Source organism: Carcharhinus amblyrhynchos, chromosome 15 (genome assembly GCF_965287045.1).
Source record: "Carcharhinus amblyrhynchos chromosome 15, sCarAmb.v2.hapA, whole genome shotgun sequence".
NCBI classification, from domain to species: domain Eukaryota; kingdom Metazoa; phylum Chordata; class Chondrichthyes; order Carcharhiniformes; family Carcharhinidae; genus Carcharhinus; species Carcharhinus amblyrhynchos.
Window position 1 is genome coordinate 19,260,047 of NC_137338.1, and position 126,323 is coordinate 19,386,369.

The following is a 126,323-nucleotide window of genomic DNA, read 5'->3' on the forward strand; positions in this document are numbered from 1 at the left end:
CTACAGAATCTAGTACAGCACAGGACTCGATATCCCACAGAATCTAGTACAGCACAGGACTCGATATCCCACAGAATCTAGTACAGCACAGGACTCAATATCCCACAGAATCTAGTACAGCACAGGACTCGATATCCCACACAGTCTAGTAGAGCACAGGACTCAATATTCCACAGAATCTAGTACAGCACAGGACTCAATTTCCCACAGAATCTAGTACTGCACAGGACTCGATATCCCACAGAATCTAGTACAGCACAGGACTCGATTTCCCACAGAATCTAGTACCGCACAGGACTCAATATCCCACAGGATCTAGTACAGCACAGGACTCGATTTCCTACAGAATCTAGTACAGCACAGGACTTGATTTCCCACAGAATCTAGTACTGCACAGGACTCGATTTCCCACAGAATCTAGTACTGCACAGGACTCGATATCCCACAGAATCTAGTACAGCACAGGACTCGATATCCCACAGAATCTAGTACAGCACAGGACTCAATTTCCTGCAGAATCTAGTACAGCACAGGACTCGATTTCCCACCGAATCTAGTACTGCACAGGACTCGATTTCCCACAGAATCTAGTACTGCACAGGACTCGATTTCCCACAGAATCTAGTACAGCACAGGACTCGATTTCCCACAGAATCTAGTACAGCACAGGACTCGATTTCCCACAGAATCTAGTACTGCACAGGACTCGATTCCCCACAGAATCTAGTACAGCACAGGACTCGATTTCCCACAGAATCTAGTACTGCACAGGATTCGATTTCCCACAGAATCTAGTACTGCACAGGATTCGATTTCCCACAGAATCTAGTACAGCACAGGACTCGATATCTCACAAAATCTAGTACTGCACAGGATTCGATTTCCCACAGAATCTAGTACAGCACAGGACTCGATTCCCCACAGAATCTAGTACAGCACAGGACTCGATTTCCCACAGTATCTAGTACAGCACAGGACTCCATTTCCCACAGAATCTAGTACAGCACAGGACTCGATTCCCCACAGAATCTAGTACAGCACAGACCTCGACTTCCCACAGAATCTAGTACAGCACAGGACTCGATTTCCCACAGAATCTAGTACTGCACAGGACTCGATTTCCCACAGAATCTAGTACAGCACAGGACTCGATTTTCCACAGAATCTAGTACAGCACAGGACTCGATTTCCCACAGAATCTAGTACTGCACAGGGCTCGAAATCCCACAAAATCTAGTACAGCACAGGACTCAATTTCCCACAGAATCTAGTACAGCACAGGGCTCGATTTCCCACAGAATCTAGTACAGCACAGGACTCGATTTCCCACAGAATCTAGTACAGCACAGGACTCGATTTCCCACAGAATCTAGTACAGCACAGGACTCGATATCCCACAGAATCTAGTACTGCACAGGACTCGATTTCCCACAGAATCTAGTACTGCACAGGACTCGATTTCCCACAGAATCTAGTACAGCACAGGACTCGATTTCCCACAGAGTCTAGTACAGCACAGGACTCCATTTCCCACAGAATCTAGTACAGCACAGGACTCGATATCCCACAGAATCTAGTACTGCACAGGATTCGATTTCCCACAGAATCTAGTACTGCACAGGACTCCATTTCCCACAGAATCTAGTACAGCACAGGACTCAATTTCCCACAGAATCTAGTACTGCACAGGACTCGATTTCCCACAGAATCTAGTACAGCACAGGACTCGATATCCCACAGAATCTAGTACTGCACAGGATTCGATTTCCCACAGAATCTACTACAGCACAGGACTCCATTTCCCACAGAATCTAGTACCGCACAGGACTCGATATCCCACAGAATCTTGTACTGCACAGGATTCGATTTCCCACAGAATCTAGTACTGCACAGGACTCGATTTCCCACAGAATCTAGTACAGCACAGGACTCAATATCCCACAGAATCTAGTACTGCACAGGACTCAATTTCCAACAGAATCTAGTACAGCACAGGACTCGATTTCCCACAGAATCTAGTACAGGACAGGACTCAATTTCCTACAGAATCTAGTACACCACAGGACTCGATTTCCCACAGAATCTACTACTGCACAGGACTCGATTTCCCACAGAATCTAGTACTGCACAGGACTCGATTTCCCACAGAATCTAGTACAGCACAGGACTCGATTTCCCACAGAATCTAGTACAGCACAGGACTCGAGTTCCCACAGAATCTAGTACTGCACAGGACTCGATTTCCCACAGAATCTAGTACAGCACAGGGCTCGATTTCCCACAGAATCTAGTACAGCACTGGACTCAATATCCCACAGAATCTAGTACAGCACAGGACTCGATTTCCCACAGAGTCTAGTACAGCACAGGACTCAATATCCCACAGAATCTAGTGCAGCACAGGACTCGATATCCCACAGAATCTAATACAGCACAGGACTCGATATCCCACAGAATCTAGTACTGCACAGGACTCAATTTCCTACAGAATCTAGAACCGCACAGGACTCAATATCCCACAGAATCTAGTACAGCACAGGACTCGGTTTCCTACAGAATCTAGTACAGCACAGGACTCGATATCCCACAGAATCTAGTACAGCACAGGACTCGATATCCCACAGAATCTAGTACAGCACAGGACTCAACATCCCACAGAATCTAGTACAGCACAGGACTCGATATCCCACACAGTCTAGTACAGCACAGGACTCAATATTCCACAGAATCTAGTACAGCACAGGACTCAATTTCCCACAGAATCTAGTACTGCACAGGACTCGATATCCCACAGAATCTAGTACAGCACAGGACTCGATTTCCCAAAGAATCTAGTACCGCACAGGACTCAATATCCCACAGAATCTAGTACAGCACAGGACTCGATTTCCTACAGAATCTAGTACAGCACAGGACTTGATTTCCCACAGAATCTAGTACTGCACAGGACTCGATTTCCCACAGAATCTAGTACCGCACAGGACTCAATATCCCACAGAATCTAGTACAGCACAGGACTCGATTTCCTACAGAATCTAGTACAGCACAGGACTCGATTTCCCACAGCATCTAGTACCGCACAGGACTCAATATCCCACAGAATCTAGTACAGCACAGGACTCGATTTCCTACAGAATCTAGTACAGCACAGGACTTGATTTCCCACAGAATCTAGTACTGCACAGGACTCAATATCGCACAGAATCTAGTACTGCACAGGACTCGATATCCCACAGAATCTAGTACAGCACAGGACTCGATATCCCACAGAATCTCGTACAGCACAGGACTCGATTTCCCACAGAATCTAGTACAGCACAGGACTCGACTTCCCACAGAATCTAGTACAGCACAGGATTCGATTTCCCACAGAATCTTGTACAGCACAGGACTCGATTTCCCACAGAATCTAGTACAGCACAGGACTCAATTTCCCACAGAATCTAGTACAGCACAGGACTCGATTTCCCACAGAATCTAGTACAGCACAGGACTCAATTTCCCACAGAATCTAGTACAGCACTGGATTCGATTTCCCACAGAATCTAGTACAGCACAGGATTCGATTTCCCTCAGAATCTAGTACAGCACAGGACTCGATTTCCCACAGAATCTAGTACAGCACAGGACGCGATTTCCCACAGAATCTAGTACAGCACAGGACTCGATTTCCCACAGAATCTAGTACAGCACAGGACTCCATTTCCCACAGAATCTAGTACAGCACAGGACTCGATTCCCCACAGAATCTAGTACAGCACAGGACTCGATTTCCCACAGAATCTAGTACAGCACAGGACTCGATTTCCCACAGAATCTAGTACTGCACAGGACTCGTTTTCCCACAGAATCTAGTACAGCACAGGACTCAATTTCCCACAGAATCTAGTACAGCACAGGATTCGATTTCCCACAGAATCTAGTACTGCACAGGGCTCGAAATCCCACAAAATCTAGTACAGCACAGGACTCAATTTCCCACAGAATCTAGTACAGCACAGGGCTCGATTTCCCACAGAATCTAGTACAGCACAGACCTCGACTTCCCACAGAATCTAGTACAGCACAGGACTCGATTTCCCACAGAATCTAGTACAGCACAGGACTCGATATCCCACAGAATCTAGTACTGCACAGGATTCGATTTCCCACAGAATCTAGTACTGCACAGGACTCGATTTCCCACAGAATCTAGTACAGCACAGGACTCGATATCCCACAGAGTCTAGTACAGCACAGGACTCCATTTCCCACAGAATCTAGTACAGCACAGGACTCAATATCCCACAGAATCTAGTACTGCACAGGATTCGATTTCCCACAGAATCTAGTACTGCACAGGACTCGATTTCCCACAGAATCTAGTACAGCACAGGACTCAATTTCCCACAGAATCTAGTACTGCACAGGACTCGATTTCCCACAGAATCTAGTACTGCACAGGACTCGATATCCCACAGAATCTAGTACTGCACAGGATTCGATTTCCCACAGAATCTAGTACAGCACAGGACTCCATTTCCCACAGAATCTAGTACAGCACAGGACTCGATATCCCACAGAATCTTGTACTGCACAGGATTCGATTTCCCACAGAATCTAGTACTGCACAGGACTCGATATCCCACAGAATCTAGCACTGCACAGGACTCGATATCCCACAGAATCTAGTACTGCACAGTATTCAATTTCCCACTGAATCTAGTACTGCACAGGACTCGATTTCCCACAGAATCTAGTACTGCACCGGACTCGATTTCCCACAGAATCTAGTACTGCACAGGACTCGATTTCCCACAGAATCTAGTACAGCACAGGACTCGATTTCCCACAGAATCTAGTACTGCACAGGATTCAATTTCCCACAGAATCTAGTACAGCACAGGGCTCGATTTCCCACAGAATCTAGTACTGCACAGGACTCGATTTCCCACAGAATCTAGTACTGCACAGGACTCGATTTCCCACAGAATCTAGTACTGCACAGGACTCAATTTCCTACAGAATCTAGTACAGCACAGGGCTCGATTTCCCACCGAATCTAGTACCGCACAGGACTCAATATCCCACAGAATCTAGTACAGCACAGGACTCGATTTCCCACAGAATCTAGTACTGCACAGGATTCGATTTCCCACAGAATCTAGTACAGCACAGGACTCGATTTCCCACAGAATCTAGTACAGCACAGGACTCGATTTCCCACAGAATCTAGTACAGCACAGGACTCGATTTCCCACAGAATCTAGTCCAGCACAGGACTCGATTTCCCACAGAATCTAGTACAGCACAGGACTCGATTTCCCACAGAATCTAGTACTGCACAGGACTTGATATCCCACAGAATCTAGTACAGCACAGGACTTGATTTGCCACAGAAGCAGCTTTAACAAGACAGTGCATCTTGCCCCAGTGTCTATTTTAACTTTAGATTTGACATTGCTGGCTACAATGGTAAATATTTCACCTCTTTCCACCATAATGTCAGTCCGTTCACAGTAGAATATTTTATGAGGTTCGACGCTCTGGTCGAACCCATTCAGTTTCTTCCTGTTCTGAACCTTGGAGTGGTAGGCAGCAAGATTGAAATTGGTGGTGGTGCCAAGTTGCTGTGGTTTGACCTGCAACACTTGGCAAAGTGATTCCATTTGCCACACTTATTGCAGCACTTACTAAATGTGAAGCACACTCTTCATTTTTATTGGTGCTAGCCCCTAGAGTTCAGATAGAGTGTGTTCTGCACCAGGGAAAGCCTTGTCTTTCTGCTTCGTTCTTTTGTTCTCCTCTCAGATTGTTCATTTAGCATGCGGATAATATTGATGGATTCGAACATGAGGGGTGCTATCTTACCCATTCGCCGCACCAGTCGATCAACATGGGAAGCTGGGAAGATAGGATGGGAGGCCAAAAATCCAATTTCCCAGGCGGGAATCAGATTGCTATCCTCCCGGCTCCCTTATGCTGGACAGAACAGCTTCATGGCTCACTAAATGTGAAGGACGCAAAGCCTATTAGCATAAAAATGAAAATATTTCTGTATACTTACTCGGTTCAACATGGCTGCTTCCGCCGTTCTGGGCGCATCCACCCTCACCAGTGTCACATCACACCAGCCTGAATCACTATTGCTCTGCAAAAACCGGGATCAAGACCCATGGCCGTGCCAGCGGGATCGGAGGGCATTGAAGCCCCCTGAGCTGTAGAGGGGGCATGGATGGTCAGTGCCAATCACACAGTGCCAGCCTGGCAGTGCCCACCAGTTGAGCGTCATAAGTGTGCCAGGAGCAGTACCAAAGGGCTGAGTGGAAGTGGCGCTCTGATGGACAATGATGAGGGCACGCGCAGGGGAGGAGTTCTGCAAGACGGGTGGTCAGTGGGGGCATAGAGGGGGGCATGCCAGGGTCTGCCAGATAACTCATTCGGAGGGTCCTGACACCCCGATGCCTATGACCCATTTGTGTGGGGGATGGGGGTAGGGTGGCCATTTCCAAATTTCCAAAAAGGAGAACATTGCATACGTGGTTATAGGTTACCATATATATATATATATATATACACAGTGTGTTTCAAAGAAGTTTATCTTTTTTACAAAATTTAAACTGTATTGCAAAAACAACAAACAGATGATCACTTTAGTTATTTTATTAAATAAAAATTCTGACATGATAGTTATTTTTTGCCTGTATAAATCCAGCAAAAATTTAGCTATTTCATCACTAATCAGTGATTTTCTGCCTGAGCCGTTTTTCCTATTCAATGATTCATCATTCTGTGTATTGCATACATGCATTCATACTGTATAAATAAAGAACTGAAAGAAATGAATGTTCATTTTTGCTCCTGCTGAAGCAGGTATGCTAACCACATTAACTTGCTTCACAAACCAAAGGAAGTAGCCCACTTAGGCCATCACGGATTACCAGGAATGGGTGTCTATTTTTTGTATTTCTGCCCTTTGTTTGCCATCTCCAGGAGTTTTCTATTGGGCAGGAGTTTTTTTTTGTACATGACTGGGCACTCTTCTGAGAAGTTGTTACATATTTGGAGCTCTGCTTTGACTGAATCCACTTGTAGACGGTTTCTCTCCAAGCTGAGGTCATCATTGAAAGAATTTGTTCTGTGTGAGCATTGCCGCATGGAATAGAGAAGACATGGGCGCTCACCTTCTTCAGGTTTGTAAAAGAGACCTCAGATTTACTGAACAGCTTGAGGTAACGTTCTTCACTATGGCTGTATACCATCTCAGGAGTATTGATAATTGCCTCCACAATCCCACACTCTTCATACAATTCATCCACATCAATATCTTGAAGGTTACAGGCCTTGGCTGCATCACAGAATTCTCCAAATTGTTAGGCTCAATTTTGACACTTTGTTATGAAAGCTGTTTTTGGAGAAGTCATACCCGTCACTCAAGTAGAACATAGAACATAGAACATAGAACATTACAGCGCAGAACAGGCCCTTCGGCCCACGATGTTGCGCCGACCAGTTACAAAACAATGACCCACTAACCTAAACCAATCCCTTTTCGTCCATAAACCTATCCACGGATCTCTTAAACGCCCCCAAACTAGGCGCATTTACAACTGCAGCAGGCAGGGCATTCCAATCCCTCACCACCCTCTGGGTAAAGAACCTACTCCTGACATCCGTCCTATAACTACCCCCCCTTAATTTAATTTAATTTACTTTAAGTACTTTACGACTTTCATAGAAAACAGTGAAATCTGCTTCACATTTCTCAGACACATCAGAGGTAAGCTAGCTAAGCTTGGTGGCCAAAAAACGGTCCTTTCCTCTTCTCTCAAGCTTGCTTTTCAGTTCAGCCATTAGCTTAAATACTGAAATTATGCTGAATGACTTGGCTTCTAGTGCTTCAATAGTGTCCGAGGACAATATTCATGTGGACGTACCAGCAGTACGAGTGTTAAAGTTATGTTTATCTGTGGTAGCGTGTCGTTCAACTGCCCTTTTTCCCTGACTGTCAATCTCCACATCACAACGGCATAGTGTGCAAAAAACACGAAAGTCATCTTTTCTGCTTTTAGCAATAAATCCAAATCCTTTGGCCCATTCATGGTTAAATATAGTCTTTCTTTTCAGCATTTCTTTAGGGGCTTGAAACAAGAACAAAAAAGTCAACCACTGTCCATTGCGGCCTTGGGCAGACAGACCCTCTCGGACATGTTGATGTGACTCATACACTGCGGCTCATCAGCAGTGTTGACAACAGCAACTACATATAATAAAAATATGTTAACGGTTGTTATAGCTTTCAGTTTTAAGTATATCTGTGGTAATTTATATAAGTTTTTTAGTCAGACCCAAAAAAGGAGGATAAATGAACGGCCAGCTCGAGGTGGTGCCAGACGGAGGACAGAATGCTCAAAAGTCGGACTGTCCGGCCTGAAGCCGAACGTCTGGCCTCCCTAGGTGGGGTGGGAGGAGGCCTCCAGGCTCATTAGGAAGTTGCGCACCCTGCACAATGGCTTCCCTGGCGTATTTAGTCTTTGCGCTCTCCCTACTGGGCCTAAGCTCCCAGCTGACAGAAAGACTGACAGAGTGCTCGAAAATTGCAATGCCAAGTTCATCTAAGAGACCGGTGTGAGACACTCCCATTTTCACACTGTTGTGGCACTTATCTTTTTCGGGAAAATGCCACCCGATCAAGCGAACCTTATTTTGGTCAAAGTTGTTTTGAAGTGTGCTGGGATTTCCTGTGGCTAAGCTGGCCTGAAACTTATCATAGGCCACAAGATGCTAGATATAACAGCTGGACCCCAACAGAAGGATATGGTGACCGACAATTTGGAGCCAGTGTTCCTTATATGAGCATTGGGAAAAAAGCTATATGTGCTTAAGGCCTAACCATGAAGGGGGGGAGCAGAGCCTATGGGCTGGCTCCGTAAGATTGGCACAATCGAAATATACAATCGGATTTCTGATCAATTCATCAGCCAGATGCCAAGGAACTTTTGGGGTATAAGAGTGCTAACACAAAGAGCAGTGAGAAGTACCTGGGGATTAAGCTCACAGGATATTACTAGTGGGAGATTCAGTAATGGTAATGGCACTGCACTCTCTTCCATTCAGTAAGATCATGGCTGATTTGATTATGGTCTCAACTCCACTTTCTTGTCTGCCAGCTCGCACCCCTCTGCCACAGACCCTCACCCCCGCTCCCCACCCCATCCCCCCCCCCACACACATCCTGACACTTTTGCTTATACTTTAACTCAGACTTGAATAAATTAATTGACTCATTCTGCACTGTCCTCAGACTGCTAACTCTCCAAGGAAAAAACACTCTTCATCTCTGACTTAAAAGAGAGACATATTATTTTTAATACATCTCCTTATTTGCGAAAGGATATATTGGCCTTGGAGGGAGTACAGAGAAGGTTCACCAGGTTGATACTGGAGGTGAGGGCGTTAGCTTATGAAGAGGGATTGAGTAGATTGGGCCTGTATTCGTTGGAGTTTAGAAGGCTGAGGGGGGACCTTATAGAGACATATGAGATAATGAAGGGGTTGACAGGGTAGAGGCAGAGAGATTATTTCCACTTCAAAAGGAAACAAGAACTAGAGGGCACAGCCTCAAAATAAGGGGGCGTCAATTTAGAACAGAGTTGAGGAGGAACTTCTTCTCTCAGAGGGTAGTGAATCTTTGGAATTCTCTGCCCATTGAAGCGGTGGAGGCTACCTCATTGAATATGTTTAAGTCACGGGTAGATAGATTTCTGATCAATAAAGGAATTAAGGGTTATGGGGAGCAGGCAGATAAGTGGAACTGAACCACTATCAGATCAGCCATGATCTTATTGAATGGCGGGGCAGACTCGAGGGGCTGGATGGCCTACTCCTGCTCCTATTTCTTACGTTCTTATGTTCTTAAACCCTGTCGCCTAGTCCTAGTCTCCCCCCACATGAGGAACAATTCTTCCAGCCTCCACCCTGTCAGGTCCCTTCAGGATCTTATAAGGATTTCAATAAGATCACCCAACTTTCATCCTTCCAAGTCTAGGCCCAGGACATTGAAAAGACCCCCACTTCCTTTCTGTTGCAACATACAGGAAGGCTAAACTGAGTACATCCCTTAAAATTTTGAATGATTTTAATCTCCAAGCTGTCAGAATCATTGCAAAAATATGCATCAGGCAGGCAAATCCCAGCTCAGATTTCTCTGTTTGACTTTTCTTTTTTCAAACCATAGAAACCCTACAGTGCGGAAGGAGGCCATTCGGCCCATTGAGTCTGCACCGCCCACAATCCCACCCAGGCCCTATCCCATGTCCCTATATATTTACCTGCTAATCCCTCTAACCTACACATCTCAGGATATAGGGGGCATAGTTTAGAACGGAGTTGAGGAGGAACTTCTTCACTCAAAGGGTGGTGAATCTCTGGAATTCTCTGCCCATTGAAGTGGTGGAGGCTGCCTCGCTAAATGTATTTAAGACGCGGGTTGATGGGTTTTTGATAGGCAAGGGGATTAAGGGTTATGGGGAGAGGGTGGGAATGTGGAACTGAGCCACGACAGATCAGCCATGATCTTATTGAATGGCGGGGCAGGCTCGAGGGGCTAGATGGCCTACTCCTGCTCCTATTTCTTATGTTCTTATGTTCTTATCTCAGGACACTAAGGGGCAATTTTTAGCATGGCCATCAACGTAACATCTTTGGACTGTGGGAGGAAACTGGAGCAACCGAAGGAAACCCATGCAGACACGAGGAGAACGTGCAGACTCGGCACAGACAGTGACCCAAGCCGGGAATTGAATCAGTGGATGTTCTTTCCTCCGAGCCTGAAAGTGAAACTTGTAACTGTGTGGAGGCAGATGAGGCCATCACAATACGAGGCAGCATTTGGGGCATTGAATGAACCAGGGTGGGGAACAGATGAGGAGTGGAAGTGCTTTGAGCTGTGTCTCTATTTCCGCACCTCCTTACACCCGTGCTCCTTGCTTTGGCCGCCCACACTTTCCTGTTGACATTAAGCAATAAAATTAGTGTTCTGGAACCGAATCAAGAATGGCTTTTTACCTGCTGCCATCAGACTTCTGAATGGACTTACCTCGTATTAAGCTGATCTTTCCCTAAACCCTAGCTATGACTGTAACAGTACATTCTGCACTTTCTCATTTCCTTCTCCCCTATGTACTCTAATAATGACATGCTTTGTCTGTATAGCACAAGAAACAATACTTTTCACTGTATGTTAATACATGTGACAATAATAAATCAAATCAAATCAAAAAAGGTGGCATCCCATAGCTTGCAAGTCATTGATGAAGGTCTCATTGCCCTGATTCTGTTATCGTGCCTGATGTTCCACTGAGGTGGGCATGCTTTCCCTGGTCAATAAATCATTGCAAAGGCCCCTGCCAACATGACTGATGTGGGTTTCTTCAATCCCTCTGTAAGTATGCACAGTGAAGCTGGAAGGTCCATCAGTATGTAATATCCTTGCTCAGGATGGTCATCGATGGTCCCTGACATTCACTGCCTTCGACCACCAGGGTAGTTTATCAAGCTTCCGGCTCCTCTTGTGCAAACCCTCCACTGTCATCCGTATCTCATTGCTCACTTGTGAAGTGTCAAACCCCACCACCTGCCTTATCGCTCTCGTCAAATTATCTGAACTGGTGCGCTGTCTGCATGAAAGATGCGACGGACTCTGAAACCAGGTGATTGGGGGTTCTCCATCTCTGTATTTCTGATGGCGATGCATGTCAAAAACTCACAGAACTGTTACAGCACAGAAGAAGGATTTTTGGCCCATTATGTCAGTACCTGCCAGTACCTCCTTCTCTACAGCCTTTCTTATTCATTTTTTTTTAATTCATTCATGAGACATGGGTGTCACTGGCTGGCCAGCATTTATTGCTAATTGAATGATGGCTGCTTAAGGCCACCTCCCCTGTGTTCAATGCCTTCCTCATGCAAGGAGAGAAAGAAGAGACCTTTGAATAGGAGGAGAAGCATGTGTTGGATGGTGGGACCGCATGTTGGGGGTGACTATGAGGGTCATGATGTGGATGCTTAGTGCTATCTCCACTCACATTGTCTGCACCTTTACGACTTGAATAGAAGATTAGCTGTATAGGCTCGTCAGTATTCTGTTAACTGTGTGTGCCTTAGAACTTGCCACTCATCTGACAAAGGAACAGCGTTCTGAAAGATTGTGGGTTTACTATCAGATACACTTGTTGGACTTTAACCTGGGGTTGTGAGACTTCTTACAGTGACTATGAGGAACAGGCATGATCCTTTACAATGATGACAATAAGTGTCAGTGCTGCAAGTGACTTCAGCTCCACTGTATGGATTTTCATGTAATCATGACCAGTTTATCTACATTTTATTAGATCAGAAAAAAAAATCAGAAACTGCTGAAAACATTCAGGCCAGTAGGTATCCTCTCTGATGATAGCAACAGTTAACAGGCGGTATTTAACCGAGGCGACGTGGGTCGGGACCACTGACTGGAGATCCATTGAGAGCGTGGTGTTGCCTCTTTTTAGAAGGCCTGACTTCCATAAAGTTTATTTATTTGTCACAAGTAGGCTTAGAATAACACTGCAATGAAGTTACTGTGAAAACCCACAGTCAGCACCTGTTCGGATGCGCTAAGGGAGAATTTAGCATGGCCAATGCACCTAACTGGCATGTCTTTCAGACTGTGGGAGAAACCAGAGCACCCAGAGAAACCCCACACAGACACGAGAAGAACATGTAAGCTCCACACAAACAGTAACCCAAGCCAGGAATTGAACCCAGGTCCTTAGTGCTGTGAGGCAGTAATGCTAACCACTGTGCCACTGTGCCACCCATGTTTGAGAGTGTCTATTGATATGGATAGAAAGCTGGTTGGCAACAGGAAACAAAGAGTAGGAGTAAATGAATCTTTTTCCAAACTGCAGGCAGTCTCTACTGGGGTACCATAGGGGATCAGTACTGGGACCCCTGCCATTCACATTATATATTAATGATTTAGATGAGGGAATTAAATGTAATATCACCAAATTTGCAGATGACAGAAAGCTGAGTGGGAGGGTGAGCTGTGAGGAGGATGCATAGATGCTTCAGAGCAATTTGGACAAGTTGAGTAAGTGGGCAAATGCATGGCAAGTGCGGTATAATGTGGAAAAATGTGTTGTTAGCCACTTTGGTAGCAACATAGGAAAGCAGATTATTCTCTGAATGGCTATAAATTGAGAGAGGAGAATGTGCAACAAGACCTGGGTGTCTATGTACACCAGTCGCTGAAGATAAGTGTGCAGGTGCAGCAGGCAATAAAGAAGACAAATGACATGTCGGCTTTCAAAGCTAAAGGAATTAAGTACAGGAGCGGGGATGTCTTGGTGCAATTATACAGGGCCTTTGTGAGGCCACACCTGAAATTTTGTGTGCATTTTGGTCTCCTTGTCTGAGGAAGGATATTCTTACTATTGAGGGAGTGCAGCAAAGGTTTACCAGGCTGATTCATGGTACTGATGTGTGAAGAGAGATTGAGTAGGTTAGGATTACGATATTATATTCGGAAGAATGAAGGAGGATCTCAAAGAAATCAGTCAGCAAATTATTATCTGAATGGCTGTAACCTGAGAGAGGACAATGTGCAACGAGACCTGGGTGTCTTTGAACACTAGTCGCTGAAGATAAGCACGCAGGTGCAGCACGCAATAAAGAAAGCAGGCGGATGTGTAGATTGACAAAGAAGTTGATAAAGAAGGGTAGGAGAAACTATGAAGCTGGGCTAGCGCTTAATATAAAAAAGGATAGCAAGAGTTTTTATAAATATATAAAAAGGAAGAGGCTGGCTAGGGTGAATGTTGGTCCTTTAGAGGATGAGAAAGGGGACCTAGTGGTAGGGGATGGGGATATGGCTAAGGTATTGAATAACTTTTTTGTTTCTGTCTTCACGGAGGAGGACGTGAATAATTTGCCGGGTGTTAGCGATGGAAAGGTGGTAGGACTGGAGGGTCTTAATGACATTACTGTTACTAGAGAGGCGGTGCTTGACAGACTGGAGGGGCTGATTGTGGACAAGTCCCCAGGACCGGATGGAATGCATCCGAGGGTTCTGAAAGAAATGGCAGAGGTGATAGTGGATGCCTTGGTGGTTATTTTCCAGACGTCGCTGGATTCCGGGGAAGTGCCGGATGATTGGAAAACAGCTAATGTTACGCCGTTGTTTAAGAAGGGTGCCAGGCAAAAGGCGGGGAATTATAGGCCGGTTAGTTTAACGTCTGTGGTAGGTAAAATGTTAGAATCTGTCATTAAGGAGGAAATTGCGAGGCATCTTGAAGGGAATTGCTTGATAGAGCAGATGCAGCACGGTTTCGTTAAAGGGAAGTCGTGTCTGACAAATTTACTGGAGTTCTACGAGGATGTGTCTAGGGCGGTGGATAGAGGAGAGCCGGTGGATGTGGTCTTTCTAGATTTTCAGAAGGTGTTTGACAAAGTACCTCACAAGAGGTTATTGCAGAAGGTCGAGGGACATGGAGTTGGGGGTAGGGTGTTAGCGTGGATAGAGGATTGGTTGTCAAATAGGAGGCAGAGAGTGGGGGTCAATGGGTGCTATTCGGATTGGCGGATGGTGACTAGTGGAGTGCCCCAGGGGTCGGTGCTGGGGCCTCAGCTTTTTACCATTTATATAGATGATCTGGAGGAGGGAACCGAGTGTAGGGTGTCGAAATTTGCTGATGACACCAAAATTGGGGGAACGGCAAATTGTGCGGAGGGTGTGGAGAGTCTGCAGAAGGATCTAGATAGGCTGGGCGAATGGGCCAGGAAATGGCAAATGGAATTTAATGTTGGCAAGTGTGAGGTGGTCCACTTTGGTAGGAAGAATGGTAGGAAGGACTATTACTTACGGGGCAAAAAACTGCAGCAGGCGACGGTGCAGAGGGACCTCGGGGTCCTTGTACATGAGTCGCAAAAACCCAGCTTGCAGGTGCAGCAGGTGGTCAGGAAGGCGAATGGGATGCTGGCCTTCATAGCGAGGGGGATTGAATATAAAAGTAGGGAGGTCTTGCTGCAGCTGTATAGGGCATTGGTGAGGCCACAGCTGGAGTACTGTGTGCAGTTTTGGGCGCCGCACCTGCGCAAAGATATTTTGGCCTTGGAGGGAGTGCAGAGGAGGTTTACTAGGCTGATACCGGAGTTGACGGGGTTGAGCTATGAGGAGAGGCTGAATAAACTGGGCTTGTACTCGTTAGAGTTTAGAAGAATGAGGGGAGATCTCATTGAGACGTATAAGATGATGAATGGGATGGATAGGATAGAGGTGGAAAGACTCTTCCCGCTCAAAAAAGACAGTAGGACTAGGGGGCACAGCCTCAAGATAAAAGGGGGGCGGTTTAGAACGGAGTTGAGGAGGAACTTCTTCACTCAAAGGGTGGTGAATCTCTGGAATTCTCTGCCCATTGAAGTGGTGGAGGCTGCCTCACTAAATATTTTTAAGACGCGGGTTGATGGGTTTTTGATAAGAGAGGGGATTAAGGGTTATGGGGAGAGGGCGGGAAAGTGGAACTGAGCAGCGACAGATCAGCCATGATCTTATTGAATGGCGGGGCAGGCTCGAAGGGCTAGATGGCCTACTCCTGCTCCTATTTCTTATGTTCTTATGTTCATAGTGAGAGGATCTGTGTGTAGGAATGGGAATGTTTTACTGCAATTATACAGGGCCTTGGTGAGGCCACGCCTGAAATATTGTGTGCAGTTTTGGTTCCCTTGTCTGAGGAAGGATGTTCTTGCTATTGAGGAAGTCCAGAAAAGTTTACCAGACTGATCCCTGAGACAGCAGGTCTGATGTGTGAAGAGAGGTTGAGTCACTTAGGATTATATTCAGAAGAATGAAGGGGAATCTCACAGAAACCAATAAAATTTTAACAGGACTGGATAGAGTAGATGCAAAGAGAGTGTTCCCGATGAGGGGGGGGGGTCCAGAACCATGGATCATAGTTGAAGAATAAAAGGTAACTCTTCTAGGACTCAGATGAGGAGAAATGTGAGTGTGGTGAGCCTTTGGAACTTGCCACCACAGAAAACAATTGAGGGCAAAACAATGGGGGGGTGATCTCGTTCCACCAGTCAATGGGCAGGGTGAGCCAGTTAGATCACATGAGAGCCAAGGCATCATGTCCACGTCCGATTTATTGCTTCTCGTGATCTTACTGGCACCCGGTATCTGGCAAGGTCAGACCCGCGTCCAAACAGGGTGCAAGGCTGATTGTAATATGTAAATCCTATGTAAAGTAGAATTTAAATATTACAAGTGAGCACGAAACGCCGGGCTCATTTGCCTTTGCAGCCTCTCCAGCAAGAATCACGTGTGGTCCCCATCAATGGGAACCTGTCATGATGGCCTCGCCAATAGAACTGGAGACCTTTGAGGCTCCCAAGAAGGTTGTGGACAGCGGGGGGTGTACCTTGGGAAGTGCCAGCCATTGAGGGGGGGGGGATGCGATCTGTCTATGTAGGGGTAGGGAGGGTTGGGAATTGGTCGCAGGGAGCAGCAAGAGTGGGGGCGTGGGGGGCAGGTGATCAGCCATGGAGTCCAGCTATAGCTGGGGGAAGGTGGCTGACCAATCTCCTCTGTTCTGTTGCTATTGCACAGTACAGAGAGATCTGCACAAGCGAAATGGCACCCTCTGCGACTATCAGCTGGCTTTCTGTGAGCTTAGGGCCTGCCCCCCTCCCCCAGCTGGTGGGAAATAGATTTGCTTCATTTTTCTTCTCAAATTGAGGTAGGATTCGATTTTTAACTCGCCCAAAAAAAGGCACGATTCTCCTTCGTTTTCACACTTGTTCAACACTTTGAATTTTTTTTGGTAAAATTGTGCCTCTTTATGTTTATGTTATATTAGATATAGTTCTTGGGGCAAGGTGGAAAGGATATGGGGGGGGGGGGGGGGGGGGGGGGGCGGGGGCGAGGGCAGGATTAAGCTATTCATTTGGATGAAGCTAAAAGGGGCCAAATGGCCTATTCCTGACAGTGGACCACCTCATGTCGCAATATATTTCCGCAATGCAGTCGGACAGGAGGTAAGCTTGGATATCAACAAAGCAATCATTCAAACAGCAAGCTTTTACTGATCAATCTGTGTATTTTGGCTTCAGATTTCGAATCCTGGGGTGGGGATGGGTTCCAAAAGTGAAGCTGAGTACAGGACCCCACTAACTGTAAACCCAACAAAATGTTTATAAAAATGGCTTAATTTTCCCACAATTTCGGAGCATCTTAAGGACTACCTGCCTCGTAATGTTTCTGCCAACCCCCCCCACCGCCCCCACCTCGCCACCCCTCCCCCCCCCACCACCACCACCCCCCACCCCTGCCCCCTGCCCCGCCCCCCCACCCCACCACCACCCCCCCTCCCCCCCCCTCCTCCCCACCCCTCCCCACCCCCCCAACACCTTTTTGGTTCCAGGAATTCCATGTCCGTCATTACCGTTAGCAGTGACACGGGAACCAATTGCAATGCTGCCACTGGGAAAGGCTGCATGTATCCTGCCCACTGGGGGAGCTGTTCGTTCAGCCCCCCCCCCCGGCCTGGGCCGGGGATGCGTTTCTTCAGTTTGTCGCTGCAGAGCTCAAACGCAGAGCGCCACGACACCCACTTGCTGCCCGCACCGTAACCGCTTGCTCCTTCCCGCTCAGCGTGTCTGCCTCGACTCCAGCTCCCGTTGTGAACGGTCCAAAAAGGAAGGAGTGGTGCATTGTGGGCGGGTAAGAGCCAGGGTCGGGGGGAAGTACTTCCAGGGCACCAGCTGTTATTGGACGGGCAGCGTGAAGAGAGACATTTATTTATTTCCTTTGTGTCACAATTACGCTTATATTAACAACGCAATGAAGTTACTGTGAAAATCCCCTAGTCACCAGCCCCGGTGCCTGTTTGGGACCAATGCACCTAACCAGCACGTCTTTCAGACTGTGGGAGGAAACTGGAGCACCAAGAGGAAACCCACGCAGACACGGGGAGAATGTGTAGACCCCATACAGTGATCCAAGTCGGGAATCGAACCGAGGTTCCTGGCGCTGTGAGGCAGCAGTGCTAACCACTGTGCCAAAGTGCTGCCATGCAGAGAGGGAGAGAGAGAGTGATTTGAGGGGAGCGACATGAAAGAGAGAGACTGGGGAGAAACCAAGACTTAGGTTGGGGGAGAGAGATATAGAAATGGAGAAGGAGAGAAGCTGGGAGATAGAGATGGAATGGGAGACAATGGGGAGAGAGACAGAGGAGACCAGGGGTAGAACAAGAGTGAGGAGACACTGTGAGACTGGGGGTAGAAACTAGGGAAGCATGTTAGGAAGATGAAAGAAAGAATGAGAGACAGAAGCTGGGTGTAGAGATAAAGGAAAGATGGGGAAAGAGAGAGAGATATGGGAAGAGCCTGTGAGACAGAGAGCACAGACTGAGGGACAGGGTGCCGGGTGACTGAGAGAGAGGCTGAGGTAGAGATAGAAAGAGAGACTGGGGGTAGAAAGGGAGACTGTGAGGAGAGAGAGAGACTCTGGAGAAATAGAGGGAGAGAAGACTTGCATTTAGATAGCACCTTTCTCAACATCAGGACATTCAAAACACTTTACAGCCAATGAAGAGCTTTTTCAGTGCATTGTTGTGCAGTTGCAGTGCAGTCATTTTGTACAGCGAGCTCCCACAAATAAGGTTGCAATGATAAGCAGGTCATTTTTTTTTATGTTTATTGAGGGATAAATATTAGCCAGGGAGCTCTGCTTGAAAAGTGTACCATTGGATCCTTTATGTCCACCTGAAAGAGCAAACGGATCCATACTTTAACATCTCACTGAACAGTCCAGCATTCCCATTGCAAATGCAGCCGTGATTTTTGCTGGATTTCCTGACTCTGGGCTGGGAACTGAACTCACAGGGCAGGATTTTCCGGCTGCATTTGCCCAAGGCCAGAAATGCCCACCTGACGTTAATGGACCTTTGCATGGTCCACCCCATGCCTGCTACAATTCCTGTGGCAGGCAGGATGGCAAAATTCCATTCATAACCCTCTGTCTAGGACGTGATGAGGAACCATGATGGTGATGGGGAATCCTTGCTCAGCAGCCAAGGAAGCTGCCACAGGTCAACCCAAGCAACCATGAAGGATTTGGCCTTGGATTTGATTTATTACTGCCACGTGTATTAGGATACAGAGAAGAATATTGCTTATTGAGCACTTTACAGACAAAGCATACCATTCATAGAGTACATAGGGCAGGAGGAAAGGAGAGGGTGCAGAATATAGTGTTGCAGTTACAGGTAGGGTGAAGCAAAAGATCAGCTTAATATATGATAGGACCATTCAACAGTCAGATGGCAGCAGGGAAGAAGTTGTTCTTGGTACGTAACCTCAGACTTTTATATCTTATTCCCAACAAAAGAAGGTGGAAGAAAGAATGTCAAGGGTGCGTGTGGTCCTTGATTATGCTGGCAAGTCAACAGGAAATGTAGATGGAGTCAGTGGATGGGAGGTTGGATTGCATGATGGACTGGGCTATGTTCACAACTCTTTGTAGTTTCTTGTGTTCTTGGACAGAGCAGCAGCCATATCAAGCTGTGATACAGCCAGAAAGGATGCTTTCTATGATGCATCTGTAAAAATTGGAAAGAGTCATAGTGACTATAGCAGTCCAATATAGTCGACGCAATACTCCTTCAGGGGAAGGCAGCACACTTTCCAGAAAATTTGAAGGATATAACAACAATTTAACTAACACTATCTGTAGGGAATGCAGTTAACCTCCAGTCTGTATTGGCAACTGGTGATGAAAATAAGGGAAGAATCTTCGGAATGATTCTCTCAGACCTGCCAGAATGCTCAATAACATGAGATCTTCATTCTTGTGCCAACCCTTCTGCCAAGAATTAACCTTTCCAATCTTCTTTTCTTCAGCCTGTATGGAGTAGTTAGAAGAAATGGGGAGATTATTATTCTTGAAGTCTTGTATTTCAATCTAGCAGCAAACCTTTTCCATTTCTTTCACTTGATCGTAAATTACGTCACTGGTTTAATGGACACAACCTTTGATAGGTCAACTTCTCCTCCCAGATATTTTCCCTTCTTCTGTAATATCCTTCATCTTCAAGGAACATAAGAATGTAAGAAAGGAAAACAGGAGTAAACAGTAAGGACCAATACCTGGACAATCTTCCACACTGCCAGTTAGATGCCAATGTTGTAGCTGTACTGGAACAGCTTGGCTAGTGGGCACAACCAGTTCTCAAGCGAAAGTCTTCTGTACGGAATGTTCTTATGGCTCATAGCCATATGAGCCATAAAATGAACCATAAGATGCTCACTGGCAGCATCCAGTGCCTTCAGCTGTTTCTTGATGTCACGTGGGATTGTGTTCAGCAGAATTTTCAATAACATTTTTTGTGTCCACTTCAACAAGAAATAAGGCATTGCTGGACTTGGACCGTGGAAATGAAATAGGCCAAATAGATCGCGAGGTAGTGGGGGAACATTTCAGAGACAACAATCACTGTACTGTAAGATTTCAGATAATGGTAGAAAAGGACAATATTCAGTCCAGAGTAAGAATATTTAACTGGGGATGAGCCAACTTTAGTGGGGCAAAAACGGAGCTGGGATATACTGGAATGAAAGTTCTGTGAGAAAAACTTCTCACAGGTGAACAATGGGCCATCTTCAAAAAAAATGGTTTGGGTTCGGTCAAGGTATGTTCCCTTAAATGACAGAGATCTCCCAAATGATGAAGAAAATAGAAATTAAGATAAATAATGGCATAGAGTACAAGATCAAGAAATTTATGCTAAATGTATATAAGAACTCAGACTCTCACCAAGAGTATTGTGCACAGTTCTGGGCACCACGCTATAGAATGAATGGGAGCACATTGGAGAGAGTGCGGAAGAGATTTATAAGAATGGTTCCAGGGATGAGAAACTTAAGTTGTGAGAATACATTGGAAGGCTTTAGACAGTTCTCCTTGGAGAGGAGAAGGCTAAGAGGAGATTTGATAGTATTGTTCAAAATCATGAGGCAGGTGGACAGAATAGATAGGGGGAAACTGTTCCCGCCCGTAAAAAGATCAAGAGCGAGGCGGCACAGATTTAGAGTGATTTGCAAAAGAAGCAAATGTGATGAGAGAAAAATCTTTCTCATGCAGCAAGTGATTTGGGTCTGGTGTGCACGGCCTGGGAGTGTGGTGGAGGCAGGTTCAATCGAGGCATTCAAGAAGATATTGGATGATTATTTAAATAGAGACAACTTTTAGAGGTTTAGAGAAAAGGCAGGAGAATAGCACTAAGGTACAATGCTCACTTGCAGAGTCAGTGTAGATACAATGTGACAGGTGGCCTCCTCTGTGCTATAACAATGCTATGATTATTTGATTTGTCAGAATCGATGCTGGAAGACATTTTTCTCTTTGCTTTGTTTAAACTAATGGTATTAATAGAGGCAGTAAAAGTTTGTAATTGCAGGAAATGGTTGTTATCAGTGAATATGTGATCTTCAGCTTGTCTAAAAATAAATGAAACATAGGAAACATCTGTGCGGGCTTGCATGGCCAAGCACTATGGGCAACTAATGAGGTAAATCTTGGTTGTATCTTTCAGATCAGAGACAACTATCGTCAAACATGGCATGGGAAGGGTCTCTCAACAAGGACACTTCAAGACATCACTGACATACCACAAGAGAAGACAAGACTACATTCAACAGAACACAACCAGGAAGACAGTACCCCACTGGCTTTGGAGAGCAAGGATCAAAGTTCATCATTACAGCTACTGCTATTGTTAGGTATTAATTAATTAAGCTTAACAAACTTGTGCTTAATTGATTAAGCAGTCAGTGTCCCTACCTGTTGGGCAAGGAATGATTAAGACCCACGTATTCCAAAATCTTTGTGGAATTGCGTGTCCTGGAACATCTTCAGCGGATCCCAGGAATGCTATGTATGTTGCCATCAGCGTAATATCTCTTCTTCTCCATCCTGAGAAGGGTCAGAAACATTCAGGGTCACTCCCAATGGTATTACAGTGTGCATACAGGGAAGTGTTTGATTCCATGCACTGATACTGGTCTCAGCCTCTGTCAACAAAATAGAATTTCCATTCCTTACATTGGTTTTTTTCCTCCTCAACAATGTATTCTTTCATTTCCATCTTTTAATATGCCCGTATGCACTGACTTTACAGGGTTTTGTGCTATCCCTCATAGCAAAGCAGTACCGCACCTGCTGTAAAGTTGGGTTGATATTTCACAGAGAGATCGGAAAAATTATGTGGTTGAACACAAGCCATTTATCAGTAACCCATAACTCTGTACATATTTCAGGTGCTGCCATGCATGGGTGCAGTCAGCTGGCTGTTGGAGGAGGCAAATTTTTTTTTTAATTCATTCTTGGGATGTGGGCATTGTTGGCTGAGCCAGCATTATCACTCATCCCTGAGGGAATTTAAGAGTCAGTCACATTACTGTGGGTCTGGAGTCACATGCAGGCCAGATCAGGCGCAGACAGCAGATTTACTTCCCTAAAGGGCATTAATGAACCAGATGGGTTTTTCCAACAATCAACAATGATTTTGGTTATCATTGGACTTTTAATTCTAGATTGTTTTATTGAATTCAGATTTCACCAACTGTCCTGATGGGGTTCAAACCCGGGTTCCCAGAGCTTTACAACACAACACTGAAACAGAGAATGCTGGAAAATCCCTGCAGATCTGACAGCATCTGTGAGAAAGTGTTGAGCTCGGAGACAGGATCATCCAGCCTCGAAACGTTGGCTCTATTCTCTTCCCACTGATGCTGTCAGATCTGCTGAGATTTTCCAGCATTTTCTCTTCTTGGTTCAGATTCCAGCATCTGCAGTATTTTGCCTTTTTTCTCAGAGCTTTACCCTGGGTCTCTGGATTACCTGTCCAACAATAATACCACTGTATCATTACTAAGAATGTGGGGATAGAGGAGCGAGGCAAACTTATGCTGTGTGCCTGTGTTATATTTAATTTTGCTGCCAGTGTGATAACCCGCAGGACTTGCATTGGGAAATCACTGATTGACTTCCCTGTAGGATTTGTTGAATATAAGCTTCCTGGGAATTAGTAATTAGCTTACCAGGTGGAGCTCATAAATCAAGCCCTGTATAAAGCAGGCCCCTGAGTGGGTCCATTATTGTATTATCCTATTTGTGTTCACCACAGGCTTGTGGTTTTGCTTTACTTTATTTTTTGCAATAAAGCACTGTTTCTTTACAGTTGATTCCTGGAGTTATTATAACCAGTTAGCTAGGAAACATCCACTTTCCCACTGCCAATGGCCAGGCAAGCTGAGATCCAGCTTGTCTCTATCGCCACCTCCTCTGCAGTTGTCAAGGTGGAGATGACTGGAAAACCACATCTGCTTCTCCCTGGCATTCTATGCTCTCTACTCCTGAAACAAGAGGAGGACACACATAGGTGTAATCTGTGATGTTTTGAGATGGGAAGGCAACATTTTTGGAGGTCTCAGTGAGGAATGGGTGCCCAGTTAATGAGGGTGAGTGGTCATGGTGAGTGTTCATCATCTTAATAAAATTCTACAGCTCAATTTTAAAATTAACAATCGACCTTCCATCAATTATCATATGTGGAAGTGATTTCCGAACTCTGAGTAGAATTCTTTCCTAATTTCACCTCTGAAAGTTCTGACCCTAGTTTTTAGCCTGTATTGCCTTTTTTGAGGTAAACAGCGGAAACAGTTTTTCCAAATCTAACCTATCTGTTCCCTTTAATATCTCAAACTCTCATCAACTCATCCTTCAAACTTCTAAATTTCTGGGTATACATTCTAATTTGTTCAATCTCTCCTCATAACTTAATGCTTGGATTCCAGGTGTCGATCTACTCATCATAGAATGATAGAACCTCCCCCCCTCAGAGCAGAAGGAGGCCATTTGGCCCATTGAGTCTGCATCGACAACAATCCCACCAGGCCCTAGACCTGAGGAGCCTTAGTAATAACATAGTGGTATTATTGTTGGACAGGTAATCCAGAGACCCAGGTAAAGCTCTGGGAAAAAAGCAAAATACTGCAGATGCTGGAATCTGAACCAAGAACAAAAAGGATACACTGCACCCCCACCAGGATCAGGTGTGATGTTCCAAAATGTTCACATTATCCTGAGTGGTCTAACAGGGCCTTTCTTTGGATGAAGCAGCATTTGTATCCACTTGTATTCTGGTTCTTTAGATAAAAAGACTGACATTATGTGAGTATAAGATGTTTCACTCCGGATATGATTCAGGGACAGATACAGAAGGGCAATTTTTTCACACACAGGGTGATAAGTATCTGGAACAAGCTACTAGAGGTAGTAGTAGAGGCGGGTACAATTTTGTGTTTTAAAAAACATTTAGACAGTTACATGGGTAAGATGGGTATTGAGGGATATGGCCAAATGCAGGCAATTTGACCCCTGTAGTGAGTGCCTAGGATAACCAGGCAATGGGGAAGTGACTTTATCCAAGATGGAGTTAGCGTCCGGATTTAATGGACAAATGAAATATCATTATGCTGGGTGGTGGAATGCAATTGGCTGAGTTACATTACAGGGATTATTATTGATATGTGTGTACTAAAGTTGATTGATTTTAAACTAATGTAAGGTGGGGACAATTGTTAAGAAAACTTATAATTGATCTGTTTTGAATTGTAACTGTCAGATCTATTCAGAGAGCTCTGGCTGCGCGACCGGAAAGTTGATTCGTACCTCTGACGATCTCCACACAGCTGCTGGTCAAATACCGTTATATCTTTGATTCAGAAGCACTAGCTTCATGAGTCATGTGTTATTTTTGAGTTTTCCTGACAGTGCTGGTCACCTCGAGTACCCCAACAACAATCACCATCTTCAACAAAAAAGTTCCTAACCATCACCCCTTGATAGTCAGTAGTATTATCAACATCACTCAATCATTCACTGACAACATCCTAAAGGTTACCATTGACAAGAAATGAAACCAGCCATATAAATATTTTGGCTACAACAGTAGGTCAGAGGTCAGGAATTCTGAAGCAAATAACTCACTTCCTGACTCCCCAAATTCTGTCCACCGTCTACAAGTCACAAGTCAGGAGTGTGATGGAGTACTCTCTATTTTCTTGATATCTACAGATCTGGTCCCACTGCTGTGAAAGGGTTTTTTCATTGTTCACACCCTCTTCCAGGGTCACTGACAGCTGAATCAGAAGATCGCAACAGCGGGAGCAGCTGGAATGTTTTAGAATCATAGAATCCTACAGTGCAGAAAGAGGCCATTCGGCCCATCGAGAATGCACTAACCACAATCCCACCCAGCCCTAACCCCATACCCTTACATATTTACCCACTAATCCCTCAAACATATGCATCCCGGGACACTAAGGGGCAATTTAGAATGGCCAATCAACCTAGCCCACACATCTTTGGACTGTGGGAGGAAACCAGAGCACCCGGAGGAAATCTGCACAGACACAGGGAGGAGGTGCAAACTCCACACAGACAGTGAACCAAGACAGGATTCAAACCCAGGTCCCTGGAGCTATGACACAGCAGTACTAACCACTGTGCTACCGTGCTGCCCAAGATTAAGATTTAGTCTTAATCTTGTTTTTTTTATATTTTTACTTTTTAGTATTCTGCCATTCATGTCCTCTCTAAACAAATCCTTTGTTTCTTTCCTGAAACCACTGCCAATTCATTTGCCTCTTGTGCTGTGTAACCTTTTGTCAATTAATCTTTCTCCCCCTCTACCTAATCACATACCTTCCCTTTGGTTTTCCCTCCCCATTTTCACTGGCTTAAACCCTGTTACATTTCGTCATGTCCTCCGATTCTGAAGTAAGCTCCATAACTTGAAATATTTGTCAGAACCTATGCCATTGCTAACAGAGTAATGGGCACTATGCACCACACCTACATAACCTACGCTATGCCCCATTTGCCTTTACGGGAGAGACGAGAACTCAGGGGCCGGAACTTTACCACCTCGGAATCGGTGCGGGAGAGGCTCCGACAATGGAACTCTCTTTTGACAGGAATTTCCGATCTTGCCGGAGTGAGGGTTTAAAAATAGGAGTCTCCCATTTTAAGGGGGAGTTGAGGAGAAGTTCTTTCTCTCAGGTGGCCATAAGTTTGTGGAATTCTCTTTACCAGAGAGCAGTGGAGGCAGATTCATTGAATATTTTTAAGGCTGAATGAGGTAGATTGTTGACTGATGGTGGAGTTAAAGCCACAATCAGATCAGCCACAAACTTATCAACTGGCTCGATGTGGCAAATGACCTACTCCTAATTCAAATGCATGGCCTTATAATTCCTTTATTGGCTCTGATCCCGGAGTGACCTCACTTACCAGGAACTTGAGGTCCATTTTTAATGCCATCATTAACAAAATAAATAAATTAGTTTTGCCTTATGACGTAACAGTTGGGTTCAATCACTCAGAAGTTGATGAGAAATTTGTCCAGTGTTTAAACATTGTGCTAAATAATAAACATTGTTTTATTATATACGTTAAGTAATATTCAGATCAACTTTCTCCTTCTTCAGTTTATTCTTGAGAGTCCAAACTGACCTTTCTGATGGGAAGGAGTTGTTTTAGGAGCCACCCAAGTCTACGTGAACTTCATCAGGCAGGATTTACACGTAAACATAACAAATTCCTTAAAACTATCTTTTTCAGAGCAGGCTCAAAGGAGGTAATGGTCTACTCCTGCCCCAATTTAAAAGTTTGCATGACCTCTGATTTCCTTGGTGGACTTTGATTCCGGAACTGCCTCACCTACCAGGAAGTTGAGGTCGGTTTCAAAGCCACCAAGTAGATGGTGAAGCGGCTGGGTTGCTTGGAAATGATGACAAAGGTTGAACAAGATAAACGGTCTGTGAGAATTCTTTAGCTGCTCTTACATGTCACGCCACCAGCATGTCTCTTCCTGTGTACAGGTCATGACAATATATATAGAAACATATATATATAACGGTCTACAACTTCTCCATTTCAATTGTGACAACGGTACTAGCACGCATCCACAATGCTGGATGCTGATAGGCGAATATTAATATTTACAATGTGCAGAGTATACATTTGGGCCACCAAACTTGGCTCAGCTCCTCAGATACTGAAGCAGTCCAAGTCCAAATGCAGCAAGACCTGGACAATATCCAGGCTTGGGTTGACAAGTGGCAAGTAACATCTGTGCCACACAAATGCAAGGTAATGACTGATATGGGAAATTTCTAACAAATCAGTAGGTTTTTGGTTTTCCCTCCCCATTTTCACTGGCTTAATTCTGTTACGTTTCGTCATGCCCTCCGATTCTGAAGAAAGCTCCATAACTTGAAATACTTGAGGGAACCTATGCCATTGCTGACAGGGTAATGGGCACTATGCACCACATCTACATAACCTACACTATGCCCCATTTCCCTTTATGGGAGAGTCTAGAACTCAGGGGCCGGAATTTTACCACCTCGCCCACCACGGAATCAGTGCAGGCAAGGATCCGACAATGGAAATCTCTGTTGACCTCGGGCAGGAATTTCCGGTCTTGCCCGAGTGAGGGTTTAAAAGTAGGAATCTCCCATTTAACTGCACTAGCCTACCACTTTTTTTTAAAAAATAGCCAAACTATACACTAGATCAGTTCTTGGTCCCTTGAGCTTGGAGTCTGATCTGCTCAGCCACACCAAGCATGTATATTCTAAAAAAAAATGTAATGTTTATTTGTTAGTATCACAAGTGGGCTTACATTAACACTGCAATGAAGTTACTGTGAAAATCCCCTAGTCGCCACACTCTGGCGCCATGGTCGGGTACAGTGAAGGAGAATTTAGCATGGTCAATCTATCTAACCAGCACATCTTCTGGACTGTGGGAGGAGACTGGAGCACTCGGAAGAAACCCACACAGACAGGGGGAGAATGCATAGGCTCGCACCCAGTGATCCAAGCTGGGAATCGAACCCAGATCCCCTGGCGCTGTGAGACAGCAATGCTAACCATTGTGCCACTGTGCTGCCCTAGTATATGTACTAGTTTACTGCCCAGGGGATGCATCTAGATTGTTTACCACAGGACAGATGGCATTGGGCATGCCAGGAAGCCACAGGACTTGCTGCGCTGTTGACTCCATACCAGGTTCTTACCTCTACTGGTGTAGGGGGTGCAGATTGTGGACTGGTGGTGGTGCTGGTTCAGGATCCTCTAACAAATGACATTGGTTCCTGATATAGAAAGCACCATCTGAGGCAACTAGATAGAGAGACATTCTGGTCAGTATTTACTGTTCTTCTCGGACTTTGATTAAAATAGGAGACTAACAGGAATTGGGCCAGAGGCATTGTCAGGGTGCAATGATGCACTTTCAGAGACTCCATTATTAAACAATAAGGATTTATTAATACATCTTGTAGAGCAGAAGGATGTTTGCAGTTCATTCTCGAATACCTCTGCCTAGGAGAAACACCTTCCCCCCGGGATGTTTCCTCACCCTGTGTTCCAATTTGTCAGCCAGCTCAGGTGACTCTTGAATTTAGGAGCTGCAACGTCATGTTGCAACTGTACAAAACTCTGGTGCGTCCACACTTGGAGTATTGTGTGTAGTTCTGGTCCCCACATTATAGGAAGGATGTGGAGGCATTGGAGAGGGTGCAGAGGAGGTTTACCAGGATGTTGCCTGGTATGGAGGGAAGGTCCTATGAGGAGAGACTGAGGGATTTGAGGTTGTTTTCGTTAGAAATAAGGCGGCTAAGAGGGGACCTTACTGAAACATACAAGATGATTAGAGGTTTAGATAGGGTGGACAGTGATAGCCTTTTTCCTCGGATGGAGAAAGCTAGCACGAGGGGGCATAGCTTTAAATTAAGGGGTGGTAGTTATAGGACGGATGTCAGGGGTAGGTTCTTTACCCAGAGGGTGGTGAGGGATTGGAATGCCCTGCCTGCTGCAGTTGTAGATGCGCCTAGTTTGGAGGGCGTTTAAGAGATCCGTGGATAGGTTTATGGATGGAAAGGGATTGGTTTAGGTTAGTGGGTCATTGCTTTTTTAATTGGTCGGTGCTACATCGTGGGCCGAAGGGCCTGTTCTGCGCTGTAACGTTCTATGTTCTATGTACTCTGCTGAGTTGTCCTTGACGAGACAATCACCACATTCAGCATACTGGTTGTTTTGATTTACCTCCAATGCATATACTCTGTTTATGTTCCGAATCTTGGAGGATTAACTAGCTGCGACATGACTAGTCATAGTGGCAAGTTGCTGTGGCTTGGACCTGCAACATTTGGCAAAATGGACGGGGAGGCGGTGACATAGCAGTATTATTACTAGACTAGAATCCAGAGACTAGGGTAAAGTTCTGGGGACCCAAGTTCAAATCCCACCATGGCAAATATTGAAATTTGAATTCAGTTAAAAAAATCTAGAATTAACACATAATGATGACCATGAATCGATAGTTGGAAAAGCCCATCTGGTTCTCTAATGTCCTTTAGGGAAGGAAATCTGCCACCCTTACCTGTCCTGGCCTACATGTGACTCCACACTCCTGACACAACATGGCACAAATCATGGCACATGGGGCAGCACGGTACCACTGCTGCTTCACAGCTCCAGGGTCCTGGGTTTGATTCCCGGCTTGGTTCACAGTCTGTGTGGAGTTTGCACATTCTCCTCGTGTCTGCGAGGGTTTCCTCCGGGCGCTCCAGTTTCCTCCCACAGTCCAAAGATGTGCAGGTTAGGTTGATTGGCCATGCTAAGAAATTGCCCCTTAGTGACCAGGGATGCGTAGGTTAGAGGGAATAGCGAGTACAATATGAAGGGATATGGGGGTGGGCCTGGGTGGGATTGTGTTTGGTGCAGACTCGATGGACCGAAGAGCCTCTTTCTGCACTGTAGGGTTCTATGGTTCTATGATTCAATGTCAGCCACCTGGATTGCAGGGATCCACGACAGTTCACCTTCCGCCGCAACAGATCTACAGCAGGTGCCTTTATCCTGGCCCTGAACTCAACCCTAGAATTCCTAGAAACAAAGACACTTATGTCAGACTCCTGTTTATTAGCTATTGCTCAGCCTTCAACATCATTATTCATTAAATCTCATCTCCAAACACCACTGCCTGAGGCTCAGCTCTTCCCTCTGCAACTGAATCCTAAATTTCCTAACTCATAGACCACAATCAGTAAGGGTAGGCAACAACACCTCTTCAAAGATCATCCGCAACACTGATGCCCCACAAGGCTGTGCTCTCAGCCCCCTACTATACTCCTTATACACCTATGATTGTGTGGCCAAATTTCCCTTCAATTCAATCTTCAAGTTTACTCTTGACACTAGTGTAGTGGATCAGATTTCAAACAATGAGGAGACGGAGCGCAGGAAAGAGATAGAAAATCTGGTGAACTGGCAAGACAATAATCTATCCCTCATTGTCAACAAAGCGAAGGAGATTGTTATCCTCAGGAAGTATAATGGAGGACGTGCCACTGTCTACATCAATAGGGATGAAGTAGAAGAGCTTCAAGTTTTTAAGTGTCCAAATCACTAACAGCCTGTCCTGGTCCACCCATGCCGACACTATAGTTAAGAAAGCCCACCAATTTCTAATTTCTCAGAAGACTAAGGAAATTTGGCATGTCAGCTATGATCCTCACCAACTTTTACTGATGCACCATAGAAAGCATTCTTTCTGGTTGCATCACAGCTTGGCATGACTCCTGCTCTGTCCAAGACCACAAGAAACAACAAAGGGTCATGAGGGTCACAAAGGTAGCCCAGTCCATTCCGCAAACCAGCCTCACATCCATTGACTCTGTCTACATTTCCCACTGCTTTGGAAAAGCAGCCAGCATAATTAAGGACCCCATGCACACCGGACATTCTCTCTCAGCTTTTTCCATCGGGGAAAAAATACAGAAGTCTGAGATCACATACCAACCGACTCAAGAACAGTTTCTTCTCTGCTGCCATCAGATTTTTGAATGGACTTATTTTGCACTAAGTTGATCTTTCTCTACACCCTATCTATGACTGCAACACTACATTCTGTACTCTCTCCTTTCCTTCTCTATGTACCATATGCTTTGTTTGTACAGCGTACGAGAAACAATACTTTTCACTGTATGTTAATACATGTGACAATAATAAAACAGATTATCACTTCCCGTGTACAGGTCATCACAATATACACAGGTACTACACAGTCTATTGAAATAAATTGGGTTTACCTTAAAACATAACAATTGTGCTCAAATAAAGGTTGATGAGAAATCTCTTCAGTACTTGATCATAGTACGAAAATAATAAACCTTTTCAATATATTAATTAATATTCAGATCAACAGGAATGTTTAATCTTCAGGTTACTCTCGAGAGCCCAAACTGGTCTTTTTGATTGAAAAGGTTTGTTTTTGGAGCTGTCAGGCTTACGTCCTTTATTGGGTACATTTTATATGTGGACATTACAAAATAACTAGGACTATATTTTTTAACTGAAAGCCAGAATAACCAATGCCTGACAATGTTGAGCAGCCTGTGTGAATCATTGCTGGGGACTGGTTGGATGGCTGGATTCTAACAATAGCTGAAATGAACAATAAGTTTTTGACCTGACAGCTGTGGCCACCCACTGGCCTATTCATCAATAGAACATCACGTCAGCAAATACACTCCTCAGTGCCTCCACGTGTTAAAGCACGAAGCTGTTAATAATTTGATTGACAGTAACTGTGTGTTCATATCACATCCATAAAGCTAGCCTGTGACTTTATTCCTTGGAGTGTAGCAGAATAAGGGGTGACTTGAACAGGCATCGTCTTTTCCCCGGGGAAGGGGAATCGAAAACTAGAGGGCATAGCTTTAAGGTGAGAGGAGAAAGATTTAAAAGGGATCCAGGGGGCAACTTCTTCACGCAGAGGGTGGTGTGTGTGTAGAATGAACTGCCAGAGAAACTGGTCGAGGCAGGTGCAATAGTAACATTTAGAAAGCATTTGCAAAAGTACACGGATGGGAAAGGATTAGAGGAAAATGGGCCAAACACGGGTAATTGGGACTAGCTGGGGGGGTGGGACACCATGCTCGGCATAGACTGGTTGGGCTGAAGGGCCTGTTTCCGTGCTTGCACTGGTCTCTGACTCAAACAAATTGTATGGGGACACTCAGCATATTGTTTTACTCGCCACAATGTAATATAGGCTTTCAAATAAAAGCTTTTTGCGAGTTTCGTTACCCCAGGATTTCTGAGAAAGTGACTTTTTCCATTTGCCCGCAAGTACTGTCCATTCTAACTGGTAAAAGGGACATTACAGCATTGGGAAATGTGGCATTCAACTCACAGTTCTCCTTAGAGTGAAATCTGGTTTCTGGCAGACTATGTTGACTGAAAGCCTTGTCCATCCCAACATGGTGACGGGAAGAGGAATGGTGGTATGATGATATCAGAAAAGGCGCCAGAAGTATCAGTGCCAGGCATTCTGGGCTATTCTGATGTATCTTAAAGGTGAGAGGTTAAATTGGGATGTTGCTGATCTGTCATTTCCTACAATTTGATTTCACAGCCATGGCTTCTTCCTCAGCCGCTCTCTCCACTTCCAGCTTTTCCCAAGTGGCTTCCCATTGAGATCCTATGCTCCTTGTATCAGATCCATCCATGATTGCAGGTATCAGCAGGATAGTCGTTCTTCTTCAATCTATTGCTTTGCCACATCCTGTAATACGCACTCAAAGCCACATACACTCTACCTTTCTCCTCAGCAGCATTGTTTAAGGTTTAAAATTTACTTATTAGCATCACAAGTTGGCTTGCATTAACACTGCAATGAAGTTACTGTGAAAATCCCCAAGTCGCCACATTCCGGTGCCATGTTCAGGGACACTGAGGGAAAATTTAGCGTGGCCAATGTGCCTAACCAGCACATCTTTCAGACTGTGGGAGGAAACCAGAGCACCCGGAGGAAACCCACAGAGACACAGGGAGAACGTACATACTCCGTACACACAGTGACCCAAGCCGGGAATCGAACCCAGGTCCTTGGCACCATGAGAAAGCAGTGCTAACTATTGTGCCACGGTGCTGCCTATTGTCTATCTCAAAGCTATCCTGGTCTGCAGTTCCATTTCCTCCTTGAACTCAACTGGCACTTCAACAAAATGCCTTTCACTTCCTTAAAGGTGTCGATGGCTGCGCAACAGTATTAAGATTTCAACACAACTCCAGAACATTCTTTATTGTCACTTCTTTCTGATCCCATCCCAGCTTCCAATCTCATTTTTGTGATGTTTTCAATGCCTCCCTGACCCCAAACAAGCAATCTTCAGAAGAGGCATCAGCTTCAGTGACCATGTCTGCAGTAAGTGCAGGTTGCTGGAGGAGCTCCAGCTCAAGGTGGATGAGCTGGCCTCTGAGCTACAGACACTGAGGCTCATCAGGGGGAGAGAGGGTGCCATTGTCAATGGGGAGCAAGTGACATCCACCCCCCCTAGACTGGCTAACTCTAAGGGTCAGGAACAAGAGGGGGCTGCTGAGTGGAGGAAGGAGGGTGGGGAGCGGAGGAAGGAGGGTGGAGAGCGGAGGAAGGAGGGTGGGGAGCGGAGGAAGGAGGGTGGGGAGCGGAGGAAGGAGGGTGGGGAGCGGATGCCTCAGCCTCTCAATCTGCATAACAGGTTCTTGCTGTTCTTGCTTCCAGTCTGGACGAGAACAAGGGAGGTGAGGTTGGTGAGCAGACTGCACACGGTACAGTGATGCAGCAGGACATAGGAAAAGAGAAGGTGAAAAGGAACGTAGTAGTGATTGGGGATAGTGGGGTTAAGGGCATTGACACTGTCCTTTGTCACAATGACAAAGTGCACAGAAGGGTGTGTTGTCTGCCTGGTGCTCGGGTCCAGAATGTCGCATCTGGACTACAGAGGAACCTGGAGTGGGAAGGTGAGAATCCGGTCGTTGTGGTACATGTGGGTGCCAACGACTTAGGCAAAATGCAAACTGAGGATCTGGGGAGGGAGTATGAAAAGCTGGGAATTAAATTAAAAAGTAGAACCAACAAGGTGGTTATCTCTGGGCTACTGCCTGAACCGAGTTTTTATAAATATATAAAAAGGAAGAGGCTGGCTAGGGTGAACGTTGGACCCTTAGAAGATGAGAGGGGGGACTTAGTGGTAGGGGATGGGGAAATGGCTGAGGTCTTGAATAACTTTTTTGTTTCAGTCTTCACGGAGGAGGACGTGAATAATTTGCCGGGTGTTAGAGATGGAAAGGTGGTAGGACTGGAGGGTCTCAATGACATTATTGTTACTAGAGAGGCGGTGCTCGACAGACTGGAGGGACTGATTGTGGACAAGTCCCCAGGACCAGATGGAATGCATCCAAGGGTTCTGAAAGAAATGGCGGAGGTGATAGTGGATGCCTTGGTGGTTATTTTCCAAACGTCGCTGGATTCCGGGGAAGTGCCGGAAGATTGGAAAGCGGCTAATGTTACGCCGTTGTTTAAGAAGGGTGGCAGGCAAAGGGCAGGGAATTATAGGCCGGCTAGTTTAACGTCTGTTGTAGGTAAAATGTTAGAATCCGTCATCAAGGAGGAAATAGCGAGGCACCTTGAGGGGAATTGCTTGATAGTGCAGATGCAGCACGGTTTCGTTAAGGGGAAGTCGTGTCTGACAAATTTATTGGAGTTCTATGAGGATGTGTCTAGGGCGGTGGATAGAGGAGAGCCGGTGGATGTGGTCTTTCTTGATTTTCAGAAGGCGTTTGACAAGGTAACTCACAAGAGGTTATTGTAGAAGGTAAGGGGGAATGGAGTTGGGGGTAGGGTGTTCGCGTGGATAGAGGATTGGTTGTCAAATAGGAGGCAGAGAGTGGGGGTTAATGGGTGCTATTCGGATTGGCGGTTGGTGACTAGTTGAGTGCCCCAGGGGTCGGTGCTGGGGCCTCAGCTATTTACCATTTATATAGATGATCTGGAGGAGGGAATCGAGTGTATGGTGTCGAAATTTGCTGATGACACCAAGATAGGGGGAACGGCAAATTGCGTGGAGGGTGTGGAGAGTCTGCAGAAGGATCTAGATAGGCTGGGCGAATGGGCCAGGAAATGGCAAATGGAATTTAATGTTGGCAAGTGCGAGGTGGTCCACTTTGGTAGGAAGAATGGTAGGAAGGATTATTACTTACGGGGCGAAAAACTGCAGCAGGCGACGGTGCAGAGGGACCTCGGGGTCCTTGTGCATGAGTCGCAAAAACCCAGCCTGCAGGTGCAACAGGTGGTCAGGAAGGCTAATGGGATGCTGGCCTTCATAGCGAGGGGGATTGAATATAAAAGTAGGGAGGTCTTGCTGCAGTTGTATAGGGCATTGGTGAGGTCGCAGCTGGAGTACTGTGTGCAGTTTTGGTCGCCGCACTTACGCAAGGATATTTTGGCCTTGGAGGGAGTGCAGAGGAGGTTTACTAGGCTGATACCAAGTTGAGGGGGTTGAGCTATGAGGAGAGGCTGAATAAACTAGGCTTGTACTCGTTAGAGTTTAGAAGAATGAGGGGAGATCTCATTGAGACGTATAAGATGATGAATGGGATGGATAGGATAGAGGTGGAGAGACTCTTCCCGCTCAGAAAGGACAGTAGGACTAGGGGGCACAGCCTCAAGATAAAGGGGGGGCGGTTTAGAACGGAGTTGAGGAGGGACTTCTTCACTCAAAGGGTGGTGAATCTCTGGAATTCTCTGCCTGTTGAAGTGGTGGAGGCTGCCTCGCTAAATATTTTTAAGACGCGGGTTGATAGGTTTTTGATAAGTGAGGGGATTAAGGGTTATGGGGAGAGGGCGGAATGTGGAACTGAGACACGACAGATCAGCCATGATCTTATTGAATGGCGGGGCAGGCTCGAAGGGCTAGATGGCCTACTCCTGCTCCTATTTCTTATGTTCTTATGTTCATATTGTCAAGCCTATAATGAATGGCCCATAAGCTTGGCACGAGGCTGAGCTCTTCTTCAGTAAGGGAAGGAAAGTCACAGGTGTTAGGACTGCATTGCATCTCACAATCTCATTGAAACGTTAAGTTAGAGTTTATTCATTAGTCACAGGTAGACTTACATTAACACTGCAATGAAGTTACTGTGAAAATCCCCAAGTCGCCACATTCCGGTGCCATGCTTGGGTACACTGAGGGAAAATTTAGCGTGGCCAATGTGCCTAACCAGCACGTCTTTCAGACTGTGGGAGGAAACCAGAGCACCCGGAGGAAACCCACAGAGACACAGGGAGAACGTACATACTCTGTACACACAGTGACCCAAGCCGGGAATCGAACCCAGATCCTTGGCACCATGAGAAAGCAGTGCTAACTATTGTGCCACGGTGCTGCCTATTGTCTATCTCAAAGCTATCCTGGTCTGCAGTTCCATTTCCTCCTTGAACTCAACTGGCACTTCAACAAAATGCCTTTCACTTCCTTAAAGGTGTCGATGGCTGCGCAACAGTATGAAGATTTCAACACAACTCCAGAACATTCTTTATTGTCACTTCTGATCCCATCCCAGCTTCCAATCTCATTTTTGTGATGTTTTCAATGCCTCCCTGACCCCAAACAAGCAATCTTCAGAAGAGGCATCAGCTTCATATTGTCAAGCCTATAATGAATGGCCCATAAGCTTGGCACGAGGCTGAGCTCTTCTTCAGTAAGGGAAGCAAAGTCACAGATGTCAGGACTGCATTGCATCTCACAATCTCATTGAAACGTTAAGTTAGAGTTTATTCATTAGTCACAGGTAGGCTTACATTAACACTGCAATGAAGCTACTGTGAAAATCCCCTATTTGCCACACTTGGCACCTGTTCAGGTATACTGAATTTAGCATGGCCAATGTATCTAATCTGTATATCTTTCAGACTGTGGGAGGAAACCGGAGCGCCCAGAGGAAACCCACGCACACAAAGGGTGAACGCACAGACTCTGCACAAACTGTGAACCTAGCCGGGAATTGAACCTGGGTCCCTGGCGCTGTGAGGCAGCAGTGCTAACCACTGTGCCACCGTGTCTTTGTTGACACAGTTTCACCATCGCCTCAAAGGCATATTTGTGAGACGTGGTTCATCACAGACATCGGCTGTGTTGTCAGCATTCAAGGGATCCTTGATGACAGAGTATCCAAGCTGTCTTCACTGTTTCTTAAGTCTATTTACATTTTACTTAATAAATTCTGCTTAATTCACATAGTCGTGCACAGCTCGAAGGTCAAACATCATTGAGGGATCTGTGTTAAAAATTTAAAACTTGGATAATTAGAAGGATTTTATACCTCAGACTTCTCAAATCTTACACTTGCTTTTCTTTGAAACAATCAAAGGGTTGTCAACCTTTGAGCACTAAGAGCTCTCTGGAGTAGAGAGTTAAAGTTTTTGAAATATGGACATGGTTCAGGAAAAAAAATTTAAGGTGGATGATCAGACATCACCTTGCTGAATTACAGAGCAGGCTGGAAAGGCTGAATGGTCTCCTCCATCTCCAAGAGTGCAAGTACCACAGTCTATCCCTCCAACACTGGACAGCTGTGACTAAAGCACCAGTTTGATTAAGGCCATCTAAATCCTGGTGGGGCTAGACAGGCTAGATGTGGGAAGAATATTCCTGATGTTGGAAAGTCCAGAACTTCCAGAAGAAGACAGCATGGTAGCACAGTGATTAGCCCTGCTGCTTCATAGCGCCAGGGATTCGGGTTCGATTCCCAGCTTGGGTCACTGTCTATGTGGAGTTTGCACATTCTCCTTGTGTCTGCGTGGATTTCCTCCAGGTGCTCCAGTTTCATCCCACATTCTGAAAAACATGCTGGTGAAGTGAATTGACCCGAACAGGTGCCGCACTGTGGTGACTAGGGGAATTTAACAGTAACTTTATTGCAGTGTTAATGTAAGCCTTATTTGTGACTAATAAATGAACTTTACTTTAACCAGGGGTCAAAATCTAAGAATAAAGGATAGGTCATTCAGGACTGAGATGAGGAAGAACCTCTTCACTCAGAGTTGTGAACCTGTAGAATTCTCTACCACAGAAAGCTGTTGGGGTCAGTTCGTTATATATGTTCAAGAGGGATGGCCCTTGCAGCTAAAGGGATCAAGGGGTATGGGGAGAAAGCGGGAGTAGGACACTAAAAGTACATGATCAGTTATGGCGGTGCAGGCTCAAAGGGCCAAATGGCCTTCTTCTGTACCTATTTTCTGTGTTTCTACACCTCCAGTAAAAGCCAGAAATAGAATGAAAATGTGACCAATTCCTTTTCCCACAGGACAAATCCCCTTTCAGTTTGGCAGAAGCTGTTAGGGCTCCAGGCTCAAAGCAGTTTTTTGTCTCTCTGATATTGGAAATCCTGTTATCTCTAAGGCGCAGCTAGAAGCTATGAGCAAGCAGTATCTCTATGCGTCTCAAGGTGGGCAAAACGTTCCCGGACTGAGAGTTTTCATCATTTTCAATTCAATGTCCAAAGGAATAATTCACAGCCAGGGTTGCAAAGCTGCAAAATCCAGTATCACATGCACATACTTTTTTTCTGTGCAGAGCCAAGTATGATTGTAGGGGGCTGTTTGGTTGGAACACTGTAGGTTGTTAAAGTGTATATAATATCATGGGGTTTTTTTTGTTTGTAACTGGTAAAAGTTATTGCTAATGGTCTTATTATTCGTTAACTATATTCTTAAATAAACTTTGTTCAATAAAAGCTCCCTAGTGGGTCACTTAAATCACTTCTGGAGTGAAACATCGCACGCTCACCTGTGCCAAATTCAAAATGCAAAACTTATGGTTGAAGCTGACTTCATAAAACACCTTGGAGTTCCTGACCTGGATTATAACAGAGGGAACTAGGAATAAATCCCTTGTTCTTCTTCTACATAACACCAGGGATCTTTTACATCCACCTGAAATGGCAGACTGAGACCCATAATGTTCCTGTTTTTTCTGTTCTTATTCCAGCTTGTACTTAACTTGAGTTCTGTACCGTTGCAACGTAACTCCTCCTTCTGTATTCCAGATACTTTGAAATAAAGATGTACATTCCATTAGCCATATCATTTGATGCGCTTTAGGAAGAGTAATTTGACAAGGAAGTATGCTATGAAAGGTCTGACACTGGGAAGTTCTGAAAAACAAAAGGACCTTGGCATGCTGGACCAGAGATCTCTGGAGGAAAGACACGTTAATAGTGTAGTGAGAAAGGCTCACAGCACACTCGCCTTTATCAATCGAGGGTGGGAGCGGAGGGGGGGCAGGGAGGGATTGGGGGCAGGGAGGGGTAGGGGGCAGGGAGGGATGCGGGGCGAGGAGAGGTGGGGGGGCAGGATGGAATGCGGGGCAGGGAGAGGTGCAGGGCATTGAGAGGTGGGGGCAGGGAGGGGGAGACGGGTTGGGGGGGGAGGAGGAGGTGTGCGGGGGGCAGGGGTAGATCTGCATTTAAATAATGATATGAGCTCCATGCCAATTTCCAGCTGGAAGCTGGTGACTCCAAAAATATTTGTCCCAGAGACACACTGAGGCCGTGGCATCTAACAGGGAGCTTGTGAAATAGCTTCTGCTGATGTCTCCCAGCCTGTTGCACTGCTAGAGCAGCCCAGGGGGCTGGGCAATTCACCCCGTATATATATATACATATATATGTATAGTGCTTTTAACATGCTAAAATGTTCCAAGGGTGCTTCACAGGGCTATTAGAAAATAAAATATAATGCTGAGCCATATAAGGACTTATTTAGGCAAATGACAAAAAAAGCTTCGTCAAAGTGAGTTTTGAGAAGTGTCTTAAAGGAAGGCAGTGATGTAGAGAAAGAGAGAGAGACAGAGACACAGAGATGGAGGGAGTGTGTTGCAGAATTTAAAGTCTAAGCAACTGAAGGCACAGCCATCAAAGCTGGAATGGTTAAAATTGGGGAAACTCCAGAGGCCAGAACGAGATGTGGGCAGACATCTGACAGTGATGTGGGGTTGAAGGAGATTAGAGAGTTGTGGAGGGGTAAGGGCATTTTGATAACCAGCCTTTTATGTGATACTTTGTCAAATGATTTCTTAAAATCCATACAGACAACACCCTTCTTTGTCATCAACTTTTCTGTAACTTCATCAAAACTTTCAGTTTGATACGTCAAGCGTGACCAGCCTTTTACAATTTCACGCTGTCTCTTCTTGATTAACTGAAATCTCTTCAAGTGTGTGTTGATATTTTCCCTGATTATTGTATCTAAAACTTTACCCATAGTTTAACTAAAAAGGCCATAGCTACTAGGAATATCATATATCTTTCTTAAACAAGGATATCTAATTTGCCGCTTTCTAATCTTTTGGCACCTTTCTTCTATATCTGGGGCGGATTGGAAAATTAGTATAAAATATCTCCACCTCACTTCCTTTTGCAACCTGGGATGCAAGCCACCTGGGCCAAAGTACCCAATATCAGCATGATCAACCTATCCAGTATATTCTCACTTTTCACCCCATTCCTTTGTCCCCTGCCTGTTTGTAAAACTATTTAGTTTGATTTTTCTTCCTTATCAAACACCATTACAAAGAGTTCATTATGTATTCTAGCACATATATAAGTAAGCACATATCATCCTCTTTATCCTTAATAGGACCCAATCTACCTCTTAACCACTTGCTTACTATATACATACCAGTGAAATATTTTTGGGTTCCCTTCTATGTTGGCTGCCATTCGTTCCTCATATTCTCTCTTCAGCAGTCTTAGTTTCCTCTTCACATCCCCTCACAATCGATTGCATTGTAACCTAGTTTCTGTTTGAAGAATTCATCTGACATCCACTTTTTTTGTTTTGTCATATTCTCCATCTGCCTCATCATCTAAGAATCTATGGTTTTGGTTCGCCTAACTTCAACCATCACCCCATCCCACACACCATCCCCCCGCCCAACCCCAGAACTGTCCTGACCTGCATCTGTAGCATCTTTTCCTTAAAGAATTGTTGCAACTTTTCCTATGAGCTTTGGTTCCATTATTTCTTGGCCAAATTCCTTCTCATCCCACTGAAATTAACCTTCTTCCAATTTATAAGTTCTACAATAGATTTTTCCTTACTCATCTCCATATGTTAATGACATGACGATCATTCTTACCCAAGCTTTCACCTAGTTGATTCACTTGGCCTATTTCATTTCCCATAGAGCCAGCAATGTTCCCTTTCTAGTTGAGCTGAGGAGTATACTGATCTAGGAGCTCTCCTGAACAGATTTCAGAAACTCCTCCCCTGCTTATCCTTCATTACCTCAACTGAGAATTGGGTAATTGAAAGCACTCAGTACTAATATAGGGATTAAGAAAGGAAATTGAGAGTTGACGTTTATTACAAGGGGAATCAAGTAGAAAATTAGGCAGATGTTGCTACAGGTCATTGGAACCTACAGTGCAGAAGGAGGCCATCCGGCCCATCGAGGCTGCACTGACCACAAGCCCACCCAGGCCCTATCCCTGTAACCTCATGCATTTACCCAAGCTAGTTCCCCTGACACAAAGGGGCAATTTAGCATGGCCAATCCACCTAACCCACACATCTTTAGACTGTGGGAGGAAACCGGAGCACCCGGAGGAAACCCATGAGGAGAACGTGCGAATTCCACACCGACAATGACCAAACCAGGAATCGAACCTGGTCTCTGGCATTGTGAGATGGCAGTGCTAACCACTGTGTCTTCTTAGATCCTTAGATCATGTCTGGAATACTGTGAAAAATCTTGACCACCTTAATTAGAAAGGGATTAGAACTAGTTCAGAGAAAGTTCACTTGACTGATTCCTGAGATAAAGGAGTTACCCTATCAGGAAAGATTGAGTGGGCTAGGTATCCATTGGAGTTTAGGAGGTGATCATATTGAAACATAAGATTCTGAGGGATCTTTACAGAGTGGCTGCTGAGAGAATATTTCCACTTGTGGGGGAGCCTGGAAGGTAGTTTAAAAATTAGAGGACTCCCATTTAAGATTGAGATAAGGAGGATTGTTTTATCTCAGAAAGTCATTAAGCCTTCCCCAGTGTGCAGTGAAGGCAGCTTCATTGAATACATCCCACACTGAGCTAGATTGATTTTTGATCACAGAGGGAATCAAAGGTTATGGGGACTGGGGGCAGAAAGTGGAGCTAAAGCTACATGGTTTTGTCAAACGATGGAGCAGGCTCCAGGGGCTAAATGGCCTACTATTGTCCTAATTATTTTTTTTCTGGCACACCTCTGTGATTTCCCTGCAGATTCGCTCCCCTATCTCTTCCTGCCGATTTGAAGGGTGTTAGATACCCAGGTAGTGTGCTCGTATCCTTTTTGTTTCTAAACTCTAACCAAATAGATTCTATCACTGCCACCTCAAAAACATTCTTTCCAACAGTAACATGATTTCAAAAATCAGTACTTCCACCACCCCCATCTCTTTTTACACTCTCCATATTTTTTGAATATATTTGAATAGGGGTCTTTTGCCCTAGAAATGTTTCCAATGCCCCAAGTATCTGAAGTATTTTCCTTTGTTCTTTGCCTCAAGGTAGGCATTGATCCTATCTTCCTATTTCTACGGTGACAAGCGTATGGCACTCGGGGTAACCCAAAGATTAATACTTCTGAGATTGTATTTTTAAACTTCTTCCCTAGCTCCTGAAAATTTGATTGTAGGTACTTGCCTTCTCTATGCCGTTGGCACCAAGGCATAGCACAAGTGTTGGCTCACTTCCTTCCCCCTGAAGAATATTCTGCGTACTCCTCATGATGTCCTTTACCATGGCACCTGAGAGGCAATACACCTTACCACACCAGTGGGATTTTCTCATCCCGCTACAATGAGTGGAGATTTGGCTAGCCGCCAAATTCTCCAACCTCGCTGCGGCTGGAGCACGGTGTGAAGGGCCAGTAAGATCATGCTCAGAATGTGGGACTCATGTTGAGAGTTACAGAAATGCCTATCTCTCCATTTATTAGAATCTCCGGTTAGAACATTGAACACTACAGCACAAACAGGTCCTTCGGCCTACAAGTTGCGCTGATCACATCCATACCTACCGGGCCATAGAACTATCTGTAACTCCCAATCCCATTAAATCTCATATACTCATCCAGAAGTCTTTTAAAAGACCCCAGTGAGTTCGCCTCTACCACCACCAACGGCAGCTGATTCCATTCACTCACCACCCCCTGAGTGAAAAACTTACCCCTAACATCTCCTCTGTACTTGTTTCCCAGCACCTTAAACCTGTGTCCTCTCGTAGCAACCATTTCAGCCCTGGGAAATAGCCTTCGAGAATCCACCCTATCTATTCCTCTCAACATTTTTTAAACCTCTATCAGGTCATCTCTCAACCTTCGTCTCTCCAGGGAGGAGACCTAGCTCCCTCAACCTATCTTCATAAGGCATGCCTCCCAATCCAGGCAACATCCTTGTAAATCTCCTCTGCACTCTCTCAATAGCCTCCACATCCTTCCTGTATTGAGGTGACCAGAATTGCGCACAGTACTCCAAGTGGGGTCTGACAAGGGTCTTATAAAGTTGCAGCATTACCTCCCGACTCCTAAACTCAATCCCTCGATTAACGAAGGCCAGTCCACCATACACCTTCTTGACCACATCCTCCACCTGAGAGGCCGATTTGAGCCTCCTATGGACCCAGACCCCAAGATCCTGCTGCTCCTCAACACTGCTAAGACTCCTACCCTTGATATTGTACTCCTTCATCCCATTGGTCCTGCCAAAATGGGCCATTACACATTTATCCGCGTTACAACTCCATTTCTATATTTTGTTGTTCCTTCTTATGCAGGTCCTCATCCAATGGTGCCATGGTTTGAACCGCACTCCTTCAATGCATTCCTTCCTCGTTCGTAATCCTGAGATTTCCATTAGTTTTCTTCATTTAGCTAAGGTGAGTCCTCATTGAAGGTGAGGGAAGTAGAGTTTATCGCACTCTCAGCAACATACCTAGTGCTCTACTCTCCCCTGCTCTGGGAAAAGCCCCCTCCTGCAATACAGTAAATAGCCACATACAGCAGTTCCTCAAAACAGAATTTCTCCAGTTAGAATGGAATATTTGTACATAATAAAACAGAAAAAACCTCATTTGGTTACAACCATAACGAAAACACGCACACTCAAATAATTCCAAAATTATTATTTGTTTTAAAAGTCAGTTGTCATTTGTTTTTTAAAAATGCACATTAATTTAAGGCAATGAAACAAACCTAAGAGTTCTGATGGTATGACTTAGATTTTAAACCACATTCTAACTAAAACCTCACTGGAACGAGTCTAATACAGTATCTATCCCTTTTCAGATGGACACACATATGAGAGAAACACATCTATTTCATTCTTTACAATGACTCGATCGGGGTGTAAGCTGTGTGGCAGGTAATGTGCAATTGTCATCTCCCAAGCATCCACAAACACCACGTTCATGCCTGTGAACATCTTTCTCATCACTGTATCAAGTTGGTAAGAGTACCAGTCACTGTTGTACAAACTGACATCTCCTGGAAGGGCCTGGACATTAGCTGTCTTCATCACCACCACTGTGTCTGGATTCCTGCCTAACAACTGTAGAACAGATCTCCGGATAATCTGTAGTCTTCGGATATAGACTTCGACTGGAAAAGTGCTGAAATGAGACCACAGGGTGATGGCTATAACTGCGCCCTTTCCTCCTTTAATTTCATCCAGTTCGTTTGCAATGTAGTGCAGATCCTGGCTGGAGACAGTGTTGAATCGGATTGGTGGGCCATGAGGGTGATATTCTACCATGATGTTGTTTTCCACGTCCACAGCAAGGTGAGGACCAATATTTTTAGGATTGCCAAGATCGAAAAATTTGAGACCTAAAAACGGAAAAGGGAACATGATTTAAGTTGCGAAGGCACATTATGTTAACAGGAATGAAACAGGGAGGGTACATCATTTCAAACAACAGAACACAGGGGCAGCACAGTGGTTAGCACTGCTGTTTTACAGTGTTAGGGACCTAGGTTCAATTCCGGCCTCAGGTCACCATGTGGAGTTTGCACATTCTCTCCGTGTCTGCGCGAGTTTCCCCTGGGTACTCCGGTTTCCTCCCACTGTCCAAAGGTATGTGGGTTAGATGCTAAACTGATCCTTAGTGTTAGGAGGACTTGCTAGGGTAAATATGTGGGGTTGCAGGACCTGGCTGGGATTGTTGTTAGTGCAGGCTTGATGGGACAAATGACCTCCTTCCACACTGTAGGGATTCCATGATAAAATGCAGTCACAGATTTACTAGTGTGCTATTGAATAGAGATATAAATTGAACAAAATGATAAATAAGCATATATTTCCCATGACAAATTAGTTTGCTTCCATTTAGTTGGTCAATTATTTATGACTCTTACATGTTTCTTCACCATAACATGAGTTTATAATTGAGGGGCAGATAGACTGCTGACCTGATCCCAATGCTGGTCTATCTGATTTCAATACATCAGGCAAGACCGGTGAGAGTTAATACTATCAGATTTTCACTTCCTTCTTTTGAGAAGTAATTCTATCCAACTGAGTTAGCAGAAGTTAGAAGCTCACTCTGTGGGAGCAGGGGGAATACATGCATAAGAACATAAGAACATAAGAAATAGGAGCAGGAGTAGGCCATCTAGCCCTTCGAGCCTGCCCCGCCATTCAATAAGATCATGGCTGATCTGTCGTGGCTCAGTTCCACATTCCCGCCCTCTCCCCATAACCCTTAATCCCCTCTCTTATCAAAAACCCATCAACCCGCGTCTTAAAAATATTTAGCGAGGCAGCCTCCACCACTTCAATGGGCAGAGAATTCCAGAGATTCACCACCCTTTGAGTGAAGAAGTTCCTCCTCAACTCCGTTCTAAACCGCCCCCCCTTTATCTTGAGGCCGTGCCCCCTAGTCCTACTATCCTTTCTGAGCGGGAAGAGTCTCTCCACCTCTATCCTATCCATCCCATTCATCATCTTATACGTCTCAATGAGATCTCCCCTCATTCTTCTAAACTCTAACGAGTACAAGCCTAGTTTATTCAGCCTCTCCTCATAGCTCAACCCCCTCAACTCACCACTAATTGGGTTACTTCAGAGTTTATTGGAAATCTTGAATTAGAAGTTTGATGATGATCATAAAGACATTGCCCATAGAATCCCTTCAGTGCAGAATGAGGCTATTCAGCACATTGTGTTGAACCAACTCACCAGCAGAGCAGTGTTACCTCAATAACCATAAGCATTTACCCCGTTCATCCCCCCAACCTACACATCGTGGGACACAAAGACAATTTAGCATGGTCAGCCCACCTAACCCGCACATCTTTGGACTGTGGGAGGAAACCGGAGCACCTGGAGGAAATCCACGCAGGCACAGGGAGAAGGTGCAAACTCCACACAGACTGAAATTGAACCTGGGTCCCTGGAGCTGTGAGGCAGTATTGCTAACCACTGTGCCACCTCTGATTGCGGATAAAATCCACCCAGTTCTCTAATATCCTTTAGGGAAGGAAATCTGCCAACGTCCCTTATTCTGGCCTATACGCTAAGAGGGGACCTTATTGAAACATATAAGATGATTAGAGGTTTAGATAGGGTGGACAGTGATAGCCTTTTCCCTCGGATGGAGAAAGCTAGCACGAGGGGGCATAGCTTTAAATTAAGGGGTGGTAGTTATGGGACGGATGTCAAGGGTAGGTTCTTTACCCAGAGGGTGGTGAGGGATTGGAATGCCCTGCCTGCTGCAGTTGTAAATGCGCCTAGTTTGGGGGCGTTTAAGAGATCCGTGGATAGGTTTATGGATGGAAAGGGTTTGGTTTAGGTTAGAGGGTCATTGCTTTTTAACTGGTCGGCGCAACATCGTGGGCCGAAGGGCCTGTTCTGCGCTGTAATGTTCTATGTTCTATGTTCTATATGTGACTCCAGATTCATTGCAATGTGCTTGACTCTTAGATACCCTCTAAAATGGCCTACTCAGCTACTCAACTGAAGGGCAATTCAGGATGGACAATAAATGCAGGCCCAACCAGTGATGCTCACTTCCCATGAGAATAAACAAAAAAATTAGACAATGCAAACTCAGGAATTCAAAAAGTTACTGATTTCACCTGAGAATTTTCAATCTATATTAGTTGATCTCCATAGACAAAATATTGGGCCACATTCTCTGACCTCACCCACAGCTGGGATTTTCCAATGCCACTGCAGCGAATGGAGATTTGACTGGCAGTGACGGCGGGGTGTGAATGGCCAGAGAATTCCCGCCATTGGCTTCTCCCTGCAACTGTCACCCTGCTTCTTTTCCCCGCCATACTTTCCTCTCTCTGTTTATCTGCTTACCTTACTCTCTCTTCTCTTTCTCCGTACTCTCCTCCTATACTTGTTTCAACATTTCTCTTTTATTTTCCTGCAATTCTTCCCCTTCTATCTGGCATATCTTTAATAAATATTATTTTACTGATTTATACATCATAAGTTGAAACATCTTTAAAACGTTGTACTCTGTAGCTGAGCGCCACGTATTGATATGGACCAGAAGTAGTCTGGTTGATGATCAACTGAACACTGCAATGAGATACATCACTGGAACCGTCAAGTTGACCCCAATTCCCTTGCTACCCATGCTGTCATACATTGCTCCCGCCCTCCGTGCACACCGCCCCTCCACCTCCCCCACCCCCCACCCACACCCAATCTGCCACGACATAACAACCCTCTGTAAAGCTCAATGAATCAAAGAAAATAAATGCCTCCCAATCCACCAGGACCTCAACATCCCTCACCTCCACTTGAAATTACACAAGACCCTTTGGAACAATGCACACAAATGCAGACAACACGATTTCAATCCTGAAGAAGCTTGGAAGCTTTAATGGTTGAAGGATTCTCACGAGAAGTCACAAACAAGCATCTCATGAAAGACCCAACATAGACGATCCCTGATTTCGACCTTCCATGAAGCTAACAGGTATTCCTAAACTGAATTTGCACAAACTATGGCAGATGTGGATACCTGATGCACAAATGGAAAATTGAAAACTTTCTTCTGTGGTTACTCAGAACAGACCATGGAACACATAACTCATAAACACATAACACATAAACATGAAGGAGGTATTGTAGCAACATGCACCAGCACACCTGACGTAACATCCTGGCTTGACCATCTTGATGTAACGTTTTGGTTGTTGCTCTAAACCCAGCCATACAAAACAAGCAGCAGCAACATGCCTAACACAATATAATGGATCAGATGTTGAACCATGGATCAATCAGGAAGAGAGAATGTTGGATGGGGAAAGGAGATCGTGGCTTCAGTGTTTATGCTGGGAGGAAAGAATCAGGGCCAGGATTTGGGACTGAGGCAAGAAGATCTTTCTGCCACAATCAAGATGGATCGGAACATTTTCCACAACTGCTTTGGACATGCTGGACCCACTATACGACAGACAGGGAAAAGAACAGGGTCTGTTACTGGGAGGGAGGTTGAAACCTGGATTCTGGGACTGTGGCTGAAAAGCAATTGAAAGAGATACGGGGCAGTAAAGCTGTCAAGTATGTTATTACAAACAAGTGAGATCTTTGGGAAAGGACAGAAACTTATTTTGAGAACAGAATTGATCTTACTTCTCATGCCGTGCACACACCAATCACTCACCCCTAATAGTCACGACTCAAGCCTAACATGGTGGCATAGTGGTGAAATCAACTACTAATCCAGAGACCTAAGGTCATGCTCTGGAGACCCAGATTCAAATCCCACCATGGCAGATGGTGAAATTTGAATTCAATAAAAATCTGGAATTAGAAATCTAATGATGGCCATGAAACCATTATAAACTGTCATAAACGCCCATCTAGTTAATGAGGCCCTTCAGGTCAGGAGATCTGCTGTTCCTACCTGATCTGGCCTACATGTGGGTCCAGAACCACAGCAATGTAGTTGATTGTTAAATGCCCTTTAAAATGGCTGACTAAGCTGTTCAGTTCAAAGGCAATTAGAGATTAACAATAAGTGCTGGCCCACCCATCGATCAAGCTTTGCCTGAAGAGTTTCCTAATTTCACGCAAAGAGATTTGTGCTAATTGTGTAATTGTAAGGAGATGGTGAGCATTGACTGGGAATTCACTTGTGCCCCTAATATTAGACACAAACTCAAACTGTGGTCATGGGTTTAAAACTATGTATAAAATGTTTGGCTCTTGTAAATAAATGCTTGGAAAAAAAATGTATATATTTTGGATCCAGTTTTTCAGTCCACCAACTGGTTTTTCTAAGGTAGAACATGGTGGCAGCGGCTAGTTGGAAACTAAGAAATTCAGACAGAAAATGAAAATTCTAATTGCCATTGTGGAAATTGTTAGAAAGCAAGTATAAATTGTCAGATTATGGTTACCCCCTGATGGTCTCTGAACCTGAACCACATGACCAGTGGAAGAATGAAGTGGTCAACAGACGTTCGGTCCCTATCAAAGATTTTGGCCTTGTTACCACCCATAGAATCTCTACAGTGCAGGAGGCCATTCGGCCCATCAAGCCTGCACTGATAACAATCCCATCCAGGCCCCATCCCCGTAACCCTGTGTACTTACCTTTCTAATAACCTGACACTAAGGGGCAATTTAACTTGGCCAATCAACCTAATTTGCACATCTTTGGAGTGTGGGATGAAACTGGAGCACCCGGTGGAAACCCATGCAGACACGGGCTCAACGCCACACAGTTACCCAAGGCCGGAATTGAACATGGGTCTCTGGCGTTGAGAGGCAACAATGCTAACCATTGTGCTTCCATGCCATCCAAATGAGGAGTAAGATCAGAACGAAAATATTTTGGATAATGAAGGTTTGCACCTTCTATTAGGGTGCTTGGATGAATTGTACAAGAAAGGTGGTCTGTTAAATGCGTATGAAATACGGTCAGATGTTGATAAGCAGCAGGATAAAGATGGTCATTCCACTGAAGAATATATCATGGACTGTAAAAGGTTGTATAAAAAATTAACAAGACTCCATTTGAGGATCCCTGGATCAGAACTATCATTTATATTGCTGCATTGTGCTAAGATATCTCATACAGATAGCCTACTGGTTGTAACTGGTGTTCGGTTCTCAGAGAGGGAGACTCTTTTGGATCATCTGTCTGCTGCCTTGAAAAAAAAATCCTCCGGAAACAGCTATTTCCTTCAGCCTTCACGGAAAAAAATGGGATGTTCCACAGCGATATAAATAGAGGACTCGATGTTTGCCAGATTTTGAAAAGCTTTAGATACTGGATACAGAAGGATTAAAAGCAGACAGATTGAGGAAGAAAGTAACTTTAACAGACCTGTGGAAGACAGAATTGGGATAGCAATAATAGACAATTGAATCCCAGGAATCACCAAGGAATAGTTAATAGAAGCTTCAACGTATCATTATGTGGTGAATTACGCAAAGCAGAGAGGCAGTCCTGGAAAAGACATAACAAGGAGGCTTTGGAGGAAGAAGATGAAAGTAATAATGCATCCAAAAAAATTATGCTGGTCACAAGATGTTTTAATCCTGTGATTATGGTATTAGTAGTAGACTCCTTTAACTCTGCAATAGTAGACGGTGCTTGTACTTCAACAGTTTGATCTACTTGATCCACCAAGTAGTGAGGATCAATGCAAGGTTAACAAATATAAAGGTGTTATTTGTTTTCAGCTTGGTAATAGCACACTGAGTTGCAATTCCATATTCATAGGCTTATTCGAGCTATTTTATAAGCACTGATGTCGTCTCTAGTGAACCATTTATGTAGTTTGGGTAAGCTTCCATAAAATAAGCACAAATAAAACTTGACATGGAGCCTGATAAAGTAATTATTTCAGGAAAGTCAGATAATCGGAGTTCACCCTGTCAAGACATGATTGTTTCAGTCCAACAAAAATTGATGTTTCACATCTGAGTGTTGCAGAAATAAAAATAGTAGCAGGTGAACAGAATTATAGAAGTAAAATATAGAGAAAAAATTGTCTTAAAGTTACCAAGTAATTTTCTCATTCTACTTATCAAAGATTAAACATCCTGTTAAGAGATGCTGGTGGCAGATGAAGAGTTAAAGAGTTAAAGAGCGTACAAGACCAATAGAAAAGATTAGAGCAAAGTCTGCAGTCTCTAAAAAGTACTGGCATATTCCCCACCACATCTTATTGTAAGCCTTCAAATGGCTTTGACTTTACCAGACATACGGCATGGGACAAAAACAAAATTATTTTTGTTCTACTTTTTGTAGACCAGACGATCAGATTTCGTCTTTACACGATAATACATATTAAGAGTAGGTGGTTAAAATGCAAAAAATAATGGAGGAGTGTATCAACCCAGACTTAAAGTTTTTGATTGCTAATGGAGGAGAATTTGCCACGGCTGAGTTCAGGTACTTTAATACTACAGTCAAAACTCCTTGTAGCAACACAAAAGGAAACAGCTATCGATGAAATGGTGCATAAAACTTTAGTTTATCAACCAAACTGCAAGTTTACAGCTGTCCAGGCATGGATAGCTCGTGGAAAGAATTCACTCCGGATGGTTGATGGATATGGCTTTCATCATTCAGTCTATAGACAAAATCCTAAATTGCTTTTCCTGCTACATCCCTGTTACTACAGAAGATACACGTGGATTCATGGGGACTCCCCCATTATCAGGAACATTCTTTCTGAATCTACCCTGTCTAATCCTGTTGGCACTTTATATGTTTCTATGAGATTCCCTCTCACTCTTCTAAACTCCACTGAACATAACCTTCAACGAGGTAGTCTCACCTCGTATGAATGTCCATCTCAGAATTAGCCTGGAAAGGACACTAAAACTACATAATGTTCTAAGTGTGGCCTCACCAAAGCCCTATACGATTGCAGTAAAACATCCCTATTCCTATATTCAGGTTTTCTCACTATGAAGGCCAACATACTATTTGCCTTCTTTGCTGCCTGCTGCATCTGTGCACTTATTTTCAGCAACTAACGCCCAAGGACACCAAGGTCTCACTGAATATTCACTTCTCTTAACTTGCACCCATTAAAATAATAATCTACCTTCTTATTTTTTTTCTACTGAAGTGGATAACCTCACATTTATCCACATTATACTGCACTTGCCATGCACATGCCTGCTCACTCAGCTTGTCCAAATCACACTGAAGCAGCTCTGCATCCTCACAGTTCATCCTCCCACCCAACTTCCTGTCTGCCAAAAAGCTTTCAATCCATCTCAAGACAGCACCGAAATCCCACTTTAACTTTACCGAGTAATCTGTTATGTGAGACCTTATTGAAAATCTTCTAAAAGTCTAAATAAACCAAATCCACTGGTTCTCCTTGGTCAACTCTACCAATTACATCCTCAAAGAATTCCATCAGATTTGTCAAGTGTAATGTTCCTTTCGTAAATCCCCCATGCTGACTTTGTCTGATTATGCCACTGCTTTCCGAATGCTGAGTTATAAAGTCCTTGATAACGGACTCTCACAATTTCCCGACAACTGACATTAAGCTCATGGTCTTTGGTCCCCTCTTTTCCTCCCGCCTCCCTTTTTGAATTGTGGGCTTACATTAGCTACCCTCCATTCTGCAGAAACCAGTCCAGGGTCCGAAGAATTTTGCAAAATGACCACCAACAAATCGAGTATTTGTAGAGCCACTTCCTTAAGTACTCTGGGATGAAGATTATCATTCCCCTGAAGATTTATCTGCTTTCCATTCCAGTAATTTCCCAAAAATAATTCCTCCAACAATACCGATTCTTTCAGCACCTTGCTAATACCTGTGTTTTCCAGCACTACCAGTCAATTATTCATGCCTTTCTTTGTGAAGACAGAAGCAAAGTCTTCACAAGCCATCTAGCCCTTCGAACCTGCCCCACCATTCAATAAGATCATGGCTGATCTGAAGTGTATCAGTTCCACTTTCCCACTTTCTCCCCATAACCCTTAATTCCCTTGTCTATCAGAAATCTATCTACTCGTGACTTAAATATATTCAATGAGGCAGCCTCCACCACTTCAATGGGCAGAGATTTCCAGAGATTCACCACCCTTTGAGTGAAGAAGTTCCTCCTTAACTCTGTTCTAAACTGACCCCCCCCCCACCCCCCCTTATTTTGAGGCTGTGCCCTCGGTTCTGTTTTCCTTTCTAAGCGGGAAGAATCTCTCTACCTCTACCCTATCTAGCCCCTTCATTATCTTGTAAGTCTCTATAAGATCCCCCACGGCACACACTGCACTACTGGTATTTGCTATCCTGAGCCAGGACAGGACCCATGGCTCCGCCAGTCTGGCCCACCTCAGGCTTCCAACAGGAATCATATTCCACAATATGGAGTGTGGTCAAGGCCACGAAAATAAGACAATGGGATCCTAGGCAAAGTGGCACATTGGATCCAAAATTGGTGGAGCAGCAGGAAGCAGAGGTGAAGGTAGAGGGATGTTTCTGTTTTCAATGGGGTTCCGCAGGGCTTGGTGCTGGGGCCCTTGCTATTAGTGACATACACTAATGATTTGGACTTAAATGATCATGAAGATCACAGATGACATGGGAATTGTTAGTGTGGCAAATAGTGAGGAGGATAGCTGTAGACTGCAGGAGGATATCAATGGATAGTCAAGTGGGCAAAGCAGTGGTACATGGAATTCAACCTGGAAAAGGCACCGGAGGGCTAACAAGGCAAAGGATAGTCGGACCCTGGAAAGTACTGAAAATCAGAGGAAGCCCTTGGAGTGCATATCTACAGATCCCTGAAGGTGGAAGGTCAGGTAGATAAGGTGGTTAGGAAAGCATATGGATACTTGCCATTTTTAGCTGAGGCACAGAATACAAGAGCAGGGAGGTTTTATAGTAAATGTGTAAAATGCTGGTTAGGCCACAACTGAAGTACTCCATGCAGTTCTGGTCACTACATTATAGAAAGGATGTGAATGCAGTGGAGAAGGTGCAGAGGAGATTTATCAGGATGCTACCTGGACTGAAGAGGCTGAGCCGTAAGGGAACACTGGATAAGTTGGAACTGTATTCCTTGGAGCAGTGAAGATTGAGAGGTGACCTGTGGGAGTTGTATAAGATTATGAGGGGCATAAATAGGGTGGATAGGAAAGTACTTTTTCCATTAGTAGAGAGGTCAATAACCAGAAGGTATAGATTTAAAATAAAAGACTGAAGAGAGTTGAAGAGAAACTCCCTGGATGGTGATAGACTGGGACTCACTGCCTGAAAGGGTGGTTGAGTCAGAAACTCTCACAACATTTAAGAAGTATTTAGACATTCACTTGCATTACTGCAACCTCCAGGGCTATGGGCCAAGCATTGGAAAATGGAATTAGTGTTGTAAGATCTTTGTTAACCAGCATATCTAACAATAGGCCGAGTGGCCTCCTTCTGTGTTGTAAACATCTATGAATCTAGGTCTTCACTACTGATGGAGGCATCGAAAACCATAAAACATTCTGGATATACAAAAACTGAGGAACTGAATGCTATCAGCCTGTATCCATCCTGGCTGTGGATGTGCCCCCACTCTTACCCCCCTCCCAGCTGACCTTCCGATCTGTGGGGGTCCTGGATACAGACCTTGGCAGGCATTCCCATCTCCAGCTTCATTAGCCGATCACTTTGCTGTGATAGGCACAGACCCTTAAGGTCATTAAAGACTGATCCAGAAGATGAGATTGCAGGGGATTGGAGAAAGAGTACAAGACTGGATTGCGGATTGGCTCATTGACAGGAAGCAGAGAGTCGGGATAAATGGGTCCTTCTCTGGCCGGCTGGCTGGGGTGCCACAGAGGTCAATCCTCGCGAGGATCTCAACTGTTTACAATCTATATAAATGATCTGCAAGCAGGGACAGAGTGTAACATAGCAAAAATTGCAGATGATACTGAAATAGATGGGAAAGCAGGCAGTGAAAAGGATACAAATATTTTATAGACAGATATAGACAGGCTAGGAGAATGGGCCAAAATTTGGCAGATGGAGTTTAATGTGGGTGAGTGTGCAGTTATCTATTTAGGCAGAAAAATAGGAAGGCAAATTACCTAAATGGAAAACAGATTCAAAATGTGCCTGGGTAGAGGTGTCTATGTTCATGAATCGCAAAAACTCAGTATGCAGGTGCAGCATGTGATAAAAAGGCCAGTGGGATGTTGGCATTTATTGCAAAAGAACAGGAGTATGTGAGTTGTTCCAATTGTATAGCGTGTTGGAAAGACCACATCTGGAGTATTGTGTCCAGTTTTGGTCTCCTTATTTGAGGAAGGATGTGGTGGCATTGGAGGCAGTTCAGATGATGCTCACCAGACTGATTCTGGAGTTGAAGGTGTTGATGTATGTGGAGAGATTAAACAGTTTGGGCTTGTACTTGGAGTTTAGAAAGATGAGGGGGGATCTGATCAAGGTATATAAAATTTTAAAAGGAAAGAATAAAGTAAACGTAGATCAAATGTTTCCTCTTATGGGGCAATTTCGAACAAGTGGTCACAGGTATAGGTTAAGAGGTGGTAGATTTAAAACTGAGGTGAGGAGGAACTACTTCTTGCAGAGGGTGGTCACTGTCCCATAGCACAGTGGAGTCTGAATCATTGAATGGTTTCAAGAAGGAGATAGACATATTGCTAACAAAAAAAAGGGATAAAGGGAACAGGTGGGGAGGTGGATTTGAGACCAGGGAGAGATCAACCATGATCTGACTGAATGACAGAGCAAGCTCGAAGGGCTGAATTTGCCTACTTCTGCTCCTAATTCCTATGTTCCTACATAGAACATAGAACAGTACAGCACAGTACAGGCCCTTCAACCCTCGATGCTGTGCCGAGCTATGTCTGAACCCAAGATCAAGCTATCCCTATCATTCTGGTGTGCTCCATGTGCCTATCCAATAACCACTTGAAAGTTCCTAAAGTGTCCAACTCCACTATCACAGCAGGCAGTGCATTCCACACCTCAACCATCTCTGGGAAAAGAATCTACCTTGGACATCCCTCCTATATCTCCCATCATGAACCTTCATTGCATTCCTATAAGATGCAAGAACAGAAGTAAATCATTCAGCTCATCGAGTCTGCTCTGCCATTCAATGAGATCATGACTCATCTGATGTGATAGTCCTCAATTCCACTTTTCTGCTTTATTCCCATTTCATCTTGACTCACTGAAGAATCCCAGCTCCTATCTATTCCTTGGGGAAATCCTGAGGCAATTAAGAATACCATGGACAGATCAAAACAGTCCTCAAGCTATTTTCCACACTGGGAAATGGTCATTCCCTGGAATCAAAAGACAAAAAAAAAACTCACCAAGTTCACACTCAGATAAGAGGTTCAAACAAAAGTGTTAATAAAGGTACTCATTGAAGACAATGTTATCATTGAGCTAAAATCAAGCTATTTTGTACTGCAGTACGTATTTTTAAAATATTTCATACTTTATTTGTAAGCGCTTAGTGGGTCAAGAGGGTAATTGGCAGAGGAAACCAATTTTCTAAGAGCATTTTGATTGGTTCACCTTTCTTTCATTGGTGAGGAGTCATTTAAGATTATTTTCACAAATCCTGAGATGCTTCCCAGCAGTAATTTTCTAACTGCTCTTCTCTGCTCTGATTTGTACTTCAGCCAATTATAGAAGTATCATTTACAAATTTCAAATCGCACATGTGCGTTTGATCTGTGCTCCGTGCAAGAAGATACATACAGGTAGTTAAACAGATTAAACAGAAAGACAGACAGAAGGCAGACGGAAAGTCAGACTAAGCAACCCAACCTGGAATGAATTCAATCAAATATTCGAACCACTGGCGCACAGTGGAATCTCCAAACAGGTAAACATTTTTCCTACGAAGACAGTTTGTAATGCTTGCAGGAGTGTCAAAGTGGTGAATATTGCAGGTTGTTGATAACCACCGGTCCTGATAATAAAAGCCAGAGGGTGACACCATGGACTTTCCCCGGACACATTTTCCGAGATCTGTGGCTAAAAATAAAGCGGAAAATCAGGAATTGCAATGCACTTTAAACAGGTTATCGATACATTTTCACAGCCTGTTAATATATCAAATCTTCAACTTACCCAGTCGTGAGTTTACATTTATCTTACCTGCCCGAGGTGAAGGTTCCACAGTAATATAACTTGAAGAACTGGGTAATATGGGTCTCTTGATATTGACTTCACTGAAAATGTAAAGATGTTGCACATTAAACCATTGAATTAATATAAAAACTGAACACATACAAGAGATAGCCCAATTCTGACTTTAAAACTAAAAGCCTATTCCTTAAGATAGACTAATATTTACGTTAAACTTACTTTGATGGAAGATTTAATGGTTAGCTATCCTTATGGATCGCAGGCTATGGGTAGAGAGATAGAAGAGAAAACTGGAGTTATGAGATTCTGCAGACATTCAAAGCAGGAATGTCTTCAAAATGTTTTAACGGATTTCTTGCATGATGGCCAGTAAGTCTGATAGGCATATTCCTTATAAGGTAGGAATGCCCGCACCGTAAGGCCTCAGGCAACAATCAAAGGGCAGATGGGTAGGAAAGTTGCAAGAGAGGGATCACAGGGAGTGGGAGTGGTTGTGATTGAGGTACAGGGCGAGAGCATGGTGATTAGGAGGGTTGAAGATTGTGAGGGGAAAATGATGGGGGCTTGGAGCGGGTTCAGTATGGATGTGAGTGTCTCAGGTGGTCCTGGAGAGGAAAGCAGGTATGCTTGTTGGGCCAGGGAGAAAAGATTCCTGCACCTCTCAGCCCACAAGCAGTGCTGCAGAGGGCACTGACCTTCTGGAGTAAGCCTTTCCTGCCTCCTTGCCAGCTTTTGCAGCCTTTCCTTCCTCCAAACTTGCTCAATTACATGAAGCCTTCCACTTGATTGCAATCTAATAATTCTGCTCAAAAGTACAGGTGAATCAGAAGAAGACCGGATCAGATATGATGTATAGTCAATGCCCTTCAGACATTCAGAATTGGAACTTGGTCAAGTATGGTGGCACTGAGGTTAGCACTGCTGCCTCACAGTGCCACAGACCCTGGTTCGATTCCTGGCTTGGTTCACTCTCTGTGTGGAGTTTGCACGTTCTCCCTGTGTCGGCCCGGGTTTCCTCCGGGTGCTCCAGTTTCCTCTCACAGTCTGAAAGACATGCTGGTTAGGTGTGCCGGTTAGGTGTATTGACCCAAACAGGTGCTGGATTGTGGCAACTAGGGGAATTTCACTGCAGTGAACTTCATTGCAGTGTTAATGTAAGCCTTACTTGTGACACTAATAAATAAACTTTAAACTTTAACTATTGAAATCATTCCTTAATATAAGTTGCCACCTTAAGAAGAGGAGGCAAAAATGTAAATTGAAGTTTTATTCATATATAGAGGTAATAAAAATGAATCATATAGCTAGTCTAAAGACCAGAGTAAGGCATTTAAGATCCTAGAATATTTCATTTTCCCACTATAGTTGATTAACTGTCTTCACTACTTAACACAGTAAGAAAAGTTAGTTAATTGAAGATGACAAACTTTATAATTCATGCATTATAAAGTTAGCATCACCAGGAGACAAAGAATATAGTTAAATTATTCAATTTCTTATTTTCTTGACTTGTAATGCTTTCTTCTTTCCCAGCTACCATTCCCTATTTGATTTTTATCAGATCTATGCTTCTACTAACATTGCACTTGGGACAATCCTTAGCAGTGTATGAGAGTGGACTTCACTAATATGCTTTTCAATTTTCCAAGCTTCACTCTGAAGAAGCACGTGAAATGTCTTAAACAAATGAGGACAGTAAATCAATGCACCAAAAGAACTTTAAAATTCTTACCCCGATTTCCATGACCTGCCCATCTCTGTAACTTCCTCCAACCAGTTTTTACAACCCTCTTGGGATATCTGCGCACTTCCAATTCTGGTTGCTTACACATTCCCAATTTTAATTGCTCCACCATTGGCAACCATGTCTTCGACTGCCTAAGCCCTCAGTTCTGGATTTCCCATTCCCCACCACTATGCCTCTCTCGCCACCTCCTTTAAAATCTACCTCCCTTTCTAAGCCTTCTGTCATCTGCTTGAATATTTACCATGTGGCCCAGTGACAAATTATGTTTGATAACGCCCCTGTGATGCTTCTCGAAAAGTTTTTCTACATTATAGTCACTATATAAATTCAAGTTGTTGCTATTGTTAAATACACTGGGGCGTTTTTGAATGTTCAAATACTGTACTGACATTCGGGTGTTGTGAAATCTGTTTCTATACATGTTTTTATTCCAAGCTGGTTCAGTGTGTAAAATGAAAAGTCAAAACAGGGGGCAGCACAGTGGTTGGCACTGTTGCCTCACAGCGCCATGGACCTGGGTTCAATTCCGGGCTTGGGTGATTGTCTGTGCGGAGTTTGCACGAATTCCCCGTGTCTGCGTGGGTTTCCTCCGGGTGCTCCGGTTTCCTCCTACAATCCAAAGATGTGTGGGTTAGGTGGATTGGCCATGCTAAATTGCCACTTAGTATCAAGGGGATTAGCAGGTTAATATGTGGGATTATGGGGATATGGATCGGGTGGGATTGTTGTCGGTGCAGGTTCGATGGGTCAAATGGCTTCATTATGCACTGAAGGGAATTCTATGATTCTCCTACAATACTAAATAAAACAACAAGCGACGTACCTTTGGAAATAACGCTTCTCTTCTCCAACTAAGAGATCTTTCTCATATCCTCCTTTAGCATGGTTGATTCGCGCAGAGCAGGGAAGCTTCTTTGGTTTGTAACAGAACCAGGGCTCCCCAGTCCTGGGATCAGTAAAGTTACACAGCGGTTTAGTTTGTGGCAAATGAAGATTGCACACAGTGGTCTCTGAAGTACCTTGATATTTGAAGGCACTTTTAAAATACACTCTATCTGGCCGTTCCTTGCGTAGTCTTTCAAGTACTTGGATTCCTTCACTGGGATGAACCAGTAAAACAGACACTTCTACTTTCCCTGGCCAAGATAAATGAAAGTTTATATAGTAAAATCCATTTTGATTATCTATAACTGTTCCAGCTGAACCAGCTTTTAAATCTGGGCTGTGGATCCGACCTTGGAGATAGTCACCCCCATATTGCTTTGGGCGCCCTTCAAAATCATTCATTTGCAGCATCACTTGTAACTGATCGCCAACGTAGAAAGTCTTTGTAGAATTTAAAATTACAAAACGAACATGTGCTGGGTCGCTGCTTTTCAGAAAGGTCACAGGATGGGGTGGTTTTGGCCACTGGATCATTTTCATAAGGAACGTTCCCTCTAACCTTTCTTCGGGGGTAAAGCTGTGATTCTGGTAGCCACATTGCAGCAGTTTGTCTGTCCATGGAAAGTTCCTTGTTTCCACTTCCTGCCTCATTGCTGAATAAAACTTTGGAGTTGGATAACTCCTCCATTTGGACGCTGTTCCATACATTGAATACTTATCATACTATGAAAAGGAAGAACATTTTTAACGAGTATCTTTTCCATTGCCACCATTACGTCCCAACACACATCCTTCCAGAAAGGAAGCAGGGAAGGATAGTTCAAATAACAAACTTCTTTAGAATTATTGCACCTTGATTAAAATCGGTAGAAAGTCTGGCTACAGACTCTCAGTGCCTGAAGCTGACCAGTCCAGGCAAGTTCCAGGTTTAATCCTAAGTATGTACACAGTTAGCCTCCGAACTGCTGAGTTAGTGAGGGAAGAAATGTCTCTGCCCCCACTCCTGATCATTATCCTCTTGGAACAGAATGAAAAGACCAGAATTGGGCATCACTATAATCCCTCCGAGAAAGCCAGTCAACTCACCGACACTCACTGTCAAGGCTGAGTAATAAAAAATAATTGGGCCAGAATTCTCCAGTCTCTGCCAGCAAGAATAGAGAATTTGACACTCAGCCAAATCTCCAGTCACTGCATAAGGGCCACAGAATCCCAGCTGCAGGCAAGGTCAGAGAAATCCGGTCTTGGGCCAAATACAAGAAAGCACCAGCTTCCCAAGAAAATATATTGCAGCAGGATTAGATCTCGCAACTCCATTCATAATGGATGCGTGGGTTAGTAGATTGGCCATGCTAAATTGCCCCTTAGTGTCGGGGGGCTAGCTAGGGTAAATGCGAGGATAGGACCAGGTGGGATTGTGCCGGTGCAGACTTGATGGGCCAAATGGCCTCCTTCCGCACTGTAGGAATCTATGATTCTATAATGTTGCGAGTTTTAGCTTGATACCTGCCAGATGATCATCCTGGACAATGTGAAGTAATCTCAATCAGTCATTTCGAATAGCAACAAATTAGTTATTTCCAGAATTGAAGACATATAAGCAGATTGAAGATTTGTGCTTTCAATCTCAATTCTTTAATACAGTACAGATCGACCTTGCTGTTTATAGGAGAAAATATTTTCAGATGATGGCACATCCCCCAACACTAAAAAAAAGGCAACGTATCCCAACTGATTATAACAGCTCTATAGCCATGTCAATTGGTTAATATCTCTAGTCCCAACCATGCCACTGAGAGTGATAGCCACTGCTGCAGCACACTCGGTCTAAGTGCTGGAAACCCAAACCTAAATGTGTGTGGGAGGGACTCCCAGTGAGGAGGGGGGAAGGGATGGGAGTCATGTTGGGAAAGCCAAGGACGGAAGGGAGGGATCATATCAGGAAGATGCCCACCAAGGGGCACATCAGGAAGATAAGAACATAAGAAATAGGAGCAGGAGTAGGTCATCTAGCCCCTCGAGCCTGCCCCACCATTCAATAAGATCATGGCTGATCTGTCGTGGCTCAGTTCCACATTCCCGCCTTCTCCCCATAACCCTTAATCCCCTTGCCTATCAAAAACCTATCTACCCGCGTCTTAAATATATTGAGCGAGGCAGCCTCCACCACTTCAACGGGCAGAGAATTCCAGAGATTCACCACCCTTTGAGTGAAGAAGTTCCTCCTCAACTCCGTTCTAAACCGTCCCCCTTTTATCCTGAGGCTGTGCCCTCTAGTCCTACTGTCCTTTCTGAGCGGGAAGAGTCTCTCCACCTCTATCCTATCCATCCCATTCAACATCTTATACGTCTCAATGAGATCTCCCCTCATTCTTCTAAATGATGCCCATCCTCTCTTCCCACCTGAGATCCAAGTAGGGTAACCTGTTGGACTTGCCTCCTGTTCCTGACCTCCCCCCACTGGCCTGGAAATTGAGCAGTCCTTATGCAGCCCAAGGGAAGTTGGGCCCTTGGCCTCGCTCATTGCCTGGTCAGAGAACACAAGCAGAGCGCAATGTTCACAATACAGTGAGACCAGCAGGATCCAAACTGGAAGAAAACTCAGCCCTTGTTTAAAGAGGCAACAACAATAATATAATAATTCTGACACTTTCCATTTTGACCTAACAAAAGCACAAACCATCATGTTTTGAAACAATACCACTTTGAGCCTTGGTGAATATGATTAGCTTACTCTAAACACTTCGGTTATACCATTCTACTTACCTTGATGTTGCGCAAGTTTAGAATCAGCATTAGCACTGTCATCAGTAGCAGCAACGTGAAGAAGAACCGATGGATGTAGAATGGAATAACAGTTTCTTTCGTGGCTTGTTCATCCATACTGCAAGGTCACTGTGCACCAATGCATAATCAATCTGTTTACCATGCCTGCCTTGGAAATCTGCAAAAGAAAGTGTAATATTCAGAATTCAGTGGAACCTGAGAATTCCCATTACCGTAAATTGAGGGAAACATCTACTATGATTTCGCACAAGTAAAACTGTAGTAGCAAACCGAAGGATTGGAAGTGTGGCATCCACCTAAATAAATGGAGAAGGTGATCAGCTGGGTAACTATTGACAATCCCATCTTATTTCAATTTCTAGTGGAATGTGGGCAGTGACAGTGTTTATTGCTCATCTCTAATTGACTTTGAGAAGGTAGTGGTGAGCTGCCTTCTTGAAATGCTGCAGTCCATCTGTAGGTACATCCACAGTGCTGTTAGGGATTTTGACCCAGCAACAGTGAAGGAACAGCATTATAGTTCAAAGTCAGAATGGTGAATGGCTTGGAGGGGAACCTCCTGTAGGTGGTGTTACCCATGTTTACTTGTCCGGCTGGTAGTGGTCAAGAGTTTGAAAGGTGCTGTCAAAGAAGCCTCGGTGAGTTCCTGTAGTGCATTTTGTGCATGATACACACTGCTGCAACTGTGTGTGGTGGTGGAGGGCAAATGAATGTTTTGTTTGGGGTACCAATCAATAGGCTGCTTTGCCCTGAGTTTCTTGAGTGTTGTTGAAGCTGTCTTCATCCAGGCAAATTGAGAGTATTCCATCACACTCCTGACTTGTGCGTTGGAGATTGTGGAGTCAGGTGGTGAGTTACTTACCACAAGGTTCCTAGCCTTTGACAAAGTAATAAGATTAGAGAAGCTGCTGCTTCAGCTGATGCTTATATTTTACACAGATAGTTGAGTGTAAGAAAAGGATCATATAGGAATCAGAAGGGAGATATCAAAAACCTAGTGATGGCAAAGTGCAAGCAATAAGGAGCAAACAGAAGGACTCCAGTCAACTAAAGATGAAAAGATAGAAAGGTGAAAGGAACAAGGCAATATGTTATCATTGAAACAAGGTTGGACACACACAGTCAAATTGCTGGAAGTTAAATACAGACCAACTTCAGTGTTAAGAACTCTGAAAAGTTATATAAATTAAGGTGCTCTGGTCTCTACTAACTAAGTGATAACTAACAGCATTTGTATACATCCACAGGGAACAATCAGATTTAGCTAAGAAGATGGAAATGTGTTCTTGACCTACACAAGGGAATTCTGAAGTGCAAGTTGCAGAGATGTTCAAAGATTTTGTGTGTGACGGGAAAGGTACCTTGTTAAATCGAAAAAGAAGGAAAATTGTCAAACTTTTGAAGGATACAGTTGCCAGTCAATCACTAATGTTATGGGGTGGTACTGTCTGCTATCTAGAAGGACTACTGCAGCAGAAAATACCACTTGGTAAAATACTAATGGAATTTTAACCTATGCCAATTTGAAGCTTGACAGGAGGATGATGCCAAACCTCAGTTGGTTGGGTCTATTTTTGAATAGGTCATTCAGCAGAAGAAGGTTACAGAGAATGAGGCTGAACTGTTTAGTGGAATTTAGTGAAGTTATAGCAGAAGCATCCAGAATTAAAAATACAACTTATTCTGAAACTTGACAGCACACATTTCAGACTGTTATCCCCTTAATGTCAATGAGGAAATGATGACTGCTTCAAGACCCCGCAGATGAAAAGCAGACCATAGTCCACCAAGTAGCGATTCTGACTGGATATAGGAATGACCTTTTAAGAGTGGCTCACAAAATTCCATGGGATGAACATTTGGGAATTAAGAAAACTCAAGCTGAGGTACAAAATTCATTTCTATTGGCCTGGACCACATAAAGACATTGGGCACATTCTTATTGGCCATTAAGGCCATGCTCCTGCTACAGCGAGGTTGGAGAATGTGGCAGCCAGTCAATCCTCTATTCACCTCAGCAGGATAGGAAAATCCTGCCAATATGAAGCCCATAGTTGAATTGTGTCAGACATGCCACACATGTTGAATATTAGGATAATCTCAAGCACTGACTAAACCTGCACCTTTAATCCCAATCCCTGCCTCTGAGGAACCTTTTAGCAAGGCCCTGATTGATTGCACGCTTCCTGAGACTGAGGCCAAAACCTTCCTTCCTGCCCAAAGTCTAGCAAGTAGAGGATTTTCACAGTAACTTCATTGCAGTGTTAATGCAAGCCTACTTGTGACACTAATAAATAAACTTTAAACTTAGCTGTTTAAATTAGTGATGAATTACCTGGAAATAAAGCAATTCAGGAATGACATTAAGCTATAAAATCCATGATTGGAGCTAGAGATCCCAGTGACTATCAAGATTGGGATCAAGGAGTTCAATCTTTGTTTAATATTAGGGATGCCCCTAATAAGGCAACAGGGTTCAGTCTTTTCAAGTAAACCTAGTTTATTCAACCTCTCTTCATAGTCAACAGCTATCAGACAGTGGGAAAGAGATACCAGCTTTTGCGACTCCACATGGTCTGTATCATTGTAAAATAATGCTCCTTGGTATGAAAAATGAACCAGCAACAATTCAGAGACCAACAAACAAATGTGACTGAAGAACTGAGTAACTGATGATTTAGTGGTATTCAGCCCAATCTGAGAAGAACATTTACAACATGTGAAGGAACTAACCGATTGGCTACAGGTAGCTAATCTGAATATGAATTTAGCTAAAAGTGAATCTGCAAAGACAAAAATCACATACTTAAGCCACACTGTTGGACGTTATCATGTAGTCCCTCATTACGCAGAAATAAAAGCTATTGTGGATGTGAAAACCCCCAAGGCTCACATGGGGAATCCTCGATTGACCTCCTAGTAGGACTCATAGAATACGAGTTTCTGTGATAACAGGTAATTACCTAATCAAATGGAACTCATATCCCAAGTCCTTTATAAGGTGGGCCCCTGTGTGAGTCCAGTATTCTATTGTCCTGGATGGGACTTGTGTACATGTACCACTGGCTTATGGTTTAACTTTTCCTTTATAAACCGTTCCTTTCCAGTTGGCTTCCTGGGTTATTACAGTGGAGTTCCTAGTGCCTACAGAAAAATGGGAAGTTCTGTGATATTTTTTGGCATATGTGCATTTTATCAAAGATTTGTACCAAGTTCCAGCAGGATAGATGCTCCAATAACTAGTTTGCCAAACAAAAGCAAAAATTTTGAATGGATACAGGGATATTAGACTGCATTTGACAGCTTGTTGATTTAACAGGGATACTAGACTGCATTTGAACACCTGCTGCATTTAAGCTCTTGACAATGCATCCACTATTATGTTCCCCCATACAGCCATACATATAATTTTCAATTTGAATAGTTACAGTAATAAAATCCACCAGAATAGTGCAGCTGCACCTGATGAAACCAAACAGTTCAAAGTGGCTTTGATGCCAGTGACATAAGTGTTGGTGCACTTCTGTGATAGGAGAGTGAAACGGGACTTGAGAAACCAGTGGGGTATTTTTCATGCAAATTGAATGTATATCTGAAATAATATTCAACTGTTTAAAAAATAACAGCCTTTAAGTTTGCTTCAGGGTCCACAGTATTTTGAAGTGCACGTTGCAAGGAACTCTTCAGAGCTGAGTATATCGTGATACGGTGGCACAGTGGTTAGCACTGCTGCCTCACAGTGCCAAGGATGCAGGTTCGATTCTGGTCACTGTCTGTGTGGAGTTGGCATGTTCTCCCTGTGTCTGTGTGGGTTTCCTCCAGGTGCTCTGGTTTCCTCCCACAGTCCAATGATGTGCAGGTTAGGTTTCTTGGCTATGCTAAATTGACAATCATGTCAGAGGATTAGCAGGGTACATATATGGGAGCTAGGGCCTAGGTGGGATTGTGGTCGTTGCAGACTCGATGGGCTGAATGGCTTCCCTCTGCACTGTAGAGATTCTATATATACGGACTACAAACCTTCAAAGTTTCTAGAAAAATTTCAGGATAAAAATGCCTGACTATTCTGGTGGATTTTATTACTCTAACCATTCAATTTGAAAGTTGTATGTATGGCTGTACGAGGGGAACATAATAGTGGATGCATTGTCAAGAGCTTGAATGCAAAAGGATTTGGATGTCAGTGTTTGAAAAATAAACTGGAATGAAATTTAGTCTCACCAAAAGTCTTGTTCATAGTTTGATGGTTAATGGGTATGGAGGGATAGGGCCAAACATGGGCAACTGGGACTAGCTTACTGTTTAAAAAGGGGTGGAATGGACAAGATGGGCCAAAAGGCTTGTTTCCATACTATAAACCTCTATAACTCTACAGATGCACACTATATCATAATAGTATTTTGCACAGTATGTATAGTAAATAATCAGAAGTGAGTTAAGAAAATGATGTTTTTGCTTTGAGCGAGCAAGATGCAGTGAGCGAGCGAGGTGCGGTGAGCGAGCGAGAAGGGTTAATTGAAGTAGAGGAAGGTTGCTAAAGACAGGTTGTCTATGAGATCTAAAAGATGAAAGGTTAAAAGCTTTAGGAATGTGCATTTCTAATCAGATGTTATGATTGTCTAAAGTTACAAGTAAATAGGTTGGATCTGAATTTTGCATAGTGAGATAAGTGAGGAAAGTTATTTTTCAGCCATTGAACTTCAAAAGTGAGTTCAGAAGTGATAAGAACATTTGCATCTTACAAGAGTTTGATGCATAATCAAGGGAAGGTATGTTGAATGTTACTGACCTGAAAGTAGAAGCAAAAGAGAAAACATAGGATTTTTATATTTGGAGAAGTCAAATTCATAGAGTTATTTTAATGAGTTGGAGTTCTATGAGGATGTGTCTAGGGCAGTGGATAGAGGAGAGCCGGTGGATGTGGTCTTTCTGGATTTTCAGAAGGCGTTTGACAAGGTACCTCACAAGAGGTTATTGCAGAAGGTCAGGGGACATGGAGTTGGGGGTAGGGTGTTAGCGTGGATAGAGGATTGGTTGTCAAATAGGAGGCAGAGAGTGGGGGTCAATGGGTGCTATTCGGATTGGCGGTTGGTGACTAGTGGGGTGCCCCAGGGGTCGGTGCTGGGGCCTCAGCTATTTACCATTTATATAGATGATCTGGAGGAGGGAACCGAGTGCAGGGTGTCGAAATTTGCTGATGACACCAAGATTGGGGGAAAGGCAAATTGTGCGGAGGGTGTGGAGAGTCTGCAGAAGGATCTAGATAGGCTGGGCGAATGGGCCAGGAAATGGCAAATGGAATTTAATGTTGGCAAGTGTGAGGTGGTCCACTTTGGTAGGAAGAATGGTAGGAAGGACTATTACTTACGTGGCGAAAAACTGCAGCAGGCGACGGTGCAGAGGGACCTCGGGGTCCTTGTGCATGAGTCGCAAAAACCCAGCTTGCAGGTGCAGCAGGTGGTCAGGAAGGCGAATGGGATGCTGGCCTTCATAGCGAGGGGATTGAATATAAAAGTAGGGAGGTCTTGCTGCAGCTGTATAGGGCATTGGTGAGGCCGCAGCTGGAGTACTGTGTGCAGTTTCGGGCGCCGCACCTGCGCAAGGATATTTTGGCCCTGGAGGGAGTGCAGAGGAGGTTTACTAGGCTGATACCGGAGTTGAGGGGATTGAGCTATGAGGAGAGGCTGAATAAACTAGGCTTGTACTCGTTAGAGTTTAGAAGAATGAGGGGAGATCTCATTGAGACGTATAAGATGATGAATGGGATGGATAGGATAGAGGTGGAGAGACTCTTCCCGCTCAAAAAAGACAGTAGGACTAGGGGGCACAGCCTCAAGATAAAGGGGAGGCAGTTTAGAACGGAGTTGAGGAGGAACTTCTTCACTCAAAGGGTGGTGAATCTCTGGAATTCTCTGCCCGTTGAAGTGGTGGAGGCTGCCTCGCTAAATATTTTTAAGAAGCGGGTTGATGGGTTCTTGATAAGAGAGGGGATTAAGGGTTATGGGGAGAGGGCGGGAAAGTGGAACTGAGCCACAACAGATCAGCCATGATCTTATTGAATGGCGGGGCAGGCTCGAAGGGCTAGATGGCCTACTCCTGCTCCTATTTCTTATGTTCTTATGTTCTTATGTTTACGGGCCAGGAACTTGAAATGAAAGGAGAGGCAAGATATTTAAGGAAATGGATGCTTAACTGAGTTGAGTTAATATGAGAGAAAGCCCTGAAGACTAGCTCCTTTGCGTGGGATTCTGAGAAGCTGCAAAAGTCTTAAATTGGAGACAGCCACCCACTGTTGAGACAGGAGCGTCATTGTTTCAGGAAGCAGATTAGAATGGAATGGTCTGAGAATTCACAAAGTGATCTTTATCAAAATAACAAAAATTCCTTGACTTGGGTAATATTTACTGGATTTCTTTGGTTAAGATCACTAAGGAATTATTGCCAAAAAGTTACTTTGGGTACTTTTGACTGTGCATATTTTGGGGGGTTGTTCTGTAAAGCTGTTTAACTATGGTGCTTTCATCTTGTGTGCTTAAGTTTTTGTTTGTAGTATATATATAAAATGTTTAACATTCTAGAGGTATTACTGGAGTTCTATTCTTTTGAGGTCAGTAGCTCTTCCTTCTTGCTGTCACAATAAAAAAAACAAAAGTTTATAATCAGCAAGACATTCTTTGCTTGGAAGCCTGGCTTGCAGAATGATAACACCAGCTGCAGCCCTAATGGCAGACACATTGGTGAGGCTGAGGTCAAGTATGTTTTTCCCTCTTGTTGGTTCTCCATCACCTGGATAGACACAGCCTAGCAGCTATGCCCCTTATGGCTCAGCCAACTCAATCTGCAGAGCCACACCTGGTGATGGACAATGAAGTCCTCATTGTACACCCTTGCCACCCTCAATGCTTCCTCCAAGTGGTGCTTGTTGAAGCTAATAACAGATTAGAGTGAAGGAATGATCCTGAAGTTTGTCATTTACATTGAGCATGTTTATTCTTAAAACAGTTCAGTCTCATGACAACCTCCTTATACTTCCCCACACCCAACTGTTCCAGCTGTCTCTATTTATACTTCTATTTTGAGTAAAACTAATTAAACTAAATCAAATAAACTGAGGGGTCAATTAAAGGGGCAACCCATTAAAGGGATACAGCCTTAAAGGAACAAATCGCAATTGAAGCTTTAGCTGTCAAATCAAAATGAAATTAAGAGTTAATAAAGGACCCCAGTCCCTGCAGTGCCCACCATACACAGAAGTCTCTGTTTATATATGTTTGATCCAATGCTCATTACTTGTCTTAAGCAATTCAATTGCCCTAACAATATTCACTCAGAGGGCGGTGAGTGAGTGGAATTGGCTGCCGTCGGTGGTGGTAGAGGTGAACTCGCTGGGGTCTTTTAAAAGACTTCTGGATGAGTATGTGGGATCTAATGAGATTGGGAGTTACAGATAGTTCTATGGCTTGGTAGGTATAGATGTGATCGGCACAACTTGTGGGCCAAAGGACCTGTTTGTACTGTAGTGTTCTATATAGTTGCAAATGATGCAATTGCTGATGCTCTGACAGTGTTCAACATGGAGGAGAACTGATTCATCAGATAAGGCCACACAATATGTAATCAGCAAGAGGTTTGTTTATACATACTTGATGCAATACTAAGAGACTTCATGAGGTCCAGAGTTGACATTGAGTTTTAATTCCAGATTTCTGCTGATTGAATTCAAAATCTGCCATCTGCCATGATAGAATTTGAACCTAGGTCCCCAGAGCATTACCTTGGGTTTCTGGATTTATGTTTTAAGTGTATTTACTAGACACAAGTAAAGTTTACATTAACACTGCAACAAAGTCACTGTGAAATTCCACTAGTTGTCACATTCCGGCACCTGTTTGGATCAATGCAGCTGACCATAGCATCTTTCAGACTGTGGGAGGAAACCGGAGCACTAACCTTTTGGCAATAATTCCTTATCGATCTCAACCAAAGAAATCCAGTAAATATTACCCAAGTCAAGGAATTGTTGTTACTTTGATAAAGGTCCACTTTACTAGGCTGATACCGGAGTTGAGGGGATTGAGCTATGAGGAGAGGCTGAATAAACTAGGCTTGTACTCGTTAGAGTTTAGAAGAATGAGGGGAGATCTCATTGAGACGTATAAGATGATGAATGGGATGGATAGGATAGAGGTGGAGAGACTCTTCCCGCTCAAAAAAGACAGTAGGACTAGGGGGCACAGCCTCAAGATAAAGGGGAGGCGGTTTAGAACGGAGTTGAGGAGGAACTTCTTCACTCAAAGGGTGGTGAATCTCTGGAATTCTCTGCCCGTTGAAGTGGTGGAGGCTGCCTCGCTAAATATTTTTAAGAAGCGGGTTGATGGGTTCTTGATAAGAGAGGGGATTAAGGGTTATGGGGAGAGGGCGGGAAAGTGGAACTGAGCCACAACAGATCAGCCATGATCTTATTGAATGGCGGGGCAGGCTCGAAGGGCTAGATGGCCTACTCCTGCTCCTATTTCTTATGTTCTTATGTTCTTATGAATTCTCAGACCATTCTGTTCTGATGTGGAATTCCTAAAGGTGACTTAAAAAAACAATCTGCTTCCCAAAATAATGACTCTTCTAACTTAACAGTGGGTGACTGCCTTTAATTTAAGACTTTCACAACTTTTCAGAATCCCACACAAAGGAGCTAGTCTTCAGGGCTTTCCCTCATATTAACTCAACTCAGTTAAGCATCCATTTCCTTAAATATCTTCCTTCTCCTTTAATTTCAGGTTCCTGGTCCTTAAACAACTCCTTAAAATAATTTTATGAATTTGACTTCTCAAAGAACAAAGAACAAAGACTAGTACAGCACAGGAACAGGCCCTTCAGCCCTCCAAGCCTGTGCCGCTCATGCGCCCAACTAGACCATTCGTTTGTATCCCTCTATTCCCAGTCTGTTCATGTGGCTATCTAGATAAGTCTTAAACAATCCCAGCGTGTCTGCCTCAACTACCTTGCCTGGCAGTGCATTCCAGGCCACCACCGCCCTATGGTAAAATACGTCCCCCTGACATCTGTGTTGAACATTGCCCCCCTCACTTTGAACTTGTGACCCCTTGTGTTCATCACCTCCAACCTGGGAAAAAGCTTCCCACTGTTCACCCTATCTGTGCCCTTCATAATTCTATACACCTCTGTTAGGTCAACCCTCATCCTCCGTCTTTCCAGGGAGAACAACCCCAGTTTGCCCAATCTCTCCTCATAGCTAAGACCCTCCATACCAGGCAACATCCTGGTAAACCTTTTCTGTACTCTCTCCGAAGCCTCCACGTCCTTCTGGTAGTGTGGCGACAAATATAAAAATCCGACAAGTTTTCTATTTTGCCTCTACTTTCAGGTCAGTAACATTTAATATTCCTTCCCTCAATTACTCATCAAACTCTTGTAAGATGCAAATGTTTATCACCTATGAACTCACTTTTGAAGTTCAATAGCTGAAAAACAAATTTCCTCACTTATCTCACCCTGCAAAATTCAGATCCAACCTATTTACTTATAACTTTAAACCCATCATAACATCTCATTACAAATTCACATTCCTAACACTTTAAACCTTTCATCTTTTAGAACTCATTGACAACCTGTCTTTAGCAATCTTCCCCTTCTTCAATTAATCCTTTGCCCTCACTCACACATCCACTCACGCAGTGACCCAAGCCGGGAATCGAACCCAGACTCAGTGGGCCAAGTGGCCTAATTTTGCTCCTACTTCTTATGGTCTTATGGTCCCTGGTGCTGTGAGGCAGCAGTGCTAACCACTGTACCACCCACATTACCAGCCCAGTAACAATGCCACTATGCCACCAATTTCCCCTAGCACTGCCTTCACACGTTTCAGACCTGAATTAGTGCCGGATTTAGATTGATGAGGCCCTGAGCTATATAAAGCTTGGAGGCCCCTTGTTAAAAAGTTACACCAAAAGGTCTCTCAAAGGTACGTACCAAAACAGGACCTTGGGTTGCCACAAGAAAATTGAAAACATAATTATACCTTTTAATTATTTAATAGCAAGGTATTTAAAGTGAAAAATACAAATTATTTTCAAATGAATGCATTTACTGATTACGTATTTATCATTTGGCTGGCTTGATCTCTCTCATAGATAAAGTATACCCTGAAAACAGTACTTAAATGTAATTTTTAAAATAATTTTAAGATACGTTAATATAATTGCGTGGAGGGTGTGGAAAGTCTGCAGAGGGATCTGGATAGATCTTATGTTCTTATACAAAATATACAAAATGCTGACAAAATAAGTAATCAGGATCACTTTTATTAATATGAATAATAATGAAATTGTTTGCAAAATCAGAAAACTGATATTAGATACAACTTAAAACATTTTCTTTCTTGATTTCTCAAAAGCAAAATCATGAATTGTGTCCTCAAATGATATGCTATGCAGCTTATCGCTTTCTATGCCCATGATGCTAAGTGCAGACAGTTTAAGAACATAAGAACATAAGAAATAGGAGCAGGAGTAGGCCATCTAGCCCTTCGAGCCTACCCCGCCATTCAATAAGATCATGGCTGATCTGAAGTGGCTCAGTTCCACTTTCCCGCTTTCTCCCCATAACACTTAATTCCCTTGCCTACCAAAAACCTATCTACCCGTGACTTAAATATATTTAGCGAGATAGCCTCCACCACTTCAACGGGCAGAGAATTCCAGCGATTCACCACCCTTTGAGTGAAGAAGTTCCTCCTCAACTCTGTTCTAAACTGCTCCCCCCCTTATCTCGAGGCTGTGCCCTCTAGTCCTGCTGTCCTTTCTGAGCAGGAAGAATCTCTCTACCTCTACCCTATCCATCCCCTTCATTATCTTATACGTCTCTATAAGATCCCCCCTCATCCTTCTAAACTCCAACGAGTACAGACCCAGTCTATTCAGCCTCTCTTCATAGTCCAACCCCCTCATCTCCGGTATCAGCCTAGTGAACCTCCTCTGCACTCCCTCCAAGGCCAAAATATCCTTGCGCAAGTGCAGCGACCAAAACTGCACACAGTACTCCAGCTGCGGCCTCACCAGTGCCCTGTACAGTTGCAGCAAGACCTCTCTGCTTTTATATTCTATCCCCCTCGCTATAAAGGCCAGCATTCCATTCGCCTTCTTGATCACCTGCTGCACCTGCAGACTGGGTTTTTACAACTCATGCACAAGGACCCCCAGGTCCCTCTGTACTGTAGCATGCTGCAGCTTTTCGCCCTTTAAATAGTAATCCCTCCTACTATTATTCCTGCCAAAGTGGATAACCTCACACTTGCTAACATTATACTCCATCTGCCAGGTCCTCGCCCACTCGCTCAGCCTACCTAGATCCCTCTGCAGACTTTCCACACCCTCCGCACAATTTGCTTTTCCACTCATCTTTGTGTCATCAGCAAATTTCGACACCTTACACTCGGCTCCCTCCTCTAGATCATCTATATAAATGGTAAATAGCTGAGACCCCAGCACCGATCCCTGCAGCACTCCACTAGTCACCAACCGCCAATCAGAATAGCACCTGTTGATACCAGTTTGTCTTAAGACATGGTTGCTCTCAGTTCGTCTTTGATTCTCTTTAGCTGTGAAAATGACCTTTGTTTTGGACTTTGCTGATCATCTTGGGTTTGTGGATCCTTAATCCAACCAGATTACCCATTGGCACAGTGGTTAGCAGTGCTGCCTCACACCAACAAGGACCTGGGTTCAACTCCAACCTTGGGTGACTCTCTGTGTGGAATTTGCACGTTTTCCTCATGTCTGCATGAGTTTCCTCCCACACACCAAAGGTGTGCAGGTTAGCTGGATTGGCCATGCTAAATTGCCTCTTAGTGTCCCCAAGATGTGCCGATTAAGGGGAATTAGCGGGGTAAATACATGAGGTTACAGAGATAAGGCCTGGGTGGGATGCTCTGTCAGACAGTTGGTTTAGACTCAATGGCCTTCTTCTGCAATGTACGGATTCTATGATCTTACCCCATCTCCAGAGTGCCTCAGCACTGAGGCACCTTCTCATCCATGTTGCACCCTGAGCAGTGGCCACCTCTAATGGTGGTCCTGCTGTTGCTGCCAAGCCATCTCCATTGGGCCAGCAGCTCGATGAAACATGCTTCTGTACTCAGTTAGACCACTGTCCTGCTACCAGCCTTTTATCTAGCCATCGTTGGCAAAATGTCTTCCCAGGGTACCACCGCCTGCAGGCGTAACATTGGAACAGCACTGACCTGCACATGTGCTTGATAGATCTAGAATTTGTGCACGTTCAGATAGCTCAAGTCTTGATGAATTGTCACTTAGCAACAAACTACACATTGGAAAACAAAAATATATGTTTATTTAATTTATTTTTATTAACGTCACAAGTAGACTTACATTAACACTGCAATGAATTTACTGTGCATATCTAATTTTCCAGCTGAGAACACAGACATCTGCTCGTGTTCTAAAATACCTGATCCCCAGAATAAACATTTGCTGATTGATAGGTCTGCCTCTGTGCAACCTTCTGTCAATTTCACATGTTTAGTTACACAAAGGAAATAGGACTCAAGAGCGTGCCGTATCAGCAACCATTACTCTATAAAATGTGGATAATTGAAACTTTTATGAGGCTGTAGTTAAAAAGGAGGTTCTTGTCTGGAAAGAGGAAAATTGTCAATGAATGATATTTAAGCTCTTTTGTTTTACAAATCCTGCACCACAAGTTCTATAAAGTGTACAGTGGGTCAGGTAAGCGCTATAGCTCTGCATGGGGGCATGAGGAACCATAGATATTGTTTGGGGGTCACAACTTGGCATGGGGGGACATGAGAATCACAGGATTTGTTTGGAGGTCACACCATGGCATGGGTGGCATGAGGAGGACCTTTTGAACTTCAGAAAGTCTCATGTAGACATGGTTCACAAAACCACTGCAGTGAACCACAACTCTTTGAAAAGCTGGCCCAACTCCATGAAAACTGCAGACGACTAGGACAGACCTATCCCCACAATAGAATCAGCCAGGTCGGGAGAGCAGGATGCAGTTTATTGATCCAAACTGCCCCCCCCTCTTAGGAGGTACTCCTGAAAATTGAGAACCTGGGGAATGGAATGAGGAATCCCAGAATTGGATCCAGGCTGCCATTAATAAAGAGTCATCCTGACGTGGTAAAAATTCAGAGAGATAAAGGGGGAGAGAATCAGAAATTAAATCAATTTATTCTTACAATCGCACTCCTGGTACCTCCTTGTGTGATGTCAATGTGCAACTATTACACTCAGTAAAGATTTGCTTTTCCCTTTAGGTACATTCAATAGAATTTACAGCAAGGGTGTATCAATTATAAATGACCTATTCGCTATCTTGTGCAATGAACCTGGGACTCAGTTATCGCGAATTTTCCACGATCCACTCATTTTGTTTAATTCTTTCGTGCATTGTTTTATTGCCTTATTACTGTGATAAACAATGGTGAAAACATGTGGCTAGAATTGTTAGGGGTTTATCACTCAGGTCCTAGACTCTGAGGTTGTGGCACCCTCAGCTTGGCCCTGGCCTGTGTTTTTGCAATCACATAGGCTCACGCACTGATTAAACTGAGGTCTCAAAGTAGAACCTGGCCTCCACTCAACTGGAACCCCCCGCCACTGGACCAAGGCCCTGCTCCAGCGACGCTGTATGGTAGTTAGCATATAATGGTCACCCCCCCCCCCCCACATAAAAACAAAAGAAAACAGGCATCTTGGACCAAAGTTAAGTTTGGGAACTGGAATATCAAGACCTCCTGGACAACCCCAACAGTGACAGACCTGATCATCGACTGCCAACTTAGTCAGAAACTGCCAGTCTGAGACTTGAGATAAGGAGAAGGCCAACTAAAAGAGAAAGACAGTGAGTATACCTTTCCCCGGAAGGACTTTCCCAAAGAGGAACTAGGCCTCCACCGGATGGGCTTAATCGTCGAAAAGCGGGCTTGTCTGATGTTTCAGCAACTCCCCCTGTGGGGGAGTGAGCGTCTGGTGACTGCCCGGATCACTTCAGTAAGGTATCAGCATGCTACTGTCATCAACACAAATGTTCCTATGCTTGAGGCAATAGGTGATGACAAATAGGGACTCTACAACAACTTTGAGCAGTCCGGCTCAAATCCCAGCAGATAACAAACAGAGCCTCCTTGGAGATTTCAAAGTCAGAGTCGGAAAGGATGTGAACCTCTGGAAGCTGAGATTGATTGGCAAGAAAGGAATAAGAAATGCAAATTCCATCAGAATCCTTCTCCTGATGAAATGTCAGGACCTTAAACCAACTCCCTGTTCCACCAGCAAGAAAAGCATGGCAACACCCATGATCCAAACACTGGCATCTGCTTGACTACATCACTGTTCAAGCAAGAGACTGTACAGATGAACACTTCTTCCGTGCCATGACAGACACCAACAATTGACAGCCTGATGTCCGCCTTATCCAATGTGACAAAGACTGGAGGTAACAGAAACAATGCTGCAAGGCAATTCACACTGAATGTGGGTCTTCCCAGCCACTGCCTCACTGCCAATCTTCCCAGACAATCTTTCCAGTCACCTAGAGCTACAGTGTACACAATGCCTGATTGACCCTGAAAGCCCATCGTAACAAGCATCTGTGAAAAGGTCCTTGGCCTCTCTACCAGAAAATGTTGTGATTGGTTTGACAAAAATAGGGCCTAATCAAGGACAAACCTTTCACAGTCTGGAAATTTCACCATACCTCACAAGAAAAAAAAGCAGTCAAGAGATACAGTGGTCGAGAGATACAGCATAAGATTTGCAACATAAAGAACAAATGAGAGTGATGAATGCCCAACATATGTGGAGATGCTGGCATTGGACTAGGGTAAACACAGTAAGAAGTCTGACAACACCAGGTTTAAGTCCAACCGATTTACTTGATAGTAAACGCAAGTCAGACTTCTTACTGTGTTTGCCCAACATATCCCAGACACTAAAGGTAAGAACAGTTTCTTAAAAACTGTCAAGATGATCCATGGTCCATGAACTCATAGGTCCACCCCACTGAGAACAAAGCATTGTAATCAGCTCATTAAGGACAATGCTCACTGGAGTGAACATTTTGAGGAACTCCTCAAACAAGTCTGGCTTTGACTCATAAGAACATAAGAAATAGGAGCAGGAGTAGGCCATCTAGCCCTTTGAGCCTGCCCTGCCATTCAACAAGATCATGGCTGATCTGAAGTAGGTCAGTTCCACTTTCCCGCTTTCTCCCCATAACCCTTAATTCCCTTGTCTATCAGAAACCTATCTACCTGTGACTTAAATATATTCAGTGAGGTAGCCTCCACCACTTCAAAGGGCAGAGAATTCCAGAGACTCACCACCCTTTGAATGAAGAAGTTCCTCCTCAACTCTGATCTAAACTGCCTCCCCCCTTATCTTGAGGCTGTGCCCTCTAGTCCTGCTGTCCTTTCTAAGTGGGAAGAATCTCTCTACCTCTACCCTATCTAGCCCCTTCATTATCTTATAAGTCTCTATAACATCCCCCCCTCAGCCTTCTAAACTCCAACAAGTACAGACACAGTCTATTCAATCTCTCCTCATAGGCTAGCCCCCTCATCTCCGGTATCAGCCTACTGAACCTTCTCTGCACTCCCTCCAAGGCCAATATATCCTTCCGCAAATGCGGTGACCAAAACTGCACACAGTACTCCAGTTGCAGCCTCACCAGTGCCCTGCACAGTTGCAGCAAGACCTCCCTACTTTTATATTCTATCCCCCTTGCTATAAAGGCCAACATCCCACTCGCCTTCTTGATCACCTGCTGCACCTGCAGACTGGGTTTTTGCAATTCGTGCAAAAGGACCCCCAGGTCCCTCTGCACCGTAGCATGCTGCAGCTTTTCGCCCTCTAAATAATAATCCCTCCTACTATTATTTCTACCGAAGTGGATAACCTCACATTTGCCAACATTATACTCCATCTGCCAGGTCCTCACCCACTCACTCAGCCTATCCAGATCTCTCTGCAGACTTTCCGCGCCTTCCACGCAATTTGCTTTTCCACTCATCTTTGTGTCATCAGCAAATTTCGTCACCCTACACTCAGCCCCATCATCTATGTAAATGGTAAACAGTTGAGGCCTCAGTTGAGGACTCAAATGTCCTCAATTCTATTGCTTATTATCTTATCTAGCTGTGTCTCAGCACTACCCTGGCCTGCAGTGAAGTTGAAAAATCTATTTTAAAGCAGCAGATGGAATCCCTGCCAAAAATCTGAAATGCAGCAGATTTACATACCTACCCCATGATTGCACAACTTTGTATCCCTCATCACGGAAGAGCAGTTTGTAAAAGATTGTTATGAATGCAAATCCTTCTTTCCTTTTACAATAAAATTCATTGACGGTACACATAATACACAGGTTAAAAAAAAGGTCAATCTCAGTTTAATGGTATCCCTGGAAATTCTCATTGTATCGCTCAACATTGCAACAAATTTGACCTTGATTGCCAAAATGATGGTGACCTTTCTTGTTTCCTCTTGATAGTTCACTTTGATCATCAGTTAGAAAGATTAAAAATCGCTCCGTGCTGCAAGTTAAGATTGTTTCTGTAATCGCTACAAGGACTGTCTCACTTGTTTCGACACTAAAGAGATAGGCAGGTGGCAGTGTTAAAGATAGCTAAATATAGCAGAGGTGGCCAGCAATACATGTGCGCACTGTGCACCAGAAGTGCAGCAGGTCAAGAGAAATATTTCTATGAGGAAATTAGAAGACCTGACTGAGGAATTAGCAAGGTGTGAAGAACAGTTGTTTTGGAAACAGCAACAATCTGAAACATACGACAGATGCAAAGATCTGCTACCTGTTCAAAAAGGTTTAGAGGGTCACACGGCAATTAGAGCATTACCTGGAGGTGATTAATTAGCTCTACTTACGTTTTGTGAAAACCTAGTGAAAAATTGGTCCAATTCCTGGAAATCAGTGATCAATTTAACCTTGCTGTTGCTTTCCCAGTTGCACCCACAACTGATGTTAGTACTCAACTGATCAGCCTAACATAGCAACTCATATCTTTATGGCATTTCAATACCATAAAAAATCCCAAGGCACACACCGGAACATTAAGACTTCACACAGATCGATGGAAAAACACAGTGGGCAAGATTTTACGTCCTTGCTAGAGTGAGACCGGAAATCTCCACCCAGGGTCAACAGATATTTCCACTGTCCGCCCCTCTGCCTGCTCCAATTCTGTGACAGGCGAGGCGGTAGAATTCTGGTGATTAAGGCAGCACGGTGGCACAATGGTTAGCACTGCTGCCTCACAGCGCCAGGGACCCGGGTTCGATTCCCGGCTTGAGTCACTGTCTGTGTGGAGTTTGTACATTTGCCCCATGTCTGAGTGGGTTTCCTCCGAGCGCTCCAGTCTCCTCCCGCAGTCTGAAAGACGAGCTGGTTAGGTGCACTGGCCCGAACAGGCACCAGAATGTGGCGACTAGGGGATATTCACAGTAACTTCATCGCAGTGTTAATCTAAACCTACGTGTGACTAATAAATAAACAAACTTATTTGATAGGCGGCCAAAAGTTTAGTCAAAGAGGTGGGTTTTAAAGAGTGTCTTAAAAGAAAGGGACTGAGGTAGAGATAGAAATGGAGGGTGGGATTTCCAGCCCCACTGCCGGGATGGTCCAGTCCCACCGAAAGTCAATGGGCCATTGGCCTGGTGGGCAAATCTTCCGCGGAAGTACCCGGCATGACATGGTTGGAAAATCCCGGTCAAAGTTTCAGAGTTTCAGAACACGGCAACTGAAAACGTTCCCTTTGTCCAATGGACTTTGAAGTTTGCCTGTTGCCAGGAAGCCACTATTAAAATAAACTGTTCCATTTATGATATAGTGGACTTGGACTCAGTAGCATTTCATGATTCCCACATGTTGTTTAACCTTTATATGCAAGATACTACTTCTTCCTCACAGTTAAAGAGTGATGTAAAATTATACAGGTGACTGGGATCCAAATGAATTGCTTTGGGTCTATTTGCTGCACCGTTTACTCATAATGGTGGCACAGTAGTTAGCACTGCCTCACAGCGCCATGGACCCAGGTTCAATTCCAGCTTTGGGTCACTGTCTGTGTGGAGTTTGCATGTGCTCCCTGTGTCTGTGTGGGTTTCCTCAGGGTGCTCCGGTTTCCTCCCACAGTCCAAAGATGTGCAAGTTAGGTGGGTTGGCCATGCTAAATTGCCCCTTGGTGTCAGGGGATTAGCAGGTAAATATGTGGGGTTATGGGAATAGTGTCTGGGTGGGATTGTGGTCGGTGCAGACTCGATGGGTGGAGTGGCCTCCTCTGCACAAGGGATTTTATGATTCTATGAAACAGCATCCCTAAAACAATCTAATCTGATAGTGCTGTGTCCAACGTCACATATTTTCTAAATAGCATGTCCTCAGGTACTAACCATATTTAACCCTTTACATTCACAGTTAGTAAGTATCTGACTCATTGAGCACAGATTATGGGTAAGCGAATGCAGCAAGACCTTCAGTCTGTTAAAATTTTAGTTATAGGGGTCTAATTTTACCATTGGGCCTGCTATGGGAAAGTGGATTTCCTTTCAGATGACTGTGAATCCATTAAATAGGTCAAAAAACAAAATGCTGCAGATGCTGGAAATCTGAAATGAAAACAGAAAACAGATGCTGGAAATACTTTGCTGGTCAGGTGGCACCTGGGGAGGTGGTGGCATGATGGTAATGTCACTGGACTAGTAATCCAGGAGCCCAGGCTAATGCCCTGGGGATTCAGATTTGAATCCCACTATGACAGCTGGTGGAATTTAAATCCAATTAATAAACTCGTAATTAAAAAAACTAGTCTCAGTAATAGTGACCATAACACCAGAACCCATCTGGTTCACTAGCGCCTGTAATGGAAGGAAATCTGCTGCCCTAACTGTGTTTGGCCTGCATGTGATTTCAGACCCACAGCAATGTGACTGACTCCTCTAAAATGGCCCAGCCAGCCACTCAGTTGTATCAGCCCGCTATGAAGTGTACAAGAAGGAATGAAACCGGCATTGGCACCAGAAATGACAATGGCAAACCCAGACCTGTCAAAACTGCAAAGTCCTCGTTACTAATACATGTCAAAGTTGGGAGAGCTGTCCTACAGATTAATCAAGCAACAGCCTGACATAGTTGTAATTACAGACTAACTTACATACACCACCATCATCATCATCCCTGGCTATGTCCTGTCTGACCAATAGGGCAGGTCCACAAGAAATGGTGGCACAACGGTTGGCGTACAATTGGGATCCCCGCAAAGTCTCATGGTATCCATCCAAGTGTGAACAAGGAAAACATCTGCTGGTTACCACCTACCACCCCTCCCTCAGCGGGTGAATAGTCCGTCTCCATGTTGAATACCACTTGGAGGAAGCACCGAGGGTGACATGGAATGTACTCTGGATGTGTGTTTGTGTGTGTGTGTGCATGGGGTGGGGTAGGCGGGGGGAGTCGGGGATGGATGGATGGATGGAAAGGGAGTGTATTCAACGTCCATCACCAGGAGTGACTCAGCAGAACCACCACTGGCCAAGCTGGCCAAATCATAAAAACATGGCTGCTGGACTGGGCAGGTGGTGAGGGAACCAACAAGAGGGAATAACATATTTGGCCTCATCCTCACCAATCAAGTTGTCACAGATTTCCATAATAGTATTGATCAGATGGACCCTCTTGTGGAGATGAAGTCACACCTTCACCATAAGGATACTGTCCATTGTGCTGTGCAGCATTACATTAACGTCATGCAAAACAAGACATTTCAAACAGATCCAGCAACTCAAAACTGGCCATGCATGAAGCATTACAGGTCGTCAGCAGCAACAGAATTGTACCTAACCATCAGCTGTGACCTCATGGCCTGAAATATGCCCCACTCACCATTATCATCAACTCAAGTTCAATGAAGCGTGCAGGAGGGCATGCCAGGAGCAACATCAGGCACACCTAAAAACGAGGCATCAACCTGGTGAAGCTACAACACAGGATTACTTGTGTGCCAAACAGAGGAGCACTAGTATTACTAGAGGTAACCACCTTTACCTGCCCATGCAGATATAGCTGAGGCAGTGTCAAACCAAGAGCAGAGACAAGTGCATGACCCAAGATGGAGATCCTCATTTTCCTTGTATGCAGAAGTGTTCACCAGATGTACTTGTGATGAACGACACTTCCATGTTCCTTACATCCCGAGTCATCTGGTCAGGTGAAAAGGATTAACAACCTTCTTTAGGCTGTATTAAGAAAATTTGTAATCATAAAGTTTTAAAATTGGGATATATTTGGCAGGAATTTCACTGCAGTATTCAGGAACCCGATTTTGGAGTTAATGAATCCATGCTAATTGGAGCCAGAATGGAGAAGCTATTGTCTTGAGGGCAACCTCCTAATTTGACTTGATTTGATTTATTATTGTCATATGTATTAACATACAGTGAAAAGTATTGTTTCTTGCGCGCTATGCAGACAAAGCATACCATTTATAGAGAACAGAACAAGTAATGTAGTGTTACAGTCATAGCTAGGGTGTAGAGAAGAATGAACTTAGTGCAAGGCAGGTCCATTGAGAAGTCTGATGGCAACAGGGAAGAAGCTGTTCTTGAGTCGGTTGGTATGTGATCTCAGACTTTTGTATCTTTTTCCAGACGGAAGAACGTGGAAGTGAGAATATCCGGGGTGCAAGGGATCCTTAGTTATGCTGGCTGCTTTGCCGAGGCAATGGATGGGAGGCTGGTTTGCGTGATGGATTGGGCTACAGTCACGACCTTTTGTAGTTTCTTGCGGTCTTGGGCAGAGAAGGAGCCATACCAAGCTGTGATACAACCAGAAAGAATGCTTTCTATGGTGCATTTGTAAAAGTTGGAGAGAGTCGTTGCAGACATGCCAAATTTCCTTAGTCTTCCGAGAAAGTAGAGATATTTTCCTGAGGGCAGCCTCCTAGTTGGCCTCCGTCATGAATGACATCTAATTGAGGAGGGTGGCAGGCTCTCAGTACCATCACAGGCCCAGCAGCTCCCAAGCATGGCAGCCCCGCCAGGAGAGGTGCATGCTGCTGAGACAGGTAACAGACCTCAAGCGTATCTCAGCACAGAGACGCCCTTGGGACATAAATCTAAAATACAAATTCAAGCAGACCTCTGCAGCCAGCTGGGCCCTCTTAAGGGGCATCGATTCTTTGGCTTTGAAAATGCCATAGCTTGCCTCGGTAAGACAGCTCTGTTGTAGGTTCTCTGAATCATCCCTTACTGCAGCTTTTGTTATTGAAATTGCTTCCATTCAGGGAGCAGATCCCAGTCCACCTACAGGAGACTTCTCTGGTAGCAAAAGTGTATGGGACCCTTCCAAGGAAGCTCTCCACTATTTTTCCAGCCATCTCCATTTCAAGCCCACCACCTCTGTCCCTGGAAAGTTTTGTCTATGGTTTTTGATGGCATGACAAGCTAGTCCTCTCCTCCACTCACCAAATGAAGCAATGACATGCAGGAACTGCATTTGCAAATCCAGCAATAATTTGTGTTTGTATCACACCTTTAACGTAATACAAAAACCCAAAGTGCTTCACAAGATCATTTTATGACATTGAGCCACATATGAAGATATTAGGTTCAATGACCAAAATCTTGGTGGAAGATGTAAGTTGGAAGTCGTGCCTTAAAGTAGGAAAGCAACGTAGAAAGGCAAAGAGGTGCAGAAGTGTAGGAAGGGTAATCCAGAGCTTGGGGATTAGGCAACAGAAGCATAGATGCAAATAAAATCAGGAATACACAAGAGGCCAAAATGAAAAAGACACAGATACCTCAGAGCGTTCTGCGCTGGACGAGTCTAGAGATAGAGGACAAGGCCATGGAGGAATTTTGAAACAAGGATGAGAATTTTAAAATCAAGATACTGCTTGATCAGGAGCTGACGTAGGTTCGTGAGCACATGCATGGCTAGATTAATGGGATTTGTTGCGAGTTAAGATATGGACATCGGTTTTGTATGGCCTCACAATTATGGAAGTTACAATGTGGGCAATCCATGAAAATCCAACTGCACCATTACAGAACATGGTGTCTGAGCAGCAATAACCAAGAAAAAAATCAATTTTGCACCAGAACATAAGAAACATGAACAGCATTAGACCATCTGGCCCTTCAAATCTGCTCCATCATTCAATACAATCATAGTTCTTCTACCTCAACTCCACCTTCCTGCACTATCCACGTATCTTTTAACTCCCTCAAAATCCAAAAATCTATCCATCTCTATTTTAAAAGGTGAACAGAAGAAATCTGCATGTGACACAGCGTACACAACGCAAAGCTGTCATCAAAACTGGGTGTCAGCACAGCACAGAAAGTACAGCAATGTCCATTCATGCCGACTTTATGTGGCTTCCTCCTGTCCCCTTCCAAGATGAGATCTTCGCCGTGACCTCCAGATCTGTGTCTGAAAATCAAGGTACAGTCCAGCCCCAGATTTCAGGCCTCTTGCCTGAGACATCATGACATTCAAGTCTTCTGTAATCTCTATTCTATAGTCCCCGAACTCAAACAGCAGCCACGGTAAAGGCTGTTATGGTCAGATTAAAAGCTGGCCTATATTTGAGATGCCCCACCTCCATTTCTATCTCAACAGTTAAATGGTTGCCTAACCTCCATTCTAATTAAATGGCTGTCCCTGTGAGACTTAGAACTGATGACTGTTTCTCCCCCAGGGGCAGGTTTGGGAACAGAAAGCATTCCCAAATTTGGTTTCCACCCTAAAGAGAAAATAATTTACATTGGAATAGTTTCTGCAAAAATTGGAAGGACTCCGTAATTCCTAACATTCATGACATCCTAATGAGACTTCTGTGTCCCACGCCTTGCCCAGTTGCTTCCCTATGCGGTCAGAGCACTTCAGGTTTTCTGTATCTTCCTTCTTTACACCGCCTCCTCCTCTTCATCCTACTCTTCTCTGTCCATTTCAGGGCATTACTGCTCTCAGGGTCCACATAGAATCCCTACAGTATTGATCAGCACCCAGAGGAAACCCACGCAGACATGGGGAGAACGTGCAAACTCCACACAGACAGTCACCCGAGGCCAGAATCAGACCCAGGTCCCTGGCACCATGAGGCAGCAATGCTAATCACTGTGCCGACTTTTGATATCTTGAGAGAGTCCAGTTGTGAAGAGTGCAGAAGGTCATCACAATAACTGAGATTCTTACAATCGTGTATTGCAGAGCACCACTCAGCCCCCTACATCTTCAGAAGCCTGATGGCCTGTTCAACGGCACAGTAAATGAGTGGAAGGCTTTGGTGGAAGTGCCTTGCTGCCTCTGTTTGGGATGCCATAGAACAGTCAGTAGGCAACTCTTCAAGTGATATCCCTTGTCCAGTCAAAACCATCCACAGAATTTGGGGTTGGTGTTAAGAGTGGTGGGGGGGGGGGGGCGTCAGGAAATTAGGCACACACATGAAGAAAGCTCTTGTCATGTTTTATAGACCAGTTGAATGTTGAAGAAGTGGGAATTCTGCTTGTTGATGAATCTGGCTGGACTGTTGCTGGGTGCCACGATGCCCTGCACCTTGAAGAACTCGGTGATGGTGGCAAAGCCCAATGTCCTTGGTACCTACAAGACCCCGTCAGTCATGAATTGAATAAGCTGCCCAGCACTGACAAAGATGACAGCAGTGACCAGCGAGATGCAGAGGTGTGTAGCTGTTCACAAAATGCCAACAAGGTCTGCAGGTGATCCTTGGAAAGAGTCAGAATGGAAGAATTTTAAGGCCACTGTGACTTTGAAGGCTACTGGCAAGGCATGAACCAAAGATGCAAAGATCTCTACAATGAGGTCAAAGACTTCTATGACCATCTCCCTGCAGTCGAGTGCAGCATTGATCATCTCAAGGTGGCTCTGTCATTAGCAGAAAGTGTTATACTGTTGGAATAGCCTGCCTGCCCCTCATCGCTCCCCACTATTGTTCATTCCCCCCTTCGTGCACAGGATGTTGCTCCTCAATGCCACTGAGCCCAAACTCTGACAGTTGTTTCCTGATTACCAACTCCTCTTTTCCTTGTGCTCAGATGACCTTGAAGTTGTGCTAGGCAGCCTTTCTCTCTGATCTTATGCCTCAAAATGCCTAGATGATGATAATCCAGCACTGCCCCAGTGCCCACTTTTTCCAATCTCTTTGCCATCTGCAGTGCAATGGGTGAGGCACCCTCTGAGCCATTCACCCTTTTCTGGATCACATTATTACCTGGGACAGCCATGACTACCTCCCCACCTTGTGCTGGCCTCTACTCAACTGATACCACTCTAACAAATGATACAACCTACCCAGCCCCATGAGAATCACAGGCGGCATTGTGGCAGAGTGGTTAGCACTGTTGCCTCACAGCACCAGAGACCTGGGTTCAATTCTAGCCTCAGGTGACTGTGTGGTTTGCACATTTTCCCTGTGTCTGCGTGGGTTTTCTCTGGGTGCTCCAGTTTCCTCCCACAGCCCAAAGATGTGCAGGTTAAGTTGACTGGCTATGCTAAATTGACCATTAGTGTCAGGGGGACTAGTAAAGTAAATACACAGAGTTATGGAGATAGATCCTGAGTGAGATTGTGGTTGGTACAGGCTTGATGGGCCGAATGGCCTCCTTCTGCACTGTAAGGATTCTATGAAATACCCCTCGTTAATAAAGTCCTTACTGAGCTTCTCAACTTTTAACTGGTCATGGATCAGGCAGGATCACAGGGCCATTTGCCACCCTCCAAACTATGTCCCCAGCCAGCCAGCAGCACCCCATCCCCCCACACAAAGATGTTTCATATCCTCAACGCACTTGTAGGGGAGGGTATATTGGCACAGTGGTTAGCACTGCTGCCTCATAGAGCCAAGGACCTGGGTTCAAATCCCGGCTTGGGTCACTGTCTGTGCGCATATTCTCCCTGAGTCTGTGTGGATTTCCTCGGGGTGCTCCGATTTCCTCTCACATTCTGAAAGACGTGCTGGTTACGTGTATTGACCTGAACAGGCACCGGAGTGCGGCAACTAGGGGAATTTCACAGTAACTTCAGTGCAGTGTTAATGTAAGCCTTACAGGTGACTAATAAATAAACTTTAACTTTTACAATCATTTGAAGGTTGAGCACAAAGATCAGAAAAAAGCTTTCTTAAGTATGATGCAAACTATAAATCTGTTTTGGAATGCTACAACCATCATAGATTTTGCTTTGAATGCCACGGTGATTAAACAACATTTAAATTCCAAAATGTGTGGGCTAGGTGATGTTACTAATTTTATTTGTGGTGTAGAACTAAATAGACCTGAAGCAATAAAACTCAAGCAGAACCTAATTAGTAGTACAGGCATTCTTTGTTTTTCTAACATAGATAATACTACAAGTTCCCAAAAGGACATTTTCTATTTCAAAGTAACAGTTTGGTCACAGTTGGAGCAGTCTCTCCCGAGCATATAATACTCAGAAAATATCCACTGAATATGAATTAACTACACATCAGATTATACGCCTTCTACATTTAACAAGAAGTGTCAAGGCCATGACATGAACAAGCATATTTGATGAATTATTATCGCAGGATGTTAAGATACGGTTATACAATTGCAACTGGTACATGAGTAATGGACTTATATTCACTGTAAAGGCTATATTATTAGTTTCTAAATGTTAGTGTGTTTTGTATTGTGAACTGCTAAAAAAATGATTTAAAAATGGAAAAGACAAGTGAACTTTCTTATCCTCTAAATGGGAACCAGAGCTTTATACAACTAACAAAAGTTCCACTCTGTTCCCTAGCCTCCTTTTAATAAATGCCAGCATTCTAATAGCCTTTTAGTGTATTTTTACATCTGTCCAGTAACTTGCAGTGATTGCTGTGCTGGGACCCTCCCTTACTTCACAGATTCTAGTTTCTCAGCTTTTAGAAAATCATTTTTATCTATCTCTCTTCAGATGCAAAGGGGATGCCCTTACTTTTCCCTCATGTTGAACTGTGTTCCCTTCACTATCGCTGGGTCAATATCCCAGAACTTCCTGTCCAAAGAGCCACAGGAAGTGCAGTGATTTGGGAAGGCAGCTCAGCACTATCTTCTCAAGGGCAATCAGGGATGGGCAATAAATGCTAGCCTAGCCAACGATGCCCCCGTTCCAACAATGACTAAATGAATAAAAGCTGCACCATTTTACCCACTTGCACCAATGCTCCTTGGCAACTTTCAGCTCACAGTTATATTGTTTACTCTGCCACATAACTTGTAGTTCTCAGGATATGGCCTGCTTTCCTTTTCCCAGGTCATTAGTGAAAGACTTGGCATCCTCTAAAGATTCCTGAGAGGCATGCTTACCTTCCGCTTCCACACAAAATGCCTAACTAATTCCCCATCAAAGTCAGAGAGGCGCAAACAAAATAAAAACAAATAAAAGTTTGCAAAAGAAAGAGCAAATTGGGTCTATTTTCTCTGGAGTTTGAAAGAATGAGAGATGATCTCACTGAACTGTGCAAAATTCTGATAGGACAGCATGGTGGCACAGTGGTTAGCATTGCTGCCTCACAGCGCCCAGGGTCCCGAGTTAGATTCCCAGCTTGGGTCACTGTCTGTGTGGAGTTTGCATGTTCTGCCCATGTCTGTGTGGGTTTCCTCCAGGTGCTCCAGTTTCCTCCCGCAGTCTGATAGATGTGCTGGTTAGGTGGATTGGCTATGCTAAATTCTCCCTCAGTGTACCCGAACAGGCACCAGAAGTGTGGCAACCAGAGGATTTTACAGTAACTTCATTGCAGTGTTAATCTAAACCTACTTGTGACAAACAAATAAACTGTAGGGTGGACACTGAGGGATTGTTTCTGCTGGTCAGGGTATCTTAAATCATGGGGCACAGATTCTGAATAAGAGAGAGGGGCGATCATTTAGAAATAAGATGAGAGAAATTACTTCACTCAAAGGGTTGTGAATGTTTAGAATTCTCTGCCCCAGAGAGCTGTGGATATTCCATCGTTGAATATCTCTAAGACTGGGATGGACAGATTTTTGGTCACTCGGAATCAAGGGATATGAAAACGATCAGGAAAGTGGATTTAAGCGCAACTTCAGTCTTGATCATGTTGAATGGTGAAGCAAGCTCCATGGGCCTTATGGTCCATTCCTGCTCCAACTTGCATTTTTGTTCACGTTGCTTCCTATTTCTTGTGTACTCCCATTTGTCAGCAATGATACGGAACCTTACTAGATGCTTCCTTAACTTGCGGGTAGTGATGAAGATTGTCAGCAGGATATAGAAAGGCTGGAAAATTGGGCAGAGAAATGGCAGATGGAATTTAATCCAGAGAAATGTGAGGTTTTGCACTTTGGTAGATCCAATTCAGGTGGGGGCAACAAAATAAATGGCAGAACCATCAGGAGCATAGACGCACAGAGAGATCTGGGAGTGCAGATCCACAGATCCTTAGAAGTGGCAGCACAAGTGGAAAAGGTGGTGAAGAAACAGTATAAGAACGTAAAAACTAGGAGCAGGAGTAGGCCATCTGGCCCCTCGAGCCTGCTCTGCCATTCAATAAGATCATGGCTGATCTTTTTGTGGACTCAGCTCCGCTTACCCGCCAGCTCACCATAACCCTTAATTCCTTTACTGTTCAAAATTTATCTATCCTTGCCTTAAAAACATTCAATGATGTAGCCTCAACTGCTTCACAGATTCACAACCCTTTGTGTGAAGAAGTTCCGCCTCAACTTAGTCCTAAATCTGCTCCCCCTTATTTTAAGGCTGTGCCCCCTTGTTCTAGTTTCATCCGCCAGTGAAAACAAGTCCCTGCTTCCACTCCCTTCATAATCTTATTTGTTTCTATAAGATCTCCCTCATTCTTCTGAATTCCATTGAGTATAGCCCCAGTCTACCCAGTCTCTCCTCATAAGCCAAACCTCTCTCAATTCCAAAATCAACCCAGTGAATCTCCTCTGCACCCCCTCCAGTGCCAGTATATCCTTTCTCAAGTAAGAAGACCAAAACTGTACGCAGTACTCCAGCATATGGCATGCTTGCCTTCATCGGACAGGACATTGACCATAAAAGTTGGCAACTTACGTTACAGTTATATAAATTATGATTATGATTATGATTAGGCCACATTTGGAATACTGAGTTCAATTCTGGTCACCACACTAACCAGAAGGACGTGGAGACTTTGGAGAGAATACAGGAGAGGTTTACCAGGATGTTGCCTGGTATGGAGGGTATTAGCTATGAGGAGAGATTAAATAAACTGGGATTGTTCTCCCTGGAAAGACGGAAGCTGAGGGGCAACCTGATAGAAGTCTATAAAATTATGAGGGGTATCAATTGGGTGAACATATGGAAGCTTTTTCCCGGGGCAATTATAAAGCGGCGTAAGTTCAAGATAAGGGGGTAAAGGTTCAGTGGAGATGTGCAGGGGAAGTTTTTTTTGCACAGAGGGTGATAGGGACCTGGAGTGCACTGCCGAATGAGGTGGTTGAGGCAGAAATATTAGTGACGTTTAAGACTTATCTTGATAGGCATATGAACAGACAGGAAATAAAGGAATATAAGCGTTTGGTCTTGATAGGACAACGTGATCAGCGCAGGCTTGGAGGGCTGAAGGGCCTGCTCCTGTGCTGTACTGTTCCTTGTTCTTTGTCGAAATCCCAGATCTGACATTAAGAATAACAGTGACGCTTTCAACACTTATTGGAATGCTGGAGTTAATTGAACAGCAACTTCCAGCACCCGCACTTAATTTCAAAAATTCAGGCATTGTTGCTGGTTTGTCCTGCTCTTTGAGAAACTTCGCCACACTGATACTTCACCAACAGACTCGGCATTAAGATTCAAGAGCATGAGTTATTGTACTTATCAACTAGGTTCAAACTCCTTCCCCAAGACACCAACCCCATCCTTCTCTCCCTGTCAACTGTCTAATGCTGAACCAAACTGTTTGCAACTCTGCATCTTAGATGACTTTCCAGTCACATACCTATACTATCACAAAGACCACCTATTTTTACCTCCATAATACCGCCTAACTCTGCAAATACTACAGCACATCTATTGCTGAAACTCTCATCAATGTATTTTGTTACTTCTAGACTTGGATGTCCAACATTCTTCTGGACAGCCCTGGTGTTCTACATTCCATCATCCAAAACTCTTCTACCCTTGTCCAAGCTTGCACTAAGTCCTGTTCACCCATCATCACAGTGCTGGCTGACCTAAATGGGCTCCCAGTTAAACAACAGCTGAAATTTTACATTTGCACCCTTGGTTTCAGTTATCCTTGGCTCTGTCCCTTCCTACTTCCCATCACCTCCAGCAGCAGAATCCTCTGCAATGTCTGCACTCCTCTAATTATAACCTCTTAAGCATCTTTCATTTTATATTGTTCCACCATTGATGGCCCTGTCTTCAGCTGCTAAGACTTTAAGCTCTGGAATTCCCTCCTGAAATCTCTCTACCCCTCTACCTTGCTTTCCTTCATTAATGTGGAGATTGCTGGTGTTGGACTGGGGTGGATACAGTCAGAAGCCTCACAACACCGGGTTAAAGTCAAAAAGGTTTATTTGCTATCACAAGCTTTTGGAACACTGCTCCTTCATCAGGTGAGTCGGGAGTTGGGTTCACAAACACGGCATATACAGACAGAGACTCAATTGCAAGATAATGGTTAGAATGCGAGTCTTTACAGGTACAGACAATGTGAGTGAAGAGAGGGATAATCGCAGGTTAAAGGGGTGTGAAGTGTCTCAAGCCAGGACAGTTAGCAGGATTTTATAAGCTCAGGCAGTATGGTGGAAGTTATACAAGTGTGTCATGAACCCAAGATCCCAGATGTGGCCATCCTCATGTGTGAAAAACTTGGCTATCAATTTCTGCTTGGTGATTCTGTGTTGACATGTGTCTTGAAGGCTGTCTTGGAGAACATTACCTGAAGATCAGAAGCTGAATGCCCATGACTGCTGAAGTGTTCCGTGACAGGAAGGGAACTCTCCTGCCTAGTGATTGTCACGCAGTGTCCATTCATCCATTGTCATAGCGTCTGCATGATCTTGTTGATGTACTACACCTCAGGACATCCTTTCCTGCAGCGCATGAGGTAGACAACGTTGGCCGAGTTGCATGAGTATGTACTGTGTTATTGGTGGATGGTGTTCTCACATGTGATGGTGGATCCGATGATCCGACACGACATGCAGAGGTTGCTGTGGCAGCGTTGTGTGATGTCATGGTTACTGTTTTCCTAAAGACTGGATAGCTTGCTGCGAACAACGGTCTGTTTTGAGGTTGCACAGTTGTCTGAAGGCAAGTAGTGGGGGTGTGGGGATGGTCTTGGCGAGACATTCGTCTTCTCTGATGACATGTTGAAGGCTCCGAAGACGATGTCATGGTTTATCCGTTCCGGGGAAGTACTGGACGACGAGGGGCACTCTGTCAGTCGTGTCCCATGTTTGTCTTCTGAGGAGGTCGGTGCAGTTCATTCATATGAAGAGTTTTGTGGAAAAATCACCACTTGGAGTCAGACTTAAAGATTCAACAGGCAGTTTATTGAACAAAGCTTTAGAAGTGCTGGACACTCCGCAGTGCTGCAGTCACTTTCTCAACTATACAACGGCAGTTGAGCATCTTTGATACTTTTACAAATAATAAACAAGTACGGACATTGACAGTTCGCACATCGTTCTACAAATAATAGACAAGTACAGACATTGACAGTTAACACATTGTTATACATAGGCTAGATACATTTATGCATTTATGCCCCCCATCAATGACTGATCTCATTGCCAAAACTCATTGTTTTGACTCTGCTTTATCTCTAGCTAAGGTGCCTCAAAGTCTGATCTACTTCCTGCAGTAATGCAGACAATAACAGGCTTTAACTCTTTGTTGTGCAATGTCTGTGCCCAAGTCAGTACATCTGAATGTCTTTTCCCTGAGTCTATTTTGTGTCAGGAAACCATCTTGTATCCTTTAATTTTGATTTTACTCCAACCTTTTAGTCAGGATTATGATCTAATAATCCAATGGACCAATAATAGCAGCATCATGGGTCCGGCAATTGATATGCCTGACCTGTAACCAAAGGTCACGGATTCACAGGTAGACGTCCACTTTCTCATCCTTTCCTTCATCGTCGTCATCGGTGTCTTCGGGAGTTCCCATCAGGTGTTCTTCTTCAGTGACCACACTGGCCCCTGGCACAATCCGAGTCATTATGACTTTACAGCAGACATTAAGACATCCAACAATTAGGCAACAGACAATTACTATTGCAACAAGAATAATCAGTCCACGTATTAAATAGGATCCCCAGGATCCCTCCAATAACCATTTGAGCCAGCTATTCCTCCTCTTGGGGCCTTGTAGAATAAGTTATCCTCTAGCCCTGTCAATCTAACAATCGCGACAACATACAGTAATGCAACTATATATGCGATCTTAGACATGTTCGCAACAGGCAAGTATCAATCTTATCACGCTGTATTAACAATTTTCTAAAGGCTGTACTGCCAACCTGAATGAATCAGTTAGTCTTGCTTGTAGTCATCAGTTCAATCCAGTGACAACTCAGATCCAGGGACTGGATTCAGATTATTGCCCCAGTAATTGTTGTCTTAATGTGAATCAAATAACACTTTGCACTGGCTTTTTGGCTGCAGCTGGACATCCATTCATTGAATGTAATCCTATCAAAAGACATCGCTTTCCTCATTAAAATCACATGCCATACAACTCCAGTCTTTATATGGTGTACTCTTACATTATATCTAATTTGATCATTTGTTTGCATGCAAGCGCCGCATTACAGTACTTCACAAAATGCCACTACCCTACCTACAAAGAAGTGCATTCAAATGATTAGCAGCAACATTTAGCAGCATTGTGCAAGTTATTGCAAACTATGGCAAAGAATGGTTAAATGCTTGGAATAAATAGCCTTTTCATGGAGAAAAACAGAAAGCTCCTACAGAATTATGTTTTTATCAATACACAATATATAATATGTAAATATATTATAAAATATTAGTTAAGGCTTTTCAGGATTTGATTTTATTCTCGGGTCTATATGGCAGTGTTATACTGTATAATAAAAATAATCAAGCGGCAGTTGTGTCATACCATTTTATACATCGTAACCATGATATCCAAACCCTTTTCATTTAAGTTGTTTCTACATTTAAACTGAGTTCCAGATTAAAACCCCTGCATTTTAGAAAAATAACAGGCGCCAAATCAAAATCAAAGTAGGTACAATACATACCGGTTAATTGATTAGAAAAGTTTTGGTTTGATTTTAACTGGCTAGACTTTAAGCTTTGCAGTGTTTTTATATTTGGCACACCTTGAGCAATAGATGGCACATGAAATTCCAATGGCTGTGCATAATTTTAACCAGTTACAGAGTACTAAACTATCAGACATTCGTAAATCACTATACTCTGTGGACCTAATACTGCATTCTAACTGGGCAATTTGCATTGGTGTTGGTCTCCAGAAGTTAGTACTGCTGTCAGGTTTTCCTTTGGATGGGCTAATCAGAACTATCATCAATGTAATTTATCGCATGTTAACAAAACAACATAATACAATCCCTGAATTTCATATTGGTCCAAACGTTATTTAGAACTAGTAAAATGACGGATGGCCAGTTGATGACAAAACAAGTTCCAACAATTCATGGTGTTACAAAGTTTAGCAATGTTTGGCAACAAATGCAGATTAAAAATACTTGACAAAATGCTGTCTTAAAAAGGTAATCTAATGGTCATAGATTTCATCAGAGTAGGGGCAAATTCTAAACTTACTGTGGGATCAGGTGCCTCCGGAAAAGGAGGTGGGGTCTCCAGTCAATGCCAAGTGCACAACGGACATTCTTTTCCAGATACAATCCTCAACCCAATATATAATCACCATCTCCCTCAGATTCAACTGTCCCAAACACAGACAACATCATTATCTGCATTGGCAACTGAGATTTTAATTGATTAATCTCCTGCTGGAACTTGGAGTAATCAGAACTACGATTCATTTCACTAACTTGATATAGTTTAAACTGATTCATAGACAAAATATTTACCTCATTCTTTTGTTCCTGCTTTTCTACTTTTCCACAAAATTACTTACTTTCTTCTCTTAACTTCTCAACTTAGTCTCTCATAGTTTCTACTTCAAACAAAGGAATGAGCACTTGGTTCCCTCCAAGGTTTAAATACTTTCTTAACAAAATTTGAACCCAGGATTATTCAAAATTCAAATTAGTTATTTCAAACTTCAATTTATGTACTTTGATTTTGAAATTTCAATTTACTTTCCAATTTTTATTTAAACTCTGTATCAAACCCACTGTTGTAAAATCACAACTAGGGGAAGAACATTAAAACATCAAAGCAAACAACAACGAAACATCCACGTAACCACTTTATTGAACACACACAGATACACATGGAAGTTTCCAACATTCATTCCACAGCACTCCCTCTTTCATTCAAACTTAACATTTTAAACTGGGATGAAAATAAAACATTTAAAGACAATACAGAAAATTGATTAAGACAGTTGCTATCATTCTTCTTTCTTCCAAACTATAATTAAACTCAAAAACAGAAGTAAATTCTAGAAATCATGTACTTAAATTTTAACAGTTTTAACACTTCCCCAGCCCCCTCCCGAAGTTAAACCAAAGTGCAAAGCACCACATCCACTGCCTGCAACAAACATTTCGCAAGAATAAACAGGCTTTAACAACTCCTGCTCTCAATCTAATGCAACAACAACCACCTACATTCGAAAAGCAACCAGACCACACAAACACACTGAAATACAAAACCTACCCAAATTATTAACTCAACCTTAGATTCTAGTTTCTTAATTTTATCCTTATCATCATTCCACTTTTTAGTGGAAGCGACTACTTGTTCAATTAATCCAGCTAATTGATATACTAATAACATCCCTGCCTTTTTTGTTTTGTCTCTCTTTTCTCTATCTACCCACTTTCTCTGTTGTTCTAAGGTCTGAGAAACATCCCAACCATTCCTTTGCATCTTCTTAATCAGTGTGTGTCTGTCATATATTTATCAATAAGAAAACCTGCAGGTCCCCATTTAGTATCTCCCTCTGCCCTCCTGCAGACTTCTATACCCCCAGCCATGATTACTTCCTTTGCAAACATGTTTTCTCCACCATTAGAGTTTCTACTTATACTCACTACCCTGGTCACCATTACTTCCTTAGCAATGTGTTCTTATTTAAACAGTTTTAACACTACCCCTGCCCCCCCGAAGTTAAACCAAAGTGCAAAGCACCATATCTACTGCCCGCAACAAACATTAGGGTTAGGGTTTCTATTTATACTCACGGCCACGATTGCCTCCTCGGCAATGTGTTTCCAGCTCTAGGTGAGTGTGATCAGCTCCTTATCGCATCACTTTACAATATGACAGACAAGTACGCAAACTACACAAACTTTTATGCAAACAGATGGCAAACGCTGCGTTTGCTTGCCAAGTAAGAAGTCTCACAACACCACGTTAAAGTCCAACAAGTTTATTTGATAGTAAACCCACAAGCTTTCAGAGCGCTGTTCCTTCGTCAGATGAGAGGAAATTTCTGATCAGAGAAGGGCATATAAAGGCACACACAGTTTACAGAATACTTATTAGAATGTGAGTCTTTACAGCTAATCTGCTATTCAAGTCTTAAAGATGCAGACAATATGAGTGGAGATAGCATTAGCATAGGTTAAAGAGATGTGTATTGTCTCCAGACAGGAAAGTAAGTGAGATGTTGCAACTTCAGGCAAGTCACGGGGGTTATAGATAGTGCGACATGAACCCAAGATCCCGGTTGAGGCTGTCCTCATGTGTGCGGAACTTGGCTATCAGTCTCTGCTCAGCGACTCTGCGCTGTCGTGTGTCGTGAAGGCCACCTTGGAGAACGCTTACCCGAAGATCAGAGGCCGAATGCTTGTGACCGCTGAAATGTTCTCCAACACGAAGGTAACGGTCTTGCCTGGTGATTGTCGAGCGATGTTCATTCATCCGTTGTCGTAGCATCTGCATGGTCTCCCCAATGTACCATGCTTCGGGACATCCTTTCCTGCAGCGTATTAGATAGACAACGTTGGCCAAGTTGCAAGAGTATGTGCTATTTACCTGGTGGATGGTGTTCTCACATGAGATGATGTCATCCATGTTGATGATCCGGCATGTCTTGCAGAGGTTGCTGTGGCATGGTTGTGTGGTCACTGTTCTCCTGAATGTGGATAGTTTGCTGCGAACAATGGTCTGTTTGAGGTTGTGCAGTTGTATGAAGGCAAGAAGTGAGGGTGTGGGGATGGCCCTGGCGAGATATTCATCTTCATCAATGACATGTTGAAGGCTCTGGAGAAGATGTCGTAGCTTCTCCACTCTGGGGAAGTGCTGGACAACGAAGGGTAATCTGTCCACCGTGTCCTGTGTTTGTCATCTGAGGAGGTCAGTGCGGTTTTTCGCTGTGGTGCGTCGAAGCTGTCGACCAATGAGTCGAGCACCATATCCTGTTCTTATGAGGGCATCTTTCAGTGTCTGGAGGTGTCTGTTGCGATCCTCCTCATCTGAGCAGATCCTGTGGGTACAGAGGGCTTGTCCGTAGGGGATGGCTTTTTTGTTTGCCACTACAGAGTCTGATGTTAAATGGCCTCTATCACTTGTGCTTCACGATCCTAAGTGCCTTGGTGCCTCTACACCCACTTCAGGGTCCTGACCTTCACGTGGGGTTTGCCCCTCTTAACAACCGGTCTAAGACTGCGCATTTGAGACAACCACTTCGTTGTCCTTAGTTGATCAGCACAAGTAACAATCAATTGCTGTATCTATCCAACAGTACCATAAATTCCTCTAATTTTCACCCATTTTTAACTGCACTGTTGGCTCGGTCTGACTCCCACAGATTCAATAATCTCTACTCCAGTTCACCGATCGGGACCAGCCGACCAACACACCAGGTGAGATCCTGCCCGATTACGCCAATTTGTTGTGGGAAAATCACCACTTGGAGTTAGACTTAAAGATTCAACGTACAGTTTATTGAACAAAGCTTTGGGAGAAATGCTGGGCACTCTGCAGTGCCACAGTCACCTTCTTAACTATACAATGGCAGTTGAGCATCTTTTATACTTTTACAAATAATAGACAAGTACGGACATTGATAGTTAACACATTGTTATACATAGAGTAGATACATTTATGCATTTATTCCCCTCATCAATGACTGATCTCATTACCGAAACTCATTGTTTTGGCTCTGCTTTATCTCAAGCTAAAGTACCTCAAGGTCAGATCTATTTCCTGCAGTATTGCAGACACTAACAGGCTTTAACTCTTTGTTGTGCAATCTCTGTGCCCAAGTCAGTATAATGTCTTTTCCCAGAGTCCGTTTTGTGCCAGGTAACCATCTTGTATCCTTTAATTTTGATTTTACTCTAACAAGGAAGAGGCAACAGACATCTACAGATGCTGAAAGACACCCTCATAAGAAGCGGATATGGTGCTCGGCTCATCAATCGACAGTTCCGACGTGCCACAGCAGAAAGCCGCATCAATCTCTTCAGAAGACAAACATGTGACATGACTGACAGAGTACTCTTCGTCGTCCAGTACTTCCCTGTAATGGATAAACTATAACATCGTCTTCCTGGCGGGGAACACTTCATCAGACAAGGGCATTCAGCCTCGGATCTTCGGGTAAGTGCTCTCCAAGGCAGCCTTCAAGACACACAATGCAGGATCGCTAAGCAGAAACTGATAGCCAAGTTCTGCACGCGCGAGGACGGCCTCAACCGGGATCTTGGGTTCATGTCACACTCATATAACTCCCACCATTTGGCCTGGGCTTGCAAAATCCTACTAACTGTCCTGGCATGAGAAAATTCACACCCTTTTAACCTGTGGTTATCCCTCTCTCATTTTCTGTACCTGGAGACTTGATTACCTGTAAAGACACGTATTCCAATTATTATCTTGCAATTGAGTCTCTGTCTGTATATGTCATGTTTGTGAACCCAACTCTCCGCTCACTTGATGAAGGAACAGCGCTCTAAAAGCTCGTGATACCAAATAAACCTGTTGAACTTTAACCTGGTGTTGAGAGACTTTTTAAAGGCATTGCTTAAAATTTACTTACTTGCCCACCTTTTATTTGCCCTCATATCTTTTATGCAGAAAGGTGACAAATGTTGCCTTATAACACTTCTTGAAAAGCACCTTAGAAGGTTTTGTTACCTTAAAGGTACTAAAGTTTTTAATGTTTATTTACTGATGTCACAAGTCGGCTGATATTTAACTTGCAATTAAGTTACTGTGAATGCTGTGTTCGCTAAAACATCTCAGCATACTTCTTATCTATGTTAGCCACTCTCAAAAAAATTAACTAGGATCATTATACGTGACTTACCCATTACAGATCCATGTTGGCTTCCCTTGATTAGATGCTTTTGCTCTAAGTACTCAGTTATCTGTCCCGAATATTAGATTGCAGTAGCCCAGCTGAAATCAAAAGATAAATACCTTAAGAAAAATGTGGCTTGTAGCAGTATTTAACTTGACAGGACATCCTCCAATATTGCTAGCAGAAGCATTACCAAGTGAAGCTATTGGGCTGGACTTTCTAGGCTTGTAAGATGTGAGTTTATCTCATTCTGATTTCAGAAATCTTCATCCGATTCCCGCTGTATTTTTATCTCAGGGAAGGTGTACATGGGATAAAGGTTGGTTTTGCAACTACCAATGAGTTCAGGCCTGGAAGAATTCAGGTGTGGAATGGACTGATTAGAAGGCCCACCTTAGTTCTCAGGAACACCAGTCCAGTTTTCCACATCATTCTTATGACCCGCTCATCCTCCAAACATCCTCAATGTCCCCTCAAGATCCCCTTGATTCCTTCATATCCACTCACTCAGTGTCCATTATGGACAGACCTCAGGAGCCTCATAGCAACGGGAAGTCTTTGAAATGGACAAAAACTAAATCTCTAACTTTGTAATAGCTGTCCTTCAAACACATAACCATTCATACTGCAAAAGCCCCAGACCGGAAAGAAATAAACCTAAATCTCCTCATGTAGTCATTCAGTTGTTAAAAACATCTGTTCAGAAACCACATCAAAGACAGGTAATCGTCTAATAACTTCTGAAACGGATTAACCAAACTGTGTACACAAACACTTGCTGATCTAAGTGGCCCACTAGCCCATACTGGATGGCAACAACATTCCTCCAACAAAATATTAACAGACCAAAGCCAATAGGCTGAACTTTCTGGCCTTTCCCACTGGGAGAATCTTCCGGTTCCACTGCACAGCAGGCTCCCCAATAGCGTGGCCAGCAAACATACTCAGTGTTATACTGTGGATCTGTCACTGTATAACACTGGGGTACAGTACTGGTGAGGGCAGGTCTGTCTACATAACACGGGCAGACTACTGATGGGGATGGGTCTATCACTGTAAAACACTGGGGTACAGTACTGCTGGGGACGGGTCTGTTACTGTATAACACTGGGGTACAGTACTAGAGGAGATGGGTCTGTTACTGTATAACACTGGAGTACAGTACTGAGGGGACAGGTGTGTCAATGTAAAACACGTGGCACGGTACTGATGGGGATGGGTCTGTCACTGTATAACAAGAGGGTACAGTACTGTGGGGACTGGTCTGTCACTGTATAACAAGGGGGTACAGTACTGTCGGGACTGGTCTGTCACTGTATAACAAGGGGGTACAGTACTGTCGGGACTGGTCTGTCACCGTATAACAAGGGGGTACAGTACTGGTGGGGACTGGTCTGTCACTGTATTACACTGGGTACAGTACTGTGGGGACTGGTCTGTCACTGTATAACAGTGGGGTACAGTACTGTCGGGACTGGTCTGTCACCGTATAACAAGGGGGTACAGTACTGGTGGGGACTGGTCTGTCACTGTACAACACTGGTGTACAGTACTGTGGGGACTGGTCTGTCACTGTATAACAGTGGGGTACAGTACTGGTGGGGACGGGTCTGTCACTGTATAACAGTGGGTACAGTACTGGTGGGGATGGGTCTGTCACTGTATAACACTGGGTACAGTACTGGTGGGGACAGGTCTGTCACTGTATAACACTGTGATACTGTATTAGTGGGGCCGGGCCTGTAACTGTATAACACTGGGGCACAGTACTGTGGGGACTGGTCTGTCACTGTATAACACTGGGGTACAGTACTGGTGGGGATGGGTCTGTCACTGTATAACACTGGGGCACAGTACTGTGGGGACTGGTCTGTCACTGTATAACACTGGGGTACAGTACTGGTGGGGACAGGTCTGTCACTGTATAACACTGGGTACAGTACTGGTGGGGACAGGTCTGTCACTGTATAACACTGGGTACAGTACTGGTGGGGACAGGTCTGTCACTGTATAACACTGTGATACTATATTAGTGGGGCCGGGCCTGTAACTGTATAACACTGGGGCACAGTACTGGTGGGGATGGGTCTGTCACTATAACATTGGGATACAGTAGTGGTGGTGATAGTTCTGTCAGTGTATAACACTGGGATACAATGCAGGTGGGGGCAGGTTTGTCAATGTATAACACTGGGGTACAGTACTGTGGGGATAAGTCTGTCACTGTGTAACACTGGGGTACAGTACTGGTGGGGACAGGTCTGTCACTGTATAACACTGGGGTAAAATACTAGTGGGGACGAGTCTGTGTAACACAGGTACAGTACTGGTGGGGATGGGTCTGTCTCTGTGTAACACTGGGGTACAGTATTATATAGGGAGAGGCCCATCCCCATCAGTACTGTAGAACTGATGGGGACGGGTCTCTTTCTGTATAACACTGGGTATAGTACTGAGGCTGTGTTATGCTCGCAAGTCTCAATGCCAATTCCTTGCCAGAAAAAACTCAGAATAGTTTGATGACTGTGGGAATGATGTGAATGGTCGATTGTTGTGGGGATACACAGAAGGGAAGTTGAGACTTTACAATCTGATATTATGCAGCCATGTGGCTTTGTATCTAACAATATCAGAGACAGGGTACACTGGAATTGTACTTTCATTACTAGATTAGTAACTGCGCTGTCAGAACCTCCCCTCGTTCACCACCTGTTCTTTAGGGATTCAAGTTCACTAGGCTTACCCGCTCTGGCACAAATGTGACTCCAGACCCACAGCAATACTTGTGACTCTTAACCACCCCCCTGAAATACACAAAGTCACTCACCACCACACTCTCAAGGGTAATTAAGACTGGACAATAAATGCTAGACTCTTCAGAGATACCTATGTGACCATAAAACACAGGATCAGAAATAGGCCATTCAGCCCATCGAGTCTGCTCCGCCATTCAACGAGATCATGACTGACCTCATATGATAAACCACAACTCCACTTTCCCACCTTATCCCCATAACCCTTGATTCCCGTACTGATTAAAAATCTGTCTATCTCAGCCTTGGACATACTTAATGACTCAGCCTCTACAGCCCTTTGCGGTAAAGAATTCCAGATTCACGACCCTCCAAGAGAAGAGGTTCTTCCTCATCTCTGTCCTCAATGGTTGACCCCCTTATTCTGCGATTAAGCCCCTCTGGTCCTGACCCTCCCACAAAGGGAAACCTCTCTGCATCTATGCCCGCATCCCAGCAAGAGAAAACGTCTTGTTGGGGAACAAACACAGAAACAGGGCACTCAGCGCTCAAGGTCCCTCTGGCATGGAGAATTTCAGCTCACTCCACATCACAGACTGTCAGAGAGCACAACATGGAGTAGTTTCTTTAATGTTGGAAGCTATCCACCGTGTTTAATGAGAGGGTAATCAGACTCAATTTGACACTACACCAAAAGTGAAATGAACACGAATGATTGGTTGGAAGCCAGTTTTAACAAGCAACTTGGAAGATGGGATGGAGACAGTGGAGAGATTTAGTGAGGGAATTCCAGAGCTTTGGGCCTTGGGAGTCTAAACTCCAGGCCACCAATATGAAGCAATGAATGTGACTCAGACAAGGGCAGAACTGGAGTAGCACAGACATATTGGAGCATTGGGGAACTGGAGGTTACAGCGACGGGGGCCATGGAGGGATTTGAAAACACAAATTAGAATTGTGGAATAGAAACAGAGAATGCTGGAAAATCTCAGCAGCTCTGGAAGCATCGGTGGAGAGAGGATAGAGGTGGAGTTTCGAGTCAGGCTGACCCTTCGCCAGAGCACAATTAGAATTGTGGTGCTGGTGGCCCAGAGCTGGAGTCTGAAGCTATGATAATGAGCTGGTCACAGCTTCAGTTCGAAAGCCTGGAGATCAGTGGTGTGAGCTGCAGGCTTTCAAACCCTCCCGCATCCAAGATGAAGTGACCGTGCTGCTTCTGAATCCAGCATAGGTGCTGTTTTACCCCAGGTCTGACTCTGATTGCTTACCAATGGACAACAAGACAGCATTGCAGCTTTCAAATGGAATTCAGCAATCTTGAAACTGCAAAGGTCAAGAAATATAAACAGTAATAGAATCTCCAGGTTCCTCACCGCTCAGATCACGGCTCTATGCAGTAAATGGACAATCTTACAGGACAGTTAGAAAACAGCTGGCAGAGCAATGATTGGACAACACCAAGGATCTTTTGAGGTCGTTGCTACAACGTGCACAATGAGCAAATTATTTTATAGTCAGGAGGCCAGAATGGAGTTACTAAGACAACATAATTTGCATCATCTTCACACAGGAGCAAGTCCAAAATATCTGATGTTCTGGGGAGACTGACCTGGATTACACTGCTTTAACCCTACTGCATAAATTTAAGAAACAACATCCCAGTACCTGAGGGATAAGGGCTGCCAAGTGATTCAAAGACACAATTATTTTTCAATTCTTAGGCACCTTATATGTTGGTACATTTGTAACAAACGTATAAGAAAATCATCTTAGATTGGAAGCTATTCCTTTGACCAGGTCATCACACAAGAATTAAAGAAGTGCAGCACGTGAACAGGCCCTTCAGCCCTCCAACTGTGTGCCAATCATGATGCCCTACCTAAAGTAAAAAAAAACCTTCTGCCCTGACTCGGTCTGTATCCCTTTATTCTCACCTTATTTATGTAGCCATCCAGATACCTCTTAAATAAGAACTAGGAGCATGAATAGGCCTGATCATGGCTGATCTTTTCGTAGACTCAGCTCCACTTGCCCGCCCACTCACCATAACCCTTAATTCCCTTATTGTTCAAAAATCTATCTTTGCCCTAAAAACATTCAATGAGGTAGTCTCAGCTGCTTCACTGGGCAGGGAATTCCACAGATTCACAAGCCTTTGGGTGAAGAGGTTCCTCTTCATTTTGGAGGGTCGAAGGTTTCCTGTGCTGTACTAAATCTAATGTTCAGTCCTAAATCTGCTCCCCTTTATTTTTAGGCTATGCCCCCTAGTTCTAGTTTCACCTGCCAGTGGAAACAATCTCCCTGTTTCCACCTTATCTAGTCCCTTCATAATTTTATACATTTCTATAAGACTCCCCCTTCAATCTAAATTACAGTGAATATAGTTCCAGTCTACTCAGTCTCTCCTTATGAACCAACTCTTTCAACACCGGAATCAACCTAGTGAATCTGTTGCTAATGTGCCTGCTCCCACCATGTCCTCTGGCAGAGCGTTCCGGACACTTCCTGTGTGAAAGATTTTCCCCGCACATCTCCCTTAAACTTACCCCATCTCAGCTTGAACCTGTGCTCTTTGTAGTTGACACTTACACCCTGGGAAAAAGCCTCTGACCATCCACCGTGTCTCTGCCTCTCATAATTTTGTAGACCGCTATCAGGTCTCTCCTCAGCCCAGTGAAAACAATCCTAGTTTATTCAACCTCTCCTCACAGCTAACACCCTCGAGACCAGGCAACATCCTGGTGAACCTTCTTTGCACTCTCTCCAAACCTTCTACATCCTTCTGATAATGTGGTGACCAGAACTGCATGCAATACTCCAAATGTGACCTAACCAAGGTTTTATATAGTTGCAACATGATTTCCCAACTCTTGTATTCAATGCCCTGGCTGATGAAGACAAGCATGCCATATACCTTCTTAATCACCTTGGCCACCTGTATAACCACTTTTAGGGAACTGTGGACCTGCATGCCCAGATCCCTCTATATATTAATGTTTCTAAGGGTTCTGCCATTTATAGTACAATTTACACCTAAATTTGATCCTCCAAAAGACATCACCTCACATTTGTCTAGTTTAAACTCCATAAGAACATAAGAACATAAGAAATAGGAGCAGGAGTAGGCCATCCAGCCCTTCGAGCCTGCCCCGCCATTCAATAAGATCATGGCTGATCTGTCGCTGCTCAGTTCCACTTTCCCGCCCTCTCCCCATAACCCTTAATCCCCTCTCCTATCAAAAACCCATCAACCCGCGTCTTAAAAATATTTAGCGAGGCAGCCTCCACCACTTCAACGGGCAGAGAATTCCAGAGATTCACCACCCTTTGAGTGAAGAAGTTCCTCCTCAACTCCGTTCTAAACCGCCCCCCTTTTATCTTGAGGCTGTGCCCCCTAGTCCTATTGTCTTTTTTGAGCGGGAAGATCTTTCCACCTCTATCCTATCCATCCCATTCATCATCTTATACGTCTCAATGAGATCTCCTCTCATTCTTCTAAACTCTAACGAGTACAAGCCCAGTTTATTCAGCCTCTCCTCATAGCTCAACCCCCTCAACTCCGGTATCAGCCTAGTAAACCTCCTCTGCACTCCCTCCAAGGCCAAAATATCTTTGCGCAGGTGCGGCGCCCAAAAATGCACACAGTACTCCAGTTGCAGCCTCACCAATGCCCTATACAGCTGCAGCAAGACCTCCCTACTTTTATATTCAATCCCCTTCGCTATGAAGGCCAGCATCCCATTCGCCTTCCTGACCACATGCTGCACCTGCAAACTGGGTTTTTGCGACTCATGCACAAGGACCCCGAGGTCCCTCTGCACCATTGCCTGCTGCAGTTTTTCGCCTCGTAAGTAATAGTCCTTCCTAGCATTCTTCCTACCAAAGTGGACCACCTCACACTTGCCAACATTAAATTCCATTTGCCATTTCCTGGCCCATTCGCCCAGCCTATCTAGATCCTTCTGCAGACTCTCCACACCCTCCGCACAATTTGCCGTTCCCCCAATCTTCGTGTCATCAGCAAATTTCGACACTCTACACTTGGTTCCCTCCTCCAGATCATCTATATAAATGGTAAAAAGCTGAGGCCCCAGCACCGACCCCTGGGGCACTCCACTAGTCACCATCCGCCAATCCGAATAGCACCTGTTGACCCCCACTCTCTGCCTCCTATTTGACAACCAATCCTCTATCCACGCTAACACCCTACCCCCAACTCCATGTCCCTCGACCTTCTGCAATAACCTCTTGTGAGGCACTTTGTCAAACGCTTTCTGAAAATCTAGAAAGACCACATCCACCGGCTCTCCTCTATCCACTGCCCTAGACACATCCTCATAGAACTCCAGTAAATTTGTCAGACACGACTTCCCTTTAATGAAACCGTGCTGCGTCTGCTTTATCAAGCAATTCCCTTCAAGATGCCTCGCAATTTCCTCCTTAATGACAGATTCTAACATTTTACCTACCACAGATGTTAAACTAACCGGCCTATAATTCCCCGCCTTTTGCCTGGTACCCTTCTTAAACAACGGCGTAACATTAGCCATTTTCCAATCATCCGGCACTTCCCCAGAATCCAGCGACGTTTGGAAAATAACCACCAAGGCATCCACTATCACCTCCGCCATTTCTTTCAGAACATAAGAACATAAGAAATAGGAGCAGGAGTAGGCCATCTAGCCCTTCGAGCCTGCCCCGCCATTCAATAAGATCATGGCTGATCTGTTGTGGCTCAGTTCCACTTTCCCGCCCTCTCCCCATAACCCTTAATCCCCTCTCTTATCAAGAACCCATCAACCCACTTCTTAAAAATATTTAGCGAGGCAGCCTCCACCACTTCAACGGGCAGAGAATTCCAGAGATTCACCACCCTTTGAGTGAAGAAGTTCCTCCTCAACTCCGTTCTAAACCGCCTCCCCTTTATCTTGAGGCTGTGCCCCCTAGTCCTACTGTCTTTTTTGAGCGGGAAGAGTCTCTCCACCTCTATCCTATCCATCCCATTCATCATCTTATACGTCTCAATGAGATCTCCCCTCATTCTTCTAAACTCTAACGAGTACAAGCCTAGTTTATTCAGCCTCTCCTCATAGCTCAATCCCCTCAACTCCGGTATCAGCCTAGTAAACCCTCGGATGCATTCCATCCGGTCCTGGGGACTTGTCCACAATCAGCCCCTCCAGTCTGTCGAGCACCGCCTTTCTAGTAACAGTAATGTCATTAAGACCCTCCAGTCCTACCACCTTTCCATCGCTAACACCCGGCAAATTATTCACGTCCTCCTCCGTGAAGACAGAAACAAAAAAGTTATTCAATACCTTAGCCATATCCCCATCCCCTACCACTAGGTCCCCTTTCTCATCCTCTAAAGGACCAACATTCACCCTAGCCAGCCTCTTCCTTTTTATATATTTATAAAAACTCTTGCTATCCTTTTTTATATTAAGCGCTAGCCCAGCTTCATAGTTTCTCCTACCCTTCCTTATCAACTTCCTTGTCAATCTTTGTTGACATTTAAACCTCTCCCAATCCTCTTCTCGCCCACTACTCTTAGCTACTCTAAATTCCTCCGCTTTTAGTTTAACACTTTCCTTCACCTCCTTTGTTATCCACGGCTTATTACCTCTCCTCCTACTATCCTTTTTGACCATCGGAATAAATTTCCGTTGAGCACCAAGAAAGATCTCCTTAAAGATCCTCCACTGCTCCTCAACAGACCCTCCCTCCAACGCGCTCTCCCAGTCCACATTCGCCAATTCTTCTCTCATCCTACCGTACTCCCCTCTATTCAAACAAAGGACGCGTGTCCGGGAACCCACTTTCTCCTCCTCCATTTGCACCAGAAACTCCACCATACAATGATCACTCTCCCCAAGAGGATCCTTCACCACAAGGTCCCTAATTCTACCCGCTTCATTACATAGCACCAGATCCAAGATAGCTCGCTCCCTCGTCGGCTCCAACACACACTGTTCGAGGAAACTATCCCGGCAGCATTCCAAGAACTCTTCCTCGAGCCCCCCACGTCCAACATGGGTCGACCAATCAATATGCAGATTGAAATCCCCCATAACCACGGCTGTCCCATTCCTGCACGCCGCACTTATTTGCGCGTTAACAGCCCGCCCCATCTCCAGATCATTATTCGGGGGCCTATAGACGACACCCACCAGCGTCTTCCTCCCTTTGCTGTTCCTAATCTCCACCCACAACGATTCCACCCTCTGCTCCTTGGCTCCAATATCATCCCTTGCTACCACCGTGATGCTATCCTTAATCAGCAGAGCTACGCCCCCCCCTTTTCCCTCCTGCCCATCCTTCCTAAACACTTGATAGCCCTGTACATTCAGCTCCCAGTCCCTGTCACCCTGCAGCCACGTCTCTGTAATGGCCACCAGATCGTATCCATTTGTGTCGATCTGCGCCATCAGCTCATCCACTTTATTCCGAATGCTTCGTGCATTCAGATAAAGTGCTTTCATCCCAGCCTTCACCTGGACCCTATTTGCCGCAACGCCACCAACTATACTCACGCCCCCTACTCCCTCTATTATTGGGACATCCTCGGCCTCTTCCCTTACATGTAAACTCTCCTTAACTTTAGACCTCGTAAGGTCACCTACCCTCACACCCTCCATCTACCATTCCTGTGCCCAAATTTCCAATCTATCCAGATCCTGTTATATCCTCTGACAATCCCCGGCACTGACAACATCAGGTTTAAGTCCAACCGATTTATTTGATAGTAAACTCGCAAGCTTTCAGGGTTTGCCCCTTCGTCAGGTGAATGGAGAGTTCTGGCCTCAGACAGAGCATATAACAGCGCAGAGAGTTTACAGATTACTGATTAGAATGCGAGTCTTTACAACTAACCTGCACTAACAGCAATTCCATCAATCTTGGTGAGATTCGCAAACTTACTAATCAAACCACCCACATTTTCCACCAGATCATTTTTATAGATCACAAACCAGCACTGATCCCTGCAAAACACCACTCGCTACAAATCTCCATTTTGAAAATCACCCTTCTAAAACCCGGCCAGTTCTATAACCATCTAGTCAGCCCAACCCGAATCCCATGTGATTTTAGTTTTTCTATCAGTTGGCTATGTGGGACCATGTCAAACACCTTACTAACGTCCATATAAACGACATCCACAGTCTTTCCCTCATCAATTATCTTTGTCACCTTTTCAAAGAATCTCAATCAAATTGGTGAGACATGATCTCCCCTGTACAAAACCATCTGCCTGTCACTAACTAGTCCTTTTTCCTCCAAATGTGCATATATTCTGTCCCTCAGTATCTTCTCCAGAAGCTTCCCCACCACTGATGTCAGGCTCACCGGCCTATAATTCCCTGGATTATCCCTGCTTCCTTTCTTAGACAAGGGGACAACACTGGCTATTCTCCAGTCTTCTGGAACCTTGCCTGTGGTCAATAAGGATGTGAAAATACCTGTTAAGGCCCAACTATTCCTTCCCTTGCCTCCTACAGTAACCTTGGATAGATCCCATCTAGCCCCAGAGACTTGTCTACCTTAATCCAATTTAGGATACTCAACACTTCCTCCTTTGTTATATGGATATTATTTAGAGTGCTCACACATCTATCCCTAACCTCAACATCCATCATGTCCTTCTCCTTGGTGAATAATGGACATCTATGGACAATACTGATGAATAATCCACTAGCACAGGTACAAATATTCAACAGTAAATACTTAGAGATTCCCAGCCCCACCACACAGCCCTTCACGCAGTTGGCAACTGGAGCTTTGGTTGTTTTAAACGATGAGATGAGATTGGGAAAAGTCATTGGTAGAAAATTGATTTTCCCACACCTAATCCTCACTCAGTGCTGCTAGCTAACACAGCCCTGGGACAGCTAAACACTTCCTGTTTTGTGACATATTTAAATTCAGAAGCTTCAGAAACACAAAATAATTCAGCCAGCCTTTTGTGAGAATATTCCGAAAATCAAGCAAGAACATTTTCACCCTATCCTAGCACGGCAGCATAGTGGTTAGCGCTGCTGCCTCACAGCGCCAGGGACTCAGGTTCAATTCCCAGCTTCAAGTGACTGTCTGTGTGGAGTCTGCACTTTCTCTGTGTCTGCGTGGATTCCCTCCGGGTGGTCCGGTTTCCTCCCACAAAGATGGGTGGGTCAGTTGAACTGGTCACACTAAACTTCCCCTCAGTGTCCCAAGATGTGTAGGTTAGCCAAGTAAATGTATGGGGTTACGGGAATGGGAGTAAGATGCTCTGTCAGAGAGTTGGTGCAGACTCGATGTGTCAAATGGCCTGCTTCTTTCTGCACTGTAGGGATTCTATGACGATTCTAAACTTTGCCTCTCTTAACCCAAAAGAAATCACCTTCAATGCTGAATAAGATACAATAGTGGGGTAAAAAGAAATCGGCAAAGTCCTTGGTGTGTGTGTATCAGCCATCTACACTGTTCTCTGCAAACTGAGTGGGTCTGCACTGTACACTGTAAAAGTTTTCCAGTGAATGGCATTCCCCTTCCCTCTGCATTCGCACACTTTTGACTATCACACTGATCCATTTGGAAAGTGATTATTGAGTCTGCTCCCAGCACCCTGTTGGACAGCACCTCCCCGATCACAACAACTCCGTGAGAGAAAATCTGCTCATCTTCCCCCGACTGGCTTCATCCTGGCTTCCTGCTTACCGACCACTGCAAACTACTGCTCCATATTCACTCCATCAAAAAAACATCACGATATTAGGCAGTGCTATCCAGTCTTCAAGAGGAAAATTTTTAATATAACCATTGTCTAATTTCCAATGTTTCCCAGGAGTGTGTGTGTGTTGTTGGTGAACACACACCAGAAAAATACATCTCCCACACACTCACAAACAATGACAACGGTCACTTGGGAGTTCACCAGGAAGGAAATGGAGCCTGAGTGAGACCGGAGGAGGAGGCCTGGCAGTGGGGGAGGAAGGCAGCCCAGTGCTAATGAGGGGACGAAGGGGGAGAGCAATGAGGGGGTGGAGAGGGATGGGGGTTGATGAGGGGAGGGTGGGGAGGGGAAGCTGGTGAGGAGGTGGGGGGGTGGTAATGGGGTGGGGAGGCAGGGGGTGGTGAAGGGGTGGGGACGGGGGGAGGGGTTTGCTGGTGAAGGGAGGGTCGGTTGAAGGGGGACCAATTTGTGTGGGGGGGGGGGGGGGGTTTGGCCGTGAGGGCAGGGGCAGTGAGGAGGGGGATGTGGAGGGATGGGGTCAGGAGGCGATGAGGGGGAGGGGTGGTGGTGAGGGGGAGGAGGTGGGGGCTGGTGAGGGAGGGGTTGCAATGAGGGGTGGTGAGAGGGGGAGGGGGAGGGCGGGGCAGTGAGGGGAGAAGTGGGGCGGTGAGGGGGGTGGACAATGCAGTGAGGGAGGGCAGTGAGAGGGGAGGGAGGCGGAGGGGCAGTGAGGGGGGAGGAGGGACGGGAGGGGGCAATAAGGGGAGGGGGATGAGGGGGAAGGGAGGCATTGAGGGAGCAAGGGGCTGGTGAGGGGGAAGAAAGGGCAGTGAGGGGGAGGAGGGACAGAAGTGGGGGCAGTGAGGGGGAGGGGGTCAGTGAGGGTGGGTGTTGAGGAGGTGAGAGGGCAGTGAGGGGGGTGGTGAGAGGGAAGAGGGCAGTGAGTGGAATGGGGTGGTGAGAGAGGAAGGGAGCAGTGAGGGGATGTGGGAGGGAGGGTGGTGAGGGAGAAGGGGTGGAGAGGGGGCGGAGGGGCAGTGAAGGGGGTAGTGATGGGGGAGGGAAGGGGGCAGTGAGGGGAGGGGCAGTGAGGGGTGAGGTGGGGCAGTAGGGGGGAAAGGGGGGCATTGGGGGGAGGGTGCAGTGAGGGGGATGGGGTGAGGGGGGCATTGAGGGGAGGACGGTAAGGGGGGTGCGGTGGGCAGTGTGAAGGGGGTCTTTGGTAGGGGCTTGAGGGTTTTCTGGGGGGGTTGGTGTTAGGGTTTCGGTTGGTGGTTGGGGGGTTAGTGGGGGGGGGATTGAGGTGTGATTGGGTTTTGGAGGGGGCTATTTAGGCGGTGAGTATGAGGGGGGTTTACTTAGGGGGTGGGTGTGAACAGGATTATTTAAGGGGTGGGTGTGAGGGGGGTTATTTAGGGCGGTGGGTGTGAGGGGGGTTATTTAGGGGTGGGTGTGAGGGGGGCTTATTTGGGGGTGGGTGTGAGGGGGGTTATAGTGTGAGGGGGAGTTATTTAGGGGGTGGGTGTGAGGGGGGGTTATTGGGGGTCTATTTGGAGGGGTGTTTAATTACGGGTTTATGGTTGGGGGGGTCACACAATTCCTTGACCAGCTCCGGCCTCTGGGTTAGGGGTGGGGGGATGTTTGCAGTGGGAGTTGGGGTGGGGTTTATTTAGGGGGTTTACTGGGGGAGGGTAAGGGGTATTTAATTGGGGGGGGGGTCACTCACAATTCCTTGACGAGCACCATCCTCCGGTGCTGTCTTCTCCCAACTCACTCCAGGCAATTGTCTTATATTGAACCAGCCAGTTCATAACTATGACATTCTTCAGTGTATTCTCTCAGTACTACCTGCTTGCCCCTCCATAACACTGCCTGTCTCTGCCCCACCTTTATTCAGCTGAAAGCCTCAGCTTTTACTTACTCCAACCTGCACCATTCCAAAGCTCTCCTGAACAGTCTCCCATTTTCCAAAAGTTTGGAGCCATCCTAAACTCTGGTAACCAGGGTGGCACGCTGACACAGGGGTTAGCACTTTTGTCAAACAGCTTCAGGGACCCAGGTTCAATTGCCGGCTTGGGTCACTCTCTGTGTGGAGTTTGCTGTGTGGAGTTTGCACGTTCTCCCCATGTCTGCGTGGGTTTCCCCTGCGTGCTCCAGTTTCCTCCCACATTTTATTGCCCATACCTAATTCCCCTTCAGAAGGTGCTGATGAGCTGCCTTCTTGAATCGCTGCAGTCCATATGCTATGGGTTGACCCACAATGCTGTTAGGGAGGGACTTTGACTGCGAAGGAATGGCAATATATTTTCAAGTCAGGATGGTGAGTGGCTTGGAAGGGAGCTTACAGGCGATGGTGTCCCCATGTATCTGCTGCCCTTGTCCTTCCAGATGGAAGTGGTGCTGTATAGGTCTAGATGCCTCAGTATCAAATTCTGTGAAGCACCTGGGAACATCTTACCATGTTAAACACAGCATATTAATGCAATTTTTTTTCACTCCGGTACTCATCTTTGACTCATCATTCTCTTCTACTCTCACATAATTAGCAAACCACGACATAACCATAAGAACATAAGAATCATTTGCCCGATTTATCTTGCAGTAGTGAATCATGCATGTTCAGGCCAGAAAGACACTAACCAACAAAGAAACAAAAGAAAAGAGTAGACCCTTAAGCTCTACAAGCTTATTCCACCACTCAGTTCGACCATAGCTGATCTGTATCTCAAATTTGCCCACCTTTGTTTCATATTTCTTAACATTCATATGCAAGAAAAATTATTCAATCTCACCTTCCAGCATTTGAATTGACTCAGCGCCCACTGCCTTTGGAAGGGCGGAAGTTTCAAGCAAGACTTCCTGTTGTATGAGAAGTGCTTTCAACATGATCTCACTCTGATTTTAAGCTAATGCCACCATGTTCTGGATCCCTTTAATAGAGAAAATTGTTTTGCTGTAGCCACCCCCAAACTTGTAAACTCAGGAACACAAACCAAGTTGGTGAAACCCATCCACATAAGTTACTGTTTCAGCCCTTGTTTCAACCTGGTGCACCTGCACTGCAGTCCCTCCTCAGCCGGTACATCCTTCCTGTGGCACTGGCCAAAACAGATGCAATCTGACTAACTTAAGTATTACTCTCTCACTTTTGTACTTTACGCCCCTTACTATTATTGCCCAACTTTTCATTGGTCTGTTTAATTGCTGAGTGCATTCCATAAAACATTCCCCATTTTCACTACATGCATTAACTTTATGCCAGTCCATTTTGATTCAGCTAAAATGACTCAATATCATTCCTCTCTTGTTCTTGTACATCTGTCTGAATTGCGTGCAAATTTTCACCATTACATCTCCACTGCTGCATAATGTGTGTAAACAGGAACAATTAAGCCATTTCCCTTTTTTGTTTAAACTTTCTGCATTACTGTATGCAAAGAACAACCAGTTGCTTTTTTGAATAATTTATTCACTCTCATACTCGCATCGAGTCTTAACGCAACTTTCTAAATTATTTGTGGTTTCTTACACATTTTTTAGGTTATTCACTTCGGTTGTAAGAATGGTGAAGTAGATTTTTTTTAAACTATAGTGTCAGGATTCAATGAGAAGTACAGATGTGGAACTTGTAAATATTGATATTCAGAAAGACTCATAAGGAAAGTTAGCTGCAGGTGCAGTAAGAAATTAGGAAGGCAAATAACATGTGGTTTGCATTAGAGGAATAAAGAAGTCCGTGTAAAGGGAATCATATGCAGTTTTGGTTTCCATATTTAAGGATGTGCTTGCATTGGGAGCAAAGGTTCACTCCTGAAATGACAGGGGTGTTCCAAGATGGGAGGCTGAATAAGTTAATCTATATTCTCGTATCTTAAGAATAATCAGAGGTGATCACCTTGGAACATACAAAATCCTGAATAGGCTTGACAGGGTAGAGCCTGAAAGGAACCTTCCTCTGGCTGGGGAAATCTTGTGGAGTTGAAACTGAAGATCAGCTAGCCATGAATGCACTGATATGGTAGATGAGACTTGATGGGCCACATGGTCTGTTCCTGGTCCCATTTCTCATGTTTTTACATTTAAATTACGTGGAGGATAACCTTGTTTTCACTACCAACTTACATATGATTTTCTCTCCCTCTCTTCCTCAAAGTTTCAGGTTGCAATCCAGTCCAAACCTGAGTGAAGGCTCAGTTTTCACTGGACACCTTACCCCCTTCCTGACCTGGTCAACACAGGGGAACTGAGACTCAAAAGGAACCAACTGGTGGCTGGAGAACAGAAGCAAGAGAGCTGGTGTCACCAACATGCACACCTGACATTTTCAAATGGTGTCACCAAGGAGAAGAATAGTGGGTGGAGGGGAGTGGGAGCAAGGATAGATCCGGGAGGGTCAGCAAGATGTAAATATGCAAAGAGAAGCCACTGCAGCTAAATAATTGGTAACCTAACCACCGCATGGGCAGAGGGCAAAAACATGGTTAAACCGAACACAGAATATCTTATGGGCATTTATCCCATTAGCAGTAGAAATAGCACATACTCACTGAAAACCAGCTAGGGAGGGGGCAGCACATAATCCTTTCAGATAGATGAATCAATGCTGAGGTTGGATTGAAGCAAGGCTGTCACCAAGCAGTGTACAGGCCAAGTACAGTCTGTCAGATTGCAAAAAGGCCAGCTTTTTTCTTTAGGAATAAAAACAGGAGCACATTTTTTTCTTCCACTTGCTCACGTACTTTGCGAGGAGAAGACAAACTAATGAAATCATCGAAGTCAAGTCATGTTTGCACCATTGGGACTGGGTAATAAAACTGGTGACCCTCTCCCTCACTCTGTCCTCAGTCTCCTCACTCCCCTCTACACTGACACTGTCTCTCTCCCAGTCCCCCTGCCGCACTGACTCTGTCCTCCCTCAATCCCCTGCAGCACACTGACCCACTCCCCTCAATCTCCGTCAGCCACACTCACCCTCTCTCCCCTCAGTACACCAAAACTGTCTCTCCCTCTCCCTCTTCGGCACACTACCCTCTCTCTTCAGCACACTGAACCTCTCTCTCCCAACCACAATGACCCCCTATCTCAGCCACACTGACCAGTCTCTCTGTCACAGTGACACCCCCCTCTCTCTCTCTCTCTCTGTCACACTGACCCTCTCTCAGTCTCTCTCTTTCAGTTTCTCTCTGTCACACTGACCCTCTCTCTCTCAGTTCCTCTCTCTCAGTCTCTCTCTCTCCCTCTCAGTCACACTGACCCTCAGGCACTCTCCCTCTCTTAATCACGCTGACCCTCTTTCTCTCAGTCTCGGTCTCCTTTCTCTCAGTCACTCTGATCTTCTCTCCCTCTCTTTGTCACATTGACACCCTCTCTCAATCTCTCCCTCTCTCTGTCACACTGACCCTCTCTGAACCCCCCTCTCTCAGTCCCTCTCTCAATCTCTCTCTCTCTCTCTGCCACACTGACCCTCAGTCTCCCTCTCTCTCTCTGCCACACTGACCCTCAGTCTCTGACAGTCTCCCGCTCTCTCAGTCTCTTTCCAATTCTCTCTCTGTCACACTGACCCTCTCTCTCTGATCCTCTCTCAGTCTCACTGACCCTCAGTCTCTCTCTCTCTCAGTCCCTCTCTGATCCTGTCTCTGCCACACTGACCCTCAGTCTCTGACACTCTGTCTCTCAGTCCCTCTCTTTGATCCTCTCTCTCTCAGTCACACTGACCCTCTGATCTCTGATCCCTTCTTTCTCAGTCCCTCTCTGATCCTCTCTCAGTAACACTGACCCTCAGCCTCTGATCCTCTCTCTGTCACACTGATCCTCAGTCTCTCTCTCTCAGTCTCCCTCTGAGCCTCTCTCTATCACACTGACCCTGTCTCTGATCCTCTCTCTGTCACACTATCCTCACTCTGATTCTCTGTCACACTGACCCTCAGTCTCTGATGCTCTCTCTGTCACACTGATCCTCAGTCTCTCATCCTCTCTCTGTCACACTGACCCTCAGTCTCTGATCCTCTCTCTGTCACACTGATCCTCAGTCTCTGATCCTCTCTCTGTCACACTGACCCTCAGTCTCTGATCCTCTCTCTGTCACACTGACCCTCAGTCTCTGATCCTCTCTCTGTCACACTGACCCTCAGTCTCTGACCCTCTCTCTGTCACACTGACCCTCAGTCTCTGATCCTCTCCCTGTCACACTGACCCTCAGTCTCTGATCCTCTCCCTGTCACACTGACCCTCAGTCTCTGATCCTCTCTCTGTCACACTGACCCTCAGTCTCTGATCCTCTCCCTGTCACACTGACCCTCAGTCTCTGATCCTCTCTCTGTCACACTGACCCTCAGTCTCTGATCCTCTCTCTGTCACACTGACCCTCAGTCTCTGATCCTCTCTCTGTCACACTGATCCTCAGTCTCTGATCCTCTCTCTGTCACACTGACCCTCAGTCTCTGATCCTCTCTCTGTCACACTGACCCTCAGTCTCTGATCCTCTCTCTGTCACACTGACCCTCAGTCTCTGATCCTCTCTCTGTCACACTGACCCTCAGTCTCTGATGCTCTCCCTGTCACACTGACCCTCAGTCTCTGATCCTCTCTCTGTCACACTGACCCTCAGTCTCTGATCCTCTCTCTGTCACACTGACCCTCAGTCTCTGATCCTCTCCCTGTCACACTGACCCTCAGTCTCTGATCCTCTCCCTGTCACACTGACCCTCAGTCTCTGATCCTCTCCCTGTCACACTGACCCTCAGTCTCTGATCCTCTCTCTGTCACACTGACCCTCAGTCTCTGATCCTCTCTCTGTCACACTGACCCTCAGTCTCTGATCCTCTCTCTGTCACACTGACCCTCAGTCTCTGATCCTCTCTCTGTCACACTGACCCTCAGTCTCTGATCCTCTCCCTGTCACACTGACCCTCAGTCTCTGATCCTCTGTCACACTGACCCTCAGTCTCTGATCCTCTGTCACACTGACCCTCAGTCTCTGATCCTCTGTCACACTGACCCTCAGTCTCTGATCCTCTGTCACACTGATCCTCTCTCTCCGCTGCACTGCATCCCCGGGGCTGAAGCGCCGCTGATTGACAGCGCCAGCCTCCGCCAATCAGCACCCCACCTCCGGCAGCTCGCTGCCCATTGGCCAAGCCGGGCCCGTTACTTCCTCTCCTCCAATCGGCGCGCGGTTTTCAGCCTCCCCGGGGGGCCAGCCTGACCAATCGGAGGCGGGGGCGGGCGGGGAGGCCGGGGCCGTGATGGGCAGGCGGTGGGCGGAGTCCCGCCCCGCTGACTGACAGCGGCGGCGACCAATGGGGTTAGCCCGGCCAGCTGAGCCCCGCCCTCCCATTCAATGGGCTTTGGAAGAGCATCTTCCCCAGAGCCGCACTCAGCAGCAGCAAGCCATGGCTTATCACTCAGTGTGTCCACTGCAGCACGGCCCATCCAAACACGACTGCTGCCGTCCCCACTGCTTACCGGCTGGATGCTGAGCAGATTGCAATCAGATGCTGCGAATACAAACCCCTCCCTTCCTCCGCCCGCACACACACAGCTCTGCGGTTCAACTCAGCGGCAACCTGCTCCTGCGCATCTGTTAACGAGCCAGGAAGGGCAATGCGGACATTGCATGCAAGGATCCGAAAACTTAACCCCAACAGAAAAAGCCACATACATTGTGTCTCCTTATCTCATTTCAGTGCTGGGATCTGCCAGTTGAATGAACCGCTTTCCCAAACTCTTCGTCCCCCTTCCCCCTGCCACCCCGCTCTGATTTAAACTTGGTTGCTGCGGTGTACGTTCAGAAATAAAATGACCGAGCTTCGGGTACAAGATGTACAATTTCAAATTGTTAACACACAGCCAGCGTTGGCTTCAGTGGACCTTGAGCAGCCTGCAACGATGGTGGGAAATCGCAGCCCTGCCTGTATGAGTGTGTGTGTGTGTGAGGTGGCCCAAGTCTCCATACCAGATGGAAGGAGGCTGCGGTCGATTGAAGCCTCTCACAGAGAATGAAAGCAATGCGGCTGCTGCAAACCTGAAAGCAAACACCAAAAATAATGCTACTGACTGAGCTAGGCATTGGGGTGGCACAGTGGTTAGCCCTCCTGCCTCACAGAGCCAGGGACCCGGGTTCGATTCCCGGCTTGTGTCCCTGTCTGTGTGGAGGCTGCACGTTCTCCCCGTGTCTGCGTGGGTTTCCTCCAAGTGCTTCGGTTTCCTCCCACAGTCCAAAGATGTACTGGTTAGGTGGATTGGCCATGCTAAATTCTCACTCGGTGTACTCGAACAGGTGCTGGAGTGTGACAACTAGGAGATTTCCACAGTAACTTCGTTGCAGTGTTAATGTAAGCTTACTTTTTGTGACTAATAAATAAACTTTAATGTAAAAATGTTAGATAAACTCAGCAGGATTTGATTTATTATTGTAGCATGTAGTGGTATACAGTACAAAGCATTGTTTTCTGTGAGCTATACAGGCAAATCATACCATTTATATGCTTTGTATAGCGCTCAGAAAACAATGTACACAGTACATAGGGGAGAAGGAAAGAATAGAGTGCAGAATATAGTATTACAGTCAGAGCTAGGATGTAGGGTCTGGCAGAATCAGTGCAGAGCTGTCCTGTAGAAGGGTCATGTGGAGTCAAAACGTTCATTCTCTTTCCCTTTCTGTTGATGCTGCCTGACCTGCTGAGTTTATCTAGCGTTTGCTTTTTATTTACTTCTTATTTGTTGTCAAAGGCCTGGTTGTGTAACCTTTGTAAGGCAAACTGGCACAAACTGCAGCATCTCCCTGTGTCTGTGTGGGTCTACTCCGGATGCTCCGGTTTCTTCCTACAGTCCAAAGATGTGCAGGTTATTGCACTGGACGGGTGCTAAATTGGCACCCGTGGGGCAAATATTTCCATTCCACCCACCACAGGAATCATAGCGGAGAGGCGGACCATGGAAAGATCCATTGACCTCAGGTGGGATTTTCCAGTTTCAGGGTGAGCACAGCCAGAAAATCCCACCTTTGCTACTCTGGAGTGTGCAGCCAGGCCCTGTCCCACAGCACCACAGGTCAGTCAGCTGTGCGAGGTGGCAGGAGAACAATTGGGAAAGCAATAATGATAGGGGATTATATATTGAGGGAAACAGACAGAAATTTCTTCATTTGCAGACATAATTCTCGGCTGGTTTGTTGCCTCCCTGGTGCTGGGGTCAAACATGTCATTGAGCTTGCAGAATAGTCTGAAGCGGGAGGCTGTACTGCCAGCATTATTAGTGCCAACAGCATATGTAGAACAGGAATGAGATTCTACAAGTAGACTTTATGATACTAGAGAAAAAAACTAACAAACACAACCTCAAAGATGATAATCTTAATCAATCTTAAATACAGAGTGGTGCAAAGACTTTACAAAGTAGTTATTATTGGGGATTTTAATTATCCAAATATAGACTGGAATGATAATAGTGTGAAGAGAGTAGAACAAATTTCTGAGTTCAGAAGTATTTTTGAGTTCAGTATATTTACAGTGCAACATAGTAGGAATATATTGTCAGTTCTTGGGAATCAGGTAGGTCAAGTGGATTAAGTGTCAGTAAGGGAGCCTTTGAGAGATTTTAATTGTAGTATCATATTGTTTAGGTCAGCTATAGACAAGGACAAGAAAACAATTCAGAGTAGAAATAATTAATTGGAAGAGAGTGCATTTCAAACAGGTGAGGGTGAATCTTGCCACATTTGGAGTGTTGCATGCAGTTCTGGTCACCACATTGTTAGAAGGACTTGGAAGCTTTGGAGGGAGTGCAAAGAAGGCTCACCAGGATGTTGCTTGGTCTCGAGGGTGTGTGCTATGAAGAGAGGTTGAATAAACTAAGACTGTTTTCACTGGAAAGACAAAGGCTGAGAGAAGACCTATCTACAAAATTATGAGAGATATAGACAGGGTGGATAGTCTGAGGCTTTTTTCCCAGGGTGGAAGTATCAATTACAAGGGGGCATGGGTTCAGGGTGAGAGGGAGAAAGTTTGGGAGAGGTGTGCGGCAGAAGATTTTCATGCAGGGAGTAGAGGGGCATATTGCCAGGAGATGTGGTGGAAGCTGGCACATTGGCAACATGTTGGCTTCTAGATGGATACATGAGTGGAAAGGAAATGGAGGGATACAGATCGAGGAAGGGCAGAAGTTTTTTTTTAGTTAGGGCATCATGATTGGCGTGGACTTGGAGGGCCAAAGGGCCTATTCCTGTGCTGTACTTTTCTTTGTTCTTTGTTTTGTTCTAAATTGTAATCAAAGTTTGGCTAGCAGAACTGCAACAGAACAACGGGCTGCTATTAAAAAGGACTTGGTTCGGGTAAAGTCTAGGTTCATTCCCACAGGGAAGCCAATGCTCGTTGAATGGCAAAACAGATAGAAAGTAAGATGAAGAAGAAAAAGGGCAGGGTTAACAAATATCAGGCAAATAGTATGAGTGAGAATCAGGCCGGATGTACAAAGTTCTGAAGGAAGTAAGAAAGAAATAAAGGATGCAAAGAGAGGGTATGAAAAGAGGCTGGAAATTAACATAAAAGGGACTTTAAAAGCCTTCCATCAGCACAGAAATCATAAAATGGTGGTAGCAGTAAGAGTGAGCCTGATTAGGGACCACAAAGGAGACTGAAGGCAGAGGGCATGGCTGAGTACTTTCATCTCTACCAAGATAAAAGATGCTTCCAAAATCATAATGAAGAAGGAGATAGTAAGGGAGCTGGTTAGATTAAAAATTGTTCGAGGTAATAGAAAGAATGGCTGTATTTAAAGTTGATAGTTCACCAGAAGCAGGTGAGATCCATCCAAACATACTGAGGGAAGTAAGGGTGGACATTGCAGAGGCACTGGCTATAGAACATAGAACACTACAGCACAAACAGGCCCTTCGGCCCACAAGTTCCGTCGATCATATCCATACCTTCCATAAGAACATAAGAACATAAGAAATAGGAGCAGGAGTAGGCCATCTAGCCCTTCGAGCCTGCCCCGCCATTCAATAAGATCATGGCTGATCTGTCGTGGCTCAGTTCCACTTTCCCGCCCTCTCCCCATAACCCTTAATCCCCTCTCTTATCAAGAACCCATCAACCTGCTTCTTAAAAATATTTAGCGAGGCAGCCTCCACCACTTCAACGGGCAGAGAATTCCAGAGATTCACCACCCTTTGAGTGAAGAAGTTCCTCCTCAACTCCGTTCTAAACCGCCTCCCCTTTATCTTGAGGCTGTGCCCCCTAGTCCTACTGTCTTTTTTGAGCGGGAAGAGTCTCTCCACCTCTATCCTATCCATCCCATTCATCATCTTATACGTCTCAATGAGATCTCCCCTCATTCTTCTAAACTCTAACGAGTACAAGCCTAGTTTATTCAGCCTCTCCTCATAGCTCAATCCCCTCAACTCCGGTATCAGCCTAGTAAACCTCCTTTGCACTCCCTCCAGGGCCAAAATATCCTTGCGTAAGTACGGCCTATCTATAACTCTCAATCGCATTAAACCCCATGTACTCATCCAGAAGTCTCTTAAAAGACCCCAGCAAGTTTGCCTCTACTACCACTGACGGCAGCCGATTCCACTCACTCACCACCCTCTGAGTGAAAAACTTACCCCTGACATCTCCTCTGTACCTGCTCCCCAGCACCTTAAATCTGTGTCCTCTCATAGCGACCATTTCAGCCGTGGGAAATATAATCTGGCTATAATTCTCCTTAGACACAGGAATGGTACAAGAGGACTAGAGAATTGCAAATGTTACACCCCTGTTCAAAGAAAGGAGTTAGGATAACCCCAACAATTATCCAGGCCATTTTGGTGGGAAAGCTTTCTGAAATAATAATCAGGAACAAAATTACCAGTCACCTGGACAAATATGGATTAACTAACTGCAGGAGGGAGTTACGTAGGTGACCATTTATTCTGAACCTAGCTCTCATGTAGGGCCTGGTTGCTCTCTTAATTACATCTCAGGCCAGGACAGTACATAAAGAAGATCTCGTACAACAGTGGTGACTTTCTCAAACAAGATGGTTTATTCAGGCCTCCAACACCTTATCATAGAATCATAGGATCCCTATAACGCAGAAGAAGGCCATTCGGCCCATCGAGTCTGCACTGACAACAATCCCACCCAGGCCCTATCCCCGTAACTCCACATATTTACCCCACTAATCCCGCTAACCTACGCATATCGGGACACTAAGTGGCAATTTAGCATGGCCAATCAGTCTGGCCCCTACATCTTTGCCAGGGAGCACCTCAGGTGAGAGCTCAAAATACTCCAGCAACTCAAACGATTTACAGCCTTTTTTGTACTCATGTTACAAGAAGGCATGTGGCTTGCTTGTCTTCATTGGCAAGGACATTGAGTTTAAAAATTGGCAAGTTATATTGCAGCCTTACAGAACCTTAGTTAGGCTGCACTTAGAATGTAGTGTTCAATTCTGGTCGCCACACTACCAGAAAGATGTGGAGGCTTTGGAGAGGGTACAGAAAAGGCTTGCCAGGATGTTGTGTGGTATGGAGAGCATTAGCATGAGGAGAGGTTGGAGAAACTTTGTTCTCACAGGAACGACAGAGATTGAGAGGTGACCTGATAGAAGTCTACAAGATTATGAGGGGCATGGACAGAGTGGGTAGTCAGAAGCTTTTTCCCAGGGTGGAAGAGTCAGTTACGAGAGGCAACAGGTTTACGGTATGAGGGGCAAGGTTTAAAGGAGATGTACAAGGCAGACTTTTTACACAGAGGGTGGTGAGTTCCTGGAACTCGCTGCCGGGGTGGATAGTGGAAGTGGATACGGTAGCAACTTGTAAGGGGCATCTTGACAAATTCATGAATAGGATGGGAACAGAGGGATATGGTCCCTGGAAGGTTAGGGTAGGGGGTTTTAGTTTTTGTCGGGCAACATGGTCAATGCAGGCTTGGAGGGCCAAAGGGCCTGTTCCTGTGCTGTAATTTTCTTTGTTCTTTGTTATGCAGTTTCACAAAAACATCATAAAACATGGTAGCTTCTGGTTTTTTTAGTTTTTAATCATTATCCATCATGATCATTCTGTTTTTGTCTGTCTGATACCTCCCTTCAAAGGAATTTATAATTTACTCATCTCCTGTACCTTGCCCTCACTGTATTTGTTTCTCTGCTCTAGATTTCGTTATCAAAAATTTGCCCATCCTGCCTTTACCTCTTTTGTACCTGACTTCATTCAAACCTCCAGATATAGTTATCTTTACTCTAGCTGGCTATGTTTTTGCAGTCTAAACACCAATTCACTCTTCATTTTGTACCTCCAATTTAAGCTTCTTACATTAAGTTAACCCGTTTTCCCATCACCTTTCCCTCCCTCGCTGTTGACTCTTAAGCTGACTATACTACAAGGTTATCCAGCCTTTTCCCAAAATCCCTCTTTCACTAACAAAAGCCAACATAGATTTGTGAAGATCAAATTGTGATTAACCAGCTGACCTTTACTTGCGGATTATGATTGTGTTTTAAGGTATCATCCCATCCAGCAGTACCGACAGCAAGGTGTGAGGAGTACTCAGTTTGCAAGAGAAATTGGGAGAAGTCAGCTAGTGGAGATGACACCGAAAAGTGTTCAGCCATCTGCATTTCCTACCCTTACTGGGCCTTTAAACCTCTTGTGGCACTGCAGTGTTTGCACATCTGCAGCTCACTACCTCAGTGACCTTCAGCTCTTTGTTTGTTTACTTGTTCAGTTAGCCTTTTCCTCACATTCACAGCAAACAGCATTTCCCTTCTGCCCCTCACTGCCTCAGCATGAACTCCATGGGACAGTCAGAGAACTGGGAGGCTGGAGGGTGGGGTAGAGGGGTATAGTTGGTGGGCAGTCTCCCCATCCCTTGCTGAAACCCTCTGTCTTTATTACATGTTCAGCAGTGGTGTTTCCTGCAGCCATTTTGACCCCTGCTGGCCCCCATTTAAATAGAGATTCTTCCTTTTTTCCAGAATGTGGGTGACCATCATGCCCACGCTCTGTCATTGTCTGGGAAACTTGGAAGTGGGATGCTAATGCCAAGCTGAGATAAAGCCAGCTCATAAAACAAAAAAGTTCCTGACCTGCTGTTAGTCACTAATCCCACCTCAAAATCCCACTGCTGGAAGTGGGCTTACCTCAGCAAGATTCCAGCCAACAACATAAGACAAATTTAAGTGGCAATTGGAAAACTTTGGACTCAAAATGGAAGTCAACACAGACTGATCAAAGGCAAATTATTAACTTTTCAGTAACTAACTTTTAACCCTTATGAATCATTTGATAAATTAGAGGAGAGGATTAATGATGTGTTGTATGTTAACTTCTAAAAGGCTTTTGGACAAATATAGACTAATTAGCAAAATCAAAGCCTATCGGATTAAAGAAATGATTGATGTAAAATTGGCGAAGAGACAGAAAGTAGAGAGTAACAGTGAATGGCTTACCCTCAGTCTGGAAGCGAATATATCATGTGAGGAGTACTCAGAACACGATTCTCTAGAGAACCAATTCTCTGGGAATCGGTACTTCTGACATACGTTAATGAGCTGGTTGGACACGGCATAATTTCAACATTTGAGGATCACACCAAATTTGAAACTGTCGCAAATAATGGGGAGGATAATAGATTTCGGGAGAATACAGACAGATTGATGAACTGAGCGGACACACGGCAGATGAAATCTAACCTTGAGTAGTGTGAAGTGACGCATTTTGATAAGAAAAATGAGGAGTGACAATATGAACTAAATGGTGCAATCTTAAAGGGAGTACAGTAACAGAGAGATGTGAGAGTGTATGTACTCCATAATCTTTGAAAGGGGGCTGGAGAAGTTAAGAAGACTCTGAAAAGCCAAATACAAC

General features: G+C 44.7%; 1 protein-coding gene across 2 annotated transcripts; it reads right to left on the reverse strand.

Moving 5' to 3' along the window:
- Nucleotides 1–44,139: 44,139 nt before the first annotated feature.
- LOC145353116 (NXPE family member 3-like) lies at nucleotides 44,140–117,468 on the reverse strand. Of its 2 annotated transcripts, none has more exons than XM_080203489.1 (7): nucleotides 116,014–117,468; nucleotides 100,010–100,101; nucleotides 62,486–62,663; nucleotides 59,658–60,442; nucleotides 57,097–57,170; nucleotides 56,764–56,973; nucleotides 44,140–44,847 (listed from the first exon to the last, which is right to left on the reverse strand). In XM_080203489.1, exons 3-7 carry the CDS (start codon nucleotides 62,600–62,602, stop codon nucleotides 44,294–44,296), a joined length of 1,740 nt encoding a protein of 579 aa, XP_080059615.1. In that variant the 5' UTR covers nucleotides 62,603–62,663; nucleotides 100,010–100,101; nucleotides 116,014–117,468; the 3' UTR covers nucleotides 44,140–44,293. The 2 variants fall into 2 exon arrangements, with proteins under 2 accessions (XP_080059615.1, XP_080059617.1); XM_080203491.1 differs by having other exon boundaries at nucleotides 116,010–117,468.
- Nucleotides 117,469–126,323: the final 8,855 nt, after the last annotated feature.

What these genes read in the sequence shown, in the direction of transcription:
- LOC145353116 (XM_080203489.1), bottom strand. Translation starts at nt 62,602, where the DNA reads ATGGATGAACAAGCCACGAAAGAAACTGTTATTCCATTCTACATCCAT. An exon ending in GGAACCTTCACCTCGGGCAG is followed by an intron (nt 56,974 to 57,096) that starts GTAAGATAAATG and finishes CTTTATTTTTAG; the next exon opens with CCACAGATCTCGGAAAATGT. An exon ending in TTTGATTGAATTCATTCCAG is followed by an intron (nt 44,848 to 56,763) that starts GTTGGGTTGCTT and finishes TTCCGTTTTTAG; the next exon opens with GTCTCAAATTTTTCGATCTT.